The sequence below is a fragment of the Peromyscus leucopus genome, chromosome 8b (assembly GCF_004664715.2).
Source record: "Peromyscus leucopus breed LL Stock chromosome 8b, UCI_PerLeu_2.1, whole genome shotgun sequence".
NCBI lineage: Eukaryota > Metazoa > Chordata > Mammalia > Rodentia > Cricetidae > Peromyscus > Peromyscus leucopus.
The window spans coordinates 89,184,899-89,325,292 of NC_051086.1; the positions used below are offsets into that span (position 1 = coordinate 89,184,899).

Here is a 140,394-nt window from a genome sequence, read left to right on the forward strand (position 1 = left end):
AAGACAAGGAGAATCCAGGCTTTCCCTCCATCCCTCTTCATCTTGAGTGGGAGCTGTGGAAGTGGGTGTGTCTGCCATGTGGTTCCAGTCTTCTCCCAGTGACCCAGCCTCTGACTGCCCTGCCCTGTCTGGCCTTCCCACCAGGGGGCAGGAGTGGATTCCTGGTCACAGTCGTCTTCTGTGGGCCGTTGCCAATCCTCCTGTGTGAGTTATTCCTCCCTGAAATATGCTGGAACTTAGAATGGGTCTGCTCGCTCACCTGGCTGGGTCCTGCCTGATAACAGTACCCTCCATCCCTCCATCATCATCCACCCACTACCCGGGATGACTCAAGTTCTCTGAGGTGATTTAGATTCTGCCAGTCACTAGAGAGAAAAAAAAAAAAAAAAAAAAAAAAAAAAAAAGCTCGAGGGCAGGGACCAGTCTAGAGACTCAGCGCTCATCTCCCAGCCTGGCCTAACAGTGCTCAGCACATCTCACTGTGCAGCACAAGGAGACAGGAACTGAGAAGAGGCATTTAGCAGGAGCCAAGTCAGTGTGTGGTCACAGAGAGAAGGGGAGGCGGGCAGAAACCATACTGTGAGGAGTACATGCAAATGGAAGACACTGGGAAACAGTGTACCCGAAAGCCAGGATGGGGAAGGTGTTGTTTTGTTGGTTGGTTATTTTTAGGCTAGGAGCTTGGTCGCATTCATGGGTTGAAAGGAGCAGGATGTTTTATGGCAGGAGATGCTGGGGCATTGGCTGTGGAATGGTATGACCTAAGTGGCTTCACATGAGAATTAAAGCCACCAGAAGGGTCAGGGATGGTATGGATTTTTTTTTTTTTAAATAACACAACAGATTTATTTTTATTTTATGTGCATTGGAATTTTGCCATGAGTGTTGAGTCCTCTGGAACTGGAGTTACAGACAGGTGTGAGCTGCTATGTGGGTGCTGGGAATTGAACCCAGGTCCTCTGGAAGAACAGTCAATATTCTTAACCAGTGAGCCATCTCTCTCCAGCCCGTTTTTGTTTGTTTGTCTTTGTTTTGTTTTGTTTTTTTGAAACAGCATCTCATGTAGCCCAGGCTGGCCTTGAACTTCCTATATAGCCAAGGATGACCTTGAACTTCTGATCTTCTTGCCTCTACTTTCCGAGTGCTGGGACTGCAGGCCATGCCATCATTCCTGGTGTATATGGCCTGGTGCTGGGGACTGAGCCCACGGCTCCATGTCTGCTAGGCAAGCACTCTTCCTGCCGAGACATCTTCAGATGCTATGGGAACTGGAGGCAGAGGTGAGTTAGAAGGGGGAAATCAATCGAGAACTGAGAAGAATGCCAGTCAAGCCAGGGATCCCTATGATGGCACCAGAGTCAGGGAGGGGGCTCAGGAAGGTATGTCCAGGCCTGATCTTGGTAAGGGAACGTCCAGTGCCTGTCGGAGACACCCATGCATACAGCTCCAACCTTTGCCAACTCCAACCTTTTCTTCCCTCTCATCTTAACACTTCTCTCCCCTGCCAGTTCTGTAGTTTACGGTGCCCCTTCCATCACCCAGTATGTGATGAGATGGTCCAGCTGGCAGAGACCAGCAGCAGCAGGCAGTGGTGTGCTGGGGAAAGTTTAACAACTAGTTTGGATGGGTGTGTGTGTGTGTGTGTGTGTGTGCGCGCGCGCGCGCGCTCAGGTTTATGCTATTTGCCAATTTCTATGGTGTAAATAGTCCCACTTTAAGCTTCATGTGACCAACCTGAGGTCACAGTGGGAAAGAACAGGGACTGTATCTATGTATCTGTTTCCTCTGCTCCTTCCCCATCCCCCACCTAGATGTCTGGGCTGAAGGCAGGGATGGGGCAGGTCCAAACTGGGGACCAGCAAAAACCTCATGGCTGCGGCACAGGCAGGTCCCCAGTGGGAGGAGGCATACCTTCTCCTCCGGGAATGTCTGCCCCTAGGCCTAGGGCCTCTCTCAAGCAGTCCTCACAGCAACCTTCACCTGGACTCAAGATTTCACAGGAATGTGGGCCCAAGACCCACAGGCATCAGACGATTTGCCCAACACTTGCTCACTAGACATGGCCTCATACCGTAAACGTGCCAAGGCCAGCAAAGTTTCCCTTCTCCAGGACAAACAGAAAAGGAGGACACATGACCCAAAGACGGCATTGGCTCACCACTGCACCCAATTCCACAGAACCGAGGGGGGGGGCAGTTGCTCCTTGAACCCCAAAGTCTCTATGAAGTCCTGCCTGCAGGGGGTGTTACACACTGTGTTGTCTGGATCCTGGGTCGTCTGGTACAGCAAAGTGACCCTGGGCAGGTCACTTCTCCCCAGGCTTCAGTTTGCTCAGCCATAGGATGAGGACAGTAATAACAGGACAGGGGTTCTCAAGCAGGGACAACCGCTTCTCCTGAGGATGGTTAGTAACATCAAGAGACCTTTTTGCTGTCACACAAGGTATGGGAGCATGTTTTCCTAACCTAGCAGACTCTGTCAGGCACGCTCTTAAATATCCTGCAGTAACAAGGTGACAGGGCGGCCTGATTGGTGACAATGAATTATCCAATACAAAACCGTCAAGACTGAGGTTATCCAGTGAGGTTCTGCACACAGCACACGTAGTGGACGGAAGACAGGGTCTTATGTAGCCCAGGCTGGCCTCAAACACGCTCTGGAGGTGAAGATGCATTGAACTCCTAACCCCCTGCTTCCAGTCCCCAGTGCTGGCATTACAGCCATATGCCACTATACTCAGCTGGTTTATGATCTTAATCAAAGCCAGAAGCTGAACAAGTGAGAGCCAAGTACAATGTCACATACATGTGGAAATGCTATGACGGAATCCATTCCTTTGCATGCTAACTTTAAGAATGTTTTTTTAAAGAAAAAGAAATGTAAACGAACAACGCAGAGGCTGAGCTAGGAATAGTAGCCAATGCCTGTAACCCCAATATGGAGAGGTGAAAGCATGAAGAAGTTTGAGGCCAGCAGGGGCTCAGTGATGAGTTACAGGTCACAGAGACCTTACCTGGGGGGTGGAGAAAGAAGGAAAGAACAGGGACCAGGAATGGAGCTCCGTGGTAGAGTGCTCGCCCAGGATATGCAAGGCCCTGGGTTTGGACCCTCCGGTCTGAAAACCAAACAGACCCTGCTTTGCCCTCAGCCTGGCACAGTCTTACCCTTGTGTCTCCAAACCTGAAATAGATGGGATGTGAAACCCCGAGGACTGAGCCCAACACTGCCCCAGGTGTGAGTCACCCTGTAAAATGTCAATTATTTTATTTAAAGCCCGGCTGAAGCTGCACACGAGTGACTCATGAAGCCTGCCCAGACCATCATGACTTATAGACCAGGAGGAAGTCGCTTTTGCCCGAATCTCTCCTAGGGGGTAGGTATTTCAAGATTCAGAGGCACCCCAGCAGCCACTGGGAGAGGGCTGAGGGGCATTTGCGTCTCTCCTCACACACTGTGGGAAGAGACAGGAGAAAAGCAGCGGAGACTGAGAAGCCCTGCTTCTCCCTAGCACTTTCCTTGCTAATAGTCTAGTGGTGTGTTCTCCCCTGCAAGCTGACCTTCTGCGGAGCTTTGAGTCACTAATACACCCTAGTACTGGAGTGGAGGTTTAAAGACCAATCATCTTGATGGAGGAGGCAACGCCTGGGAGGGAACCAGGACCACAGAAACACTGGCTGTCCTAAAGAAGGAAAGGCGAGGGGAGATGGAAAAGTGAGCCAGCCCTGCAGGGAGCCGCTCCAGAATCTGGGCCTGTTGCCCACAGCTTTCCTGAGAAGTGCTTTGCCCAGAGGCAAACAGGTGGTGGGCGGGAAAAGACAGACACCCAAGACCTGATACCAACCTGTACATCTGGCCCGGCTTTGCTCTCTCTGAGTCACTGAAATGCCCAACCCTGGAGACGGCAGGAGCTTTTCAGAAGCCTCCAGTCCAGCTTTTTTCTTGCCTTACCATCTCTCAGCTGGTCACTGGCAGGGCCAAGGTAGGTCCCAGAGACTGTCTTGACTCTGAAGTATAGGCTTCATGGAAGTCACAGCCGGAAATGCTTCTAGGGGCAACACTTGCCATGGTTGAGAATAAGGACAACATGGGCTAGGGCTAGGACAACTGCAGGCCTTGCTCTAACATTTTCTGGCCCCGGGTGGGGGTGGGGGGTTGGGGTGGAGTGGGGGGGGCAGCGAGCCTCTTGGGTTGTAGGCTGTTTTGTTTTCATACAGAAGTCTGGCTACAGAGCCCAGGCTGGTCTCAAACCTGTCATCCTCCTGCCTCAGCCTCCTGGATGCAGGTCAGATTGTGGGATTTCCACACGGTCAAATGAATGGCCTTTCCTGGTGTCCAACAATAGATGTCTGCTTGGACACTGCTCCAGAAAGAAGTAGGTCTGCAAAGTGGTCACAAGCAGACAGTGGCCTGGCCCTGGCTCAAACCTTTCCAGACAGGAGGCTCCTTATTTCTCAAGCCAGTCTCGAAGAGTCCTAGAGGAGTCCCAACACATCTTTCATTCTGGAAACTCTAAAAGACAAAATGCGATTTTTTTTTTTTATTACCACTAAATAGAAGCTTGTTGTACAGTAGAAAGCCCATTAGCAAAGTCAGAAAAGGGAAAAAACAAAAAACACACTTCCATACGTTCCATATACTCCCTCTTGCCCCATCAAAAGGGCATGTTTTCAAACCAGGTCTTTCTGGCTCTGTAGTCTAGGATGGGTCCTGTGCGCAGCACTCACACCATGCAGCTTCTCCTGGGGTGGAATGAGATTGTACCTTGCCATCTGCACGCTCCCTTAGATCTGCGTTTCAACACTAGGCCTGTCTTACGTGGGCCTTTGGCTCCCCATGCTTCTAGAAGGCAAGCCCAGGAACCTCATCTTCTGACACTTTACAGCACCAGGCACACACTAAGTGCTCCATAAATGTGTTTCTAGGCCCACCGGGATCCCACAAAGCAACAACTCCCTCAAGTAAAAAGGAAGAGGAATCCAAGACCTTGGAGAAAGAGAGCACCTCGCCATCTCCAAGGTAACCAAAGCCGAAGCTGGGAAGGCCCACGCATGCGTACAGTCGCCCTTCCTTCCCGTAACCTCAAAAAGAATGCAACCCGTAAAAAGATTTGCCAGAAGCCGAGAGCGCATGTGTAGTTCCACCAACACCCTGGCCTCCTCCGCCTACTGCCCGCCGGCCCACCCAGCCATCGCCTCTAGCAACCCTGGCCGGAAACAGTATCCATTTTGGGAGATAGCCAATCGTTGCTGGAGAGCGGCTGGCAGGCCGGCCGGAGGAGACGCCTTATTGGCTTACTTGTGGGAGTGGGCGGGACCAAGGGTCGCGGTGCGGCCAAAGAAAGGAGGCGGGAAGCTCGCAAAATCGCAGCCACGGGGAGAGGCGTGGCCCTGGGCGGGGCTAGACATGGGGGCGTGGTCGGGGAGGAGCGGCTGGGGCCCCGAGCGATCGCTGGCCAGCGAAGCGCCACACTCGCTGGGTTGAGGAGAACGGCGCTCAGCCGGTAGGTGACTGGGCAGAGTCCCGAGACCTAAAGCGGGTCGCTGAGGGCTCGAGCGGGCGGGGCCGGGGCGCTTCTGAGGCCGGGGCCGGGTTGCGGCCTTGCCCTCCGCGAGGGCTGGCTGGGATGGGTGGCCGGGTGTCTGCGGTCTAAACAGCTCGCACGCGCCGCGCCACCAGCGCCACGCTCGCTACGCCGTGCTCGCCCTGGAGCTTCCAGGCCGCGCACCCACGGGTCACACGCTCGACCGGATCGCGCGCGGGGACTGCCTTCTTCCCCTTCCCCAACATCCGCCCCACTATCAGCCCCGGCTGCTAGGTGCCCCCCCAAGAGAAGGAGATTGCTCCGCCGCCCTAGCCGTGAAATGTGTTGTCTTTCGCTATGAAGTGCTTGGGGTCACTGGTGCTGGGAGCAGGAGCAGAGACTGCCCTGGACACTCAGCAGGGCAGTCCTAGTCGCCCACAGTATCCTCCCTCTTCGATGAGCTGACCCTTCTGTGTGATTCTGGGTTCTACTTTCGGTGTCTGTTTATATGTACTGGTCCCATCTTGGAAGCTCACCGTGGCTCTGGCAACTTGCAGCCACCTGTCACCAAGTAAAAAGAAACATTTGTCGGAGGCAGAGATTCCCACCTGCTTAGGAGCCTCTTCCGTGTTTATTAACTTCAGAAAAAAATCTTCCCCCACCCCTCCGTGTTCATTCACTTAAGAAAAAGCCTTTTCCTCCCCTCTAAGTTGAGATTAAAAGATGGCTCTCAGCACTAAAGGATGGATAAGTGCATGGGTTGTAAAGGAGAGGATGAGTGAAGAAAAGTTTCAAAACTCAGTGTATTAATGACTTTTTTTGTTAATTGGAGACAATGAACACTAATGACTTGGTTAAGGACTCTAAGAATGAAATTAAACCACGAGAGTGGCACCGTGACCAGTGAACTTCGGACCACTGGCACTGTGGCTAGAAACATAGTCTTTCTGAACCATGAGAGGATCCTAACATTAGTGATGCGGGACTTTGCTTAGTAACTTTCCCCTTTGAGTGGTCGGTGTGGTAAGATGGATAGAGTATTATCCAGTTGATAAGTGAAGCACCTGAACTAGGTGTGGGGGATGAGGGCGCATATACCTTGTCTGAGGCCTCAAAGCTGTGACCAAGGGTGAGTTCTCAGATCTCTGAATTAAGTCTGCATAAGATAACTATGATAGAGAAAAGAAGGAGGAAGGTCTGGGGTAATATTTTTTGCTCTTAACATGAAAGGATGGCTTTGAAGGTTCTGGACTTGCTTATGATGTGTGTGGATTTTCTCTTGTGTCTGAAGTGATGTCAAAGGCAATTCCTTTGGATCGATGCCAGCTTTCTGAGTTTTTTCAACGGCCTATAAGACGTCTTGAAAGCTAGGCATGATGGCACACACCTGTAATCCCATCACTCGGGAGGCTAAGGCAGGAGGATTACTGTGACTTTGGAGGCAGTGAGGGCTTCATAGCAAGATCCTGTCTCAGAACACCGGAAAGAAAGAAAGAAAGAAGACATCCTGATTTATTTGGAAGAGTGTGGTGAATTTCTCAGAAGATCTCATAATAATAGTTAATATGTCTGACTTTAATTTTAGAAATCAGTACCTAGCTGTACATACTCAGAAATACATCCCAGCAGTTTGTGAAATTAAGCAGTACTAGGCTTTAGGTCATTTTGCGATTGTCCCTGGGTAGAAGGAGCAGTTCTGAGGGGTTTCTGGTGTCTGTTAGAGTCTGTGGGAGCACACCACAGGGCCCTGCCAAATGAACCTTCCTCTATTAAACAAAAACGTCTGGTTTTCTCCTCAGCCTCGGCAGATAGACCTTTGGTTCCTCATTTTGGTTCTGATGAACACTGATTCCTTTGTGATCTGCTTGGAGTGTTTGTGTGAGAGAGGACAGGACTCACCCTGATTGGTTGTCCAGCCCTAGGCAACTGTTAGGAGGTTTTTTTTTTTTTTTTTTTGGTGTGAGGGTTCATCACTAGCTAGGGGCTGGTAGGAGATTGGAGGGGTGTACAGTAGATAAAAGCTTAAATCTGGGCGTGTTTGTTTGTTTAGGCCATTTTGCCCTCTCTTAAGACTTTTATGTTATCACCTTGGCCTATGAAGTCACTTTTAGGTTCCTTTTTTTTTTTTTTTTTTCTTTTTTTTTCCTGTCTCAGTGGACAGCACATGGACTTCTCCCAACAGGTGCTTCTGCCCTGGGAAGAACTAACAGGTTCATCCTGGGTGGCTTGACAGATGTTTTTTTCTGGGGAGAAAGAAGAAATCTGAAAACCAAGTTCCATCCAAGTGAAAGGTTAGCTTGCTTCACATGCAAGCAGCAGACATTTCTACTGATGGCTTCCATCATCTCAATGCTTTTTTTTTTTTCCTGGCAAAAGGTTAAAATGCAACTAAAATTCTGCTTTCATGATTAATAAGTCACTACCGCAGTTGTGTCTGATGCTTCCTGTTTGCCCCATTTTAGTATTTCAGTTAAACTGGAGGCATCTGAGCACTCTGGGCACTTTTGATGGCACCAGCATGAAGTGGGTGTGGAGAGGGGCAGTATGGAGCGAGCATCTGGGGAGCTCTAGGGATAAGTCAGCCCACTGCACACCAGGATCCCGAATAAGGGAAAGGAATGGAGTGGCGTGTCTTCACGGGTAGGGTGAGCATTTCAAGTGTGAGCACGCTGCCTTCCCTTGGTGTTGCTGACTGCAGAGGTACAGCTGTGGGGCAGAGCAGGAGAGGCCGAGTGGAAGGCAGGCAGCCCAGGAGAACGTGTGGCACTTCTCTGCAGGGTGCTGAGGGAGCGGCCTGAGTTCTGAGCTTCTCTCAACTGCCTGACTGACAGGACTAAGGGAGCTTTCCCCAGAGGCCTGAGTTCTTTTACTCATGTTTAAATTGAGGCCCCTTCCCCTCTTGCTGTTTTATTAGAGTCTTTCATCTTGAGCTCCCTGGTAGAAATCCTTTGGAATTATGTGCATAGGGAATAACTTTGCAGGCAGCCTTTCTATTTTCTTACAGTATAGAGGTAAAGATCTTTAAAATGAGGACTAAATAAAACAGACAATAACCCTTAGGAATTTGGTGTCATGGTTAGAATCTAAACCGATTTTCCTTGGCATACACTCGATCATTTTACACTGCTCACTTGCTGAAGGATGATAAGCCCCTCTCCCGAAAAAGTCAATTCTGAATGTCATTAAACCAGGGCTTCTTAATTGTTATCGCTGTTTTGTGGTTGTTGATACTGATCGTTATTAAAAGCCTGCACAAGTGTGTCTGAACAAGTGTGCCCATGCTCATTTCACAGATGTAGAAACTAAGGCAGAAGGCACAAGTGATCTGTCCAGGGATAGAGCCTGTCCATAGTGCCACCACACATCCACTGTGGCGGTTTCTGTTGTCAAACAGACCTGGGTCAGGGCCTGGTCTGCCTGTGGCTGTCTGCCTGTCTGTCTGTCTGTGGGCCCTCTAGCAAATGGGACCAGAAGTGTTTCACGGGGCTGTTTCAAGTAGAAGACAGGAGAGGATTTGTATGCTGGGCTGGGCACAGTGGCTGTCACTGCTCTTGGTCATTGCGGTGGCAGCAGCAGCAGCAGACGACTACATTGTGACTAGATCTGTCTTCTGTAAGATGATGTGAAGAAAAACTGGAGTGCCTGACAGGTCAGTCGTTTTTTTTCAGCAGGCCCTCCAAGGACTGCTTCCCTAGCCTGGATGGGTTAGCTGTCCCATCTTCCCAGTCTTAAAACAAAGCACACTATTGTATTTGTTCATTGTGTGTGCACACGTGTGGAGGTCAGGGGACAGTGTGCAGGAGTCACTTGTCTCCTTCCATCCTGTGGGTTCCAGAGAGCAAAGTCGGGTCTTCAGGCTGGGCTGCGAGCATGTCTACTCACTGAGCCATCTGGCCAGTCCCGGATTCCCTCCCTGTACTTCAGATAAGCCTAAAAAGACTTAGCCTCTGTCCAGTCAGAGTGCGTAGTCCTAAATAGGGCTTACCTGCGTGTCTCCCAGGACTCTGCTGCAAACAGAACGGGGTCTGTCTGGGAGTTCTTCACCCCCTCCCCGCTTCCCCGCTTCCCCATCCTCCATGTGGTTTAGTGGGTCCCAGCATTAACTGGGGTGAGAAAGAGAGTACTCAGAATAGAAGCCACTGAGGACTTGTTCTTTGTTTGGGGGACAAGGAGGCTACATTTGTTTGCAGGGGGTATGGTTTCCATCAGGACATGGCACCCTAACTCTTCTCCCTTAAAACTGCCTTATCTCCATAACCAGGTCTGGGGGCCCTGGATTTACAGTCAAGGATTTGCAGGTTCTGCTTCAGCTATCATGGGTTGGGGGCGGGGATTAAATTCCTTTCTCCTTAATACAAAGCAGAAAACTGACTCCCACCACACCGCCCGCCATTCTTTCTAAACAGCATTTGTTTTCTCCCGGGGAAGCTGGCTTGAGAGGCGAAGAGTCATTTCTAAAGCAAACCTAGTTTTTAGAAAAACGAAATCACCGGATGTCAAGCCTCGTGAGGAGCTTGCTCAGGTGAAAATGAAAGCAGCCGCGGCCAGGGGTGGCATTTGCCTTCCCGGCTGGAGGTGGAGGTGAAGGCAGAGCGTCTTGGACCCTGCTCAGTCACTGGCCAGCCCCACCGCCTTAGTCACTTTTCAGGCAGCTTTGTTTAGGTGAGGGGAGTACTTTCTCTGGAAGGTGAGTCAGAGGCGCAGGGGTGTAGGTAACGGGCCGTTTGTTCCCCGGCCCAGTTGCAGAGGAAGTCCCGAGCAGACCTTGTTGAAAAGCCCTCGGCCAAAGATCACCCTCATTCCAGCCCAAGGGCTAAGATTCAGGAGCAGGAAGCAGATGGGAGGCTCCTGACGCTTGCTGACTGACAGACCCATCCCCTGGTGGGTCATGTGGGCAGGGCACAGAGCCCAGGTCAGCAGTGTCACCACTCCTGAGTCCAGCCACCTTGAGGGTGGAAAATGGCCCACTTCCAGTGACAGTTCTGCGCAGCGGCAGGAGTGGAGCTTTGGCCCTGGGGAGCTGGGAAATCCCTTGGCAGAGAGCTAGAGAGAGATACACATTGTACTTGGAGATGAGAGATTTGGGGGGAACCCTCTCACCTCTGCCTTCCTTCTAGCCACCTGAGTTGGAGGCTCACAAGAGCTCCAGGGGTTGGAAAGGAAGGCCTATGGCTCTCTGGGTTTCGGGGAACTTGGGGGACCTCAAACTCATCACCTTAGTTCTCTCCACTTAGCAGGTCAGTCAGCATTTGGGCCCAGAAAAAAGCATTGGGGGAAGGCCTGAGCCGGCCTCCCCTCCCATTTTCCAGTGGTCGCAACTTCTGCTGACTCTCATTCCAGAGAGCCATCCATGATTAGTGTCCATAGATAGAGGGTCTTTCACAATGTGTCCTTGACTAGGACCCTGAGTGTTAGAGCGTGTGTCCAGGACCATCCACAAGGTGGACTTGACTGTTCAGGGCCTCAGTAGAACTGATAATCCCTTGCAAGTGTTCTGGTTCCCTGTCGCAGAGTCCTCCTGAGTTCAGAACTCAGCGCCTACCTAACAAGCCAGGTGCATCTTTGTGTCCCTGTGATCCCAGTGCTGGGGCTGGGGAGTAAAGACCGGAGGGTCCTGGGGGTCCCTGGAAGCTCGCTGGCCAGCTAGTCTAGCCAATCAGTGAGCTCCAATTTCAGTGAGAGAAAAAAAAAAAAATAAGGTGGAGAGCCATTGAGGAAAACACCTGACAGTCACCCTCTGGTGTCCACACATATCTGTACACATGAGGGGAGGGAGCCAGATATTCATTAGTATTTGTCCCCTTGTCTGCAAAAAGGTTGGCGAAGGCTGCCCAGCTGCTTGGTGGCAGAAATTCAGCTCTGCACTGCCTTGTTGCCGCTGGACCCAGGAGTTACCCCTAGTGTAGGGCTTGAATTGTGATAGACAGCTCCTCTGTTCCCCCACAGGACCTCCATCACTCTCAGGCTCCTGCAAGCTTTTCGGGCCTGGGGAGGGTGGAACCTGTGTGGCTTCTGCTCTGCTTCTGAGAAAAGGTAAACAGAAAGCTGTTTATTTGACTCTCTCCTCTACCATTAGGTTGATGTGGTCAAAAGGAGGCCAGGGTTGATAAGAAAATACAATCTAGGCAGGGTTACCAGGAAGTCTCAAAGGTTGTCTCCACCTTTAAGGCACTTTCTTCTGTCCCCAAGCAGTGTCTTACCTAACGTGGGCCTTGGGTGACGATTGATGATTGATTGTGAGGTTCCAAAGCCACTGGGCACCAAGCAGCATTTGTGTCTTTCTTCTCCAAAGAGGTGGCATGTTGCCCACAGCTTACAGGTGGCCAGGAGAGCCTGAGTAGCTGGTGTCACCCCAGCCGGACCTGTCTGGCTCCTCTCCATGAGAGGCCTCTGAGGGCAAAGCATGACGTCATATCTGGGAAGTGGCCCACTGTACGTGCAAAGAGCTCTTCTAGCTGATCCTCTGGCGACCCTGGCTGTTCTTTCCCTTTACTGACTAGTACTCTTCTGGTTGGTATTAGGAATAGCTGGGAGGCTTAGAAGGGAAGAGGAGTTACCCACCCCAAAGGAGGGTGTGATTGCCAGTTAAGATAATACCCGGAGTGCTTTGCCTGGGGGAGTTAAGGTGGGGAACAGCTCCCCAAGCCCATAAATCTCACCTGTTTTGTGCTGTGGTTTGAGAGGCAGGGATAGCTTTATAGATAGAAATGTAAGAGCGAGGTGTCTGTGTACCATCCATCCCCTGTGTAGGGCACACATGCAGGTCAGTTCAGGTGAATATTGTGTGAATCGGAGGGCCAGAGGGCTCATCTTCTCAGTCAGTCATAAATAAATGGGTCACCAGGTCAGTATTTAGGGAAGAGGTTGATGACGGTTTCTGCATCTAGCTTGCAGACTTTTTTTTTTTACACCGGGACGCAGTCAGAATCCAGTCACTGATGTGATGTTCTTCTGCAGCCGCCAGGCACGGTCCCCTGGAGCTCGCCAGTGATCGGTGTGAACACATGTGCTAACCCAGGCAGGCTCTCAGAGTCTGTGGCCTTCATCTCTTTTGTCATTTTATTTTTATTTTTTAAATTTTACTTATGTGTGTATCTCTATGTATGTAAGAGGATGGGGTATGTGTGCCACAGTGCCCACGTGGAGGTCAGAGGACAGCCTTGTGAAGTTGATTCTGTCTTTCCCCGTTACCTGGATTCAAGGATCAAACTCAGGTCACCAGATTTGTATGGCAAGTGCCTTTACCTGCTGAACCATCCTGCTGGCCCTTTTTGCTTCCTTTTTTGTCTTTTAGCCCTGGCTAACCTGTGATTCACTGTGTAGACCAGGCTGAACTTGCAGTGATCCTCCTGCCTCTGCCTCTTGAATGCTGGGATTACAGGCATGTGCTACCACACCTGGCTATTATTTCACTCCAGGAATGCTTGTAAAGAGAGTTAACTGTCAATCTCTGGTAGGTAGAACACATGGACATCTCACAGATGATGATCCAACTTAACAGTTTCTTGACCTTAGGATGCAGAAGCAATAGGCATTCACTCGAAAAGCCTCCAAACTTTTAATCTGATCTCTTCCTGAGCTAGTAATAACAAGACCATGGTGATGATGGGTACTGGCTATGGGTCATAGCTCTCTGTCAGCCTCACTGCCACGAGGGAGCATAGCCAATACTACAGAGTCTGTGTTGTTCATCTGTCGTGTTCAGTAAGCTGTGATGTTACACACAGCCCATGCATCTGACTTTACAGTGTTTCATCGTATGATGGCTTTATTGCATTATAGACCATTGAGCATCTGTTGTTAAAAACAAGTGGAACCAGGGCACTTCCGTCCAAGAACTCACCCTGGAGGGAAGGTGGATGCACCAAAAGACATGTGGGACAGAACACACAGTGCTGGGTGCCATGTAGGCCCAAATCACATGCAGACGGTTCAAGGCCTGGCCCACGACAAAAGCCTTTTGACAGCTAGGGTCAGCAATCCAGGATGATCTTTCAGGGTCATGAACAAGGAGAGGTCCTGTTTGGCTTGGTCGCCATTGTATTCCCGCTTGCTAGTCCAGCACTTGGAAAATGGTACCCACTGGGTAGAGTAGGTATTTGTCATCCAGCAGAAGTGCAGGGTGCCAGTCTATCTTCCTGTCAGGCCCTGTTGGTCTGAGTAAGAGTAAGAGAGCCTTAGGGCTCTGCCCCGTTTCCCCCACTTCACCAAGGAACCAATCTGAGGTGCTCGAGAACATTCCTCTCATCTCCCACATCCCCCACCTCAGGAGAGAGCAAAAGTGTGACCCCTGAGTGTAAGTGGACATGTCACCCACCACTCGTGTCTTCAGCTGATCACTTGGGGTAGTGTGTCAAAGAGTGTGTAGGACAGCATTTAAAAGTAGGTCATGGTCAGGGCTCCACAGAACAAGCCGTGTGTCTCTTCAGCACACCCCATCCCCCTATGTTGGAGTCTTCTGCAGAAAGCCAAGTTGTTTGGGTTTCTTGTTTATTCTGAAGTTCCTCAAATCAGTTCCTCAATTTCAGAACCAGCCACCAGTGACTACAGTGAGCTTGAAGCCTCCTCCCTCACAGGGACACTGAACCTGGCTTTCTCTTGTCCACTAAGGCCTGAAACCAGGCCCACCCGGGAAACTCACATACATAAACCCAGAAAGGAGGGTAATGGTTGTATTTCCACAGGATTGGCCATGCCTAGGGAACAGCTCCTTGATATAAATCAGTCCATAAGGTTGGGGTGGGGGAGGGAGGGAGGTTTCACAGTTCGCAACAGAATTGTTACTTATAATGATGACCTCGACTGGCAAGATCCTGAAGTACATTTTGATTTATCAAAAAAACTGGTTTGACACTCGTGTGGTGACTCATACTTGTAATCCCGGCACTCAGGAGGCTGAGATGGGAAGATGATGAGTTCAAGGCCAGCCTGGGCTACATGGCAAGACCTTGTTTCAAAATGAGCAAAGCAAAACAGAACAACAAAGGGAGGAGAGGCTGTGGTGTGACTTAGTGTGAGGCAGTAGGTAACACTGTAATCTTTGGAAACTTGAATGGTGTATACTTCAACCCCCATTTCCTGAGCATTCCTACTTAGAGGAAATGTCCTCACGCATATTTAAAGAACATTTAAAATGCTTTCGCATAACATACATAAAATATTCTGTTTACATGGACCAGAACATGATTATATGTATGCAAATGTCAACAGATGTTGAAAATACCCAAAGATAGGCAAGACAACTAATCCTAGCCCTCCTGCCGAGGTCATCGTGTATCAGCAGGCCATTCCTCATCCGTTCCCTGCTGAGACCTTGCCAGCCGGTTGCAGAGAGCTCTTTGGAGCCACCCTGTATTTACTGATGGCTCTGCCCCTGTGTTCCTCCTCCTCCTCCTCCTCTCCCTCTTCCCCCTCCTCCCCCTCCCGTCCTCCTCCTCCTTCTCCCTTGAGTATCTGTTTGAGATGTTCAGCTGACGTTGGTGCTGCTGACCAGAGACTAAGGTGGGCACTAGCTCCGCACAGGCGAACGTTTGAAACAGTTTGCATTTCTCGTCAGGGCAAAGGCTGTTCCTTTGTCACAGCTTTCATCCCTCTGCAAGCCCCACTAGTGGGATACCAGCCGGATGCCAGGCACTGAACTGTATAAATTAATCCTTGTTTCTTGCAGTGAATCCTCCAGTGAAACACTGTTGTAGTTTGAGGCTGCCTCTTTCACAGGTGACATACCAGTCTCTGATCAAATGACTTGCCCAGGCCCACGTCTCAGAATGTGGAAGGCCGGTGATTTGCACTTGGAGCCTCCATCCTGTTCTTTGTGCGAATGGCCCTTCTCTAGCCTTAATTAGTAAGTAATGTGTTGGAATAAATTACCACCAAAGGCCTTTCTGAATCTAAGAGCAATTTGGGACTCATCTATCATTTAAATAAATATAGAATAAAGGACATGTAATCCATCTATCCATTTTCTGCCCGGCTGGATTAGAAACACCTTGAGGACAAGGGCAATACCCTTAGCAAATAACTAGGATGTATGAGAACCACCTGTTTCCCTGACACCCTGGGCAGGAGAAAAAGAGAGAGCCCACTAACAGAGGGCCGCCTGGAAATTCCAGTCCCGGGAATGAGCCACTCAGGATTATCTCCCAGTCGTACAAAAAATGTGAACAAGGATGGGCTCTTTGTGGTGCTGTTTCTAAGGGAAATTTGGGAACAGAGTTCATCCATAGAGGAGTAGGTGGATAGTCTATAACAGTGAAGAAGTTCCTTGTTGGGTGATTGCAGGTATGAGCAGGGTGTGTGTGTGATAGCTGTCTCCTTCTTACACGGTGTGTGTGTGTGTGTGTGTTGTGTGTGTGTGTGTGTGTGTTAGCTATCTCCTTACACTGTGTGTGTGTGTGCGCGCGTGTGTATATGCGAGTGTGTGTGTATATATGAGTGTGTGTGTATGCGAGAGTGTGTGTGTATGTGAGTGTGTGTATGCGAGAGTGTATGTGTGTATGTGAGAGAGAGTGTGTGTATGTGTGTGTGTGTGTGTGTGTGTGTGTGTGTGTGTGTTATGTAATGACTATCTCATTACTTCTGAGTCACAACTAATAAAACTCACAGTCCCCAGGGAGAATATAAAAGATAAGGAAATGAAAACCAAAACCCGGAGAGAGGCGCTCTCATCTCCAGCCCTCTGTCCCTTTGAGTGGCCATCGGTTTGGTGTGTACCTTTGTGTCTGCATGTTTGGGGTCACCCTAAATTTACCAAGTCCCACTCCCAGACACGAAGACATGCCTCTGCAATTCTTGTTCCCTGCCAAGAGATCCTTTTTGGTTATAGCTTGTTTTCATTATGAAAGTAATGTGCTACAGGGAACGTCAGTGAGAGATCTGAGAGGAGGTCATGGCTGTCCCCTCAGAAGAACGCAGGAAGGGTGGGAAGGGACACCCCCTCCACGCCGCCGCCGCCACCACCACCGCCGTGTGTGTCTGTGTGTCTGTGTATCTGTGTTTAACCACTTGAGACTGTTGTCAATAAAAACAGACTAACTCACTGAAGAAAATGTGAGAAAATTATTAAAATACTTTTTAAAAAACTAAGACATTCATAAGTCTAACGCAAAGAGAACCTTTGTCTTGTCTGCCGGTGTCTGGATTTTTCGTTTTAAGGCAGAGTCTCCATGTCTGTGTTTTTATAAATGCTGATATGCTATAGAAGGGCTGGGGAGATGGCTGGCGGTTAAGAGCACTGGCCGCCGGAACAGAGGACCTGGCTTAGGTTCCCAGCACCCACGTGGTGACTAGCCACTGTCTGTACTGCCAGTTCCAGGGGCTCCAGCACCCTTTTCAGGCATTTCCAAGTGCCAGGCATGCAACAAGGTGAGCAGGTACACATGCAGACAGAACACCCATCCACATAAAGTTAAAAAAAAGACACACACACACGTAAATACTATTCAGGACCAGAGTTTACATATAATTCTATATACTTTTTCCTTAACATTGTCTCCAGCGATATTTGTTTATATTGTTAGTTTTTATCAACATTTTAATGGATGTGCTGTGATTTAATAAGTAATTTCCCCGTAATTAATTTTGTTCCGGCTTTTTACTGCTGCAGAAGCACTGTGAATATCTTCACTTGTACATCTCTTTATATCTCTATTTGTTTCATACCGGGATTGTATTTCGATGTGATATCTGCATAAAAAGTGGCTGTCGTCTCGTATCATGCATTACTGTCTCCGGAACTTTCGACTGTGCTATGGCATTGGATGAGTAAAAGTGAATGGGGGTGTGTTTAAAAGTCAGAGTGAAGGGGAGGAAAGAGACGGGTGGGTGCTGTGGCTTGTCAGCGGCTTCCTGGAAGTGGAAGGCCTGAGCTTAGTCTGAACAGGACAAGCAGGAAGTGCCAGGTGGCCCACACAGGAAGGCCCACTGGGAGACCTGTTGGGCTCAGTAGCTAGAAGGTTGGGGAGAGTTTGGAGCAGCCAGAGCCACACCCCGTGTTTAGGGAAACAGTGGTCAGATAGATTATAGACCACAGACTTGGGACTGGACCCGTAAGCACTGCAGAACGAGCAGATGTCTTTCGGCCTGAGGTTGTCTAAAGGACATGGCGTTTTACGATGAGCTCAGCCCAGTGGGGATGGGCCGAGGTCAGGGACAGGATGGAAGTGGCTGAGACCTACACCAATAGAATAGATACGGGTGGCTGCCCTTAGATCCCGAGGGCCCTTGAGGGCGTTGGTGTTTCCTCAGGCCCTGGGCCAGCCAGGGCTGCCAAACATGTGGTGGGGACCGGAGGGTTATAATAGGCTCAAGCCCACAAATTCTCTTAAACCGCCATTGTCTGTGGAATTGGCAGTAAGGCTGAATCGTTGTGGGCATGTGAGACTTCTTTTTTATATTATCGATCTGTAAAATTTTAATGATTAATGAACCTTCACATTTCATATCTTCATTAATGGGAAATGCACAAAAGAAATCTCCCTCTAGGGAGCAGGTATCAAGCTAGCCAAGGAGACGGGTTCAGGATCCTTCCAGTTCAGTTTCACCCAGAGTACCCAAGTACAGCTTCAGGCGTCGCCCTCCTTGCTAGTGGTCACCTGCCCCGTGTCCCTTGGAAAAGAATTCAGCAAGCCTTCCCGAGCCCTGTAACTTTTACCAGTGATAGTTGCCCAGCAGCTACTGTCTGCCCTCTCCCAGAGTCCTCCAGCTGGAACCCTGTCCCCAAGAATGAGAGGGAATGGAGGTTTATAGCCTCACTCTCCTGGGAATTGGGCGGTGGGGTAAAGGAGGACCAACTTCATTTTCATGATCTGGTTCCGAACTTCATCCCATCTCGGCTGCTGCGGCTGTGACGTCAGCTTACCCACCAGCTGCTTAAGGAGTTTGTGATGTCTACAGAGACTCACCTCTGGATTGCATCTTCCTGGGCCCTCCTCACTTGGAGTAGTGTGTGTGTGTGTGTGTGTGTGCGCGCCCGTAAATATACAATATATGTGCATGTTTGTGTGGAGGCCTGAGATCTGATATTGTTCCTCAGGAGTCACCCACACTTACTACTTTTTATTATATTTTTGTTTACTCAGGCCACAGAGTGGGTGTGGAGGTCAGAGGGCAGCGTAGAGTCATTTCTCTCCTACCATCTGGCCTAGTGGCAGGCACCTTTACCTGCTGAGCCATCTCTCAGCCAGCTCAGTTTTTGAGGCTCACACTCGAGTCCTCCGGCAAGGCCCATCAGCGAGTGTTTTATCAGCTGGCATCTCCTTAACTTTTCACATCGCCTTTCCCTTAAGCAATTCTTGTTCACCCACAGAAGCCTCTCCTGACTGCCGCAGCTGCTCTGGGTTTCCCTGTGTGCCCCACGGCATGTCCTCTGTGTGTCCTTGAACTCCTGGGTTGTGTGTACTTTTCTGACTGCCTAACTGTTTTCCCAGCATACTGTGAGCCCCTCCAAGGACAGTGTCGTCTTCCCCAGGGTCGTCCCAGCACCCAGGGCAGAGCACCCAGCATAAGCACTGTGTATGCCCAGGGCCTTCTCAGCTCTACAGGAGGACAGGACTGATCACAGAGCCCTTATTCATCAAAAGTCTCCTCTGTCTCCAGGCACTGGCTCTCAGAGTCTTTACAGGGTCTGTGAGAGACTGCTGTGCTGTGTGCTCTGAGCTCTATATCTGATGTGAGAATCACATGGTTCGGGGTTTTTTGGTTGGTTGGTTGATTGGTTGCTTTGGTTTTGGTGTTTTGTTTTGGAGTTGGTATTTGTTTATTTGTTTGTTTGTTTGTTTATTGTGGAGACCAAGCCTCTCTATCCCTGGCTGTCCTGGAACTCACTCTGTAGCCCAGGCTGGCCTTGAACTCAGAGATTCGCCTCCCTCTGCCTCCCAAGTGCTGGGATTAAAGGTGTACGCCACCGCTACCCAGCAGGTATATCTGTTTTTATGGAAGTTATTCTTAAACTTTAATGTACATTCATAACTGTAATTTTTAATGAAATGTACACATTTTCACAAGTAAATTTTCCCCCAAAGACAGAGTTTTATTCTTCTTCCTCTTTAGATTGAGCTGTTTTCCTCTCTGTGTGTGAGTGTTTTGCCTGTGTATGTCTTTGCACTACATCTGTGCCCAGTGCCCACGGAGGTGAGAGGAGGGCATTGGCTCCCCTGGAACTGAAGTTACGGATGTTGTGAACTACTTTGTGGGTGCTGGGAACTGCACCAGGTCCCCTGGAAGAGTGGGCAGTGCTCTTAACTACTGAGCATCTCTCCAGCCCCTTGAACTGATTTTTTTACACAAAATTGTTAATTAAGTTGACCAACATATTACATTGATTCCTGTGCCCGCTGTTATTTCTTAGTTCCATGTCCCTTTTTCTGGTTTATATTTCTTCTTTCCAAAGCATATCCTTCAGTGGTTCTTTGAGCAACGATAATATGTTACTTGGAATTCTTGTTTATGTACATACATGTTGCGTGTAGATTTCTAAACATTTTTAAAAGGAAAATGAAAGGACCTATTAAAACCCATCAACTTAAAAATTCTAAGACCTGGCAGCATGTAGCTGCCTAGAAGGCTGACTTATTTGTTGCGGTTTCAGCACTTACCGACTGGACACGCCCTCCCCAATTCTTAATTCTTAAGCTTCTTGCCCTCAAGGGCTGAGAAATAGACCAAATACAGAACAGAAATAGCACTAGCCTTGTAGCCAGTTAATACCTCTCCATTCCTGGATTCAGCAAGAGCTGATGATCCTTGAGTGCCAGGGGAGTGGGCCAAGAATATCGTCTTTTGAGTCCTAAGCCCAGGGCCTGTTCTCTGGTTGTCCATATTGAGCCTCATCTGCTCCAGCAGCTGACTTACCTCTCAGCCTTAGTTTCTTCATCTGCCAAATGGGAACAAGAAGAGCAACCTTGTAACTGTTAGGTGCATCAGCAGTGCAGAAAAAGCACCCGGCCCGGTGCCCACACAGACATGTGTGAGCGGTTTCAGCTGTTGTATCCCCTTAGCTGAGTGGACACTTGCTGAATGAATGCAGGGGACCACTGTAAATGGTTCCCCTGAGGAGAAAAAGATAGGGCGGATCTGGGTAAGAGCTCCATAGAGAAGGTGTGGCCCACAGAGGGAGGAACAGGGTGAGTAAAGAGGAGCAGACTTGCCCATGGCTACCCAACTCCTTTGAGTGAAGGGACCGTTCTGGCTGGCAGGGTGCCAGGGCAGGGCAGAAATGGAAGCCAGGACGGAGCAGGTGTGGGACCTAGGGACACAACTGGCCAAAGAGCTGTTTGCAAGGGCAGCTCCCTCTTGCTGGCACATGCCCTGGGTCCCCCTTGCTTCACAGTCCCTCCTTTTTGTTAGGTTGAAGCTTAACTGGTGTGGCCTGCTGGCTAGGCCGGCTATAGGCAGCAAAGAGGAAGCATTGGACGGCAGTGGTTTCAACCAGTGTCTTATTAAGGAAGTTGAGTCATTTACTTCTGCAGTTTATCCCTCTGGGCAGTCACAGAAGGACACGCTCCTATTTCCAGATGAAATTGAGAGAGATTTGCTCAGGCCCTTCAGTGGACGTTTGTGAGCTGACCTCCAAGGTTTTGATTTCCCTTTTGTGGAGGGCGAAGTGAATCTGGAATTCCATAGGTGAGGCTGTGGACACCTTGTTTATGTGAAGCAGAAACACAAAAGTGTCAGTGACTCGGGGTCACAGCCTAGTGAAAGGCAAAGGGACGGACATGCACTTGGCCTCGTCTGTTGGCCAGACCAGCTGTGGAGTTTGTGATCTCTACCTCTGTCTACTCAGAGGATCCTGAAAGTCAGGACTCTGGCTTCCTGAGGGAAGTCAGAGAAACGTTCAAGGGCAGTGTGCAGGCTCCAGAGGCAGGGGCCAAGTCCAACACACCTCTAGCTGGGTAACCTTTTAGGCATGCTGGGAACTTCTCACATCCACAACTCAAAGGAAGGTTAAATAATGCTAGGTGCTTAGTAAATATTAGCCACTATTATTCTGAATTGGAGTCTCCAGCCCACAATTAATCCTGACCAGGTCTGTTCTGGGAACTAGGAGGAACCTCAGAGGCCATTGGTTCCAAGTCTTTTCTTAGCAACCTGGGGTTCTCCAGAGGTCCTCAGTTGTGGGGGGAAGGCTGAGTGGGTGGGCCTCTTGCCCACCTCCTTTAGCCCGGGCAGCTGTTTCTGATATGGGTTCCTTGAGGTTGCAGGCGTCTAGCTTTCATATGGTGGTGAGGTATGATTTCATTTGACAAAAATGGCCCTCCTGCTTTTTTTCTTCTTTTTTAATCTAGAGGCCATAGCTTCTGTTTCCCAGCCTGGCGTTCTCAGGGTAAGTGTACTCACTAAAAGAGGGAAGTGAAATATGATACATTTTAGAGAGGCTATTTTCTCTAAAGGCCAACATTTAAAATATTACTGTTGTACCTTTTCATGAATCAAAGACTCATTTAGCCTCACTCTCATTTCTGTCCCAGAATCCTAGAAACTGAAGTGTTTTCCTTCTGAGCTCTCCAGTTGGTAACCTGTGTACCCGAGGAATGTGTTTACATCTTATTCCCTTGTGATTAAATGTAAACGAACACATGTTCCCAGTGGCCACCATTAGTATAAAGAGGGGGCACATGGCAGACCTGGTACCAGAAGGCCTGTCAGGAGTAGAGGGTCGAGGAGGCTGGAAGGTGGTTCACTGGTTAGAGCACAGACTGCTCTTCTGGAGAATGGAGGCCTGATGGTGGCTCAACCATCCGTAACTCCAGTTCCAGGGAATCGATGCTCTCCTCAGGCCTCCTCAGGCATACATGCACATGGCGGCAAGACATTCATACACATAAAATAAAAAGTGCAGATGCTGAGGCAGGAGAGGTGGCCCGGCAGGTGAGGGCATAGGTTGTTCCTTCAGAGTCCCTGAGTTTGTCCTCAGCTCCCACGTCGGGTGACAGACAGCCACCTGTGACCCCAGCACCAGCAGATCTGACTGCCTCTTCAGACCTCGGCGGCTCCCCCACATGCGCGAAGATATTCATTCTTTTTAAAGGTTCAGAGTCTAGTCAGACGTGGTTGGTGTCTGGTAGCTGCTCAGGAAGCTGAGGCAGGAGGACTGCTAGTGTCAAGACCCTTGACCATCTTAAAATGATCCCTTCCCTTGCTTTTATTTATGTTTGGTGCGTGTGTGCATACATCATGGTGCCCATGTTGAGGTCACAGGGCAGCTTGTGGAAGTCGGTTCTCTTTTCTCTACTCTGTGGGTCCCAAGGATCAAACTCAAGTCCTCGGGCTTGGCAGCCCCCAAAAATGGTTTCCTTAAAAAGGTCTGGGAACGTCAGTGGTAGAGCACTTGTCTGGCATGTGTGAGGCCCTGATTTCAGGCTCCAGCACTAAGAGAAAAGCGTATTCTGGGCCCGATGCCCAGTGACTCTTCAGTGGATCTAGGATGAGTGCATTTTAAGAACTCATCTGGCACTGTAACCTTCACAGTTCCAAACTTCCAGGTCGAAAGCTCCTGCCCTGGAGAGCTCTTTGTGGGAGGAGGGCAAAGGCAGAATCAGGCATGGAGCCCTGGCCCTGCCTGACTTGGGAGACTGGCACAACCTCCTGGGCCATGGTATACCCTTGGGCATCAGGGCGAGCGCCATGACCCCTTCCCTGGGAAAATACAAACTGCGTCTTGCTCCTGTGGTTCTCAGACATCCTGGAGCCCAAACCAAGAACTGTCCTTACAGTTAGAGCCTGGGGTTGATCTGGTAGCACCCCAGTCACTTCTGCCCCTAGATTCCTGCAGCGCCATCGAGGCATGGCAGAGGAGATCAGATTGGCGCATGCACCAGGCCTGAAAGAGTGCTGCGTGACCCCTGCCTGTGCTCTGTGTGGGCCCTGGGTGTGGCCCTTGCCTTTGCCGTCATCCTTGGCTTCCACACAATGCAGATAGCAGGCGCCGCATGCACTGGAGGCTGAGGTGGAGCTGAGGAGGAGGTTGGGTTGAGGGATGAAGTAGAGCCTTGGCCTCATTTAGCCCCCACCCTCCCACCCCCACCACCCACACTGCAGGAGAGAGAGAAAGGACAGGCTTCGGGCCGGGGTGGGGGGTGGGGGATAGGGTGATCCAGCACCCAAAGCCTAGGGCTGGGAGGAGCACCTCGCTCGCTGCACTCCTGACATGGACACTGAACTCGGTTTTATGGACCAGACCCACAGAGAAGTGGGGGAGGAGAGAGGAAGCAGCCCTGTCCATATTTGTGGGAGCGCTGCCCTCAGGCCAGCGAACCTGGAGCTGCCAGTGAGGACTGAGTCATGGTCATGTGGTACAGGAAAGCTGCGCTGCTGCTGCTGCTGCCTCTAACTGTCTGCCTGGGGGGGGGGGGTGTCAGCCTGTGTCCCCTGTGCCAGTCTCAGGTCCAGCAGCCATCTGCCGGGTCAGCTTCTCAATGGCCTCCTTGTCATTCTGCCTCCTAGGCTGGGGATGAGTCACTGGGGAGCACACGGGAGGCCACAACCTCAGCTTCTCCCCGGGGAGGGCAGCCTGGTGTTTGGCGCGTGTGCGTGGGGTGGGGGCAATGGCTCCTGGCCCGCTGCCCAGCTAGCCACCTAGAGGACAGAAAGGTCCTGGGTTGGCCGAGTGCCCCGCAGTCTCTGAAAGAACTCCAGCTCAAGGTGAACTTTCAACTCCAGGTAGAGGCGCGCTATCTGAGCGGAGTGTAACTTGGGCCCGCCATCTTCCTCATTCATTGGCCCAGCTCTCTCATACTCGAGGTCATCCTGTCCGAAGGTCTACCTTTGGTCCTTTGGTGCCCCTGTCCAGCCGACATGAGTCATCGGATTTTTGTCTTGCTGTTCTCTATACTAAGATGCAGCCATGCACAGGGTCACCCTCTGCTCTGAGGAGCCTTCCAACCACAGAGGACCAGGAATTTGCTTTCATGTCTGCCTGAAGAGCCTAGGGTCTGAAGCCTGCCCAGCTTTGCCACACAGGGATCCACTTGGGTAGGCTTCAGGTTTTTCACAAGAAAATAAGGAGATTGAAGTAACCCTGAGGTCCGTTTAAGCATACATCTACTTCTGTTAGATTTGGGGAGTTTTCTAGTTGATTTTTAAACTGCATTTTCTCTGGCAAAAAGGCTAAGAAAGGTGGCTTTATTGTAGGCTTTAAGTTGGTTTTTGGAAGGTTGAGGGATTTGGGGATGTATGTAGAAAAATGGCAAAAATTACAATAATAGCCTATCTGGAGGCTTTTATTAGGAGTCAGAGCTCCCCATAGACTTTTGGTTGGTTGGTTGGTTGGTTGGTTTGTTTGTTGGTTTGTTTGTTTGTTTGGCTAGGGGTGTGGTTCAGTGGTGGAACACACATCTGACATGCTGGACATCCTGGGCTCAATCCCCAGCAGCACACAAAAATATCCTTAAAAAGTATTAAAAAGTATTCCAATAATTCTAGCTGGGCGTAGTGGTGCGCACTTTTAATCCCAGCACTCGGGAGGCAGGCAGGCAGAGGCAGGCAGATCTTTGAGTTTGAGGACAGCCTGGTCTGCAGAGTGAGTTCCAGGAGAGCCGGGGTTGTACAAAGAGCTGATCTTGGGGGACAAAAGTATCGCAGTGTTGATGAGCTCAGCCGGCCACTCTTTCTCTCACGATAGTTCTAATGTCCATGCTGTGGGCACGAGTTGACAGCAGTGGATGGCTGCTTTCTGTTCCGCTTCCTTGGGAAGGCTCGGGGTAGTCCACGTGGACCCCAGAGAGAGGTGGTATTTCATGCTATGTGCCCAGACATTGGTTAGTATTAAAGTCTCCAATATAAATGCTACTCCTAATGTTGCCTGGGGGAAAAGAATTACCTAGAAGTTTTCAGCAAATGAGTTTGGACATTTGAGGAGGAAGCCATTTTTGAGAACCTTCTAGAGAGCCACAGCCAGTTGCGTCATTGGAAAGGAGCCAAGTGTTGAGCCCCATTTTTAGGCTGAATAGTAGGCTTTGTAACAGTTATGCGCACACGTATTCCTACAGGGCCATGCATTTCATGACAGTGTTTTGACCACAATGGGACTGCGGGTAGCACTGGCTCCACAAGACTCTGTCACCCCTGATGATGTCATAGTGCACTCTGTGGCACTCACACAGTGCTAAAATCTCCTGGAGACACACTCCTCAAACTGTATCCCCACCATTAAATGGCATGGACTGTATATATCTATGCCTTCTGCGAACAAAACCAAACCTTGATTTTCTCCACTGGAAAAAAGCCACTCTAGTGCCCTGTGAGGGCAAGGCGTCCCTGGGGTCTGTGAGGTGATGGGTAGAGGAGATTTATCACCCTGTCCTGAGGAAACTAAGTTTTCCAAACAACAGAAAGAGGTTTAGTCATTGTAGAGGCAAGAAAAATCGAGTTCCAATTCCCTGTTGTAGCTGTCTGCAGGGGAAAAGTAGACTCTTCTTTAATACATTTTTTTATTTGCTCTTTAATGATTTTGTACATGTGTATAATGTATTTTGATAATATTTACCTCACTACCCTCTTTTTTAAAAATTTTTTTTAAAAAAATATTTATTTATTTATTGTGTATATAGTGTTCTGGCTGCGTGTTTGCCTGCAGGCCAGAAGAGGGCACTAGATCTCATTACAGATGGTTGTGAGCCACCATGTGGTTGCTGGGAATTGAACTCAGGACCTCTGGAAGAGGAGCCAATGCTCCTAACCGCTGAGCCATCTCTCCAGCCCCCCTAAAAATTATTTTTAGGCCAGTGGTGGCAGTGGTGGTACACACCTTTAATCCCAGCACTCAGGAGGCAGAGGCAGGCAGATCTCTGTGAGTTCAAGCCTAGCCTGGTCTACAGAGAGAGTTCCAGGACAGACAGGGCAACACAGAGAAACCCTGTCTCAAAAAACCTAAAACAGTATAATAATAATAAAATTATTTATTTTTGTATATTGAATGTTTAGCCTTTGTCTATATATGTGCAGTGTGTGTGTGTGTGTGTGTGTGTGTGTGTGTGTGTATAGGGGGTACACTAGAAGGTTCTTGGCTCTTTATGTCAACTGGACCCATTCTCCAAACACGCCGAGTAATAATGAAGCCAAGCTCACAACCTTTACTTACAAGCATTTGACTTGTGGGAGCCCGATCGCACGAGCGTGGGAGTGGGGTTTTTAACTGGAGCATGCGCGTTTTGCCGGTGGCTACAGCACTGAAGAAAATGACCCCCCCACCCCCACCCCCGTGAGTCTCTCTCTCTCTCTCTCTCTCTCTCTCTCTCTCTCTCACACACACACACACACACACACACACACACACTCACATACACTCATATACACACTCACACACACACACAGACACACACTCACACACACACTCTCACACACACACACACACACACACACACACGCTCATACACATGCTCACGCTCTCACACACACTCACACACACACACATGCGCACACACGCACGTGTTTCCCCTCCAACCTGTGCCTGACCTCTCTGTGGGCTCTGGGCTCTGGAGTGACTGCTCTGTGTTTGGCCCTCAAGGTGAGCACGAGCCTGGGAGATGGCAGTGATGGAAGTGGCCTGCCCAGGCTCTCCTGGCTCAGCGGTTGGGCAACAGAAGGAGCTCGCCAAAGCCAAAGAGAAGACACCATCAGTGGGGAAGAAGCAGAGCTGCGTCTACAAGCTTGAGGCCGTGGAGAAGAGCCCCGTGTTCTGCGGGAAGTGGGAGATCCTGAACGACGTGATTACCAAAGGCACAGCCAAGGAAGGTTCCGAGGGCGGGCCGCCCGCCATCTCCATCATCGCCCAGGCTGAATGTAAGGATCTGGGGCTGCTCTGAGCACAGTGAGTGGGCTTGCAGATGGGTGGCTGGGCGGGCGTGAGAGGCCAGCCTTGCAGTCCCCGTGGAAGAGCAAGGTCAGAGTGAGCACTCTGTAAGATTCTCACCAGACCCACCCGTTTGGAGGTCTAGCCCAGAATAAATAAATGGGAGCTGTAACAGTGCTAGGGTGGACCATGGAGGACCTAGCGAATGGAGGCTGCGCCCTTGTGACCTGACCGGGGAACAGCCGAGAGGCAGGAATGCTTATGACTCCCTCCGCAGAAACATCAAGCTGGCCCTTAACCTTTTGCTGTAACGTTGACCAGTAGCATCTGCAGGGGCCCGGACAGGAAAGTCCAGCTCTCCTAGGAAACCCCTCTCTACGTACCTTTCACTTATTTTGGGATGGCTCCACCCACCCCCACCCTCTGCCCCCAAAATAAGCACCCTGCTCTTGGGCCTGCTGGGCCAGTCTCTGGGCAGCCAGCCTCTGCAGGTGGGGCCAAGTCTGGCCCTTTCCACTTCTATTCCTGTTGCCTTGAGATGATATTGATGGTTGCCTGGGAACAAGAACTCCCAGGAGGCTGGGAAGCACCAGTCTTCCATGGTCCTCAGCACCACCTTCCAGCCCAGGAGGTGTCCTGGGCTAGCACCTGGAGAGCCTCATAGTCTGTGGCGTGGTGGCATTTCTCTCCACGTATCCACCCTCTGCTTCACCTCCCCAAGCCTTCCAGTTGGCTTTTGAGAAGAAATGAGAAAATGAAAATGAAATGAATGCACACATAAACACATACCCGTAAACCTAAGGGGTGGCTGTGCCCTGTGCTGTGTGGAATGTTCTAAGAAGCCTCACTGTAAGTGAGGCGGCAGCAGGTTCCCTATGATCCCCATCTTACAGACAGTCCCCTCTCGACTAGTAAGCTGGGGACCGGGAGACCCCCAGTAGAGATAAGGTGGTGACCGGGAGGTGAGCCACTAGACAGAGGACTTGACAGAGAAGGGACGAGCGGCCATTAGGGCCAGTCTGTAAGAGGCTCACTCCTAAATGCTCAGCTTGCCTTCGTTTTCTCCCCCTGCTAATCTGACCCCTTTTCCTTGACTTGAAGGTGAGAATAGCCAAGAGTTCAGCCCCACCTTTTCCGAGCGCATTTTCATCGCAGGGTCCCGGCAGTACAGGTAAGAAAGCACGCTGCTAGAGCTGGCCAGGAGGGATGTGACACCAGGCCCACCTGCCAGCTGCCTGCCCAGGCCACTCTCACTCACCAGGCCCCTGGCTCCCTGCTTCAGCACCTGGGTTCTGCTCCTGGCGGCCGCCCAGCTTTCCTGGCCCAGCTTCTCTCGGCCAAGTCAGCTCTGCAGAAGCTGCCCCTGGCTCCCGTCAACTTGACATTTTATTTTTATTCTCCTCCGAGTCCTTGATACACCCCTGCTTTCCCATCAGCCGGGAGGGTGCCCGGAACAGCAGCTTCCCACTGGTGAATAGCCATGGGCACAGTCCAGAGGGGCCACTCTGACCATCCCATAGGGGAGACACCCCAGGGGTCTTATTCCAGCCCTGGCCCATGGATGGGAACTAGGCCAAGATCAGTCTGTCCCCTGGCTCCCCCTTCCAAAGATGAGATTTGATCAGAGTCTATCCCAGACATGGGCCCTCCTTCCACCAGGACTTTGGTCATTGGCATTTGGAAACTGCTAGTGCTGGAAAGGGGTCCGGGTGGAGGCTGCTGTCCTCCTTAGGGTTTAGGGATCCCGTATGTTGCCTTGGGCACCTTTTGGCCCAGAGAATGGGGTTTCTGATGAACTCTCTTCTTTTGGCTGCCTGAGAAGCTTGCAGGCTCCCATCACACCAGGAGGCAATTGTGGGGTAGAAAGCCATGCAGAAGGACTGTGGCTGAGGCTGTGGCCACTGCGCCCAGCTGCTTCTCAACGGCCCTTTCAGACCCTTTCCTGAAACGAGTTCCTTTAATACCTGACCGGGGTGGGGGCCTGGCAGGTCCTTGGTGGCTGCACCAGCCAGAAAGGGCGTCCATTTGGCAGCTTCTCGTGTTCCCATGGCAACTAGGTATCTCCGAGAGCAGAGGGTAGAGATGACAGAAGCAAAGCCACTCTGACCTGTCAGAGCTAAGATGCCTGCCCAAGAATGGCCCTCTCGGGTCACTGCACCCCAGGAGCAGCACGAGAGCTGGCCTCGAGAAGGGCGGAGGGTCTGCCCCAGCCCGCAGCAGCAAGCTTATGGGGCCGCCTGCTGAGGAGCCAGGCACTAAGACTTACGAGCTGTTCTCATTTAAACCCCATCTCCACCCCACGCGGCAGGAAACCCTGTGCTCATTTCATAAGTGAGAAAACTTGGTATTCCTTGGGGCTTAGGAACTTGCCCACACTGTCTAAGTAAGAGGTACCACATGGTGACATTGTGGTCAACAGTGGGCCACGTACACGTTAGTGGTCCCATAGGCCCACAGCGCCTAGTAATAAACAGCTGTCCAGGTTTGTGCCGGTATACTACGTGGTGCTCACACACACTCACTCACCTAACACCGCGTTTCTCACATGCGTCCCCTGTCATTAAGCATGTGTGACCGGGAATGACAGAGCTGCGGTTTGCACTCAGAGTCTCTCTGACTCCACAGACAGTTCCCTGAACATTCCCTCTGCTCGCTTTCCTGCACTCCAAATGTGGATCTGCCCCTGTTTTGACAGCCAGTCTGAGAGTCTTGATCAAATCCCCAACAATGTGGCCCACACCACCGAAGGTAAAATGGCCCGCGTGTGCCGGAAGGGAAAGCGTCACAGCAAAGCCCGGAAAAAACGGAAGAAGAGGAGGTCGAAGTCACAGGCCCAGGCAGGAGTGGCCTCAGCCAAGCCCCTGCCCCGAACCCCTGAGCAAGAGAGCTGCACCGTGCCCGTGCAGGTGAGACCCTCCGCCACTGTCCTGGCCCCTGCTCCGGGTGTGTGGACTGGGACTTGCGACACCTGTGTTTCTCCTGCAGGAAGATGAGGCTCCACTTGGCACCCTCTATGCCAGAAATGTCTCCCAGGTCACCAAGCCCCTGAAGGAACCAGACCTCGGCCACCTGTGCTGTAAGAAACGAGGGGACGGCCTGCGACCAGTGCTGCCGCGACCCGAACTCCACAAACTGATCAGCCCCCTGCAGTGTCTAAACCACGTGTGGAAACTCCACCACCCCCAGGCCGTAGGCCCCCCACCCCATCCCACCCACCCTTTCCCCTACGGCAGACTGCCCCATCCTGTCCCCTTTCACACTCTGGGGCCCTGGAGACCCTCCCCGCTGGAATCCCTCCTCCTGGACAAACTGGCTGGTGTGAGTGGCCAGCAGCCCCTCGCTGGCCCACGCCTGAGCAAACTGGCCTGTGGAGACAGTGAGAAGCCCCTGCCCGGCCCACACCTGGAGTCCAGCTACCCGCCTCGAGGTGGCCAAGAGAAGGTTCCCGTGGAAGAGTACCTGGTGCATGCACTACAAGGCAGTGTGAGCTCAGGCCAGGCCAACAGCCTGGCCAGCCTGGCTAAGACGTGGTCATCAGGGAGCTCCAAGCCCCAGAGACTCAGCCCTGAAACTGAGGACAACGAGGGTGTCCTGCTTACCGAGGTAACGAACCCCCTAAACTCCTGTACACAGACCTCCAAGAGCCACCTTCCAGACCAGGGGCCGTAGATGGGGGTCCGGGTGGGGCTTGCTGGGGAAGCAAAGCGTCTCTTGAAGCCGGCAGGCCCTGAGGGGGAGGGTTCCTCATGGGAGAGTCACTCATGCCCATGGTAATAAATCAGTTTGCTCACTGGGGGACTGAATCGGGGGATTCTGTTACCATGACAAAATGCCTAAAACAATCAACTAGAAAGGTTTGTTTGGGCTGATAGTTTAGAGTCTGGGGCCCAGTATCTTATGGCTGAGCATCTGGTGGAAGAGACTTACGACTTCACATCCCAGAAGCAGAGAGAGATAAAGGGTGTGGGTCCAGACATTTGCAGGGCATACCCCAGTGGCCAACTTCCTCCCATTAGGCCACACCTCTTAAAGGCTCCACCCATCCAATAGCCGCAGAGCCATCTCGGCTGGCAGGGCCATCCTGGCTCTACCTCATGCTCGCAGTCCTGTAGCCCTCCACCCACAGCCGCACGCCCCACAGCCTTTCTAGCTGCCTCTTTTCAGTCTCCCAGGTAGTTTCACTGTTGCTGAATTATGTGTGTTGAATGAAGACATCCTGGCGAGCAGAGGAGATGCAGCCCGCCCTCTCCCCGCCCTCTCCCTCCCTCTTCCCTTTAGTTCCCTGCCCGAGTAACTTTGGAACTTGAAGCGTTTTGTTCAACTTGCCGGATTTATTCTATTCACTTTTTTTTTTAATTTATTTAATATTTTTATTTTATAACTAACTTAATTTCACATATCAGCCACGGATTCCCCCGTCCTCCCTCCGCCCATCCCCCAGCCTTCCCACTCCCAATCCACCCCTCATTCCCACCTCCTCCAAGGCAAGGTCTCCCTGGGGAGTCAGCCCAGCCTGGTAGACTCAGCCGAGGCAGGTCCAGTTCCCTCCTCCCTACACCAAGGCTGAGCAAAGTGTCCCAGCATCGTCCCCAGGCTCCAAATAGCCAGCCCATGCACCAAGTCCTGGCTCCACTGCCTGGGGGCCTCCCAAACAGTTCAAGCTAATCAACTGTCTCACTTATCCAGAGGGCCCGGTCCACTTCCATTTGACGTCCTTGGCCCCTGCTTCTCCTCTGCCTGGCGTTACTGAGTTATATTGTCCATTATCAAGGTTGTTGGCAGTTCTGCACACACCCCAGGCAGCCTCTGAAGGTCACCTTTGCCTTCTTGTTCCTCTCAACCCTTTGGGCTGTCTTCCTTATAACCCCACCTTAGGACTGATAGGACCTTTGGCTGTGGCCATTCGGCCCCCAGAGCGCTAGTGAGAGCCGCCAGCTGGAGAGGCTTCCTCACTGTAGTCCTCATCCCTCTGCTCTCCTGGCCACCGGAACTGACCCCCTCCCTCCCTTTCCACCCTAGAAACTCAAACCAGTGGATTACGAGTACCGAGAAGAGGTCCACTGGGTGGCACAGCAGCCCCGTGTGGGCAGAGGCTCCTTCGGTGAGGTCCACAGGATGAAGGACAAGCAGACAGGCTTCCAGTGTGCTGTCAAAAAGGTATGCCGTGATACGCTGACGGGCTCACACCCAGAGTGTTTGGGAGGCTGAGGCGAGAGGATAGCCATGGAGTCTAGGCCAGCCTGGACCGTGGTGTGAGACCCTGTCTAAAAAGTAAAAAAAAAAAATAAAAAAAAAAAAAAAAAAAAAAAGCCAGGCAGTGGTGGCGCACGCCTTTAATCTCAGCACTCGGAAAGCAGAGCCAGGCGGATCTCTGTAAGTTCAAGGCCAGCCTTGTCTACAGAGTGAGATCCAGGACAGGTACCAAAACACCACAGAGAAACCCTGTCTCGAAAAAAAAATAAATAAATAAATAAATAAATAAAATTTTAAAGAGGTGCATAGTAGGTAGAACTCCAGAAAGCTGAAAGGGAAGCCTCACAGGGCTGCTGCGTTCACTCTGGGCAGTCTGTCAACAACAGTCATGGGGTATCCAGCACTCTGCCTTGATGGTTGGCACCCTAGCTGCCCTCGGGTCAGCTGGAGTTGGAAGAGACCCGTTTGTCACATGGCCTGGCCCGATTGCTGCCCTTGGTGTGCGTGTCTGTGAGAGGCAGCGCAGGAGCATGCAGTTGGGTCTGGATACAGCCCTGGCCGCTGGAGACGCCAGGGCCTGTAGGGGCAAGTCCAGACCTGGAAGATGCTCCTGTCACAGGAAGTGCTTGCTGAACAAAACCGTTTGCCACAGAGGGGGGCCTGGCTCAGGCGATTCGAATGGTAACCACCACCTGCCAGGTGTCTCCTGAGAGGAGGTGAGACAGTGGATGTTAAACCTGCCTCCCATGGCCAAGTCCTGTGAGACTGGCAGACAGCTGTGGAAGCATGGCCCAGCCAGACATTAAGGAGCTGGCTGGTGACAAAATCGGGGTCCAAATTTGTCACAGACTGTAGCTTTGAAGAGAGGAGGGGAGAATCCTTGTCCTAAGGTCTCGGTGAGCAGCAGAAAGCTCCAGTCACCTCCCGTGTGGCTTGCCCGCGGCCGCCCAGGCAGCCCTAGAACTTGAGGCTTCCCCTCAGGCCTGTTGCCTTGTCCCAGCCCAGGTGGGAGTGGGCAGCTGCAGACCCACAGATCTCGGTAGTATCAGCCGTACTCCTCAGCATCTGTCCTCAGACCCGGCCTTGGAAGTCCCCCCTCTATTGGAAGCCTGCTTGTCCCTAACCAAAAGGACTAAGGACCTGAATTTATGCGCATCATTTGGGGGGATTTTGGCTGAGGGGGTTGTGATTTTTGTTTTGAGGGGTTTTGTTGTTTTGTGGGGAGCTGCCCACCGGGTGAAATAACTGGCTTATATCAGACACCCTGATCCCCAAAAGGAAAGAGACCAAGAAATCAGACCACCCAAACCCAGCATATTCTGGGCGTGTTGCAGAATGGACCCTGCCCCTTCCATCATGGCCGCCCTTGTGTTTGGGAACGACTCCAGCTGGGATGTGAATAAGCCTGATTTCCTGGGTTTGTACTTGGCCCAGGCTATGGTAGATGTCGAATTTGAACCTCAGGGTAGTGGGATAAGAGGAGAATCTGTATGTTTTACCTCAGATTTCATACAGACTGTGTGAAGTGACCGAATGCCACCATCCTCACCCTCAGGACACACTGAGGTCTTGCCAGCATGGGTCATCTTCCACTTGGATGGCGGGGCCACGTGCCTGACCTCTTTAGCTGCAGCTCCCTCCCCAGTCTACCAGAGAAGGCTCAGCTGTCCCTTCCAAGAGGCAGTGGGAGGTGGGTGAGAGTGTGAAGTGTCCTAGAGATGGATGCCCAGCGCTGGGAGCTTAGTCACCAGCCTCTCAGCTGTCCCTCTGCTGTGTCCTCTCCGTCCCAGGCAACAAGGTAAACAACCTTAGTACATTTCTCTTGTCCTGGGTCCAGGGCAGTTGGAAAGGCTCCAGGCAGAAGGCCTGGACTTCCCGGGCTGTCCACATTCAGAGCCCCTCCCTCCTCCCTAGCTAGCGGTGGGCAGACAGCCCATCCTTTGTTCAGGCCCGCAGTTCCTCCTGCAGTTTTCAGCTCTAAGGCCACATGAGGGCTGAGTCCCCTGAGCTGGGAAATACAGATCGTCTCAGGGCATTTGTCCAGCAAGAGCGAGGCCCTGGGTTCAGATACTGCATACACAGAAAGTTCCCCGAGTTCCCTGACAAAGCCGTGGTGAGCAGAGACAGGAGACACGGTCTGGGAATCAGAGCTCAGGCGGCCCAAATCCTTTCAAAGTGCTCCTGGGAAGGATCCTAGACCTGAGAAGTTACATAATGCCAGCAACCCCATGCTCTTCCTTCTAGAACATCTGTGGGCTTAGGTCATATGCTTACTGGCCACAGATCTAGCCCTTAATATGAGGTTTGGTTTGGTTTTTAATCTTTTGTGACATGTGTTTGCGTATGTATGTGGGCACACATGCCATGGGGCAGACGTGGAGGTCGGAGCGCAGCTCGGGATGGTCAGTCCTCTCCTTCCACGCTGTAGCTGGAACTGGGGGTTGGCAGGAAGTCAGCACCTCTACCTGCAGAGCCATCTCACCAGCCCCTTCTTCTTCTAACCGGAAACAGTGCAGCCTCGCCATCAGTGAAGTCAGACGGCACCGGTGTCCCTGTTCTCCACTCCTGTCCTCAGGACAAACTGCCGTCCGTCGTCTATCCTCTAAGACTATGGATAAATTTGGCTCTTTCTCTTATGAAAATAAGACCCAATCCTAGAGGTTATTCCACTCTGACCCCCCCCCCACTCCACCCCAGTGGAATACATCCTGGCAGGATTTCTCCTTGGTTCACATAGAACGGTCAGGCTTTTTAAGCCACCAATATATAAGTTCTCCCTGGCAGAGGATGGATTTACAGGATCCTCAGAGTCTTGGAATTTGATCCAGAGTGAGTGTGAGGGCATGGACAGCCTGATGGCAAAGGAACCATATCACTCGGCAGAGTCTCAAAGAACGCTTGCCATCTGCCCTCGACAAGGGTGAAGAACTGTTTGTTTAAGACATCTGGCCCAACCATAGAGTTCTGGGAGCCTCCCTGTGGCTCTGTCACCGAACTGGAATAGTGTGGCATTGGCCAAGTCAACCAGCTGTCATGGAGCACCTGCTCCGAGCCAGACACTGTGCAGAGACTGCAGACAGGGCTGTGGGACCCAAAGGAACGAGTGTTTGGAAGCCTTATTTACATGTCTGTGAGTGTGCCACGCATGTGTGTGGAGATCAGAGGACAATTTCTGGGACCGGGTTCACTCCTTTCACTTTAAGGCAGAATGTACTCTGTGTGTGTGTGTGTGTGTGTGTGTGTGTGTGTGTGTGTGTGTGTGTGTGTGTTGTATGTGGTGTGTGTATATGGTGTGTGTATGATGTATCTATGTGGTGTATGTGGTGTGTATATGTGTGTGTGTATATGTTGTATGTGAGAGGTGATGTGTGTATGTGTGTGGTGTGTTTATGTATGTGTATGGTGTGTGTGTGGTGTATCTATGTGGTATGTGTGTGTATATATGTGTGTGTGTGTGTGGTATGTGTGTTGTCAGGATTGAACCAGGGCCTCGCCCTTGTTAGCCAAGTACATTCCAGTGAGCTCTATTCCCAGCCTCTCAGCTTCCAGCCAGTTCTCCCTTCACACTGAAGGAGTGCTGGGATCACAGATGTGCAACCCCACATTGGCCTTTTATGTGGGTTTCAGAGATCAAATCCAGATCATCACGCGGCTCTGATGGCATTTTCACCTCCTGAGCCGGCTTCCCAGCCTAAAACTAGAGTTTTTCACAAACCCAGGCTTTTACATGGTGTGCTATGGAAGCAGCGTCAGCCATGAGCCCTTAAGAGCAAGGATCAAAGAGGGGCTGTGTGGAAGAGGACGAGAAAATGGGGGACCCCTGATTCCTTAGGCATCTTTGTGTCCCATTCTGTGTTAATCATTTTCCCATGGTTGATATTCTTGAGATCTTCAGAACTTGGGGAGTTCCTTGGACCCCCCCCTTTTTTTTTTTTTTTTTTTTTTTTTTTTGGTTTTTCAAGACAGGGTTTTTCTGTGTAGCTTTGCGCCTTTCCTGGGACTCACTTGGTAGCCCAGGCTGGCCTCGAACTCACAGAGATCCCCCTGGCTCTGCCTCCCGAGTGCTGGGATTAAAGGCGTGCGCCACCACCGCCCGGCTACAAAATCATTTTTTTTTTTTTGGTTTTCGAGACAGGGTTTCTCTATGTAGCTTTGCGCCTTTCCTGGGACTCACTTGGTAGCCCAGGCTGGCCTCGAACTCACAGAGATCCGCCTGCCTCTGCCTCCCGAGTGCTGGGATTAAAGGCGTGCGCCACCACCGCCCGGCTCTACAAAATCATTTTTATACTATGGTATGATATAAAATTTTCAGAGCCTTGGACCCCCTTTTTTAAGACATCTGGCCCAACCATAGAATTCTGGGAGCCTCCCTGTGGCTCTGTCACCAAACTGGAATAGTGTGGCATTGGCCAAGTCATCTTTAGCATCGTAAATCTGACAGAAAAGCAGATTTAGTATGCTAAAGGAAATAAGGAGTCTGAGGAAGGAAAAGTCTCCAGGCTTGGGCTCTGTGGCACCGGAGCGAACGTGGCTCTGTACCTGGCGGTGCATCAGTGGTGTCTGCGTGTCTCCCTGGAGGTGCATCAGTGGTGTCTGCGTGTCTCCATGGAGGTGCATCAGTGGTGTCTGCGTGTCTCCATGGAGGTACATCAGTGGTGTCTGCGTGTCTCCCTGGAGGTGCATCAGTGGTGTCTGCGTGTCTCCCTGGAGGTGCATCAGTGGTGTCTGCGTGTCTCCCTGGCGGTGCTGCTTCTGAATATACGTAAACATGCAGGAGTCAAGGCCTGGAAAACTCGTCCAGCAGTACAGCAGCTGGCAGCTCTAGGGTCAGGCCTCCCCAACCAAAGTCTTGGCTGTGGTACTCTGTTCTCAGTGACTTTGGATGAGTTCTTCGTGCTGACCTCAGCTTCCCCATCAGTGAAATGGGAATGATGACCTACCCCTTCCTAGTCTGTTGTATAAAAACACTTGGTGCTGAACGGTGCCTGGTGTATGTTAGTGGATCTTTTCCCACCCATAGCCCGGCACAGCCCAGCACTCTCTCTGAGCGTGAGAACACTGAAGTTGAGTGGAGAGGTGGTTGGGGTAGTGTCTGGCCATGATGGGGGGGTGTGGGGGGCCTTTCCCCACCTGGCTTCATGGATGTCCCTTGTACCCTGCTTCTTCAGGCTCACCAAGACTGCAGAGTCACCTTGTTTTTTGAGATTTCCCATCCCATCAGCTTTGGTCTATGTTGGAAATGACTCAGCATTGCTGGGACCCTCTAGAGCAGTGGGTCGTAACCTGTGGGTCGGAACCCCTTGGGGAGGGTTGAGTGACCTTGCATAGGGGTCCCCTAAGACCATCTGCATATCAGATACTTACATTGTGATTCATAACAGCAAAATTACAGTTATAAAGTAGCAGTGAAAATAATTTTATGGTTGGGGGTCAGCACAACATGAACTGTATTAATTGGGGGGTGGGGTCACAGCATTAGGAAGGTTGAGAACCGCAGCTCTAGAGAGTGAGTTGAGGTCCCTCTTGGTCAGATCTTCATGGTACCCAGGCCTCTTCTTCAGTCCTGTTCTTGGAGGTACATGCCATTTGATATGCACCACTCACTGCATCTGCTGTTTACATTTATTAAATGGTTAGGTATATCCTAAAACTTACCATACATTGAAAACCAAGTCGTATGAGTTGGAAGAAAGAAAAATATGTGGGTTTTTTTGGGGGGAGAGAGGGTTGTTTGTTGAGACGGAGTATCCCAAGTTGACCTAAACCCTAACTACATAGCTGATACCGGCCTCAGAGTCATGAGCCACCACATCCACACCCACACCCACACCCAGCCTCCCTCCAGAGTTCCTGGTGCTTAGTGAGTGGTCCTTCTTGAGCACGCTGCAGCTCTCAAACATCAGAATCGGAGTGGACAATCCCATCTTCATTTCTTCTCCGCATTCCGCCCTTCCCTAAAGCTCTTCATGTCACCAGCACCAAATGCCTGGCTTTGTGAGGATTTAACAGCAAAAGGAGTGTGGTCAGTGTGGGACCCGAGCCATCCCAAACAAGGAGCCCACAGGCATCGAGCATTCCTGTTTCTTTTCATGCAGAGTCCTGTGGTACCCTTCTAGGTTCTCTGGGAGCCCTAGGATGCTTCAGCTCACAATTTGGGAGTGATTAGGGGAGGGATATTGTCATTGAAAATCATAGGTGAATTAGTTTCAGTCAAGTTCATCAGCCATTTAGAGGAAACACCGATCAAAAGTCAAAGTTCATGTGAGCTGATTAACTGCACTTGATAACTTGATATTATACTTTAAGTAACTAGAAGAGAGACATTTTCCATTGATAGGCAAGAGTCCGAAACCCCACATGGGCCGAGCTCCTGTTTGCCCAGTCAGCAAGTCTGGAAGCAAACGCTGGGTCAGACTAATCTGTTACTGCTGGCGCCCCCTGGTGGCGCCACTCTGGAGGCCCCGCAGCAGCCAGCAAGTTGAACATAGGAAGAGTTTAGTAAGCTGGTTGTTCTCTTTGAGTTGGCAAGAGGAAATGGGAAGCCAGCTCTGCCCGTGTCCTCGTCACCAAGCATGGAGTGAGACCCCCATCTCTCTGAATCCTCACACCACCCAGGAGCAGGCCCCCACCATTCACCTTGAGACTCACTTGACAGAAGCAAGTGACCTTTTTATGAATAGCCCAGCCAGAATCTAAGCACAAGATGCTTGTGTCCATGGCCTAATGCTTCCTGCCATGCCATGCTGCAGGTCCCCCCAAATAGGAGTAGGTGACCCCAGACTTCCACATCACAATAGGAGGGGTGCTGGCCAACCCTCCCCAGAAGCCTCCTTGTACTTGGATGCTGGGGAAGTAGCTGCAGTAATATTAATACAGTAAACAGTAATGCAAATGCAAGCCTGTCTACAAGGATAGCTTAGTCCTTGGGGAAATAATAACTGGGGCTAGGGAGATCGTTCAGATGAACTGCATCGTGAGGACTGGGTTCAGATCCCCAGAACCCACATAAAAAGCCAGACAGGCATGGTGGCCACCTGTAATCCCAGAACTCAGAGACCAAGACCCGAGTCCCCCAGCAAGCTGGATAGCTACCTAGCCAGAATTCACGAGCTCTAGGTTCAGCAGAGACCTTGTCTCAATAAAGTAGGAAAGCATGGGGCTGGAGAGATGGCTCAGAGGTTAAGAGCACTGGCTGTTCTTCCAGAGGTCCTGAGTTCAATTCCCAGCAACCACATGGTGGCTCACAACCATCTGTAATGAGATCTGGTGCCCTCTTCTGGTGTGCAGGCTGAACACTCACTGTGTACATGATAAATAAATATAATCTTTAAAAAAAAAAAAAAAAGTAGGAAAGCATGGAGATAGACACCCAGTGTCAGTCTTCCCAAACATATATATACATACACACATATAAAAATGCAGGTAGTTATAAAAAAATTGCTACAAGGGGACTGGAGAGAGAGTTCAGCAGTTAAGAGCACTGGCTGCTCTTCCAGAAGGACTTGAGTTTGGTTCCCAGAACCCACATGGCAGCTCACAACCTCACAACTCCAGGGGATCTGGCATCCTCTTCTGCTCTCTTCAGGCTCCTACATGCATGTAGAGCAGATACATGCATTCAGGCACACAAATAATTTTTTAAAAACAAAATTGCTACAAGGGATGCTGAGGATCCATTGCAGCGGTCCTCAACCTTCCTAACGCTGCACCCCTTTAATACCGTTCCTCATGCTGTGGTGACCCCCAACCATAAAATTGATTCCGTTGCTACTTCCTAACTGTAATCTTGCTACTGTTATGAATCATAAATATCTGATATGCAGATGGACTTAGATAACCCCAGGAAAGGGTCAGTCGGCCCCAAGGGGTCACAGCCCACAGGTTGAGAACCACTTACCCAGCAGCTCTTCGCAGAATCAAGCCTGGTGTCGTGCACTTATCCTAGCTCTTGGTAAACTGAGGCAGGATTGCGAGTTCAAGTCAATCTATGATACATAATAAAGCCCTGTCGAGGCTAGAGGGTGGGTATGAAGGCCTCGTGGCCTAGAGATTGTCCAGACAGTTGAGCTCGGAGGGAAAGAATGTGTTTGGCAGATTGAGGGTGAACAGCACTCCTGGAGCCTGGAAGAATTTGCTTTTGAGTGACTATTTTTTATAGTCAGCGCTGTGGAACTGGTGTCTGATACCTGGGGTGTATACCTGGGTACACAGCTTAGTCCCCAAGGGCCTTGCAGGCTTACCTGGTCCCACTTGGCCTGGGACATCACTCCCAGGAGCATCATTAGCCTCTGTGCATGGAATACCAAGGGTGCCAGCAGGATGTAGACCCCAGCCTGCCTCACTGGCCCTGCTCAGAGTTCTCTGGGTCTTTCAGGTACGGCTTGAGGTGTTTCGGGCAGAGGAGCTGGTGACCTGTGCTGGACTGACCTCGCCCAGAATTGTCCCTCTCTATGGAGCCGTGAGAGAAGGGTCTTGGGTCAACATCTTCATGGAACTGCTAGAAGGTAAGCAGATGGGTCCTGACTTTTTTCTCTCAAAACTCAAGGCCAAGAGTTAACCTAACTTCAACTTTGACCTTGGTCTCTAGTCAGTCTGTGTTGGACCTTCAAGTCCTGTGACATCTGGTTCTCCCACATCACCTGCCCTTCGCTCTTGCCCTTGGCTTGTGTGGAAGCCTGGGAAAGCCCCACATAAAGACTGGCTGTTCATTTCCTAGGTGGCTCGCTAGGCCAGCTCATAAAGCAGAAGGGCTGTCTGCCAGAGGACCGAGCCCTGTACTACTTGGGCCAGGCCCTGGAGGGGCTGGAATACCTCCATATACGAAGGATTCTGCATGGGGATGTCAAAGGTAAGGCCCTAGTCACCATGGTCTTGATCCCAGCAGGCTCTGCTTCACGCCTTTCTGCCTGATTTCCTCCCAGTTGTGGGCCTGCCCATTATCTACAGTGTAGGTGCCTGAGTCAGCTGACAGGGCTGTGTAGTGGGTAGGGAATGATGTTCTCCAGCCCGCAGTCCAGCACTGTAGTCTGCAGGCTTGTTCCCAGAAAACTGAAGCGTAAACTCCTGACCACTGATACCTCTGGGAGAGGGCAGGGTGCCAAAGAGACTACTCTCTGGGACAGTGTGGTGCTGTAGTGGTGGACCCCCTCCAGATCCTGCCTGCTGCCTGACCTTTAGCCTCAGCTGACAACCCCTCCTCCTCACCCCCATCCCCTGCTCTCCATGACTAACTAGACTAATGAGAAGCAGCAGCTGCCGGGCAGGCCTGGCGGAGAGTTGCCTGACTAGAGGCCGGGTCAAGCCGGGCTGGGGCCTGGAGCCTGAAGTGACTCACTGTTCCCCTTCTTCTCTCTTGCTGGGCGCTGCCTGCAGCTGACAACGTGCTTCTGTCCAGTGATGGAAGCCGAGCTGCCCTCTGCGACTTTGGCCATGCCTTGTGCCTCCAACCCGACGGCCTAGGGAAGTCCTTGCTCACGGGTAAGGCTCCGTTCTCTCCTCACCGTCACAATAGCCAGTAGCCATCACTCAACATTAGCCTTGTACCACTGTGCTTTCCGTGTGGGGATAAACGCTGTGGTCACCTTATGTCCCCAAGTAGAATTCAGCCCCACAGCCACCCTGGGCTATCACAGGTTCTGGTTGTGCATAAATACAGTAATAGATGTCAGACAGTCCTGGACCATGTGACCTTACACAGCAAGCCCCAGAAGGCCCTAGACTCTACTGTAGGGCCAGGCTTTGTAGTCCTGGCTGGCCTAGAACTCAGTATGTAGACCAGGCTGGCCTCGAACTCACAGAGATCCGCCTACCTCTGCCTCCTGAGTGCTGGGATTAAAGGCGTGCACCACCACTGCCCAGCTAAGATTCACATTTTTTACTTCCTTTTTGTGTGTGGAGTTTATTGTTGATTTTTGTCTTGTTTTGGTTTGGTTTTTTGTGTTTTGCTTTGTTTTGAGACATGGTCTCACTGTGTGCTCCAGGCTGGCCTCAAACACACAGCCCTTCTGCCTCAGCCTACTGAGTGTTAAGATTACAGGCCTATGCTCTACCTTCTTTTTTTTTTTTTTTTTTTTTTTTTTGGTTTTTCGAGACAGGGTTTCTCTGTGTAGCTTTGCGCCTTTCCTGGAACTCACTCTGTAGCCCAGGTTGGCCTCGAATTCACAGAGATCCGACTGGCTCTGCCTCCTGAGTGCTGGGATTAAAGGCGTGCGCCACCACCGCCCGGCCTATGCTCTACCTTATCATGTGTGTGAACATACGATTATCATTACGGCATTCGGCATTTTCGTGTGTGTGTGTGTGTGTGTGTGTGTGTGTGTGTGTGTGTGTGTGTAATATTATATATATAGGTCTGCATGTGATGTAAACATGTGATTCTCGTCTTCCTGGGTCTGACTTATTTTGCCTAACATGACGCTGTCCAGTTCCTTCCATTTTCCTGCCAATGATAAGGTTTCTTCACTGTCTGTAACACTCCACTGTGCACATACACCACGTTCTCTGTCCATCATCTGTTGACAAGCATGTAGGCTGGTTCCTTATCTCGGTTACTGTGAATAGTCCAGTGTCTCATACCCTGCAGTCTAGCTGTAAAAATAATCCATGCCCATTGTAAAATACTTGTTATAAAAGAAGGAAAAGGAAGCATTCTTACCTAGTCCTCTTCTCCAAAGAGAAAACCATGAATAATTTACATAATTCCATAAGTTTTTTCATGCCTCCTTAAAGCCATTGTCATTCAGTTCTGTAACCTACTTTTTCCACTTGAGTACTGAATATAAGGTTTACTTAAAAAGAAGAAAGTTCTATATTTTTTTTGGTTTGTTTTTAATGTGTGTGTATGCAAATGTGTATGCAGGTGTCCTTGAAGGCCAGAAAGAAGGCTTTAGATCCCCAGGAACTGGAGTTCTAGGCAGTTGTGAGCCACCTGATGTGGGTGCTGGGAACAGAACTTGGTCCTCTATTGTGTGATATTTTGTGTTCTGACAAATAAAGCTTGGCTGGAAATCCGAGGGTGGAGCTAGCCACTAGGTAACTGTAGAGTCTGGGCAGTGACTCCCACAGGAGCCCCCACATGCTGCTCCAGCCTGTGCCCATGGCTGCAAAGTGAATTTTCATGTCCCATGTTGGGTGCCAGTTGAAGCATGAACCTAATTAGTCTTACCAATAAAAACTAGGAGTCAGATATTAGGGTAAAAACCCAAAAATCAGAGAAGCAGAGGAGCAGATACCAGTGACTCCTTACCTCTCCAGGTCCTCTGACTGAAAGGATCAAGATGAGATCCTGTCTCTGCCCCACCTTATCACTTCCTGTCTCCACCTCCTGAGTGCTGGGATTAAAGGTGTGAGCCACCACCACCCAGCCTCTATGATTCACTAGTGACTAGCTCCACCCTCTGATCTCCAGGCCAGCTTTGTCAGAACACAAAATATCACACAGCAGACCTCTGACAGAGCAACCAACGCTCTTTGCTGAGCCATCTCTCCAGCCCCTAAATGCTTTTGTTTTGACCAAAGGGAAAAGAATCTATTAGAAGTCTGAGCATCCCTATCCAAAATTACTCTCAAGTTGCAGCATTTGGGGTGGCAGTCGGACTCAGGCACACTGACAGTATCATGTGGAGAAGGCCATATCCCATATCATTGTCATACAAGTTTGAGTCCCATCTCCAAGACTGCCTGCCCATTGCATATTGGAAATATTTCTAGATTTTTTTTTTTTTTTTTTTTTTTTTTTTTTTTGGTTTTTCGAGACAGGGTTTCTCTGTGTAGCTTTGACGCCTTTACCTAGGCTGGCTCACTCACAGAGATCGCTGGCTTGCTCCAGGCTGATGCCTCGCACTACTCATCAGAGCAGCATCTTCGTGCTTGCGCTCTGAGCTCACTGCCGGCTGCCCTCACAGAGTCGCCTGGCTGCTGAGTGTATTAAAGGCATGCACCACTACCGCCCAGCTATTTCTAGATTTAAAAAATGAAAACAGACTACTTCTGCCCTCTTGCTTTGGATAAGGATACTCAGCCTGTATCCAGCATGGGTAGTGTAGTAATAAAAGGCTGTGTGGGCGATTCTGATGGTCTAAATTAAACATTTATCTTAAAATGACATTAGTGAGTCTTTTTGATAATTCATTACAAAAATAATATCCTTTCTACTGTTTTTTTTTTTTTTTTTTCCAAGATACTGAGCAAAAATGTCAAGTCCAAAGCACCATTATACAAATACTGTTAGGCCAGGCATGATTGCACACACTTTTAATCCCAGCACTCAGGAAGCAGAGACAGTCAGATCTCTCTGAGTTCAAAGTCAGCCTGGTCTACAAAGTAAGTTCTAGAACAGCCATGGCTGCATAGTGAAATCCTGTCTAACATAATAATAATAATAAAATAATAATAATAATAAAAACACTGTTAGCCAATCCTGTAATCCCAACTACTTGGGAAGCTGAGGCAGAAGAATTACAAGTTCAAGACCAGCTTTGACAATTTAGTGAAACTTCGTCTCAAAATAGTGAAGAGCGGGCAGGCTATTGCTCAATGGTTAAGTCCTTGCCAAACATGCATAAGGCACTGGATTCAATCTCCAAAATTGGAAGGAAAAAAAGTTGATATCCACTTAACAATATATGGCTGCTGTTAGTTGACTGTTGGTTTTTTGTTTTGTTTTGTAAGATTGATTTATTTATTATGTATGCAGTATTCTGCCTGCAAGTTTGCCTGCCTGCCAGAAGAGGGCACCAGATCGTATTATTACAGATGGTTGTGAGCCACCATGTGGGTGCTGGGAATTGAACCCCGGGTCCTCTGGAAGAGCAGCCAGTGCTCTGAACCTCTGAGCCATCTCTCCAGCCCCTATTTGACTGTTTTATAATTATATGCTTTTGTGCATATGAATTTCCTGGGTTTTATTATGGAGCACGTTGGAGTTTTGTTTATTTAGCTTGTTTTGTTTTGATTTATTTATTTTGTGTATGTGTTATTGCTGTGACGTTCCTAAACCATTAATTATATGAAAAGAAAATGCAGCCAAGGTAAACATAGTGGCTCATGCCTGTAATCCTAACACTTGTGTGGGGCATACATGGGCTGCAAAGAGGGTGCCGAAAGAAATTTAGATAAATAGAGCTTAAGCTTTAAGCTGTTGGTGCAGAGTGGATACAAATGGTACCAGAGGAAGTTAGTTTAAGCTGTTTGTACAGAGAATAGATACAAAGGATGGCTTGGGTTGTTTGTATGGAGATTAAAGACAAATAGTGAGAAAGGAAGTTAGCTCAAGTTATTTATGCTAAAAACAGGAGATGATGTCAGGGCATAAACAACTTGTAAATAGGGTGACCTTTAAAATGATTGGTTGGTTCCTTCATCCCCTCCTAGGGTTCTGAGGTTTTCTGGTATAAAAGAGGCTTACTGCCTATCAATAAACGAGTTCTTGATTGTCTCGGGTAAGAGGGAGGCTGGGGAATGGGCGAGCGGTGCGCACTTGCCTTTCCTCGGTTCCAGGCCACCTCTCACAGGTGACCTAAGTTCCCAGTGGGGCAGGTCCCACACAGTTGAGAGGATGAAGTAGAAGAGTTGCTGTGAGTTCAAGACTAACCTCGGCTATAGAGTAAGACTCTGTTTCAAAATACCTTTGTCTCAAAACAAACAAAAAAGCAAAGCCATGGTCCAGTGAGATGGCTCAGCAGGTAAAGGTACTTTCTGCAAGTCTGGTGACCTGAGTTTGGTCCCCAGAACCTACAGAAAGGTGGAAGAAGAGAACCGACTCCACACAGCTCTTCTCTGAACTCCCCATGTATGTCATGGCACATATGCATGTGCACGCATCCACACAATAACAATGTAATTACTTTTAAAGTTCTTTATCTGGGGTAACCCAGGAATTAAGTACTGTGGCCACTGAATTCATACGTAATGGTTCTATCTCTGGCGCTGCTTTCTCAGGGGACTACATTCCTGGTACAGAGACCCACATGGCCCCAGAAGTGGTGATGGGGAAGCCCTGCGATGCCAAGGTGGACATCTGGAGCAGCTGTTGCATGATGCTCCACATGCTCAATGGCTGCCACCCCTGGACTCAGTACTTCCGAGGCCCACTCTGTCTCAAGGTCAGTGGTTGCCACAAAACAGCTGTGAGGGGAGGCCAGCAGGGCCGTGGATCTAGGCCGCAGGCTTGTGAGGGTTGTTCTTCCATGGCAGATGTGACTAATGGAAGGTGTCTTCTGCCTGTCCCCTGGGCTGCTTCCACCAGCTCCTTAGACTCTGTCCTGCCCTATTTGGATCCGTGTCTCCCTTTTCTAGGGAGACTCTCCCCACTGACTGTGGCCCAGCCCTCTCCCTTCTTGGGGTAGATCCCCAGGCTAGCACAGGATTGGGGGAGAGTAAAGAGTAAGGCTGCTAGTGGAAATAAGGAAACAGGTCTTGCATGTTGCGTTTGGGCCTCCAGATTGCCAGCGAGCCTCCACCCGTGAGGGAGATTCCTCCTTCCTGCGCGCCCCTCACAGCCCAGGCCATCCAAGAGGGGCTGAGGAAAGAGCCTGTTCACCGAGCCTCTGCCGTGGAGCTTCGGGGGAAGGTGAGCCAGGCATTACAGCAAGGTAAGAGAGCCTTGTCTGCCTGGGCGGATGGATGGCAAGCCGTGGGCAGAGGGAAGGTCAGGCCCGAGACGGTCAAAAGGGAGAAACAGTGCCTCAGAGCCTCGGTCTCCCATCTTCCCTCCAGCGCTGGGAGGATTGAGGCAGTGAGAGGCAGTGAGTCCCTGTGCTTGAGGCCGGTGTCAGACTTGAGAGACGAGGAAGAGGTTGAGGCCAGTGTCAGACTTGAGAGACGAGGAAGAGGGACTGTGTGACATGGAACAATGACTCAGTGTGAATTAGAACCACACACATCCAATAGCCACCCAGCCAGAAAGAACCAGAAAGTTGGTAGCAGCAAGTACTGGTGGAACTGTGGGGTAGCAAGACTCCTGGGCACGGGGAGGGCATAGACGGGGCCGCAGCCACGCTGGAGGGTACCTGTTAGCACTCGGGCAGACCTTTGCACACCCAGGACCCAACCCCTCCGCTCCTGGTGCACTACAGCCCTGTTGTTAGAGGGAGGTGAGCGTGATTCGGAGTCCCTCAAGGGAGGGTGGAAAGGCAGGTGGCTGGGGAATGAGCCATCGCCCAGCACTAAGTATTCAGAGTATCAGGAACTGAGCTGAACGCTGTAGGCAGTGAGTGCCTTATAAGTGAACAGAACCCCTAAGAGGAGGCTTGGAGCATAAGAGCTCTATTGCAAGTTAAAAATCAATAATGAAGCAGCACACATTTTAAGCTGGGTGTGATGACTCATGCCTGGAATCCCAGCACCTAGGAGGCAGAAGCAAAGAGGATTATTGTATGTTGAGGCCTCAGATATAGAGTGAGATATTGTATTAAAAATAAATAAATAAATAAGTGCACTGGCTGCTCTTCCAGAGGTCCTGAGTTCAATTCCAAGCAACCACATGGCGGCTGCAACTTCAGGGCCTATGATGCCCTCTTCTGGACTTTGTGGGCACTGCACTCACATAATCAACACATACATACACACATAATTTTAATTCTTTTTAATTGATGGGCCATTCTTGGCTGGGCTGGGGTCTGCATGCCTGCACACTTCCGTCTCACTTCTGGTGCCTTCTCCCTTACAGTGGGAGGTCTGAAAAGCCCTTGGAAAGGAGAATATAAAGAACCAAGACCTCCACCTCCAGACCAAGCCACCTGCCACCAGACCCTACACACCCCACCAAGGGAGAGCCACCATCCAAGGCCAGCACACCATCCAAGGCCAGCACACCATCCAAGGCCAGCACAGACGGGGCCTCTGAGCCTCAGCCTCCTCTGCCGCCAGAACCACCAGAACAGAGCAGAGCTCCAGCCCTGAACCTGAGCAAGGAGGAGTCTGGCACTTGGGAACCCTTGCCTCTGTCCTCCCTGGACCCAGCCCCTGCCAAGGGCCCCAGCTTCCCAGACCGGAGGGCAACCTTTCCAGAGCTGGAGCTGCAACAGCTGGAGATAGGTACGACATTTGGCTGTAGCCATGCGCACACACACACACACACAACACACACACGCACACGCACGCACGCACTGTGTGCACAAACACAGGATTTTTGTTGCTGTTGTTCCCAGCCCTTTTCCACCGTTCCCAGCAGGCCGGCTCCTGCCGGTTGTGCAGGAGGAATGCTGGGAACCTAGCAACGTCAACTTTTCCAGCCCTTCACGGCCGTCTTCCTCTCCCCCCCGCAGAACTGTTTCTCAACAGCCTGTCACAGCCCTTTTCTCTGGAGGAACAGGAACAGATTCTCTCTTGCCTCAGCATCGACAGCCTGTCCCTGTCAGAGGACAGTGAAAAGGTGAGCTGATGAACAGCTTGGGCATGGGCTCTGTGCAAGCCGTAGGTAGAGGAGCGGCAGTGAGGTCCCCCCTCCTTTCTTGGAGGGGTCTTTGCTCCCCAGACCAAGACAGCATGCCTTCAACACGCCTGGGAGTCAGGAAAAGTTTTAGTTAGTAGGGAAACTGGGTGGTAGCTTTGGTCCCACCCAGAAATGCACCTTCCCCATGTAGCCTAGGACAGGCAGGGCCTGACCCTAGGAGAGGCCCAGGTCCTCTTGTCCCAGAGGAAACCGAGGCCAGAGACAGTTTCCTGAGCACAGTTTCCTGTGCTGAGGAGTCTGTGTCTGCTCTTGTGTTCAGCACCCGTCCAAGGCCTCTCAGAGCTCGCGTGACACCCTGAGTTCCGGCGTGCACTCCTGGAGCAGCCAGGCAGAGGCAAGAAGTTCCAGCTGCAACATGGTGCTGGCCCGGGGGCGGCCCACAGACACCCCGAGCTACTTCAATGGTATGATCCGCTTATCCCCTCTTGCCAGCCCACCCCTGCCAAAGACCTGGGAAAGGTGGAGAGAGTTCATTGTCTTCTCCCCGTTACAGAGGGGTCAGGGAGGAAGGTGTCTGCCACCCAGAACCTCACATCTGTACCTGGAAAGTTGGGTTTAGACGAAAAGCCCTGACCACCCACAAAGCTTTCCAGATAATGAGGGGAGAGCCATGCTCCCCCACTGGCTACCAGTGGAGGTGCGGAAGCCCTACAGAATGGGGAGGAAAATGGCCTCTCCTGGGCTCGGGCCAGAAGCTGAGTAGCTAAATGCCTGCTGATGGGGAAGGAAGGAAAATACCTAAGAAGTCAGCAGTGAGTTTGTTGGCATCGTCTCCGGGGATCTGAAGTTAGAAGATGAGTAGACACATAAATGTCCATTTTCAGGCTTGGGTACACTGTTCTGTTGGAGGTGGGCTTCATCAGTTCATAGGCCCTAGCCCTCGCCAGGGTCAGTGTGACTTGCTGTCAGGCCTGAGCCATGGCAAAGCACTTCGGCTCAGAGATCCTCACGTTGCCTGTAGTCTAATTTAAGAATGTCGAAGAGAATGGGAGCATGACAAGCTTGCTTCCTGTCTGGACTAAAATTGGGATGCTGTGACTCAGAGGAACCAATGCTCACAATTCATCAGAAATGACAGTGTGAGGTTAGCCTGGCATTATTGAAGTAAAACCTTTACCGAGTCAAGAGGGGTGGCCTAACTTGTCTGTTACATCTTCTGTATTAAAAGAAAAGTCTCTGTTGGGTCTTGAATTTTCCAGAATTGGCTTGTTATTTAAAGAATAATTTGCCAGGCATGGTGGCACATGCCTTTAATCCCAGCACTCGGGAGGCAGAGGCAGGTTGATCTCTGAGTTCGAGGCCAGCCTAGTCTACAAAGCAAGTTCCAGGACAGACAAAACTGTTACACAGAGAAACTCTGTCTCAAAAAAGAGAAAGATAAATATAAAAAATATTTAATTGTGCCCAGCATTGGCATGAAGGGACTCACAAGGGCTTAGAGGATACTCAGTGGCAGGGTGGCGGTCTGACGTCCTTGACGCTCTGCCAGAGAAGCAGTGGGCACAGGGGTCTTTTATCTCTCTGAATAGTGGAGACACCTGTAGCCCTTTCCTTAGATGTTTTCAAATGGATTCTGGGAAACTAAAATTGCACTCAATTCATTATGTTGTTTACCCATTTTAACAGAAAAATGTCTTGTAGTCAGGAGTACATCAACTGGAAAGAACTTTGAAATGACAGTCACTTGCCACCCCTCATAAAAGAGAGGGCTTCACAGAGGGGCTCAGTTAATGTCATTTTGGAGAAGATTAATATTAACGCTTGGTCTTTTTGTTGTGTTGCTGAGGATTGAACTCAGGGCCCTTGTGCATGCTGGGTAAGGGCTCCACAGCTGAGCATCCCCCAGCCTGGATGTGTTACACTAAAAGAAGTTAGTCTATGCTCTTTGTAGAAGACTTTAAAATGGCTACATGTTATCACATTTGCCTCAGTTGACTGAACTAAAAACAAAAAGGAGAAGAGGCCAGGCGGTGGTGGCGCAGGCCTTTAATCCCTGCACTCAGGAGGCAGAGTCAGTGGATCTCTGTGAGTTCAAGGCCAGCCTGGTCTACTGAGTGAGATCTAGGACAACTAGGGCTACACAGAGAAACCCTGTCTTGAAAAACTAAACAAGACAAAAATGGGGAGAAAAAGAAATCTAGATGAAGGAATTATGAAGAGTAGAAAGACAGACAGCTGATAAACCAGTAACTTGGTCAGGGGGAGGGGTCCTTTGTCTTCAGTGCCTTTTTGCTGTAGATCCAGAGTAGAATGTTTCTTCCCCCTGGGAGCTGACCTCAGCTCTTAACAAGGTGCAGGCCAAATTCCAGGCATTGCTGGCCAGGAAGTGCTGTGTAGTATTATGGCCCCTTAACCTGAATTTTCTCTCTGCTGCTCGCCCCAGCCAGAATGCTCCACTCCATGACTCTGAGGGCAGAGTGACTTCACAGAGGTTGGCCCTGCCCATGCTGGGTCCCTGCTCTGGGTGACCAGCCACGGCTCTGCCCTCACTGTCAACCTCTGCCTTCTAGGTGTCAAGATCCAAATACAGTCTCTCAATGGCGAACACCTGCACATCCGGGAATTCCACCGGGTCAAGGTGGGAGACATTGCAACTGGCATCAGCAGCCAGGTACGGACACAGGTCACACTTAGGGTCTGGACTCTCCAGTGGGAAGGCTTTCAAATAAGTAGAAATGGTGCCCTGGGAGATAGTGGCCTATGGCTTAGCTGTCCTCCAGGGCCCAGGGCAAGACAGGCAGGGGCTGTTGGGGATCTCTGAACTTGGGCTCGGAAGGAGGACTCTCTAAGTCCTCCAGAGTGAAGGACAGGCAGTGCTCTCTCCAGGCTGCTTGTTTGGCTGCAGATGTCTCCGAGCGTGTTTGGGGACCATCAGCTTTACACTCTGGGTTCTCACCCCACTGCTTTGCTCTCCCCACAGATCCCAGCCTCAGCCTTCAGCCTGGTGACCAAAGATGGACAGCCTGTTGGCTATGACATGGAGGTGCCAGACTCGGGCATCGAGCTGCAGTGTACCCTGGCCCCTGACGGCAGCTTTGCCTGGAGCTGGAGGGTCAAGCATGGCCAGCTGGAGAAGCGGCCCTAGCCCTGTCTTCCACCGCCAGCTCCACCCTGCCCACAGCAGGCTTCCTTTGAATCTCAGTGTTCACTGCTGCCCTGGGACGCTAGCTGAGTCTGCTCAGGGAGACCTGCCAGTCCTTGTTCAGCAGTAAGACCAGGGCTTGCAGCAGCGACAGGAGCAGATAAAGCTCCTCCCAGGATTGGCCTCCTGAGTGCTGCTGGCCTCTGGCAGGAGGAACCCTTCACTCATGAGGAGACGAGGAGCAAGACGGGGGTCTCATCCCCCAAGGAAGAGAGCCAGTGCTCTCTGTGATGCTCTGAACAAGGTAGCCAGACTCCCATGGATCAGTCAGCACTTGCCAGCAGTTGGAGGGCAGCGTCTAGCCTGGGCCAAGAAGAGCAGGTACCTAGGAAGGTAGAAGAGCTGGGCTCCCACCCGGCTCATACAGGAAAAGCAGCAGGTGTACCTGCTCAGGGGCTTGGGGAGCCTTTGACCCCTTGTCTGGTCTCCCTGGCCGTCGACTAGTATGGGACAGCAGGCAGGAAGGATGCTAGCACCTTGGTAGAATGCACCACACCTCCAGGTTATGCCGGAATGCAGCCCAGATCTTGAGTTGAGCTCCTTGTTCAACCAAGGACCACAGAAGGTCTTGAAGAGAAGCGATCCTCAGGCCTCACGTTTGTGGCTGCTGGCCACCGCTCCTCCTCAGAGCATCCGGCCTCACTGAGGCCTACCTTTTGGCTAGCTGGCACTCTAGTCCCTCATCTGTGAAACTGAAGGATGACATGAGACCCACCTGACAGGAATAGTCTGCAAATGACAGATGCTAACGCCACAGATGCAGGACTCGCCACCCTCCAGGGCACAGAGTGGGTACCCAGCACGCCAGCTTCGTGGTGGCAAGACACTGCCAGCAGCACTTTGCACTCTGATGACCTCAAAGCACTTTTCTGGCTGCCTTCCAGCAGAGCATTGGCTCTGCATGGGCACAAGCAGGCCAGGGGATGGGGAAGGGACTGTCTTGACCCGTCATCCACACAGGCTTGACCGTCTCAAGCCTCCTTCAGATTTAAGATGAGCACATCCACCCCCACTGCCCTAGCCAGGCTTTTCCTGGCGGGGCCTGGAGTAGCTGCTTAGGACTCATGTAGCATTAAGTTAACTGTGAATCATTGTGGGGAGGGGCGCAGAGACCCCTCCTCTGGAAAAGCTCACCCCCACCCCCAGCCAGCCAGGATAGCTTCCTCCCAGCTATCTGCAAGGAGCCAGGCTGCTCCTGGCCCCAGCAAGGAAGAACTGCAGCCAGTTCCACATTCAGGGTGTACCTGAGCTCTGTAAGCAATAAAGTTTGGGGTGATGATTGGGTGTTTATAAGCTGTGGTGTCTCTTTTGCCTGCCTGCTTGCTGTACCCCACAACCCTGACAACTGTCGGGGTGAATTCCTTCAGGTCTCCCCATTGCTGGGGGTAAGGACCGGCATCAGCCCTTGAGGTAGGCTGCTTGTCCTTCCACTCTCCAGGCTGCCCAACTCATGGCTGAAGGGAGGAAGCCAAAGGCCAGGCCCCGCAGTAGCACCAGAAGGGGAGGAGCTTGCATGTCTCAGCACTAATACTCACCCTCTCCCATCCCTGAGGCCTGGCAGCCAGAGGACTTGCCTGGTACCAGTTTGAACATTGGCGTGGGATGACGATGACTTTCCTCCATGGAGCAGAGGGTGGCCGAGGACGGGGGAGCAGAGGGTGGCCGAAGATAGAGGAGCAGAGGGTGGCTGAGGACGGAGGTGCATTGTCTGACCTGGCTCCAGTCCCTACCAAGAGCTGACTATGCCCTTGCACATCTGTAATCCAGCCTTGGAATGTATAAAGAATTTGAGGCCAGCCTGGGCTACATGGGACTTTGTCTCCAAGTGAAAACAAGTTTTTAAAACAGATTTGAGACAGGGTCTCACTGTGTATCCCCCGTTATGTGGGCCAGGCTGGCCTCAAACTCACAGAGACCCCATCCCCCTGCCTCCACCTCCTCAGTGCTGGAATTAAATAAAGGTTTATGTTACCACGTTCAGCTAGGGGAAAAAATTAAAGCCAGCTGAAATGATTCTGAGTAAAGAGGCTTAACACCAAACCTGACTCTCTGAATTTGACCCCCAGGAATTGGGTAGTGGAAGGTGACAACCAATTCCCAAAAGCTGGCCTCTGACCTCCACACACTGGCCATGGTATGCAAGTGTCCACACACACAAATAATAAATGTAATTGTAAAAAATTGTAAGATCACCCTGGAAAGCTCTGCACAGGTGTGAGTACTGCACACGTGTACAGCTTAGGTTGAGATTCCTTGGAGGAATCCTAGACCCTCAAAAATGCCTCGGCTTTGTAGCCAGATAAGGCTCCAAGCCCTGTCCTTTCCCAGGACTGCTGTCCACATACCTGGTCCGCTGGGAGTGTCTCCCTGCCCCCCACCCCACCACCCCACCCCCACCGCACGCCCCAGGCCCTTGTCTCAGTGCCCTGGCTGCTGCACCTCCAAGCCTTGAAAGATCCTCAGCTGCTCCCACCCACATCCTTGGCGTCAATCTTCAAGTTTCCTGCCTGTCGGATCCCTGGCCAAACGTCACAGAAGCCGCAGCATCACAGCCGCCAGCGCCCATCATCGCCAGCGCCCCTCCACCCGGCTAACCAAAGAGCGCACTGGAGGCGGAGGGGCAGCAGCCACCAGCCCGCTCCCCGCCCCCCGGACAGAGCCTCCGTCAGCATGGGGGTGACAGGTGGGAGCAGGCGGCCGAGTGGTGGGCGGCGCCAGAAATGGCAGGGTGGAGGCGGAAAAAGGGAACCTGAGTGATGCCCCAGAGTTGGCCTGGGGAGTGGAAAGGAAAGCTGACCCCAACCAAGCCCCTCCGGGTGCCGTTGATTAGTGCCCGGGCGCTGTCCAAAAAAAAAAGTGGGGGCGGGGAGGGGACTGGATCGGTCCAGGGTCTTAGTGAATTTAGCCCAAAGGAATCACATTCGCGGATATAAATGCACACATTTGGCGGAGCTAAGGGCTGGGAAGTTAATGTCTTTGCAAAGGCGGTCGCTGAATCCACCTTGTGTGAGACACTGCGGACGACCAGAGACTCAGAGCGAGTAAAACCCGCGGAGGGTCTGGGGAAGAGTCAGCAGGAGACCACGTGCTCCGAAAGGTGGGCCTAGGGCTACCGGAAGAGCAGTGAGGTCTAGGCCTCCCAAGCATTGTTGAGGCCTTGCGTCATCACAGTAAGGAGCCAGGAGCACTGACGAGTGCTAGTGTGTGATGTTTAAGGACGGTGAGATTTAAGATCTCCTCCAGGAAAAACGTGGTCACAAGCTTGAAAGCACCACGGTGCAGGGACAACTCCTTGTCCACCTCTGTCCTCAGCCTCCAATACAGTGGCCAATAACTGAGACTCAACATTTCCTTTTCAACTTTATCAAAGAAATAAATACCCCTCGACTCAAGAGCACTGAAGAGTTTATTCATTAATGAAAAAACATCATGGTCCCCAGGCATGCCTCAGAGCAGCTGCAGGCCTAGCACTTTAACTTTTCTCAAAACAATAAAAAATAAAAATAAATAAATAAATTCTAGGTTAAAAACTAATCAGAATTTAAAGCCAACCATTATTAGTGACTCTACTGCCAGTATGAGTTCCTTCCTCTTATAAGTCACTGAGGTTTCCCTTTTAAAAGTTTGTGAGCCAGGCAGTGGTGGTGCACGCCTTTAATCTCAACACTCAGGAAGCAGAGGCAGGTAGATGTCTGTGAGTTCAAGGCCAGCCTGGTCTACAGAGTGAGTTCCAGGATAGCCAAGGCTACACAGAGAAAACCTTGTCTCAAAAATCAAAATAAATAAATAACAAAAATAAAAAAATAAAATAAAAATGAAGTATTTGTGGGACAGAGGTAGCATGGTGGTTAAAAAAACTTGCTGTGCAAGCCTGAGGACCAGGGTTCAGATCCCTGGAACCCACATAAATGTCAAGTGGGTGAGATGTCCAGCCTGTAATCCCAGAGCAAAGCTGGCTGGCTAATCCATCTGTGAGCTCTGGGTTTCCTAGAGACCCCGCCTCAGGGAATGAGGCGGAAGAGAACCAAGATGACTCCCAAAGTCAGCCTCCAGCCTACACACGCACAACACCCACACACACACATGAAAATGAAAAACGTATTTGTGACTCGGTTGTACCTGATGTAAACAACGGCGACAGCCGGGTCTGCTCAGTAATCAGAGAACTTTGCAAGCCGGTGAGAGCCTTCACGTAAGGGAAGTGTTACTTTTTTCTTCTCCAGCTTCTTTGTTCTCTCCAGGCCTCCTTCCAGGTCTCATAAACAGATCCGGATGGAGAAGATAGGATCTTATCAGCATCTTGCAAGCATGAGGCTCTGAGTTCAATCCCCAGAACTCACGTAAAACAGACATGGCATATGCCTATGATCTCGATGCTAAGAAGGCGGACAGGAGGAACCCTGAGACCCTGGCTGGCCTGAGGAACCAGTAAGAGAGCCTGTCTCAAACAGCAATGTAGAAGGAGCCTGAGGAAGGACACGCAAGGCTGTCCTCCAGCCTCCACATGCACACGCATGTGCAAATGCACACATGCACACATAATGAAAAAAAGCAGACTCCCTATTAATTCTCTTCTCTCACTACAGCTTGATATTTGGGGTCCTCTCTCTGGAAATACTCTTTCTTGGTTGCCTGCCAGTGCTATCTGCCAGAAAGCTTTCTCTTTCTTTCATTCTTTTTTCATAGCGTCCCATTATTTTTTTTTTCAATGTGATACATTTTTAGTGTCATCCTTGAATCTCTGAAAACGATCAGCTTCTCTTCTAAGTACTCTGTTTCTCAAATTACCTTTGGTGTCCTGGGATCACTGTTCCACCTGCTTATTGACAGTTTTGTCAAAGAGTTGGTGGCCCCTGGTCGCCCCTATTCAAGAATGAAACCATTTAAGGAGCTCAGGGGGATCCCTTCAACTGTAGGTCTTACTGCCTGGCCAGTGTCACTTCAGGGTGGTAAGACAGGAACCAGACAACTGTGGGAATGCCAATGCCAGTGTCTTCTGACGCCTTACCCAGTGGGGGAAGAGCATCTTCAACCCTGACCCTCCCCCTTCATTCCTCGATCTGAGCCACCCCCTGCCCTCCCCCCCCCAACCCCCCTTGTGTGATCTTTCCTCTTCCTCCTCAGATAGCAGTCCTAGTCTTCTGCTTTCCACATTCCGGAAGCACAAAGAACTCTCTGGGGTGCTGTTCACTGATTTAGTTTAATCATTACAAATTCACATTCATATGCTTTCATTCTCTGTGTATGTGTGTCTGTCTGTCTGTCTGTCTATCTCTGTCTATCTCTCTGTCTCTCTCTCTGTTAAATATGGAGTCTCCCAAGTGCTCAGCAGATGCTGTACCTCTGAGAAGTATCCCAGCCCTTTCTCATCTCTAAGTTCCATTTCAAACACCCAGTCATGAGGAGGAACCGATGTCACACTGTTGAGGGTTCTCTCTAACTGGTGTGTTGGTCTGTTATCCTATTACCATTTGAAGGTAGACTTGTGATAAGTTAGTTTCATAGTCTGAGCCTTAAAACAACTAAAATAACAAGACAGAGTCATAGCTTTGAAAATCCAGTAGAATCATACAAATACATAATCTAAAGGGGGCATAAAAAAAAGGCAGAGAACACATGGAAAGGAAATAACAGAACAATCCATTTAAACACATTTAAACAAGGCAAATGTCATGTAGCTCCCTTCTAAAGCAAGTGTTCAGCGTACATAAGAGCATTGTCCTGGGTTCAGTCTCCAGCATTGCCCTCTCCCCTCACCACACACACACATACACACACACACACACACACACACACACACACACACACACACACATACACACACACACACGTCACTTCTAAACAGCAGAGATTGCCTAAGTGGACAGAAAACGTGACCCTTGGGCTGGGGATGTAGCTATATTGATGGATGCTTGCTGGGATACACAGACTCTGGAAAAAGAGAAGAAGAAAAAAGACTCAACTACATGCTGCCCATTTAAAATTTACTTTAAATATAAAAATTTGCACGTTTAAACACTCATATAACAGTGACAAGATTCCAGAAAGCGCAAGCTAACAGAGAATAGCTCGATAGCATAACATTAATTAATCCCCAGTACCACGAACGGGAGACTACAGAAACTAAAAAGTTAGATCAATCAAAGCAGGTTTCAAATCAAATAACAGATCAAAGGAGATCATTTCAGTGATAAAGAGGTTACTTGGTCAAGGGTTGGGGAAAGTAGTCAGGAAGTAAAGGTGCTTGCCACCAAGCCTGACAACCTGAGTTCAACCCCCGGAACCACACAGTCGAAGAAAACTGACTGCCGCAAATTATCCTATGACCTCCATATGTGCAGGAGTGCATGTGCACGCGCACACACACACACATACATAGCATAGTAATTAACAAATAAATGCTAATTTTTTAATTATAAAAGGAAACTTGGGAAAAGTAAAGCCAGACATGGTTTGTACATCTGCAATCCCTGTGCTCACAAGGCAGAGATAGAAGGATTGCGAGTTCGAGGACAGCCTGGGTGACATAGTAACTTCCAGGCTAGCCTAAGCTACATAGTAAGACCTTGTCTCAAGAAACAATACTAATAGGGCCTGGGAGTATAGCCCAGGAGGTTGGGCATTTGCCTAGCATGCACAAAAGCTTGGATTTGAGTCCCAGTACCTCCTAAGCCAGGTGTGGTAGCACCTGCTTGTAATCCCAGCAACTTGTTAGAAGCAAAGGGATAAGAAATTTCAGGTCATCCTTAAGTACACAACACATTCAAAGCCAGTCAGGGAAGCATTGAACTCAATAAATAAACAATAAGTAAATAAATAAACGAATAATTATATATAAAGGAAACCAAAATAATAGCAATGCTATCATCATTTTAAAAGGAATATCTAAGCCTAGAAAATAAAGTTTTTGCCTAGTATATACAAGGCTCTGAGTTCCATCCCCAGGGCTGCAAAACAAAAGAATGAATAACTATCCTAAAGGATTGTGTCCCTAACATCAGAGTGTCAGAGTATGTGAAGAAAAACTAGTATAATGTCCAAGTGTGGCCTACAGTCCCAGCACTCAGGGGCCGGGACAAGGGGATCAGGAGTTCAAGGACAGCTTTGGTCACATAGGGAGTTTGAACTCAGCCTGAGCTGTCGGATGATGTCAGATGCTGTCAGAGTCAGGAAAGGGAAGGAAAGGAGGGGCTAGAGAGGCAGTTCTGCAGTTGAGAGCGCTTGCTGCTCTTGTAAAAGGCCCAAGTTCACATCCCAGCATCTAGGTCAGAAAGCTCACAACCACCTACAACTCCAGCTCCAAAGGAATCTAGTGCGCCCTCTTCTGGCTTCCACTGGCATCTGCACTCACATGCACATACCTGTACACAGCCACACATGCATACACAAAATCAAAAAAATCATTTTAAAAAATAAATATTTAACCAGATGATGGTAACTCACACCTTTAATCCCAGCACTCAGGAGGAAGAAGCAGGAGGATCTCTGTGTGTTTGAGGCCAACCTGGTCTACAAAGCAAGTTCCAGGATAGCCAAGACTGTTACACAGCGAAATCCTGTCTCGAAAAAAAACAATAATAAATAGATAGATGGATGGATGGGTGGATGGGTGGAAGAATGGATGGATGGATGGATGGATAGATAGATAGATAGATAGATAGATAGGTAGGTAGGTAGGTAGTTAGGTAGGTAGATATGTTAAGAAAGAGAAAAAATATGAAAGTAAAAAGTGGTTCAGTTAGTGGGAGAAGGAAAAGATTGTGCAACGGGGCAAATATTATCAAAATACATCAGCTCCATGTATGAAATGATTAAAGTTTTACCTAAGAGGAAACCTGATGTAACTTCCAAGGGCAAACAGTGGGATCTGCCATCATAGTTGAAGACTTCAGTGCTCCTCTCAGGAACTGAAAGGAGGAGTAGACACAGAGTCAGTAGGGATGTCCAGGACCTGACTGGCTCCACCTCATGACTCAACTGACATTTACAGAGCATTCCACTCCACAGCAGAACGCACATTCTTTTTCAGAACTGATCTACACACTGGATGTGGTGGCGCACACCTTTAACGCCAGCTCTCAGGAGGCAGATTCCTGAGTTCAAGGCCAGCCTGATCTACAGAGCAAGTTCCAAGACACAGTCACAGCTACATAGAGAAACCCTGTCACAGAAAGAAAAAAGATCTACAAAAAAGATCAAGAACAAAAAGTCTTGATAAACCAAGCATGGTGGCACATGTCTTTAATCCCAGCACTCGGAGGGCAGAGCCTGGTGGATCTATGAGTTCAAGGCCAGCCGGGTCTACATAGAAAGTTCCAGGCTAGCCAAGGCTACATAGAGAGACCCTGTCTCAAGTAACAACTGGAGGCTTGAGAGATGGCTCTGCAGTTAAGAGCACATAGTGGTCTCTTGTAGAAGACCCAAGTTCAATTCCCCATACTCACTTTGGCCCACTCACAACTTTATGTAACTCCAGTTCCAGGTAGATCTGATGCCTAGGGCTGGCGATGGCTCAGTGGTTAAGAGCACTACTGCCCTTGCAGAGGACCCAGGTTCAATTCCTAGTAGCCACATCTGTTGGCTTACAACCACCTATATATAAATCCAGCTCCCGGAGATCACACACCTCTGCCCTCTAAGTGAATCTGCACTCATGTGGCACACACACACATAATTATTAAAGTAAGATATCTTAAGTCTTTTTTAAAAAAAAAAGTAATTGGGGGCAGCTGGGGAGATGACTCAGCAGTTAATAGCACTGGCTGCTCTTCCAGAGGACCCAGGCTCAATTCCCAGCACCCACATAGCGGCTCACAACTGTCTGTAACCCCAGTTCCTGGGACTCTGACACCTTCACACCAATACACATAAAATAAAGTTAAAATAATTTTATTTTTTTTTAAAAATTGACTAGGCATGGCAGTACATACCTATAATCCCAATACTCAGGAGGCAGAGGCAGGCTGATCTCTTTGAGTTTGAGGCCAGCCTGGTCTACATAGTGAGACCCTGTCTCAAAATGATGAAGAAGAAGATGATGATGATGATGATAATAATAATAGGAGGGCAGGTGTAGTGATGAACACCTTTAATTCCAGTATTCAGAAGGCAGAGGAAAGCAAATTGTTGTGAGTTCAAGGCCAGCCCTGGTCTATAGTGAGACCTTGTCCTAAAATGATGATAATGATAATGATGATAATAATAATAGTATTTCTTAAAATCAACTGAGCAAAGTAGGAAAGGAAATCTGATAAAAGGCATCTATGAAGAAAACCACCACTTCATGGTAAAGACAGAATGCTGGCTGTTCCCCACGAGAACAAGGGAATGAAGCAAGGCTATCTGCCCTCGTTCCACGGTTACATAGTGGTCATTCCAGTGCAAAGGGGGAAGAAAAGCAAAGGAGATGCCAGACGTGGAAAGAAGAAACCAAGTTGTCTTGATTCACACACATTCTATTCAATGTACAAATCCCCTGGGCTCTCTAAGCAATCGGGACTGGTGGGGTTTTAATACACCTTTAGGACCTGAGGCGGTATTTCTAGAATATTAGCAACAATTGGGCATTGGAAATGCCTCATATGTCACAGAGTGCCACTTGACTTTCTAACAGAACACTCCTAAGTCAGGTACAGAAATCCCAAACTGAGTCAACAGCAGACTTTGTCTCCCAGACCCCAGTGCAGCTATGAGGCTTACAGAATTGTAATCCGCCCTTCTGTCTGTACCCAGTCGCAGTTGATGGAAGGATTGAAGTTGTGTGATGATCAGATGTCCAGAAAAATTGCAAAAATTGCCAAGTTATCAAGGAAGGCTCTGTGGTTGGGCAGAAAAGAGTCCTGCTCAGGGTCAAACGGAGCTGAAGCTGAAGAAGATGTCTGAAGAAAGTCAGAAGAGCGCGTGGGTCAGGGAGGCAGAGCCGGCCTTTGAGTTTCTGTCCATGGTGCTTCTCTCAGAGCCTCGCCACACAGCTGACCTACGACTCCAGGCCACGCTGAAGCACAGATGTGTCTGGATCCTAGTGCCTAGGACCAGCCATGCAAGGACCACCCCTTCCATCCCTAGGAAGAAGCCACACCACATTCTCATGCTTCTGATACAATCCTGGGAGCAATTCTTGGCCAAAAAGTAAGGTTAACATTTCCTGCTCCACCCTAGGCTCATGGAACCCATTTTGCATAATGCATGGACGCCATGACCCCTCACCATCAATGCTTATCACCACCAGAGGAGTAGAGGCTGAGTCAGTCTGGTACCCCACATCTAGGGGGTGAAGACCAGCTTCTGTATTGGAGGACCAAAGCCTCCTGGCTGTCTCCTGGCTCCAAGACACCCCCAGCCTCCTAGGACTTCAAGGATTGATTCAAGTTCACCACACAGTAGTATGGTGCTGGCACAACCTTGGATCAAGCACTCTGAGTGTAGGCCTTGGTCTGGGTCGGTGATAGGTGACCAAGAAGAGCTCAGGAAGTGGCAGAGGCGACGAAGAGTGGGGTTGGGGAAGTTCTTCAGGGGTGCCATGGGCTCCTGTGGAGCGTGGAAAAGGAGAAAATGAAGGCGATTCTTCAGCCTGAATTCAAGTCCTTTTCTTAGCAACCACCAGCTATGGGAAGCCTAGGCAATGAGCACCCTCTAATGCTCTCTGTGGAGCCCAGATGGAATACTGTGGGCACCCATGTTTGTGGAAGCAGGTGACAGATCCAAGAGTTGGGACGGGGCCAAGATGGCCAGTGGAGGGTAGCAGACACTGAAGAAGGGACCACTGAGCCTGTCATGAGGGGAAGATGGGAGAGATAATGTGGGGGGTGGGTGCTGGAGTGGGGAGGCAGAAGAAATTTGCACCAGCTCATGGACTGTCCCTCACCCTGATGCTCCCTGTCCTTTCCTTTTTCTCCTGGCCAGGTGTCAATGCATTCCCATGCTGTGGCAAAAATTCTGTGGACATCGTGGAAAGAACGTGAGGACCCGTCCCCATCAGCACAGGGCCTTCCCCCAAAACCCCAGGCTCTCAGCCTTTCCCCCAACACCACACACTCCCACCCAACTAGGATCTCCCCTTCTTTAGCTCCTTTCCAGATCTCCTCAGGAGCAGTGTCCAGGCCCAAGGCTGGGGTTGCCTCCAACCCCGGCAGAGGGCTAGGGTGGGGCACGTGGAGGCGGGGCACATGGAGGCGGGGCACATGGAGGCGGGGCACATGGAGGCGGGGGCACATGGAGGCGGGGCACACGGAGGCGGGGCACACGGAGGCGGGGCACACGGAGGCGGGGCACACGGAGGCGGGGCACACGGAGGCGGGGCACATGGAGGCGGAGCACATGGAGGCATGGCTGCCTTGTTGGAGGCAGACAGATCTGCCCAAGGTAGGGAAAGACAGGTGCCTGAGGAGGGAACAGGAGTTTAAGGTTGTGGCGCAGGTAGGAATAGAGGCTGAGAAGTAAAGGGGCCCTGCATTTCCCACCCACCCCCCACCCCCGTATCCATGGCTTCTCAAATCTACCCACTGGGAATGGGGCAGGTGAGAAATGGGCCTCGCTCTGGGCTTCCCCTGTGTAGGCGACCATTTTCTGAGCATCATGGCTTACCTATAGCACTTAATAAAAATGAATATTCCCAGCAGGATGGTGGTGGCACACACCTTTAAGCCCAACACTCGGATTTAATCCCACAGGATTTAATCTCTGTGAGTGTGAGGCCAACCTAGTCTACATAGTGAGTTTCAGGATAGTCAAGGCCACACAGAGACACCCTGTCTCGAGATCAGCTCCACCAAAAAGAGAATGAAGACTCCCAGGCCCCTCCTCCAACCAAATGGAGCTGAAGAGTGGATTGGCAAGCTCTCCAGAGCTTCTGAAGCTTGGAGAGTCTTAATACCAGCAGCTTAGGAGATAAAATGTTTGGTGCACAAATATGAGGGCCTGAATTTAGATATCCCTCAACCAGGTAAAAAGCTGGGATGACATGCTAATACCGTCATCCCAGAGCTGGGAGGTGGAAGTGGGAGGATCCCAGGGTCTCAACTGGCCAGCCACTCTAGCAAATCAGTGAGCTCCATGTTCAGAGAGAGACCCCATCTCAAAATAATGAGGTGGATAGCAACTAAGGTACACACGTAAGATCAACCTACCCTTCACATTTGTATATGTGTGTGCATGCATACACCACACGCATACACACACACACACACACACACACACACACACACACACACACTCCAGAGTTCCTAATGGAGTAGCAGGGACAGTGGGGGGTAGAACTGGGGTCTCCTTGCCCCCACCCTTGTCCAGAGCCAGAGCTTTGAAGGCCCTAAAGATTTCTACCACTGTGATCCTGCCTATGGATCTTGGTCACTCATTTTGATTCCTTATGCCTCAGGAATGACCACCACCAGCAGCCCCACACCCCTAAAGAAAAGGAGGAGGACGAAACAGAGGTGAGAGTATCATCAACACTTTATGCACAGGTAGCAGGCAAGAGGGCAGGGCAGTTCTGCTTGGCAAGTCTGGGACTGTAGTACCCGGCCACACACACACCTTCACCACCTGCCCGCACTTCCTGTCCTGCCCCAGGCAGTTCTCCCACAAGAAGCCAGTGGAGATAAGGGGTGGCGAGGGTGCCACACAGGAGCGGGACAGGGGCTTGGTGTGGCAGAGGAGTCCTGGGGGAGAAGGGGGGTCCAGCTCCTGTTGCCTCAGCTTTCAGTTGAAACCTTTCAGCTGGAAGCAGAGTTACCCAAGACGGAGTCCCTGCCCATAGTGCTCCCAGATCCAGGCCCAGTACCACAGCTGGAGGAGATGGGGCCAGTGGTAGACTCTAAGCCCACACCTGAGCCTGAGGAAGACTACTTCACTGAAAGCCTGGAGCAGAAAGGCTACAGGATCGAATCTCTCAAGCCCTATGAGGAAGAGCGGCAATCCAGAACCTGGAGCTTCAATGCAAACTCAAGCAACAGGGAAGAGGAGCAGGTGTCCACCACCCAGTTCCGCTCCATCCGCGTGCAGACCTCCAAACACCTCTTCTGGGCGAACAAGCTCATCCAGGCGTCAGAGCACAGCCTCCAGCAGGCCTTAGAAAAACATCGCAAGAGCCCCCGGGAAAGGAAGTCTGTCTGCATCTCCCAGGTTCTCACAGACTGCGCCCCGCGACCACCCAGCCCCTGTCTATCTTGCTCCAGCCTGCCCACAGCCATTGGCCTGGCAGATCTGATCAACTTTGCGTCCTCTCTGGCTGTAGCCTCCTCCAGCCACAAGGAAGTGCCTAATTTAGAAAATATGATCAAAGCTACATCCGAGAAGTTGCAAGAGACACCTATAGACCTTTGCCAGCCAGTCCAGTCCATCAAGTTTACCCAGGCTACCCAGATCACCCAGATAACCTCCGAGAAGCAAGAGAAGTCATTTGAAGACATGACAACTCAGAAATCTTGGACTCCAGAAACCAGTAATGTAGCTTGCTCTTACCTAGATTTTAGCAAGACGGGACTCAAGAATGCCACCATCCAAGGGGAAGTGAAGTTTGTCCAGGCACCAGCCAAGTCCTCCCAGCTTCAGGAAGCCAACGAGTGAGTGGTGCTGCCCTGCAGGGCTTCTGGAGCCTCACCAGCATGTGGGGATGGGCTCAGTTCTCACATAGCCGGTGGGGTGGGAGGCAGTGGAATGGAGGGGGAGGGGCTGAGGCAGGGTGCACAGGGCAAGCTTCGTCGAGGGCCCAACCTCAATGACCTCACAAAGGCTGCTAGGAACAAGATTCCGGTGACCTGAGGTGCAGCAGCAAAGCCAGGGCCAGAGGAGGCCCCGGGGACCATGGAGGGTGAGCTCTCCAGGGCTAGGACAGAAACCTGGGTTTAAAATGGGCAGGGCCATGTCGCCTCAGGAAGCAGATGGGTTTCATGTTGTCTGCCTCCTGGGAGCATTGATGGTTACCTTCCTAGGGCACAGGACATTTCCGTGAGTGAGCTTGAGGGAACTGGGCTCTAGAGCTCTCGGCCTCTGATGACATATAGACACAGAACAGGATGCCAGCTGCCCACGGGTGCAGTGGGAGACCCCGCAAGACCCTAACGCCATAATGACACTGTCTCTTTTGTGTTACAGCTCGGTGCCGGGAACCAAGAAAGGGAATCCATTATTGCTGAAAATCCATTTTAAGTTGTCATCCCCCTTACCCCAAAAGAAATGACTAGACAAAAACATTAAAGCCTCCAGTGCTGGCCCCGGTGAAGACTTTTTTTTAAGGTGCTGGGATCGAACCCAGGGCCCCGAGCATATTTAGGTCAGCGTTTTACTACTGGGCTATATCCTCAGCCCTTGGATTTTTGAGATAGCATCTCATTATGTAGCCCAGACTGGCCTCAAACCCTTGAGCTGCCTACCTCAGCCTCTTGAGTGATGACATTACAAGAACTCACCACCCTGCTTGGGCTCTGGCTCAGATTTTAGAGGATCGATGTCTCCTCACCACTGAACAGACCTGGCTGCTATATCCTGGAAGCAATTTTTTAGGGATGACACTGACATTTTTTAGTTTCCCTTGAGTCCATCAGTCCCCTGAGAGCTCTGGCCAGCTGTCTAGGGTTTGTTTATTCCCCAAAATGGTTCCATTTTACTCCCACCTACCAGACCACTAGACCACCTCAAAACTCCATCCCTGGCTTCAGTTTCTTAGGTCTAAATCCAGGGACATAGGAGCGTGAGGATGTGGGGGATGGGGCCTCCCTGGAGGTGGGGCTGACCAGAGGAGAAAGTAAACCCAAAGGGAATCCTTCCTGTAGCCAGTGGGGAGGCCTGGGGAGGCCATTGTTGGAAGGTTTTGAATGAGGGAAGAACTGAGGTTGATAGACTGATCTTTTAGAAGGCCACAGCCTCAAACCAGAAATAACGCCAAATGTAGGGAGACCCCATGTGTGATGACCTCCCCAACATGGCAACCCAGAGGAATCCCCACACATCACCAGCCTGAAACTGGCATAAGACGGCATGTCCAAAGACAGGAAAAACCACCCACAAGTGCAGGGGACACACATGCCCAGAGCAGCCCCAAGGGTCAAATATGCACAGAGGCACACACCACTATGTCTGGGGTCAGGCCTCAAAGGCCCAGGAGAAAGGCAGTAAGAGAGAGCTGCTGCTTTTGGCCAAGGTCAGGAGGCTGTGGAAAGCAGGGAAGGGAATTTGAGCCCTAGGGAAAGAGAAGAGGCTGGCTTGGCCCACGGGCAGCTGTGTGCTTGAGATAGAGGGGTTGGGGTGGGGTGGGGGGGCATCTCACTCTGCATAGCCCAAGCTAGCTTCAAACTTGTGGCAATCTCTCTGCCTCGGCCTCCTGAGTGCTGGGATTACAATCACTAACATTACTGTTAACAAACTGGTTTTTGGTTTTTTGTAAGTCGGGGTTTCTTTGTTACCCTGGCTGAACTGCCTCAGATTCCCGATGATCCCCCTGCCTTTAACTCCTGAGTGCTGCGATTACAGGTAGAGGCTTACACTGCCACATAAGCTTTTGCTGTGACTGCCTCTTGCCTCTGTCTCCTGGGTGTGAGGATTAAAGGCAGGTGCCACCACACGGCTTCTTTTTTTTTTTCTTTTGAGACAGACTACGGCTGTGTAACCCAGGCTGGCTTTGAACTCCCAAAACTGCCTGCCTTAATCTTCAGAGTTCTAAGAGGAGCATGCCACCATGCCTAGTCCTGGTCAGGCTCCCTGCCAAAGGAGAAGCCCATCAGGACCCTAGGAGGAGGCTGAGTGGGGCGGACCTAGGGACAGGGAAGCGGGAAAGCAGGCCAAAAGGGAAAGGAGCAGGAATCTAGGATGGAGACAGAGAGAAGTCGCAGAGGTGGGTGTCTGGCTCTTAGGGTTTGTCTTTTTAGAGTTTATTGTTTTGGTGGGATTTTTAAAAGTTCATTTTTTTAGCCAGAGGTGGGAGCATACACCTATCATCCCAGCACTTAGGAGGTGGAGGCAGAAGAATCAGAAGTGAAAACCACGCAGTAGATGCGGTGGTCACGCTTTTAATCCCAGCACCGGGAAGGCAGAGGCAGGAGGATCTCTGAGTTCAAGGCTAGCCTGGTCTACATAGCAAGTTCCAGACAAGCCAGGGATAATATTGTGAGACTCTGTCTCAAAAACAAAACAACAAAAAGTCATCCTCAGCTAAATAGAAAGCTCAAGGTTAGCCTGAGCTGTGGTACGTAAGAGCCTGTCCCCCTCCTAAAAAAAAAAAAAAAATTATTGAAAGTGGCTTCAGGTGCATTGAGCAAGTGATAAGCACAGACAGCTCTGTGTGTCCCTTCTCTGTCCCAGCCCCCACAGCCTGGAACACAGGGACATGCTGAGACAGATACTCAGTTACACAGACCCACGCTGGCTCACCACCATCACCCAAAGCCCATGGAGACACCAGGGTTCATTCCCTCTTGGTGTACTTTCTGTGACCAGTGTAGGGCGTGTGTCTCATTGTGGTACCATACAAAATCGTTTGCCCGCCCTAAATGCCCTCTGCCTCCCACCCACTCCTCCTCCCCTGCCCTCAGCTCCAGGCGCCCACTGACTTGTTCTGTTCCCTTTTGCTTTTTCCGGAAGGAACTGGCATCGAACCTCACGCAGCCTTTTCAAAAGGGCTTCTTTCCCTGTTTGGCAGTTAACTTGCCTCTGTGTCTTTTCACGGCTCTGACAGCTCATTTCCTCTCAGCACTCAATAATAGTCCGTTATCTAGATGGACCAGTTTGTTTTTCCACCCACCTACCCAAACACGTCTTGGTTGGTCCCACGTTTAGGCAGTTAGGAAGTTGCAGTGAGTGTCGGCGTGTGGATTTTGTGTTTTAGAATCATCTGGATAAATGCCAAGGGCCATGGCTGCTGCCTAATGTGCATTGTAAGGTGTGTTCACGTGGCCCGGCTATTAAAGGCTGGGCTCACAACCAAAACATCAGCACGTGTTCAGATTTGTAAGAAACAGCCGAAGTGGCTTCTTTGGCGGTTTGCATCGCTTTGCAGCCCCAGCACGAAGCTCCTTGTCTTCATTGTTTGGCAAGCAGTGTCGGTGTTTGGAATCCTGGTGCTCTCGTAGACCAACAGTGCTGCCTCATTTTACTGTTCAGGCCGCCAGTGATCTGTGAGGCTGAAGATCTTACATACTTACTTGCATGTGTAGATCTTTGATTTGTTATGGTGTCTGCTCACATCTTTTGCCCATTTTAATTGGGTGACTCATTTTCTCACTGTTGAGTTTTAAAGGTTATTTGTATATTTTGTGCATAACAGTCCTTTTCAAATGTGCGTCTCCCAGTCTATAATTGTCTTCTGATTGTCTTCACGCTGTTGGCAGAGTCAAAGGCTTGGGGTTTTTTTGTTTGCTTTTGAGACAGGGCCTCTCTGCATAGCCCTGACTGCCCTGGAACTTGCTATGTAAGCCAAGGTGGCCTCGAACTCACAGAGGTCTAGATCCCTCTAGAGCACTGGGATTAAAGGCATCCACCACCACGCCTACTTAATTTAAATATTTTGTTACATTTATCTTGTGTGTGGTAATGTACAATTCTTTTTATATATTCTTGACTTCACCTGCTAATATTTTGTCAAAGATTTTTGCATCTGTGCTGGAGAGATGGGTCAGTGGTTAGCACTTCCTGCTTTCCCAGAGGACCTGAGTTCAGGTCCCGGCACTCTCATTGGACAGTTCACAACCACCTGTATCTCCAGCTCCAAGGGATCAGATGCCCTTTTCTGGTCTCCAAAAACACTTGCACTCATTTGCACACACACACACACACACACACACACACACACACACACACACACACTCATAAGCAAAAAGCCTTTAAGACCATTTTTTAAAGATGGAGGTCTCACTCTGTAGCCCTGCTGACCTGGAACTCTCACTGATCCACCTGCCTCTGCCTCCCAAATGCTGGAGTTAAAAATTATGTGTCATCACACCTGGCCAAAATAATTTTTATTGTTGCTGTTGTTTGTTCGGTTTTTTTTTGTTTGTTTGTTTTGGGTTTGTTTGTTTGTTTGTTTGTTTGTTTGTTTGTTTTTGAGACAGGATTTCTCTGTGTAACTCTGGCTGTCCTGGAACTCACTCTGTAGACCAGGCTGGTCTGGAAGTCACAGAGATCTGCCTGCCTCTGCCTCCCCAGTGCTGGGACTAAAAGCGTGCACCAATATGCCTGGAGGCCAAAATAATGTTTAAAAACAAGACTTTTCTATGTGTGTTCTTAAGGAATATTGTAGTTTTCTGGGAAAGTCTTTTCCTGTTTAGGGTACAGGGTAATGTCCTCACAGGGAGAGTTAAGATACCATAGAAAAGTGATGGTCCTTCAATAAATGTTTAATTTTAAAAAATTATAAGAATTTGTATGGGCCTCTCCCTGCTGTGGAAGGCTCTTAATTATTGCTTTGATTTCTTTAGTAGATATAGGTCTATTCATATTATTTCTCCACATGTAAGTTTTGGCAGCTTCTGCTTTTCAAGAAATTGGTCTACTTCATTAAGGTTATCAAACTTATAGGCATAGGCATTTATAACATTCCTGTATTGTGCTTTGAGTTTCCATGAGATCTGTAGTGATGTCCCTTTCACAATGCTATCACTCTTCCCCGCTGACTTATTTGTCTTTATGTAGTGGGGTGTGTGCATGTGTGCGTGCGTGAGTGTGTGTGTGCATGTGTGTGTGTGCACGCGCGCACGCGCACACGTGCGTGTGCCCACGCATGGATGTCAGGACAATTTGATGGGTCCGGGTCTCGTCTTCCATGTGCGTCCTGGGGACCTTCGAACTCGGGTCGTCAGACCTGTCAGCGGTGCCTTTACTCACTGAGTCATCTCACCAGCCCTGTCCACTTCATTACTCTTTCAGAGAAGACGATTTGGGCATTTATCATCTCCACTATTGATTGTTTTCTGCTTCCAACCTTAATGTGTGCTCATGTTTTATCAGCTTGATTCTACCTACCTGAGATGTCATTTGCACTTCTGTCTCTAGTTTCTTGGAGCAGAAACTCCAATTCTTGGTTTTAGGTATTTCCTTTTCTAAAACACGTGCTTAACAGTTTTTGTTACATCCTACTATTTGAAATAAGTTGTATTTTTATTTTTGTTTAGTTTGAAGTTTCTTCTTTGATCCATGCTTTGTTTGCTTGCTTGCTTGCTTGTTTGTTTGTTTGTTTGGAGACAGGTTCTCATACAGCCCAGGCTGGTTTCAAACTCACTATAGAGCTGAGGATGACCTTAACCCCCCGATCCTGCTGTTTTTGCTTCCCAAGTGCTGGGATCATTGACATGCACCACCATGCCTGGCACTGTCTTGTCATAACAATGTTCTTTCTCTCCCCCTCCTCCTTTTGACAAGGTCTTATTATATAGCTCAAGCTAACCTTGAACTCACAATCCTCTTGCCCCAGCCTCCAGAGTTCTAGAATTATGGGTGTACATGTTGTTTAGAAGTGAATTATTTAATCTCCAAGTATTTAGCGATCTTCCAGCTCTCTGCTACTGGTTTCTGGTTTCATTCACTAGTGTTCTGAGAGTAGACATGGTGTGATATGTATTATTTTTAAATATTAAGGTCTCATGGGATGTCTTAAAATGTGGTTAGTGGGTTTATATTGGACAGGACTCCATGTCCCCCCCGCACCTGGCTTTGGGATTCTGTGGCCTGCTTTTCCCTGAGGGCCTCTGCCATCTCGATTCAGCATCCAGAGTGTAATCACAAATCCAGATGCCTGAAGGTAGAGACTTGGGGAGTCTAGAGCAGCAGTCCCCACAGGAAGTCAGCCTGTGAGCAGGGGAAGTCACCACAAAAGTAGCCTGGGGGCAGCCTCAGAGTCTGTGACTCTGCCTTTCAGGCAGCAGAGGCCAGAAGACCAAGAGACCCTCATCGACACTGAGAAGGTATGAGCGACCAGGCCGAAGGAGGGTTTTGTTTTTTGTTTTTCACCTGAGTTGGGGGTTCACACCTTGTGCCTGCTACAGAAGCCCCTTTCTATAGAGCTGTGGATTCAGCCTGGCCTGAGGATCCCGGGAGGAGGAGGTGGACCTGTCACCCACAGTCCTTGTCCCCTAGGTGCCCTGGAGTCTATGCCCTCCAGTTGACCGGGCTGTCCTGCCTTTTCCCTGTCTCCAAGGCCTCCACAGAAGCCTCGGAGTCTCCTCACACGAGATACACGAGAGGAGCCGGCTGGCAGGGTGCAGAAAGGGCGGCTGCAGCTGCAGATGGGCCAGCTGCCTCAGTCAGAGCTAGCAGCCATGGCCACAAAGGAGGAGCAGACCATACTGAGGGCAAGAGAATTTAAGGACCCTGAAGCTACCCATCCATATTGGCCAGGCCCAGACACCAAGTCTCAGAGGTGAGGATAGGAAATGGAGACCAAGTTTGGGGTGCTGGTTTGGGGGCAAGGGCTGCCTGGCCTTGGAGTCTCTTTGCAACAGGTACCACATGTCCAAATTCTTTCACTGGAACAGTTCGGCCGATGATAGCATGGTACCCCTGACACCCCGGCAGCTGGCAGGTAAGGACCCTAGGTCCACAAGCAGAGAGGAAAATAGGGGATGCTCAGGACAGAATTACAAGGAGTTACCTGCCTGAGGTTAGCATATTTATGACCCTTGTGACCCTCCCTCCACGCCAGTCCAATTTTTCCCTCTCTACAGCCCAAGGGCTCACTAATGCACCCCCAGAAGTGTGTGTACCTGTCTGTGTATCTGTGACTCTGTGTGTCTGTGTCTCTGTTTATTTTGTGTCTGTGTCTGTGAAGGGAATAGGGAAAATAAAACTGAATGTATTGGTGGATGGTTGGATAGTGGTATCTGAATGGATGGGACAGGATTTAAGAGAGAGAGAGAGAAATGGACAGAAAAGTAAATTTTCCCAGGATCTGGCCTGAGAGATGGGAAGTAAGGCTAGAAGGTGCTCCCCAAATGTCAACCTGATGTTGACAGGGACCTATCAAAGAAGAATCACTTCCTACATCAGTGATCCAAGTGCCTGCTTATAGGTCACCACCAATGAGGCTCCCAAGCAGCCACGGAGCTGGACTCGGCATGTGACCTTGGATGTGAATTTTAAAAATTGGTTTTTAATTTTAGTTGTGTGTGTGTGTGCGCGCGTGCGTGCGTGCGTGTGTGCGTGCGTGGTGCCCACAGAAGCCAGGGGCTCCAGATCCCCCGGGGCTGGAGTTAGACAGTTGTAAGTCACTCACCATGTAACTCAGGTTCTCTGCAAGAGCAGTGTGTGCTCTGAACCACTAAGCCAAATCTTTAGTCCTGCATGTGAGTTTTTAAAATATTTTTACACTTGTGCAAAATAAAATATTTGCACACCACACACACACACACACACACACACACACACACACACACACGAGCACTTGTGTTCGTGCACCGTGGCACTCGTGGAGGACAGAGGACAACTTATGGGAATCAGTTCTCTTTATCACGTGGGTCCTGCAGATCAAACTCAGGTCATCAGGGTTGGCAGCAAGCACCCTGGCTTGTTGAGCCATCGCTCTGGCATCTGGACATGAACTGTAAACGCTTTTTGTAAGAAAATGTCCAAACACAAGACTTGGGCATAAGGGTGGAACAGCTCCCCAGCCAACACACAGCACCCACTGAGTCACTGATGGCCGGTGTATTGGAGGTCACCATAGGTGTGTCCAAACCCCGGTCCCACCCAAGTGGAGAGGCAAAGCCTCAAGGCCACCACCACGTGTCGTTCACACCTTGTTGACAGTCGCCTCCTTCCACTCTCAGCCTTCCAGGATATCTTCAAACTGTTCAGCTGCAGCCCCACGGGCACCGTAGACATGCATAGCATGAAGGTTGCCCTGCGCAATGTGGGTATCCAGCTGGGTCCACAGGAGATGTGCGAGGCTCTTCGGCTGGCCGACTTAGATGGTGGGTGCCCCATCTCTGACTTCGCGTTCTCTCCACCGCCAGGCAACCTCCTAATGAATGCTACCCATACCTACCATATCCTCGGCCTAGTCCTGTTTTTTTTTTAAACTTCCCTCTTCCAGGAAGCACCCTAGCTCCTAAAGAGATAAATGAGCAGGGCGGTGGTGGCACACGCCTTTAATCCCAGCACTCGGGAGGATAGAGTTCCAGGAAAGGCGCAAAGCTACACAGAGAAACCTTGTCTCAAAAAACCAAAAGAGAGAGAGAGAGAGAGAGAGAGAGAGAGAGAGAGAGAGAGGGGGGGGGGGGGGGGGGGGGGGGGGGGGGGGGGGGGGGGGGGGGGGGGGGGGGGGGGGGGGGGGGGGGGGGGGGGGGGGGGGGGGGGGGGGGGGGAGGGGGGGGGGGGAGGAGAGGAGAGGAGAGAGAGAGAGAGAGGAGAGGAGAGGAAATGGTGTAGGGAAGGGTTATGATGTTGGAGAACATCCCAAGTAATTCTCAATGTATATTTAAACCCCTAACAATCTACAAAACTAAAGCATGTACCCACTGATCCGTCTGTCTTCCCAGGTGATGGAATCGTCAGCTTCAAGGACTTCCTGGGTGTCCTCACTGACAATCACCGCCTAGCTCAATGCATGGGTGAGGATATAGCGGATGGGCAGTGGGGGCGGGGGGTGGTGCTGAATGAGGACACCCCTCCTCACTCTTGCCTGTGTTTGCTGTACTCAGGCCAAATGAAGAGCAGTCGGGTCTGTGAGCCCCCGGGTCTGCAGACCCTGTTCCTCGAGATGCTGTTCAAGCTACTGAGGCAGGGCTTTGTGCCCTCCAAATCAGGACAGGAGGTGACTAGGTGAGCACAACCATCCCCAGCTCCCCAGACTCAAGATTCTGAGAACTGAGCCCGGACTGGCAGAGAGTGCCCTGATGCCCATCCCCCCCGCTCCCCCCCCGCACGCGCGCCCTTCCCCGAGAATGTCCTGAATTCTGGGTCCATTTCCTGGGCCCCAGGTCATCCTTAGCCAAAGATAAATAGCTTCCGGTCCTGCTTGGGTTTCCCCACACGTAAGATGGGGGAGATCGAGAGGCGGTGTCTGAGCCCACTGTCCTACTTTTCTCCTCCAAGCTACTATTTCAAGCAGCAGCGGGCTCTGCCGATGAGCATGTGCTCTAAGAGCCGGGCGCGCGGCCAGGGTCGGCCTGCGCGTGCACACACGGGTCTCACCTTCTTCTGCCAGGCGGCGCGCCTCAGCGGCCTCTCCAGCTCCCAGCTGGCGCGCTCCCTGCACACACTGTACAGAGCGGGTGCGTCCCCAGCGGGCCGCGGGCAGGGGGTGGGAGTGGGGGGCGGTACGAGGGGGCAGGGCCGGACCCCGCGGGGAGGTGGGAGGGATGCTCCAGGTCATCCGCAGCCTACCCCCACCCGCGCCCGCGGGGTCCCTCCCAGTACTGTCCCCGCCCCTTCCTCCTCTGGCTCCCTCCCCAGGTGGGCGCAACCCCTACGCTCAGATTCCCAGCTTGCCCGGGCGCCCGCGACCGGAACGCAGGATCTCGAACCGAGCCCCGTGCCCCGACGTTCGCCTCCCCAAGCCCCATCAGCCAGGCCGCCCCAAGCTCCCTCCCAACTTGGGGCCACTCTGCAAAGGTGAGCATCCTCAAGCGCGAGACCAGATCGGCCGAGGAGACTAAGGACAGGGCAGATGGGGCGGAGGCGGGACAGCAGATGGGCCGTGATTGGCAGGCAGCAGAGGCTGGCGTAGAGTGGGAACTGAACCAAAAGGAATGGGGACAGCAGGGGCAGCAGCAGATGCACCCAGGTGTTGCTGATCGCGCGCGCGGTCTCTAACGAGCTGCCCTCTCTCTCTCGATCTTCCGCAGGTCCCCTCCGCCCTCCCGCCGGGCTAGCGAGCCAGCCGCTGGAGCAAATGCGCCCCTCGAAGCTACCTTCCTCCCCGCCAACTCTAGTGCAGAAGCACCCATCCTCCCCTTCGCCAGCCTGTTTCCAGAGATGTGCTATGAAGAGCTTGTACAAGTAAAGCGTTTGCTGAGCGAAACTGGCTGCGCCTGGTGGGGTCAGCCACCGAGCCGACGCGCATCTTTTGCAAACATCTTTATTAATCTTGTATAAAAATAAGGTTCAAGGAGAGTCCTTCGGGCTAGGGCTGCGGCGAGGTGCACTTTATAAGTTATAGACCAGGCTCGCGCTCAGGCTAAGTATGGCTATTGGAGGGAGAGGATGCTGCGAGCAGCTTTTTTTTTTTTTTTTTGGTGGGGTGAGGAGCTTCAAGGCTTGTAGTCAGCAGGAGGAGCTGATGCTCGACCCAGCCGAGCTAAGGACCATCTTCCTTGAGCTCCAGCCTGCCTACAGCCCTACAGAATCCACCAGCGGAAACAGTGGCTACAGCGAGAGGTCAGCAGTGACCTGCAGTGGGGGTCCCGGGGGTCGCCGGCGAGCACTTCGGCGGCCTGTGTCTGCACGGATGTAGGGCTGGTTCCGAAGATCTGGAAGCCAAAAGAGACACATTTGCCCAGGCTCCAGGGCGCAGTCGTTCTAAGGATTTGGTTTTGTGCACGTGGAAGGGGGACACTGATTTACCTCAGCCATAAACACCACCCCTAAAACATCCCAGCATGCAGTGGCCCCGGATGCGGAGGCATGTTTGGCCCCCCAAATTCCCAAAGTTGTGCCAGCACTGGAATCACAGGCCATGCCGTCTAGGTACCTGGGAACTAGAGGGGCATCTCCTCTCCCAGGCTGGCCTCACAGAGGAGCCGGGATGTCCGCTTGCCGGTGCGGGCAGTGAAGGGCACTGTCTTGAGCACTGAGATTTGGGGGATAGAAGGAGAGAGAGAGAGAGAGAAAACAAAAGAAAAACAGAAAAGGTAGCAAGAGGCATGGAGGACAGGTATGGTGGCCTACGCCTTCGATCCCAGCACTGCAGAGGCAGAGGCAGGAGGATCTCTGAGTTGGTGGCCATCCTGGTCTACACAGCAAGCTCCAGGCAAGCCAGGGCTACACAGTGAGACTGGCATTTCGGGGAGGCAGCAGACCCCTCAGTGTGACAGGGAGAAACAGAAAGAGAAGGTCAGTACAGACGGAAGGCAGGACAGAGACCTGGCGCCGCCCTCACCTGTGATGATGTCTTCGATGGCCCCATCTCGGTCACCCTCGTAGATGAGTGGCTCTTTCTGCTGCTTCCGTTTCAGCTCAGAGATGAGGTCCATCTGTTGCCGCCTGGCCTTGGGCGGAGACTGGGGAGATGAACAACTCTAACTTTAGGGTACTTCTCACCCCACCTACTCTAGAACATCTGTGCAGTTCCTCACAGCAAGGACGGGCAGCGAAAGAAGGAACCTAAACCCACTTTCTCATCCTTGGGCAGGATCTATCTCAACCCTGAAGGTGCAGGGGTGAGACAAGAGGGGGAACGGGATGCTACAAATTCCTGTACCCCGGGACCAGGCTCGGCGGCAGCTGCCTTACCTTGGGTGCTGGAGGCTCTTCCCTGCCTGAGGTATCCGCCGCTGCCTCCTTCTTCCACTGTTCCACCTCTTGCTCGGCTTTCTGAGGGCACGAGGCAGGTCGTGATGAGGACAGCCCCCCCCCTTCCCTGTCCTGCCTGGGCCAGAAGCAGCCCCCTCCCCTGCATCGGGCACTGCCCCCCCCCCTGCATCGGGCACTGGTACCTTATAGGCCTTGGTGAAACGGCTGAAGAGAGAAAAAAACATGGAGGGGGACGTGGTCTTGGGATTTTCTCCGAAGTACTCCACTACCGACTCGTAGGCCTCCTGCAAGCACAGCCCGTCAGCCTGCCCGTGCTCCGTGCCCCTCGGGGTACCACATCCCTTCTTCCGCTCGGGTGGTCCCTTACTCTTCCCCATCCTCCCAGGGTTCTGCCTGGGGCGACACCCCTCCAGGCCTTGGCTCCACACCTCTACCCTAAGGCTTCGGTGCTCCTGGGTCCCCCACCCACCTGAGCGGTCTTGCTGTCTGCCAGCAGCTTGTCCATGGTGGGAGAGTTGGCCCTCAGGAACTCTTTGAGCACCAGACAGTCATCCTGCCGCACAAACTCTCTCTGTGTCAACTCCAGGCCTCGCTGCAGGGAGCGCACGTCCCCCAGGACACTGTCTAGGGACACTGGCATGGACAGCATGGAGTCAGGGGATCAGGCGGCACGCACACGGTTAATACCCTGTAGTGTCCCTTCCTAACCCACATGAGTGGCCCGAGATCCCAACCCCTGTACCTGAGCCTGCCTTGTCCAAGAAGTGCAGGTCGCTATGAAAGCCCGTGAGCTGTGGGTACTTCTCGGCGATGACCTTCACCAAGTAGTGCAGCAATGTCTGTTTTCGGTCAGTCGACTTCATCTCCAGCAACTGGACAAGGATCTGTTATAAGCCACGGGCCACCAACCAGACTCCAGACCCCAGGCCAGGAGCCCCTTCTTACCGCATCCAGACTCTGAAGTCGGAAACCATAGGCTGCCCCGCGCTTACTGCTGTTCATGTAGTTGCCAAAAGCCAGGACAATCTGGGAAAGGCAGAGAAAGACTCAATGAGATCCAGGCTGGAAAAAAAAAAAATCCCTTGAAGAATATTTCCCAGAAAGAAAGAAAGGTAGCAAGAAATCAGCCCTCACACTCAGGCCCTCCTGAATAGACCCTTCAGTTCCATGACACATGTAGCCTGTATATATACATCTCATGTGTATGCTATTAACAGTATGAGTCCACTCCATCAGCCCATCCCAAAACTGGCTTGCCAACATCTCCCTCCTCAATCCCTTGACGGCCATTTATTCTGGTCTGCAGACACGCCACTGAGTAGGAGCAGTTACCACAGCTCTCCCAAAGCAGTCCCCAGAGGGACTGAGCCCTGGAGCCGACACTCAGGTGCACTCTGCAGGCATGGCCGGTGTTACTGTTGCCTACCCCCAGCTCCCACCTCAGCCTGTCTACTAGAGCATGCATGTGAGAAGTGGGAACATTATCTTTGCTATACTCCAGCTGGATAGGACCTGACTCTCCCTTTTTATGCTCCTTAGACCAGGAAAGGATAGGCCCTGCTTTCCTGTCCCTTCCTCTGGGCTCTCACCTCCAGGATCTGGCGAAGCTTGTCGGAAGACTTGATGGACATTGAGGCTGCAATGATGGCATTCAGTTGCTAAGGGTGGGATGAAGATGAGGTAAGATGGAGCCTCCCCCACCAGGAGGCTCAAATGCTCCCAGCTGCCCTCTTGGGAGCTGAGCTCAGAGATGCTCCCAGATCCCTACCCCCAGCCCAGGCTCCACCACACCACCCTGCCCGTCCTGCCCATACCGGCATGAGCAGCTGGGCCGTGTCTGGAAAGTTGCCCAGGAAGGTGAGTGTGTTCATGCGCTCTGGCAGCCTCTGGATGCGACTGAAGCGCAGCATGAAGCGGTCCTCCTCCGACAGCTCCTCCATCGGCCGCTGCTCCTTCTCGAAGCGGGCTATGAGGCTGCGCTCATACTCTGTGGGCAGGAAGCGGGTCAGCAGCTCCAAGAAATCCAGGCTGAGAGTCTGAAGGTCATACCTACATGAGGAAACAGAGGAGAGAGTGGGAGTCGTCCCACACTTACAAGTCCCAGAGAAAATGACTGAATAAACAACCGTCGTCATTCAGTTTTGCAGACAGCTTCAGAGAACCAGAGACAGGAGTCACGGGAAGCTCCGGTCCTATCATACAACACTGGCAGATGCTATATATAAATCCTTTGGCCTGGGTGCCCATGCTGGGCAGAAGCAGGAAGCAAGTGGGGAGGTCTCACTCTGGGCATGCACAGTCTTAGTTTTCTTGGCAAGAAAATGAGGATGATGTTCCCTGACCAGGACTGGTGTGAAGTTTGGTGGATTCTGTCTCACTGCTGGTTGTTTTTTTTTTTTGGTTTTTGGTTTTTGGTTTGGTTTGATTTTTCAAGACAGGGTTTTTCTGTGTATCCCTGGCTGTCCTAGAACTCACTTTGTAGACCAGGCTGGCCTCAAACTCACAGAGATCTGCCTGCCTCTGGCTCCCGAGTGCTGGGATTAAAGGCGTGTGCCACCATCGCCCGGCTACTGCTGGGGTTCTTACTAAGCTCTGCCTGAGGATCCTAGCCTAGCAAGAAAACTGGGCCACACCCCAGTGGAGGTACTCACGTCTCAATGGCCTGGCAGATTCTGTCTGCCCCTAGGTTGCCCTTGCGCAGGGTGATGGCCAAATTCTTGGCCCGGTTGGCCTCAATGAGTGTTGCCTTGGTGGGAGCTTTGTGGGCTGCCTTCCCCTTCAGAGTGCTGAGGTCCAGGCTGGGGCCTTGAGATTTGGTCTTGAACTGCTCCTCAAAGTCATTCATGTCTAGCTCCTAAGAAGGCAAGGAAGAGAATACAAGGCTGAGTGGAGCCATATCTGCCCACACTCTGGGCTCAACACTGTCCAGAGCTAAGGTTGTTAGTGTAGCCTGACAGAACACCATTGGACAGAATAGCCAGCCAGCTGGCTTGACCACAGCCTTGACAGGAGACACAGGGGAGACACAAGAAAGGTGTGACAGAGAAGAACACAACAGAGGACCCAGATTCCCGGCCATTAAAGCTGAAGGAAGGGCCGAGCAGCCAGCAGTGAAGGAGATTATTCCAGGCAGAGAAAACAGATGGCCCAGAGGACAGGGAACCCGTTCCAAGGTGAAACTAGAATCAGAAGGGCCCAGGCCTTAGTTGTCTGTGGGAATGGGCAGAAAGGAGAGGCCACACTCGGGGAGAGGGAAGCCTGCATGGGTCGGGATGCTGCCTCCTGGATGCACCAACCCAGGGTCTTAAAGCCCACGCCCTGGGCGTCCCCATCCTGAAGGAGAGACCATCCCCATGCCCAGCATGACCCTGCAGCTCTCTGGTGCCCACTCACCTGCAACACTTTCTCATCATTGAGCTCAGTGAAGACAGTGCCTGTGATCTGGCTGGGTTTCAACGCCACCCAGTTCAGCAGTGGCATCCGGAATTTGGTCTGGATGGGTTTCTTGGCTTTCACCCCTGGGAGCAGGAAGGTGGTGGTAAGCAGTGCAGACACTGGAGGGAACTAACCCAGCCAGGCCTAACAAGACAGGCAGGAGGCAGGAGGAGACTCCTAGGTAGAGAGGGTCCTGGAGGACACCCCCTGGGGGATACGAGGGGGTGCTGCTTCGCATCCCCACCAGCCCTTGAAGATCTGAGATAGTCCATCCCACTTACCTGGGCCTATCTCTGGGTCTTGTCCTCCATGGATATCAGGAGGCCCTCCCGGAGGGGGTGGGGGTGGGGGTGGTACTGGCCCATCAGTACCAAGTGGGGGTGGAGGGGGTGGGGGCGGCAGGTCTCCAGGCAACGGTGGTGCAGGTGGAGGCTCTGCGCAGCCTGGGAGGGGCGGGGCCAGCGGGGGTGCAGAGGGAAGGGCTTGATGCGGGGACTGGAGGTTAGGTAGTGGGGGTGGCGGCGGTGGTGGTGGTGGCGGTGGCGGTGATGCTGCTCCGGGAACCGACTCTGCTGCAGGTGGGAGATGTGAGCCCAGCGAGGGCGTGGGAGAAACTCGTCAACTTCTTGGTGTGGGGCGCGGGGGGGGGTGTCCCTGCCACCTCCCTGCCCAGTGCATGCACCCCCGAACCCATTCCAACCCACCTGCGTGTACCTGTACCATGCCCACAATCCCAACCTCCTTATCTTTCACAGCCAGGTATATCCCCCCACGATACCCTTCCCTGCCCTGGTCTCTCTCCCCCAGCACGAAGCAACTGTGCACCTGGGCTAGGAGAGTCAGTGGGCACCCCCGGAGTTGGTGCGCTGTCACCACTTGGTGTCGCCACCGCTCCTGGGAGGATCTCGATGGAGACGACATCCCCGGGCCCCCGCAGGATTCGGATTAACCCCTTTTCCTCAAGCTCCTCCACTTTCAGCTCGAGAGCTGAAGGTCTCACCACGGCGGGGCAGGCACTTTCTCAGGCTCAGGGATACGTCTGGCAGTGCCCATGGGGTTTGACTCGCTGACCCGCTCCTGCGAGCCCCAGGAGAAGGATTAGTGCCTACCGGCAAGCTCTCTGGCATAGAGCAACCCCGCCCCGGTCCTCTTCTGGGATATACGGGGATGACAAGCGGAGAAGACTCCTTGGGAAGCCTGGCCCGGCCCACACCCCAGCCTGGCCCGGCCCACACCCACAGCTCACCCTCAGGGTCTCCAGTTCCTTGCGCGCCTGGCTTAGCTGCTTCTCCAGTTCAGCGATCTTGGCCATGGAGTCGTTCTCTGCGTCTCGAAGCCGCTCTGTCAGCTGTGGCACCAGCACATGGTGAGCTACCACCCGCGGCCAGGCACTGGCACCGCCGCCGGTGAGGGGGCGGCATCAGGCAAGCCTGCCTGGAGGGCTGGGGGTGGCTCCCACATCCGCTTGGCCCAGCGTGCCAAGGGTGGGCCAAACCTGGCACCCGAACCCAGATGAAGGAAGAGGGGGAAACCGAGGCACCAGGGCACAGAAAGGTGATAGGGGAGAAGACTGTGCTGAGAGGGACCCCAAGATCTAGTTCACTGGAGTCGGGGTTTGGAATGTGCGCCGCCGGGAGGAGGTGCCTGCTTTGCGCACAAGTCCCACGCAGCGTGGGCGCTCCCCGAAGACTCATTGAGAAAGCCACTAAAAGGACTCCGGATTTGGATCGAGGGCAAACTCAGAGCCCAGGCAGACTGCCGCCGCCTCCAATCTACACCCAGAACTATGTCTTCCATTCAGGACTCGCTGCACAAGAGGAGCCCCCAGACAGCCTTCCTGTGGGCCCACTGTGTGATGGACTAGGTTGGGGTCGGCTCTCACCAGTGCCACCTGCTCCTGCAGCTCCTCCATGTGCTCCAGCACTGCATTCTTAGTCTCTGTGTCCTCCAGCAGGGTTCCCACATCAAAAACGTTGTCCAGGTACGCCTGGATCTGCACCTGCAGCTTGTCACTCTCCGTCAGCCGGAGCCTCTGTCCCCGGACAGCAGGAGCGTGGTGAGGTCTGAGGTGGTGGCGGGGTGTCTATCCAACCACCACCACTAGAAACCAGAGTACTTGGGCTCTAGTTAGCTTTTTATTTTTACTGACATAATTCACATACCACACAATTCACTATTTTAAGATGTGTTACCTCTTTTCTAAAAGTTCAATACCCCGGATGGAAACTCTAGGCCAGGTAGGGTTTCTTTTCCATTATCTCCTCTCCAGCCCCCAGCAGCCATGAATCTACTTTCTGCCTCTATAGATTTAGCCATTCTGGACATTTCTTATTTTTAAAAGGCATATACTATTCAGGTTTTTTTTTAATGTATGCGTGTCCCTGTGAGCGCTGATGGACACCACATGAGTTCTGATGTTCTCAGAGACCAGGAGAGCACATCTGATCCCCTGGGACTGGAGTTACAGGAGACTGTGAGCCACCTGAAATCATGGGTGCTGGGCACCACAGAGGGTCCCGGGTCCTCCACAGGAGTAGTAGATGCTCTTAGCCATGAGACCATCTTTGCAGCCCTCTACTCAGCCGGTCGCCTCTGGCCTCTCTCTTCTTTTAAGGCTCAGCCACGCTGGAGCTTGGGTCAGACTACTTTCCTTGTTCCAGATGTATCATATTCTACTGTGTGCCTGGACCGGCCTCGCCTCCTCTTGGTTTTTGCCAGTCGTAGCTTTAGGAGATCCAATCCCAAAGGCCCCGCCCCGCTAGAAAGCCTCCCAAAGGAACCAGGCCAGAAGCTCTGGCTTCTCTGCTCACCCATTCCTCTGTTCCCTCTTCCCAACACCCAGACTCAGGCTGGGGCAGCCCCCCAATGTGTATCTCTGGGCTCCCCGTCATGTGCTGGTGTCAGGGCACCTGCCTCAGCTGATGCTCCTGGGTCACATCCAGAGCCACCTGAGCCTGTTCCAGAACCTCGGTGACAATGTTATACTAGGTCTCCACCATGTACCAGAATCTCCTCTACATGTCTTTATCACCTCTGTGATTGACAGGAAAACAGGCTCAGAAGGATGAACAGATGTGTGCAAGGTCACAGGGCTAGCAAGCAGCAGAGTAGGGTCTGTTTACTTGTGGGTGTGTTTTGTTTGTTTGTTTGTTTGTTTGTTTTACCATTTTGGAAGAGGGAAGCCCAGACTGAACTTGAACTTGAGACCCTCTTGCTTTGGCCTCCCAAATGATATGATTGCTGGCATGTATCACCAAACCCAGCTCTCAGAGCCAGGATTTGAACTCACGACCTGCTAATTACATACTACATACATAACTACATACTCCACGGTGGGTGGGTAATTCAGTCAGGGGCCAGGGGTGCTATGCAAGGCTCACCTCCAAGTACAGGTCCAGGCCCAGGTGAGTGAATTCATATTGCAAGAAGACACGGAAGTTCATGTTCTCCACTGAGTGTACCACAATGTTGATGAACTGCATGCAAGCCACCTGGGGGCAGGAACACCGGGCTGCTCTCTTCCACTTCCTGTTCGTCCCCAAGCCCCCTCCCTCTCTACAGGTCACATTCCACTAGCCTGGTCTTGTAACCCTCAGGTCCTCCTGGTCCAGTCCTTACTCCCCGACATCTACCCTTCCCCACTGACAACTCAGCAAAGCCCTGAGCCCAGCCACCCAGGTCCTCAGCTGCTCCCAGCATGCAACAGGGCCCAGCCAATCCTCAGCTCCCCCTGCCCCCCCCCCCCAGCTCCACGCTCACCATGAAGTCAATGTTACTGTCATCATTCCGGAAATATTCCATCAGCTTTTCAAAGCGGTGCTGTTCCCCGCACACCTGGAGAGGGAGAACGGCGGTCGCCAAATAATGGGTCACACACCCCACGCTGGCCGCACTAGCACTGGGGTGCACTCCCACGGCCCTAACCACTGGTGTGCTGGCAGAGAGAACCACCCCTCCCAATCCCCCAGCATCTTCAAAGCTGTGACCAGTCAAGTCTCAACTTCTCAGCGAGGCCTTCCCTACAAGCAGCTCCCCCTCCTGTGGAAACCCTTTCCCCCTCACATGTAGCATTTTCTAAGACTACATAAGTCGCTCATTGATAAGCCGTTTCCTGACTTTTCATTATAGGCATTTGCATGCATATATATGTGCATATATGTGTAGAAGCCAAAGGTCAACCTCAGGAATCAAACCGAGGTCTTCAGAAGCAAATCCGTCTTTTGTTGTTGTTTTGAGACAGGGTTTCTCTGTGTAGCTCTGGCTGTCCTGGAACTCACTCTGTAGACTAGGCTGGCCTCACACTCACAGAGATCCACCTGCCTCCCCAGTGCTGGGATTAAAGGTGTGTACCACCACTGCCAGCTCAAATCCATCTTTTTCAAAAATATTTATTTACTATATGTTTCCTGCATATATATGTGTGTGTAAAATGTGAGTGTGGGTGTTTGCAGAGGCCACAGAGAGCACTGGATACCCTGGAACTGATGTTACAGGCAGCTGTGAGCCTCCTGATGTAGCTGTTGGAAGCCAAACCCAGGTCTACAGAGCCGTCTCTCCAGCTTCACACGGTGTGTTCAGAGACAGGGTGTCTCAGTGGCCTGGTGCTCACAGAGCAGGCTTGACTGACTACCAGTGAGCTCCAGGGAACTGCCTGTCACTGTCTCCCCAGGACTGGAATTACAATCACAAGCCACTAAACTTGGCTCTGTTTTTTTCTTTTAAGATTTATTTATTTTATTTTAGGTATGTGAGTGTATACTTGCATGTAAATGCAAGCCTGCCTGGTGCCTACAGAGATCAGAAAAGGGTATCACATGCCCTGGAACTGGAGTTGTGGGCAGTTGTGGGTTGTCTTTTGATCTGGGAATCAAACCAGGGTCCTCTGCAAAACAAGTGCCCTTGACCACTGAGCCATCTCTCCAGCCCCTGGGATTTTCTGCTTTTGCAAAATGGTCTTGCTATGTAGCCATGGATGGCCTGGTACTCATAAAGATGCACTTGCCCTTGCCTCTGGAGCGCTGGGATTAAAGTCATGCTACCACGCCTGGCAAACCTGGCTTTTTTATGTGGGCTGGGGGATTCAGGTCCTCATGTGTGCATAGTAGGTACTTTACCCCAGCCCTCTCATGCCTTTTCATTTCTTTTGCTCACTGATGTGAGCCAAGGGCCTGCTTCTGTGCCTGGTACATAGTCAGCCCTCGGTAAACATTTACAAAAGAATGAATGAACATATCCAGCCAGCCCTTTATTTTTTTTTTTTGGATTGGTTTTTGTTTTGGCATAAGTTTTGGCTTTGTTTTTGTTTGTTTGTTTGTTTTTTTCTAGATAGGGTTTTTCTGTGTGGCCTTGGCTGTCCTGGAACTCACTCTAGACCAGGCTGGCCTCACACTCACAGAGATCTAGGGTTTTGGGTTTTGGAGCCTAGAGGCTAGTCTTGAACTCACTATATAGCCAGTGATAATCTTGAAGTCCTAATCCTCTTGGCTCTGGGATGACAGCCTGTACCAACATGCTTAACTCATCTCCTGCCTCAAAGACTGGTTGACGGGCGTGGTGGCATACACCTTTTATCCCAGCACTCAGAGGCCCTATCAGAGGCCACAACTTCCGGCAACCAGACTCCAGGCAGTACCAGAAGGGCACGTAGGTTTGGGATGGCGGACCAGTACCTCCTTGAAGTTGTTAAAGGCCGCAAGAATGATGTCATGTCCTCCCCGCACCAGGCACACGGCTGCCAGCAGCTCCAGCACCAAAGCCTTGGTTCTGGAAAGAGAAGGGGGAGGCTAGTCCCCACAGCAGGGGTGGCAGGGACCTGAGGACAGGGGAGCTGGGCTGGGGTGGGCAGCAGTCCTGGGGACAGGGGACAGAGTTTGCAAGGACAGAAGCAAGACACCAGTTAGGGCCTAGACCTCACCTGGGGTTCTTGTTGTTAAGGCTCAGAGCGATCTCGTTGACACAGGCTGGGTGGTTCATAACAAGGCTGAAGCCGGACTGGGGAGAGAGGAGAGGTCAGCACCTCCAGGCAGGTCCCCCGAGATTGCCAACACCCTCAGCATAGTCTGGGCCGTGCTGTTCTGGCCTCCAATGCCCAAAGCTCTTCAGACCCAGCCATAAACTCTTAAGAAGCCAAGCCACCGCCCCCTCCCCTTTTCTTTTCTTTCTTTTGTCTTTGAGACATGGTTTCTCTGTGTAGCCCTGGCTATCCTAGAACTCGCTCTATAGACCAGGCTGGACTTGAACTCACAGAGATCAGCCAGTAACTTGTACAGGCCCCATGGGGACAAGCCAGCTCCCTGAGGTCCCCAACCCCACGCCACAGCTGACCTGGTAGTTCATGATGGCTCTCAGACACATGATGCACACATGGACATCATCCTTCTGGCTGACGATTCGGGAATTCCTCAGGGCCTTCCTACTGTGGGCCGGTGTCAGCCTGGTGGGTGTGGAAGAGGCAGCAGGGTCAGAGCCCCAATCCCCAGCTTCCTGCTCCCCACACCAGTACAATGCCCTGTGGAGTGAGGGGGACACATCTGGAACTCTAAGCCACAGTTTACTATCTACCCAACCCGACAGACCAGCTGAAGGCAGGCAGCCTTCCTCAGGGCCGGCATGCCGGGGATGGGGGTGTGGTGGTCAGGGTTGCTAAAGGAAGCAAAGGTCCTTTCAAAGACTTGGTTTTTAAAAAGGCTGCTGTGAGCTAGGCATGGTGGCACGTGCCTGTAATCCCAGTATTTGAGAAGTAAGGGCAAGAGGATTGCGGTTCAAGACCAGCCTTGGCTACATAATGGGGAGTTTGATCCAGCCTAGGTTACATGAGAGCTTGACTCAAAAAAAAAAAAAAAAAAAAAAAACAAAAAAAAAAAAAAAAACGAAAAAAGAGAGAGGGAGGGAGGGAGAGGAGGAGGGAGGGAGGGAGGGAGAGAGAGAGAGAGGGAGAGAGAGAGAGAGAGAGAGAGAGAGAGAGAGAGAGAGAGAGAGAGAGAGAGAGACCTGTGTTGTGAATGGAAAGCCCACCAAAGGCAAAGCTTGGAAATAGCGAGACACCAGAAATGTCTCCACAAGGTGGTGCTCACAACCACTTGGGCTCATCTTCCATCTTGAGAGGCGGACTAAACTCAAGTGCCTAGATGCAAGAACATTCCCGCTCACCACTTAGTAGAGAAGCATTTGATCTCCCTGCACCTCGCTTTCCTTGTAAGGGAGTGGCAACATTAGTACCACACAGGGGGAGGCAGAGGTAATGAGACAAAGTCTCAAGTAGACCAGGCTGGCCTCCTTCACAGCTTTATACCGCCATACCCAGAATGGTAGATACCTTCTTTGTGTGTACATGTGTGTACATTTCATGTGTGTGCAAGTGTGTGTATGTGTGCGTGTGAGTGCTTATGCATTTCGTGTGTGTGTGTGTGTGTGTGTGTGTGTGTGTGTGTGCAGACCAGTCAAGCTTGAGCATTATTCTTCAGAAGCTTTTCATCTTGTTTATTGTTGTTTGTGTGTGAGTGTGTGTGCACTTCAGGGTGCATGTGAAGCCCAGAGGTTTCATGTATCTTCCTTTATCAGTCTTTATTTGTTTTTGAGACAGGGTCTCTTATTAAACCCAGAACGCTCTATGTCTACTGACTGGCAGGCCAGCAAGTTCCAGCCGTCCTCTCGTCTACCTCCCCAGCACTGAGAACACAGGTGCACCCACGCAGGTGCGTGAACACAGGTGCGTGAACACAGGTGCACCCACACAGGTGCACCCACACAGGTGCGTGAGCACAGGTGCACCCACACAGGTGCACCCACACACAGGTGCGTGCAGCTGTGCTCGATTTTTCCATGGCTACTAGAGATCCAAACTCAGGTGTGCAAGCTTGTGCAGAAGCCCTTCACCCCCCAAGTGGTCTCCCCAGCCCCTGCTTTGTTCTTTTGAGACAAGGTCTCTCACTGGGACCTGGTGCTCGCCAGTTAGGCTAGGCTGTCTGGCTACCGAGCCTCGGGGATCTTCTCATCCCCGCCTCTCCAGACTGGGATTACAAGCACATACTACCATACCCAACTTCTTCTAGGGGTGCCAGGGACTCAACTCAGGCCTTCTTGCTTGCAGAGCAAGCATTTTGCTGACTGAGCTGCCTCCTCAGCCTCAAGAATACCTTCCTCACAGGCTTGTTGGGATTATGTAATCCGCTCCAGCCTGGCACCAAGTAAGGGTATACTGAGTGTGCTCTCTGCTACCTTGAGGTTTTCGAGACATTTCTGTAACTTTTCTAGCCCCGTTAGCCAGTTCCACCTCTCCAACTGAGTCCTCCCTGCTGCTTGCCACATCAGCCTTTCCTATCACTGCTCAAAAGTGTCTCAGTCTTTGTTCATGCTGCTCCACGCATTCCCATTGCTCGCTCTGAGGCCACTGTCCATCTGTCCATCCGTCAGACATCATCCCCATGTCACCTCTTCTGGAAATCTTCCGAGAACCCACAAGCAATGGCCACCTGCCTTCTCAGGGATGCAGGTCACATCTCTGTGATTATGCTCCACACTAAATCGCCTTTCTGCTAGACTGTGGCCCCCGAAAGCAGGATGAATTAATTGTCTTGTGAACACTTACCACTAATATGTGCTATTTAGGAAGTATATCTAGTAAGTGTCTTTAAAAAATGTTTGTTAAGTGAATGAATGAAGGAAAGAAACATAATGTGAGATCTTGGGGCCTAATAGACAGTTGGTCCAGGCTGGTGGTGTATGTAGCTCAGTGTAAGGAGTACTTGCCTAAAATGCCTGAAGCCCTGAATGCAAGTCCCAATGACAATTGTGTGCGTGCGTGTGTGTGTGTGTGTGTGTGTGTGTGCATGTGTGTGCGTGTGCGTGTGTGTGTGTGTGTGTGTACGCGCGCGTGCGCGTGTGCGTGTGTGTATGTGTGTGTGTGTACATAGATATGTATGTACATGTATGTTATGGGGCTGTGGAGATGGCTGGTTGGTAAGATCACTTGCTATAAAGAAGGAAGACCTGAGTTCAAATACCCAGCACTCATCTAACAAGCCATGCTTAGCTGGATCAGCCATTGGCACACACACTGTACCACATATACACACACACACACACATGCACACACACTGTACAGACACACACACACACACACACACACTGTACCACACACACACACACACACACACACACACACACAAATAAATCAACATACATTTGGTCCCTCAGACCCAACACAGGAAGCCAGTGCTCCAGGGTCTTCTCCTCCCCTCCCTGCCTCCCAACAAGATGGCAGAACATCCTGTCAGGATGAGGAAACCAATCCGCAGCAGCTGAACTCAGGGGTGTCAGCTGACTGCGTCTTCCAACCCACCACCCCACAGAGTCGGCCCAGCATGCACCTGCCCCCAGGCGACTACGTACCGGGGAGAAGGGGGGCACCTGGAGGCCGCATAGGAAGAAACAAGGGGTTAGATGGGTACAAAAGGGATCCTACCAACCCCCAAGCCCTCTCCTTATTCCAGTCCCCCTCAGATCCTAGTCTCTAGGTGCCTGCACCTGAAGATTTAATATACTTGTGTCCAGAAGCCAAGACTCTGATCCCCCATGCTGAACTACACCTCCCACGGCCCGTCGGGGTCCTGGTTAGATGTGGCAGTGTGCGGCCCCGTCCTCCACTCTCCTATCATCCCATCTGGGGCCCCACATACTTGATGGTCAGGCGACTTTTGGGCACAGATGAGGGTGGTGCCTTGGTGAGGTCTTCCACGGACTGATCCAGGGGCTTGCTCTTCTCTGCGCTCGAGGCCACGTTGTCTGTACTTTCCATGTCATACCTAGAGATGCGATGGAAGGAGCCCCACAGGGGACACTTAAATGGGGGCAGAGGGACATGCGAGGCAGAGCAGATTTGCAGGAGAAACTGAGGCAGGAGGAGGAGGAGGCTATGTTCATTCATGGCTGTCATTTTTGTTTTTGCTTTTGTTTTGAGACAGCTTCTCACTCTGTAGACCAGGCTGGCCAGAACTCACAGAGATCTGACTGTCTCTGCCTCCCAAGTGCTGGGATTAGAGATCTGGACCACCACAGCCTGGCTCATCCATGACTCTATGCTGAGCAAGGTGAAGGGGGTAGGAAGGTCCCTTCTGGGCAAGGACAGGCCTTCCCAAGAACCATTGCCCAGGGCCAAGTCCAACTGTCCTGAGACAGGGCAAGAGATCAGTTCCTGTTCAGAGGGGTAGCTGAGGCCTAGGAATGTATGATCAGGACTCTGAGGGGCAGCCTGAGGTTTGGAGACAGGAGCTTACGTGACAGAGCATTGAGCGAAGGCCAGGTACTCAAGCAGGACATCCAGGCCACGGTTCTCTTCATTGAGAAACTCCTGCACCCACCTGCAGAGGACAAGGTTCAATGAGTTGCAGTCAGAAAGAATTCTGCCCAGGTGAGCAACAAGCATGCAAAGCGAAAGCCCTTGAGTGCCCTTGCCCCAGAACATAACACCATTCCCATCCTCAAGAGACTCGGGGATACCAGGGGATGCTGAGGGCCAGAGCAGGACCCACAGCCCAGCTGTGTGCGGAAGTCCAGCACAGGCAGCAGGGGAGGAAGGAAATGGTCCACAAGGTTAGTCTATAAAGGAGGGGCTGGAAAGCCCTAGAGGCTTCCAGGAGGCAGAGTTTTCCTAAACTCACCCAATGTGGTTTGTCCTCAGGGAAGTTTCCAGTTCCCGAAGCACCTGCGTAGACTCCTGAACTCGCCTCTTAAACTGGGGGCAAAAAACGAGGAGTCTGTGGGTGGAGCCCAGACTCCCACAGCCCTGAGGCAGCAGCCAGAAGTATGCACCCACACCATGCGCTCAGACTCCCACAGTCCTGAGACTGCAGCCAGAAGTATCCACCCCCACTGTGCGTTCACGGCCTTTCACGTTTAGCCTCCCCCACCACCTCCACACACCTGCCCAGCAGAATGAACAGTCGTGGACTACATGCCCCCCCTCCAATGTGGAGGGTATATCCACACACGTTTGAAGATGCAGAGTACACAGACATACCTCCATACAGAGATTATAGCATACACGCACACAGGCACATCTCTACACAAACATACTGGACAGAGACACTTCAAACACAAGCATGCACATCCACCCAGGAGACCCTGGATATGTACACATAGGGTGCCTACCCATTTGTTTACTTATGGGCATACATACACTCATTTTTCTCCCTCTCTCTCTTTCTCCTAAACATGGATTCAGGGATACACATGAGAACAAACATCTACAAACCTCAAAATACATACATCTACCACATACATCTATCTATGCATGAATAAATGGGGTGCACATATGTACACACACAATACAAATACACAAAGAAATGACCATGTAAGTACATCTAAGATACATACGTGGGTCTATGAGAGAGCCTGCCTGGGGGTGCTCAGTCCCCAATAATTAAATTACATATACATACTTATACATGAACTCACACAAGGCCACAAAAAAGACATACATGGCTGCCCCAGCTGTTTAGAGTCCAGGATGGAAGGGGGCAGAATAGAAAGGGAGATATGTACCCCCAGATTGGACATCCAATCAGCTGCTACCTTTCGGCTGACCCCACCAGTATCCAGGAAGCTCTTCAGCTTCTGAATGTAGGCTGCGGGAGGATTCTTGACTTGAAACCGCTCCTGGGGAGATGGATGGAGTGTACAGAGAGTCGGTCATAGCAACCCAAAGACCACTGGGTAGTTTTCCTCCCAACGCCCCCTTCTCAGCTCAGCCTTGAAGTTTCAGGCTGTATAAACTGCTTCTGGAATACCAAAAGTACAAACGGAAAACCGTAGCCTCAGGCCTGGTTTGTGCCACTCCTGGGGCCAGGGGACTAAGGCCAGTCCTGCTGGAGGCCCTGCCTTGGGTTATTCATTCAGGCCTGTTTTGCCCTTCCTGGACTAGAGTGGAAAGTTCAACCTGGAGCCAGCTCCCTGGCAGGTAGACAGGCCATCTTCAGAACAGATGTCCTGTCCCTCTGCACAGATGGGAACCTGTGAGCGCTCTTTGCCTGTATTCCGCTGCCCTAGTCCCTCACAGAGAGGCAAGGACCACAGCAGGGACACTCCCCCACCCCCAAGGCTCCTATCCTTCCCAGCCCAAACCCTCAGATGTGCCCAGATACCACCCTCTCCCGCTTTCGACTCTGCGGTCTTTGAGCCTGCCCTCTGCGAATCCAGGCAGCGCCCTTTATCAGGGACACCTATGACAATTGCAGAGGCGTTAGGGCACCCCCAGCTCTGCCATGATGGATACCCAGCTGGCATATCTCAACCCAGTCCATTAGTGGAAGGCTTCGCTGGGTCCTGGAGTGGGAGGTTCCTCTCTCCAACTCCCTATCCGCCAGCCTCCAGGCCTCTGCTTAAAAGCAGCTCCTACCTCTTCTTCTGGATGACCCTGCAGCAACCAGCCTCCACCCACCTCCACCCCTGCATGAGGCAAGAGTACTCTGGACCCCCAGCAGATGGAGGGATGAGGCAGCCCAGGGAACGCAGGGCTCGGCCAGCAGTCTGAACCGCCTGCTCTTGGAGATGGTTGCTTGACTGTGTCTCCTCTGACCTCAGAAGTAAAAAAAACAGCTGTACCTGCTCCTTCCTCCCCCTCCAGTAGGCTAAACCCAGGGACATTTCCTCCTTTTCTCAGCCCAGGGTAAGAGAGTCAAGCCACTGGGCATGGAGAGCCACGCCTGTACATAATCCCAGTACTCTGGAAGCTAAGGCAGAGGAACATGATTTTGAAGCCAGCCTGAGCTGTCGAGTAAGACTGGGTTTGAAAACCAGACACAAAATCTCAAGTGCTATGGCCATAGCTCAGTGGTGGACCGCTTGCTTAGCATGCGTGAGGTCCTAGGTTCAGTCCCCAGGCTTGCAGAGCAGTGAGGGCAGCCGCTGCCAGTTCTCTAGGACACACCCCGCTGATGACCCCTAAAGTTTCTGGTCAGGTCCTGCAGGGGCGGATAGAGTCCTACGAGGGCCCCCCATCACCTCAGTAGATATATCCCCCGGGCAGCATGGCGGGCCCCTCTCCTGCCAGCTCCCGCGTCTTCAGAGCAAGGGTGCCCCAAAAGCAGAGGTGAGGGCAGGCGAGCCTTCCCGGCACCCACCTGGTCACAGATGAGTTCCCACTTCTTCTCATTGTCATACTGGCTCAGCAGGTGGACCTTGTCTGGAGGCAAGTTCATACAGTTCTGGGGAGGTACAAGACAAAGGCCCCTGAGTCCAGGGCTCCCTCATAACCAAGAAGGAGAGAATGAGCATCTTCAGGGAGTCCACAAAGCTCCCTCAAAGACGAACATCCTCTCATCCTAACAGATAAGCAGTGTTGTCCAGTGAGAAAACCGAGACCCAGAGAGGTAGGCCACCATCCCCGAGACCCCAGGGCTCAAGCTGGAAAGAGGCGGGGGTAGGGGGGTGGGGATTCAGAATCTAAGACTGACTGGGCCCTGCCACCATCACCTCACCTTCCTGGCACACCTGGCATGAAGCAAGTGTGTGCATTCCTCAGGGACCGCCAACACCTCTAGGCTCCATTTTACTCACTGGAGCTAAGGAGACATGATCTCTACTCCCATCTACCAGGGAAGCCATCTCCAGACAGGCCCGGCTGGGACCTGCTGGCAGGGTCTCATTCCCACATGTCACCAGACACTGTGTGCACAGACTAGGCCCAGAGGGCTGAAGGGGCTTAGGGCAGTGTGTCAGTCACCAGGGAGTTCCAGAAAGATGTGTCACAGCGGCAGAGGTGGGGGGAATTTAGAGATGGAAGCCATTCCACCGCAGACTAGGCAGAACACCGGGCCTGTGGTTCTGGTGGCCCAGGCTGGGACTCTCCCCCACACACCCCAGGATCTAAGATACATCAGCAGGACTCTCCCCAGGGCCTCTTCCCCCTAGCTGCACGTTCTTGTCACCACAGGTCAGATGAGACGCACAGTACAGCCAGGACTGTGGGGTTAAGTGGGTGTTGCCAAAAGCAGGGGTCCCCAGGTCCCTAAGGACAAGCCCAACAGACCTAGAAAACAAGGCCAGTTCATCCCAGTCCAGGAAACCTCGTTTAATAAGAATCTAACTATATTTCAGTCCCCAATGCCAACTCCTGCCCTCCTGGAGCTCCCAGTTTAGTCTGGATCTCTACCGGAGATATAGGAAGCCCCGAGGAGCCCAGCTCAAAGTCTGGGAGTTGTCTGCCACCCACCCTGGTAGTTCAGGCTATATATTCTCTGACCCCTGGCTCTGAGAAGAGGCCATCCCTGGAGCAGAGAAGGAGCCACACCCACTCCAGACTCCTCAGCCAGCTTCCTCTCTTGGGTGGCAGGGTTAGGTCTGGGGCTCTGGCCAGACCTCACCCCAAAATCACTGCCTTGACTCATCCACGGAGAACAGGAAGCTGGGTATTATCAGCCCCCATTGCCTAAGCTTTCCGGCTGGGGCCCTATTTGTGAGGTGAAACTGCCCACCCACCACACGCCAGCCAGGGACTGAGAGGTACGTCATCCCTGTCCCCATTGCGAAAGCCAGCCTAGCCGGAGGAAACTGCAGCAGACCAGGCCTGCTCCCGCTGCACCACAGAGCCTTTCCAAAAGGGGTCTGAAGGCTGTGGGGTGGGGCCTACCCTACTTCGGGGGGCCTCGGAAGCCACTTTTCCTCTCTGTCTGTCTGTCTGTCTGTCTGATCTATCCCCACCCGACAGACACAGAGCTGGGGGGCTGAGGTGCAAGCAAGCCTGGAGAAAGAGGAAGTGGGAGCCAGGCCTGCCAGGACCCTGGAGCTGGAGCCAGTGCAGAGGAGGGGAAAGGAGGAGGAGGATGCTGAGCCCAGGCTTCTGAGCCTTAGAGGGACAGCCTCTCTGAGGTGGGATGTCTCAGGTCTCACTTACCTTGGAGACCTGTTTGGCTCTGGAATGGTCCAGCAGTACTTCATTTTTGTTTGTTTGTTTTGTTTGTCAAGACAGGGTTTCACTATGTCCTGGAACTCGCTCTGTAGACCAGGCTGGCCTCAAACTCACAGAGATCCGCCTGCCTCTGCCTCCCGAGTGCTGGGATTAAAAGCCTGTGCCACGACCACCTAGCAGTAATTCTAATTTCAGTAACAAGCGCCCATCGTCAGGTTAAACAACCAGCCTTACCTAAATGAATTTCATGCCAGACCCTGACCTCCTCTTGTCCTGACCGCCATCACTGGCACTGTTTATACGCCCATCTCACAGAGGCTGGCACAAATTAATTCAGTGACCTGCCCAAGGTTACCTTAGGAAACCAGTAAGTGGAGGGGTGGGGGATGGGGGTGAGTAGAGGGGTGGGGTGGGGGTGCTGACTGTGCTGACTGGCCTTGAGCCACAGCCCTAGTTCAGACCCTCAGGGCCACTCCAGGGTTAGTGCTGGGGACAGACAACCTCCGCATGGGGCGGCTGGGTGTACCCATCTCCGCAATGGCAGACGGCAGGGTCCCCCTTTACCCCTTCCCTACCTGGGACTCTTCAGGCCCCAGGCCCACGTGCCAGCCTGCCAGACGATCTAAATTTAGGCTCAGAAATCAGAAATAGCTCTGACAGCGCTGAGCACTCATTAGCAGCTGCTCCCCGGCTGCGGCTGTGCCCACCAAGGAACGGGTACCCAGGGAGCAGGAGATGGGCCAGCAAATGCCACTCACTCGGGGTGAGGTAGGGCCACCCTCCAACTAGGAGCCAAGTCCCATACCAGGGCCTTCATCAAGGGGCTGTTAGCACAGTGAGCAGGCGCTGGGGGGTTAACAACAGGCTGGCTGACATTGTCCAAACAGGACAGGAAGGGCTAGTCCACACGTACGACGAGTGGTCCATTTGCCCCCCGAGAGGATGGAGGAGAGCCGCTGTGATGCAGTGGTACTGAAGCTAAGTTCAAAAGGCCCACCGAGGTGGGCTCTGGGCCCACCTAGTCTGACCGCTTATTGGCCTGTCAGCCTCAGCTACCTTCTCCACAGAATGGGCACAGGTTGGCCCGCTTCCTGCTCCCAGAGTCCTGGCAATATTCAGAAGCTATATTTTGATTATTTTGATATAATAACATTCTCTGGTGCCCCACCACCAGGAAGGGGCATCTCGTAAATGTGGGGCACAGGAGACAGGCGGGGGTTGTTCACAGAAGAATTCGAGGTCAAGGGAGGGGGATGGTAAGTGAGCAGAGATGTTGTAAAAACATCTGGATTGCCCAAAGCTGGCTCCAAAGTTTGGCCAAACCTGTCCTGGCCCTTTCCCTGCAGCCCCATTGCCTCAGGCGAGGTGAGGAAGCAGATGGGGTTAATTGGATGGGGTGTGGCCAAGCAAAGGAGCTGATACTTGCCATTTGGCATAGGCCTAGTATAATCCCAACACTCTGGAGGCAGAGACAGGAAGCTAGCTCCAAGTCTGAAGCCAGACTGGACTACATAGTGAGAGAATGTATAAAAAATAAATAAGAGGCCGGGCGGTGGTGGCGCACGCCTTTAATCCCAGCACTCGGGAGGCAGAGCCAGGCGGATCTCTGTGAGTTCGAGGCCAGCCTGGCTACCAAGTGAGCTCCAGGAAAGGCGCAAAGCTACACAAGAGAAACCCTGTCTCGAAAAACCAAATAAATAAATAAATAAATAAATAAATAAGAACCGGGTGGTGGTGGCACACACCTTTAATCCCAGCACTTGGGAGGCAGAGGCAGGCGGATCTCTGGGTTTGAGGCCAGTCTGGTCTACAGAGAGAGTTCTGGGACAGTCAGGGCTACACAGAGAAACCCTGTCTTGAAAAACAATTATTATTATTATTATTATTATTATTATTATTATTATCATTATTGGTACTGATTTCATTCATATTCCTATCAGACTGTGAGGGGACAGCCTTCTCTCCCTGCCCAGACCTCTCGAGACTCCAGAGATGAATCCCAGCTTCAGTTCATCCCAGCCCAGCCCCTGCAAACTCATGTTATGAGCCTGCACTTCCTGGCACTGGCTGCCTTGTTGACTTCTGAGACACTGTCCCAGGAGACTGAAGACTCTGGACACATCTGGACACTGCCACACCCTACAATTTCACTTTCAATTTGCACAGAATCAAGACTCCATCCCACCACACCACCCCTTCCTCACAGCCCAGCCCCTTGAGGTCCAGAAAGCTCCTGAAAGTAGACCCCAATTCCAGTGTCAGGTAACCCCAGAGCTCAGCATGACAGGTCCAAATGCCAAGGCGCCCTCCAGGCCTGTGTGTGCCACCGCCCCTCCCCCTCCCCATCAGGTCCCAACCTTGGCATTCAAGCTGTGGGCACATATGCAGAAACAATCAGTCGCATCCATCACTTAAAATCCCGGATACAGACTTGCAGGAGCTCTTACAAGCAGTCCAGGTTTAGAGGAAACTATGTTATAACCCACCCTGCATCAGGAGCTGAGAACCCCGAAAGTTACTAGTTTCACCAGGGTCAGAGGTGAGTGAGAGCCAGGACATCACACCTGGCCACCCATATAATCCAGGCTAACAAGAGAATAAGAACAACAACAATAATTAATATCCCCTAAACACTTCTCGGGCCTCAGTTCCCTTCCAAGTATTGTAGATCTATTATCAGCTCATTTAAACATCAACACGCGAACCAGTTACTGCGATAACCCCACTTCCCAGACGGGAAACAGAAGCACAGAGATACTAAGTCACTTGCCCGAGGAGACCTAGCTGACAATGTGGTTTAAAACACTCAAAGTTGGTTTGGTTGCCCCCGCCCCAAAGTAAGGGGTCCTGGGGTCCTGGCTACAGACGGCCCTAGCCCCAATACCCCGACTGAGAAACCAGGAACAGCCGCAGCAGCTTCCTGCCACCCAGCACCCTACACTTCCTGTTGTTGCCCACACTGAGTTCTTACTCACAGGGGAACCCCCCCCCCCAGCACACTATCCGTGTAGGGAAGTAGAGGCCTCCCAACCCCTTCTCGTGTGTGTGCACACCGGGCTGCTGCTACCACCGTTAGCACCAAGCTACTCCACCCAGCAGGAGAGCTGGGCCCGCCCTCTCGTGGTTTCCGGCCACCAGGCAGTTTTCGGTCTAAGGCCTCATTCTAACCTGTGCAATGGCACGGAGGCCGCCTGGCCTGTGATAGCTGAGGACCTGGGGGTGACTCAGTAAGGCGGGCAACCTGGGATGTTCCTGGTGGGGGAGGGGCAAAGGGCCTCAGGATGGAGAAGCCCAGGACAGCTCCCCTTGTGCGCTGTAGGGAGTATGTGCTCCTTGGTAGGATCTGTACTGAGCCCTCCGCTTAATCTTTTACGTCAGCGATCCTAGGAGGTCGCCATATACCTTTTACATGTATGAGAAACGGGAGCTCAGAGAGGTGAACTTGGCCAAGGTCGCCCATGAAATAAGCGACGAGGATGAAACGCATCCACTCTGCCGCATGATCTCGAACCACAGCCCCTTCACACGCAGGGAGACCCAAGCCACCTTCCAGAATTTTGTATTCCCAAGAAAAAGGCAGAGGTGGCTCCAAGGGCAAACCCACCTGTTCCTGCTCATCTCATCCAGCTGACCCTAGATGCCATTGTGAATCATGCCCGCTACCCCCCTGCATTTCAGGTCAGCATGTGCTAGGCCTGCCTGCTGGAAAGGTCAGCTCCTACGGCCTTTGCCCAACCCAGCATCTAGCCACAAGGCCACACCCCAGTGAGATCCACTGTGGAGACAGTCCAGAGGCACAGGGACTGAGTGACGCCCCAAGCACCAGATGACACCGCTGTCACTGACCAGCAAAGTGGAGATGTCCAACCTGCTCTTCAGCACCAGCCCCAGAAGCGGGAGGTAGAACACCAAGGACCTATATTCCGCTTGGCTGTCCTGACTGTCTCCTCCTGCCTGATAAGAGTGCCCATGTCCTGGATGCAAGAGCCCCTCGGGGAGCTAGAGCCTTGCCTAGCAAATTCCTCTCCTCACAGTACAGCCCCGCCTGCGTACAGTATCACTCAGCTTCACCCAGGCATCCCCAGGCACTTTCCCTTATTCCTTTACCCCGGGGCCACAGGCAGATCACTGGGGCCAGCCACATGCGTAGCACTCCTGGCAGTCCTGGACAGGGTGGCTTGCCATGCCAACCCCTCCCTCTGCCTGACTCTCAGAGAAGACAGGGAGGTGCTGGAAGACACCCAGCCTTGGGCATGAGCGTAGGAGCCTGCCTGGCTGGTGTTCCCACCACCATAGCAGGTCTGTGTAGTGGGGCAGCCATGGCTCCTCCGCGGTTGCTAAGGCAGCAGCCAAAAACCCTGGCTCAACCTGCTCTTTCTCCCCAGCCCCATTTTAAGCAGGGCATCCCCCTCTCTCACAGCCTTCTTGGGAAGGTAGTACCCATCATCCTTGGTGGGAAGACATCTCTCTGCCCTTGCCTGGCTGGTGAAAGCACCCCCAAACCCATAAAAAGGAGAGCTAAGAGAAGAGGAAGAGTTTGGGGGGATAAGCTGAAATGACAGGTTCCCGGGGGCCATGTGACTGGGGAACTGTGTTCCCCTATCAACATTGGGGGATCCATAGGGTGGGACCCCCACAACAACTTCAGGTTCTTTTCGAATTAGACATCACCTAAAGACTGAGCGCTGGCCCCAGGAGTAGGGGTCACATGGAGCCACGCCCACTGTCAGACTCCTGGGCTCACCAAATCTTTAGCCCTGGGTAGCCCCTGGGTAGCCTCAGGCAGAGGTCAAGGCTGTTAATCCAGGTGGGGCTCATGACCCTGATGGTCAGGGAACTAGAAAAGCCAGTTCTAAACCATGTGACCTGAGGATGGGTTTACCCGCCCAGGAAGAAGGGACACATTGGGTTCCAGGGGACCCGAAAGGCATGGGCACCCCTTTGGGTGCTGCTGCCCTAGACTCAGAAAGGTCCATCTCCTGGTCTTCCCTCCATGTCCTGGCCCTCAGAGGCACCCAGCTGCATTTCATCACCACAGCCATAAGTCTGGCCAGGGCAGTCAAGTCCCACCCTTACTTCAGAACATCTTCACTTGACTTTTGGAATTTCCACTGGTCTGAATTATTCAGAAGGCTCCTCCCCATGACTGAACAGATTGGGGCCCAGACCTACCCCTATCCATAGACACACACATAAAGGGAAAGATGACCCATGGCCCCCCTGTCAGGCTGATCTCATCCTCATCACTAACTTGGGCTCCTTACATGCCCCCTCCCCCACTTCCTCAGCTCAGCTGAACTTGGCCAAGGTCTGGATTTGGAGAAGAGGGAGGTAGGGGCAGGTGGAGAGGTAGGGAAGTTCGAGGCTAGCCTGGTCTGAAATGGCCCTCAGTGGCCCTGCCTTCCCAAGGACAGGCCCCACCCCATCTTAGAGATGCTCAGGCTCCTATTGTCCTTTTTTTTGGAGGGGACAGGAGCCAGGATTCTCAGGAACTGTTGGGAGGTGCCCCTTGGGGATCATACAAAGGATCTAGCAAGTCAAGCCTAATGACCGGCTAGCCACAGTGGGGAAATGCTGTCTAGGAGGCGTAGGGGACAGAGGCCCAGCACGTCTTTGCTTCCAGAGTGAACCTCTCCTGGGCTGCCCACCCTCAGACCTGCAACACCAGCCTACTGAAACTGAGACGTGCCTCCAGGAAACAGTCCACCCTGTCACCCAGTGTCCAGCAAGGGATGGCTAACAGTAGACAGACCACTGGGCAACCACCTACCAAAGAGAGCAGGAAAGGGTGCTGGGGTGAAGAGGGGAAGTGAAAATGAGTGTCTTTCCCCCTTCCCAACCCTTCTTCTGCCTCCCCCCCTTCTTAGGAACCTTTGACTGCACTGGAGTGCCCACCCGACCAGAAACACTTTGCTCCAGGCTCAGCCTGAGTTGATGGCTCCCTCCCCCAGGGGCCCAGACTCCAGCTCCTCCCTCTCCATCCCATCCCCTGCCCCAATTTCTCAAGCAGGTAACAGCCAAGGGGGAGGGGAGCCGTCCAGACTTTGGTTCCACCCCAAGGCAGAGTGACCAACCCACCCTGACCCCGCCCTTCCTAATGTTACTCCTTTCAGTGGTTAGGAGGGGGTGACCACGGTGGATGCAAGCACCCATTCCGGGGCAAAGCAGGGCGCGGGGGGGCGATCAGAAACACGAGCTGAGGACTTGAGAGTCCAACTCCTAGGCCAGACACACCAGAACAAACCAGAACCAAAGATTCCACTAGGGCTACGGCTTCCAGGAGGTTAAATTATAACCCTTCTATCTTTGACCCTGAAACGCAGAAGGGCGGGCACTCCAGACCCGCACCCAGCAGCTGGGCCTGCGTGCCGTGGAAAAGGGGGCGCCAGCCTTCTCCCACCCTGCGCGCGTTCGGAACCCAACCTCACAGGGCATTTTTGACACCTTGAGACCTAGGAGCATGGGGTGGGGGTTCCCTTAAGAAGGCTTACTGGAGGTGGCTGAAGAAAGTTTTTTTGTGGGGGGAGAGTGTTAAGTCACTCTGAAAGATGACACTGTCACTCCCACCCCCTGGAGGGGCAGCAGGTGGGCCAGGGATCTCCAAGCGGCACCTGGGTCCCAAGAGGCGGGGACGCGTACGGAGCCCCTGTCATCCCAGGCTCCTGGTGCGCACCGGGTCACACTCACCAAGACCCGCGTGAACCTCTCCTCCAGCTCTCCAGCCGCCGGCATCGGTTGCTTGGGAGCGGCTGGCTGCTTCGGGGGCGAGGCGGTGGGGCCCGCGGGCTGCTCGGCGCTGCCGGCCGCGTTGCCCATGGTGGTCCCCACCCAGCCGGCCAGGCGCCTCCAGCCTCGGAGATCCAGTTTTCCTAAGGGGTCGCCGACTAGGCTCCCGGAGCCGGGGGCGAAGGGCAGTGGCGGGTGGCGGGGCTGGGCTCGGCGTCTCTCGGCTCAGCGGCGCGCAGGGGCCGGGGTGCGGCGTCCCATCGCGGCGGCCCGGTCCGAGGGAGCGGGCGACGAGCGAAGCTCGGGGAGGAAGTCGGGCTGCAGGCGGCCGGGGCCAGAGGGCTGGGCCGGGGGCAGGAAGCTGCGGCGCGGGCTCCCCCCTCGGCGATTTTCGAACTTCTGCTGCCGCTCCCGGTGCGCGCAAACCGCAGTTCTCCGCCGCGCACCCGGCCCCAGGGGGGCGGGCTGCAGGGAGGGGGCGGGCGCGGGCGCTGGCCGGGGGTCCTCCGCAGCCATGGCACGCCGGCCGGGGTCTGCCGAGCCCTGCACCTGCGGCGGAGGGGGCGGCCGCCGATGCACCTGCCCGAAGCCGAGCAGATAGATCCAGGCGAGGCCGAGAATACGGCGGCGTGCTCGCTAGGCGCCTCCGGGTCCTAGAACCGCAGCTCTCTGCCCGCCCAGAGCCGGGCTGTGGGGGTCTCTGGGCCTGGGCCTGGGGAAGGCAGACCCCCGAGCGGAAGAATATCCAACCAATGAGCGCACGCCTTGGAGACATACGGCAGCACTGCGGTGGTGGGACGTAAGGGTTGCGGGGGTCCCCCTCTGGGTTCCCGACTAAGGAGGTGGGAGCCCCCCTCCAGGTCCCCCACCTCTGTGTTTCTCTTCTGTTGAGCCCAGAGGTGAACTGAGGAAGGACCACAGGGAACCATCTGCAAACAGGTTGGAGGACACGGACCTAGGTCAATTGAGACCTAACCAGCTGTGACTATACCAGCATGCTCCGTGGCTTTAGACCGGGGGTGTGGGGGGAGGGGGGGAGAGACCAATGGGAAAAGAAGGTTGGAGAACCTGGGGACCACTGTGGTGGTGCCAAGGAGAAGCAGGGCATTAAGAAGGATTAAAGCCAGCTGCTTGGGAGAGGACTATGCACCGCAGAGGGGAGGAACATCTTGACTCTGTCACCATCAGGGACCTAGGCTGGCCTCTCTCCCTGAAGAATAAGAATCTTGGATATCTGATAGTTACAGAAAGATTTCTGTGACAGTGACCAGCAAAGGTAAGTATGGGTGTCCTCATTTCAGTGAAGGGGAAATGAGGAATAGAGAAGTTAAGGAACTTGTCCAAGGCCACACAGCTAGCAAATGCAGAAACAGGCCTCTTCTGCCCCGTGTCCAAAATCTACCCTGCCCTGGACTCTCACTCCTCTTATCTAGGGTGGGAGAGTGGAGAGGAGATAGACTATCGGGGCTGGGGCTCAAAGTCCAGCCCGGATTAGCCCCTCTAGTTACCCATTTAATCTGTGGGGCTCTCAAGTTGGCCCCTCCCTGTACTGCCAGGCCGTGGGATGGGGTGCCCCACACTGAGTGAGCCCTGGACTTTCTCTGTACCAGATCAGGGGCTCTAGGTGGTCACTCTGGATCATTCCCAGCTCTCATCCTCATACTCAGAGCCATTGACAAGGATTTCAGCAGAAACTGGGAGATTAATTATCCAATCATGAGGAACAGACACGAACCAGCCCCTTCCCCCAGAGCGACCTGATTTAAGCCTCTCCTGCCAAGGTCACCAGCATCCCTGGTTTGTAAGCGATGTAGTCCCTATTCCGTGTCCTGAGCAGGGACTTCCAGGATAGGTGAGAACAGGGTCTCCTTGAGCCTGCTGAGACAGTGATCTGCCATCATGACCAATGCGGTCTCCCTTAGCCTTGCTTGCCCTTGGGCCTAGCCTGTAATAAGTGGCTGGGAGATCTTTTTGTTTATTTATTAAAGGCTTTGCTTCCTGATTCTTCCATAGCTGTCTCTTTCAATTCATCAACAAATGTTTCCTTCGCCCCAGCTGTGTGCCCAGCTGTCCGCTTAGTGCTGGGGCTTCTGGGACCATTGAGGAGTCCGGAACCTTGTACCGCTCACAGCCTGGCAAGGAACGGAGTCAGTACATCTGGGAGAGTATCTGCCGTGAAGTGCCTGTGGGAACAGTGCCCATGCTTCCTCTTGCCCATCACTACCACTTTGAGGGACACTGGGACTCTAATGCAGTCATTGCCAGCCTGTGTCCTCACTGCCAACCACCTCCCACCCAAAACCTGGTGGAAAGAAAGCTAAGCTAAAAAGGACCTATTGTGTGGAAAAGTACCCTATCAGCAGGCCTACGTCGTCTCTCCTGATGACCAGAAACATGAGTTACCAAAGAGGTCAATCAATGATTACCTATTAAATTTAGTTGGCTTGGCAGGAAGCATCTTCCCAAATCATGGACCACAATGGAGAAAATTCTACCAGAAAGGCTTGGTTGTCAAGTTTGGGACATGTTTTGGTAAGTCTGTGTTGCCCCCTTCTGTGAGCAGGTGGTATGACAGCCAAGACAGAGTGAAGCTGCGGTGATGGGTGGTCACAACCAGCATGACATGTCCAGATTATTGTCACTTTGTCATCTCTAATGGAAGGAATATTCGCCATTGGGACACTCAGAACTCAGGTGGCTGAGCATATATCCACAAGTAGTCAGTAGATGTCTCCTTAAAGAAAAGGGTAGGCTATGGATGTGCCTCCGTAGTGGAGTGCAAAGTGGTAGCATGCACAGAGCCCTGGGTTCAAGCCTCACTACTGAAAGAGAAGAAAGAAGGAAAAGGAGAGCCTGGTGAACAAGCATGATGAAGCATGCCTGTAATCCCAGCATTCTGGTGCTGAGGCAGGAGAATAGTGAGTTCAACTAAGAAAAACTGAGCTATCTAGCAAACTCCTATCTCACAAAAGAAAAAGGGAGCTGGGCGTAGTGGTGCATGCCTTGAATCTCAACACTTGGAAGGCAGAGGCAGGTAGATCTCTGTGAGTTCAAGGTCAGCCTGGTCCACATCATGACCTACAGGCCAGCCAAGGCTACATGGTGAGATACTGTCTCCACACTACCATCACCACTACCCCCCAAAAGAGAGTGCTGGTTGCTCTTCCAAAGGACCTGGGTTCGAGTGCCAACACTTACATAGTGTCTAACAGACATTTGTAACTCCAGTCCTAGGAATTCTGACGCTCTCTTCAGGCCTCCACCAGCACAGCATGCACATGGTGCACATTCATGCTGGCAAAACACCCACACACAAAACGATTTTTTTAAAATAATAAGGTGGAAGCCCAGAAAGATGGCTCATTGGGTAAAGGTACCTTCTACATAAATCTGACCTGAGTTTGATCTCTGGAACATAAAAGCATAAAAGAACCTATTCCACAAAGTTGTTCTCTGACCATCATACACTCCACGGCACATACACTCACATACACATATACAATAATGATTAATAGCCAGGCATGGTGGCACACACCTTTAATCCCAGCACTCAAGAGGCAGAGACAGGGCTGATATCTGTGAGTTCGAGGCCAGCCTGGTCTACAGAGCGAGATCCAGGACAGCCAGGGCTGTTACACAGAGAAACCCTGTTTCAAAATAAAATAATAATAATAATAAACGATTAATAAAATAATTTTTAAAATAAGGCGGAGAGAGGCAGCGGAAGACACTGGATATTCCCTCCGGCCTCCACATGTACACACATGAGTATGCACACTTGCACACACATAGCTTAGTGTAACAGCACAAGCTTATAGTACACCAGCACTAGGGAGTGGGAGGCACTGAAGATCTGGTGTTCAGATCCAACATCAGCTGCATGGTGAGGTGGGTGCCAGCTTGGGCTACATGATACCCTCACTTAAAACAGAGAAAGAAAAAGAACAATGTTACTGGATGTATCCTTGCAGAGATGTTTGAATATTTGTGAACAATGTGTATTGCGTGTGTGTTGCACACTCTACAGTGTCTAACACTTTGCTCCTACTTTCTATGCCTGCTTGTGCAAGGCATTTCTACTCCCTCCTGGTGAACATTCAGGTTACATCAGTCCATTTTCTGGTTATTATAAATACTGAGCTCTCTGCCCCCCTTCTCTTTCTCCTCTCCCTCCTCCTTTCCCTCCTCCTTCCCTCCCTCCAAGACTGTTCTTGGACTCTCCATCCTCCATCAGCCTGCCTCAGCTTCCCAAGTGCTAGGATAACAGACATATGCCACCATGTCCTACCTGGGCTTTAAAGTTTTTAATAAATATTCACGGAATTGCCCCCCAAAAAAGTTTGACCACCTTGCAGCAGCAACAATGGATGAGCTTGAATGAGATTGGCCCCACAGGCTGGTATGTTTGAATCCTTGGTCCTCCGTGGCTGGAACTGTTTCAGAAAGACTAGGAGGTACGGCCCTGTTAGAGGAGGTGTGTCGCTTTGGGTGGGTTTTCTCCAGCTCTCCCTAAAGTTCTCTCTGCTTCCTGTCCATGGATCTGCATGCGAGCTCAGCAGCTGCTGGAGCACTGTGCTGCCAGTCCACTCCTGTGCCCCCACCGTGAGACTGATGGGTTCCTCTCCCTCTGCGATTGTAAGCCCCAGATAAACCCTTCTTCTGTAAGCTGCCTTGGTCATGGCGTTTTATCACAGCAATAGAAAAGTAACGGATACAATGAGGATGCCTGTTTCCTCATGTCTTCACAAACACCCTCTAATGGCGAGCATTCTGACTTTAGGTGAGGCCTCTCTGGAGGTCATGGAATCCACTTCTTCCTCTAGACTGGAGGTTTTTCCAAGGCAGGGACCGTATCCTTTCTATTCCTGCATGTCACTTTTTCTGTCAATTTGACACAAGTTAGAGTCATTTGAGAGGAGAGACCTCAGCTAAGAAAATGCCTCCATCAGACTGGCCTGTAGGCAAGTCTGTGGGGCACTTTCTTGATTGGTGACTTCTGTGGGAGGGCCCAGCCTCAAAAAAGAAGGAGGAGGAGAAAAAGAAAAGAAAGAAAATTACCTGTGCTTTATCATCTTTCATCTAAGAAGTGAGGTACGAGTGAGGATAAATATTTACATTTATTTGAATTTGCACAGAGGAAAAAGTAACGAAGGTGGCCTGTGGGTGCTAAAGGAAAACAGAGGGCAAGTCAGGGTGAGACTCAAACTTCCCAATGAATTTCCTTCCCTTTTTTTCTTTCTATTTTTATTTTATGTGCATTTGTGTTTTTTGCAATGGGTTTTGGGTCCCCTGGAATTGGGGTTAGAGACACCAGAATGTTTTACTATATAGTTTTGGTTGTTGAATCCTATGTGTTTATTGCCTATTCAAAAGCTAAATTAAAAGCAAGTTGTGGGGGCTGGAGAGATGGTTCAGTAGTTAAGAGCACCTGCTGCTCCTGCAGAGGACCCCGGTTCCAGTTCCCAGCACCCACATGGTGGCTCACAACTATGGGTAACTCCAAGGCCAGGGCATCCAGCCAGCGCCATCTCCTGGCCTCTGAGAGCACCACACACACGGTGCACATTCATACATGCAGGCAAAACATCCACACACCTAAAGTGTAAAACATAAATCTTTAAAAAAAAACAAAAGCAAACTGTGGTCCGGGGAGCTGGCTCAGTGGCTAAGAGAGATTGCTACATAAACATGAGCACTTGAGTTTGCAACTCAGTACCATAAAAATTAAAAATAAAAATAAAGCTGGGTATGTGTACACAAAGTTCAGTGCTAGGAGAGATGGGAGACAGTCTATCGGCTTGCTAGCCAGCTAGTCTATCAAAAAGCTTGCAAGCTCCAGCTTTGGACAGACCTTGTCTCAAGGGACTAAGGCAGAAAATGATAGACCCAGATACCTGACCTCCTCTGGCCTAACCCTGTGGACACAGAGGGAAGCATCCCACAGGGGCATCCCACACAAAGCTAAAGGCACCAAGCATTCCAGCACACGCCTGTAATCTCAGTACTTGGGAGGCTGACATGGAAGGATTGTGAAGGTCAGCCTGGGTTACATGGTGAACTTGAGCCAGCCAGGGCTACAAAGCAAGAGTCTGTCTCAAAGAAAAAAAAAGAAAGAAAAAGAAAGAAAGAAACACAAGCCAGAGCTGGGGGCCTAGGCTTGTAATCCCAGTATTTCAAGATGATGTAAAAGTTCAAGGCCTTCGGGGGTGCTCCCCATGTTCCCCCCTCTGAGAAGCTATTGGCAGTTGATGGCTACTGAGAGGGGGAGACTCATTTCTGGGGGATCATGTGACTTCTAGTAGGTTGCCCCAGACCCCCAGTGAATGGCTCTACACCCATGTGCTTAGGTCAGCACTAATTGGACTTGGGTGCTAATAAATGATAATGATGATAATAATAATAGGCATGATGTTGGGACAGAGATGCCCATCTTGCTTGCTTCAGTCTGTATCAAGAAAATGGGGGATAGGGCCAAGTATCATGGTACATGTCTTTAATCCCAGCACTCAAAAAAAAAAAAAAAAAAAAAGATAATGGGCTGGGGGTGGAGCCCAATAGTATACAGCACTTGCTTAGCAAGCACAAGGGTTCCCACCCACCCCACAACACAGAAGAGATTTAAATCACCTCCCTCTGAACTGGTAGATCTAGTTTAAAAAAAAAAAAAAAAAAAAAAAAAGCTTCCCAGAAACAGACCTTTTCTTGGTTTTTGTTTGTTTGAATTTTTACTTTTTTTTTTGTATGAGTGTTTTCCCTGAATGTATGTGTGTGAACCACTTATGTGTCTGGTGTCTGCAGAGATCAGAAGGTATTAGATCTCCTGGGACTGGAGTTAAGGGTGGTTTGAGCTAGTATGTGGGTGCTGGGAATTGAACTCCGGGCCTCTTGCAAGAGCAGTCAAATATTTTTTTTTTAATATAAATTTTAATAATACAGGCTGGCCTCGAACTGGTGATCCTCCTGCCTCCGCCTCCTTCAGCAAATCCTACCGGCGCAGTCAAATCTTAACCACTGAGCTATCACCCATCCCCACCCTCCTTCCTTCCTTCCCCTTTCCTTCCTTTTTAAAGCAGGGTCTCACTGTGGATCCCAGACTGTCCTCAGACTTTCCAGTCTCAGCCTTCCAAGTGGGACTATCTGTGGACGCTGCCACCACACCCCATTCAATCTTACATTAAATGTCTTAGTCTCTGAAACAGCCACCTGCAGAGACATTTGGCACATCTTTCTCAGTGACACATCTCACACTTGCCATCCTCCTGCCTCAGTCTCCTGAGTGCAGAGATTACAGGTGTGCACCACCCATCTGTCTTAATCAGCTCTGCCAATGCAGTCAGAACAGGAAAATTGGGTTAATCCTTTCGGAACCCTGAATCCCACACAAACTAGTGCAGAGAGCCCCTGTCTCACGGCCTGCTCCTGCTCAGCCGCCGGGCTAAGTGAAGAAGGAGGGCTGAGGGTCATGTGTCGTGTACTTGGCACACACTGAAGAGTTAATGAATGCGGAATGGACCTCTATGGAAGACCTGCGGCACACAGACATCATGGAAGCATCTCATTAACATAGTCCGCAGAGTAACAGGCAAAGGCTGCTAATATTAACACTCACTCTGGTTTGAATGAGTTCCCCAAAGGTCATGTGTCGGAAACTTAATCTTGGGCACAACTTTGGGAAGTGAGACTGTAAGGGTCGGTTAGAGACACCCGCATTTGAATGATCTCATGAAGAGATCACTGTCGTCATCACAGTAGCAAGTTCAGCCCCCTGTGTATGCTCTTGCCACGGGATGGCTTCCCCTGCATTATAATAAGGCGTCACCCGGGGCAGCCATCACTGTTGAAGCACCGATCTCCAGATCCGTAATAAATAAATTTCATTACTTTATAAATGACCCAGCTTTGGGTGTTCTGTTATAGCAACCCAAAACAATAAGGCAGCCCCATTGTGTACAGATGGAAAAATTTGGGCCCAGGGAGACTGGGTAACTTGTCCAAAGTCAAGAAGATGATAGATCAGAGACAGGAATGGAGAGGGAAAAAATAGACAAGGACCAGGCATGGTGGCACATGTCTTTAATCCCAGCACTCAGGAAGCAACGGATCTCTGTGAGTTCAAGGTCAACCTGGTCTACATAGAGAGACCCTGTCTCAAAAAAGAAAAAAGAAAAAAGAAAAGAAAGTAGCCCAGGGCTCTGTGCCACAGGGATCACTGAGGCTAACCTCAGACCCACTCCTCACATACGTGGGGGCTCAGGAGCCTCTGAGCAGGGAACCCTGAGGCATCCAGGTGCCTAGGATAGCCTACTCCTTTGCTATCCAACATGGTAGCCACTGGCTCCTGCATGGTTTGCACAGCTCCGGGAACAGACCTGACAGGGGGAGTGAGGGAGTGAAGAAACACAGAAGGACACACAGAAAAGCTGAGGGCGAGAGAACTGGGCTCTTTGATGCAGAATCTGAAGCACCTTGCAAGCGCTGCATGTTTATTATGTAGAGTTGAACAGAGAGGCGGAGGTAATTGCACCATGATAAACAAGGAGGTGGGGTTTATGGTCAACAGCCGAATCAAGGACATAGGTTTAATTAATCTCAGTAGGAGCAGCCCGTGAGGGGAGGAGCCTGTGAGGGGAGGAGCCTGTGGGGGGGGAGCAGCCTGTGAGGGGAGGAGCCTGTGAGGGGAGGGGCCTGTGAGGGGAGCCTTCTGGGAGGAGCCGTCTTCAGGCAGTAATTTTTTTTTTTTTTTTTGGTGGGGGAGGAGATAATGGTGGACATTTCTTGCACACCCTATCAACACCCACTCATGAACAAGAAGGGTCTCAGGAGAGGGTCCTTGACATGGCAGCACCCATTCACTCAGGACTTCACATACTCAGGGCTTCTTCCTCCATTCCCCACAACTAGGCCACGTGTGATTATTGAAATTTTTAAAGATTAGTTATTTTGTGAGTATGAGAATTTTTCCTGAATGTATATATGTATACCATATGTGTGTCTAGAGCTCAGGAGACTAGAAGAGGCCTTTGGATCCTCTGGAACTGGAGTGACAGATGGTTGTGAACCACCATTTGGGCACAGGGAGCTAAACCCGGGTCCTCTGCAAGAATAAATGCTCTTAACCATTGAGCCATCTCTCCAGCCCCTGGCTATTGAAATATGAATGAATCAAATGAAATAAAACTTAAAACTCAATTCTTCGGCCACTCTATGTCACATTTTAGGTGCTCAACAGACCCTGTGGCCAGTGGTACCATGCTGGACAGGGCAGAAAGAAACCATTTCCATCATCCAAGGAGCTTCTGCCGGAGCCCCAAGGGATAGCACAGGCCTAGGATCCTGGCACTTGGCAACAGGAGGATAAAGAGTTCAAGATCATCTTCAGTTACATCGTGAATTTAAGGCCGGTCTGGACTACAACAACATGGAATCCAGTCCTCTTTCCCCGCCCCCCCCCCAAAAAAAAAAACACAAATGAATAAATTCTGTTGGGCACTGGTGGTCTAGCAGGTGAAGCAGGATGCATAGGGGACTACTTACTTATGGGGAAGGATACCGTGTTGGGAGAACCAAGAGTGGTACTTTCTTACCTTGCTGTAAGGGCAGAGTACACCTAGGCGGTTGGGACGGCTTCACGGTAAGAATGGCATTTGACTGAGTAATGGTGGGACAGGAAAGAAATCGGCGATTTCAGGGGAAAGAGCACATGAAGAGCACGATGGGAATGGCCTGCTGGGAGAAACACCACATCTGAGATGACCAGAATGAGGGGTGTGGAGCTAAAGAGGGACAGTGGGGATCTGGGGCCGGCAGGATCCTGACGGCTTCAGGCCACATACTAAGGATACAAAATGGCCCTGGGAGGAAGGGCAAGACCAGCCACATCAGATCATCATGTTAGAAGCAAAAGCAAGAACTGGAAGGAAGCTGGGTGCGTGGCGCACGCCTTTAGTCCCAGCACTTGGGAGGCAGAGGCAGGAGGATTTCTTTGAGTTTGAGGTCAGTCTTATCTACAACATGAGCTCCAGGACAACCAAGCTAAAGAGACTGTGGGTGTACTCAGTAGAGCACTTGCTAGCATGCACGAAGTCCTGAGTTCGATCCACTCCAGCCCCAAGTTCTGCAGGCAAAAGGGTAAAACAGCTATCCAAACCAGGGATCTTCCAAAGTTAGAGATTTCAGTCTGGTGTTTCCCAGCCAGAGCTGGCTAGAACCAGCAGCGTCCCGGGCGCACAGGGTAGAATGAGAGAGGGGCACAGGTGGCCGGAAAGGCCGCTTCAGAACATTCCTTCCTAGGCTGCCGACATTTTCTGATCTGACAGCTGGAGTGGCCAGGGACCCAGGCCAGGAGTGACTCACCCACCGGGTCCCAGGGCTGTGGGGGAGGCCTGCCCTGCAGTGAGGGCCCAGTCAGCAGGTGGCGCTGTTGAGTCGGCACTGGCAGAACCTGACTGAGCTCACTGGGACCTGGAGCCGGTCAGCCCTTGGATTTTTCTTCCAGAACTCCGGGCCCAGGAGCTGTGAGTAGCCTCGCTCATCCTCCCGAACCTGGCTTCCGGCTCTCGGCTTTCCTATGCCTTCGCTCCCTACCGTGGATGCCCCAAGGCCACCAACCCTTCCCATGATGCCAAGAGAAGGGCAGGAGGTGTCGTGGGCAGGCTTCATTCAATTCCTGGCCCTAGAGTCTAAGTAGCAAATTAATCTTCCCTTTCCCTCCGCCCCTATCCTCCTCCTCCCTCCTCCCTCCTCCCTCCTCCTCCTGGGCAGCTCTATCTAGTCGTTCAAAACAAACATGTTTTCAGCCCATCCCACGCCTGCCCTGCTGGGGCCTATTCAGAGTTTTAAGTCCTGGACTCCAGTTCCTTCGGCAGGATCCAGGGGGCAGGGTAGCGTTGCAAAGGGTTGACAGGCAGGTCTAGGTGCGGGGGTGGAGGAGGGGCTGGCAATGCCCTCAGCCTTCCTGCGGTCTCCAGAGCAGGGACTGTTCTTTTCAGTGCTTTGCTGGCCTGCCCACATTCAGGTGAAGGGGACTGAGTCCACCCACCCCTGGCCTCCAGGAAGGACTGGCCGTTCAGCACCTTCCCACCTTCCGAGTTTTCCCTCGGACATTTACCCGATGCTAGCAGGCCCGGCAAATCCTGACTGGGACCATCAAAGGTGCCATTCATTATCATCTGGTGACTTGTCCAAGGGTCCATTTCCACCCTGTGCTTCTCAGTGACACCTCCCAACAGAGCGGGCTCTTCGTTCCTCTTTGGGATCAGGGTCCACCTGGGATAAAATTCCTTTACTGGATTTCTCTCACCAGTTCCAGTGTCTGTCTTCCTGGGACCTCACTTCTACCAGACTGGGGGACAGGAAGGCCAAGGCCATGCAATAGGCTCACGCTGTGTTCTTAAAGAAATTCATTTTTGTTCTTGTCATGGTTTGGTTTTGTTTTTCGAGACAGAGTTTTGCTGTGTAGCCTTGGCTGTCCTGAAACTCACTGTTGACCAGGCTGGCCATCTCTCCTCCATGGAGGTCCGGAGACCCACCTGACTCTGACTCTGCCTCTCTGCCTCTGCTCTGGGATTAAAGGTATGCACCACCATCACCTGGCTCTTAAAGTCTTTAGGTGGCAGGATTTGTCCGTAGCATTTGAGGCTCCTGAGCAGAGGAGGGAAATGGGAGGGAAGGAAAAATGGAGAGAGGTGGTAAGAAGGAAAGAGAGACTTATTTTTTGACTTCAGAGTCAGTTTCTCATGTATAAAACAAAGTTAACATAAATATACTGGGGCAAGGTAGCGGTGGTTTTTAATCCCAGCACCTAGGAGGCAGAGACAGGCAGATCTTTGTGAGTTCAAGGCTGGCCTGGTCTACACAGTGAATTCTAGGCCAGCCAAGGGCTACAGAGAGAGACCCTGACAAAGCAAACAAGGAAAATCCAGGTAACAGCAGCTCCTTCCTAATGGAGCTGACAGGAGAGGAAAATAAAGATGCATCTCACGCACTTAGACAATACTTCTCACTAGCCTCTTGTTTGTTTGTTTGGGTTTGGGTTTTCTTTGACACAAGTCGTACACAGTCTAAGCTATCTTCAAACCACTATGTAGCTGAGGCTGGCCTTCAACTTCTGATCCTCCTGTCTCCACCCACTCACCTAGGAAGTGCTGGGATAATGGGTGTGCACCATTATGCCTGACTTTCCAACAAATTTAACATTTAAAAAGCAAGGAAAACAAGTAACCAGGTCAGGTGTTGATGGCATGTGCCTATAGGCATGTCTTCCTATAGTCTCAACATTTAGGCAAGAAGATGGAGCATTCAAAGGCAGCCTGAACTACATAGCAAAATGAAGTCTTGTGGAATTTTGTTGCTTGCGTTTGTTGTTATTTGTTTTGAGACAGGATCTCACTCTAACCCTGGCTAGCCTGGAACTACTATGGAGACCAGGCTGGCCTCAGACTCAGAGATCTGCCTACCTCAGCTTCCCAAATGCTGCAATTAAAGATGTGCACCACCACGCCTGGATTTTTAATTTCTTATTTATTATTACTGTGTGTATGTACATGGTATACATGCGAATGTGGGTGCATGCACGCCATGCCCGCGGTGTGGAGACCAGAGGACAACCTTGTGGGGTCACGTCTCTTCTTCCACTCTAGTCGTCAGGCCGGAAAACAGGGCCAGCACCTTATCTCATGAGTCATCACTGGCCCCATGCTGTGGTTTGAAGGTGACGTGTCCACACAGGCTCATGTGTACACAGACTCCTGTGTAGACAGGCTTGGTTCTCCACTGGGGTGCTTTTGGAATTGGCAGCCGCTTTAGGATGTGAATTCTAGCTAAGGCAAGTCGGTTACTAGGTGTATGTTTCGAAGATCATTCCTGGACCCTGATTCTATCTTGCTTTCTGGTTCCTGTTGGACTTGAGGTAAACAGCTACCTCCGCCACCGCCTCCCCCTCCTCCTCCTCCCCCTTCTTCTCCCTCTTCTTCTCCCCCTCCTCCTCTTCCTCCTCTCCCCCTCCTCTTCTCCCACCAGCACCTCAATGTTCTGCTCCCCCTAGGCCCAGAATCAACAGAGCCGAGAATAATGGACCAAGATCTCTGGAACCATGAACCAAAATAAAGAATTCTGCCCTTGGAAGCTGTTTTTCTTATGTGTTTATCATGGCCAGTGCCAAAATAACTGACACAGGAGGAAACGATGACAACCAAAAAGTAATGAAAGTGTCTACAGCTGGGGATGTAGCCCAGTGGCAGAGTGCTTGCCTAGCATGCATAAAGCCCCGGGTTCGATCCCCACCATTGCATAAACTGGGCATGGTAGCACACGGTACTGTGTTATGATAGATTACATGCCTGTAATCCCAGCATGTGGAAGGTAGGAGAAGGAAGATCAAAAATTTAAAGCCTTCCTTAGCTACATAGGAAGTTCTAAGCCAGCCTGAGCTACAAGAGATTCTGTCTTGGCTGAGTGGTGGTGTCGCATGCCTTTAATCCCAGCACTCGGGAGGCAGAGCCAGGCAGATCTCTATGAGTTCAAAGCCAGCCTGGTCTACAGAGTGGGATCAGGACAAGTACCAAAACTACACAGAGAAACCCTGTCTCAAAAAACAAAAAAAAAAAAAAAACAAAAAAAAAAAAGAAAAGAAAAAAAAAAAGAGAGAGAGATTCTGTCTCATTAATTAATCAATGAAATGTTGGCTAGGTGTTGTAGTCCATGCCTTTAGTCCCAGCACTCAAGCGGGAGAGCCAAGAGCCAAGGCTGCATAGTGAGGGGGGAGGTGTGGGGCAGGGGGATCTGGAGAGATGGCTCAGCAGCATCTAAGAACACTTCATTGTTCTCCCAGAGGCCCTGAGTTTGGATCTCAGCACCCACATCTGGCAGTTCACAACTCCCTGTAACTCCAAGGGACCTAATGCCTCTGACCTCTGAAAGTACCTGCACATACATGCTACACATATAAACTCATGAAGACACATAAATAAAAGTAATTTTTAAGTCTATCATACAGAGATCTGAGTTTGGGCTTTAGTGAGAGCCTGAGAAAAGGGGGAGATGGGGATAGAGAAAAGAAAAAGGGTAAAAAAGGAAGTCCATCCCCAGCACCCACACAGTAGCTCACAACCATCTGTTCCAGGGGAGCCAACTCCTTCTTCTCACTTCCATGGGCATGTGGTACACATACATACATGCAGGCAAAACATTCATACACCTAAAACAAATATGTCTTTTTTAAAAAGAAAGAAGAGCAAATAGCACTGGGTTTTGCATGAGATGAGAAGCAAAGAGTTCTTCTGCTGAGCTGGCGAGGCTGAGGCTGTGGAGCAGTTTCTGTTGTGGTTGAACATGTGTATGTAAAGACAGAAAGACCCAAAATTCAACTAGATACAAGCCTGAGAGGGAAGCGGACATGAGAACCAGAAAAGGAATGTTGCCCATCTTAATAACCTAACCAGCCAGAATCCACATATCCAGTCCTCGCAAAGTAACTAAACATACTTACATTTTTTTTTTGTTTGTTTTTTTGAGACAGTATCTCTCTGTGTAGCCTTACTGGCCTGGAACTCACTATGTGGACCAGGCAGGCTTTGAACTCACAGAAATGTACCTGCTTCTGCTTACCAAGTGTTAGATTAAAAGTGTATGCCACCATTCCAGGCTCACACTTATTATTTGACATTCTTAATGTATTCATGATGTGTGTGTGTGTGTGTGTGTGTGTGTGTGTGTGTGTGTGTGTGTGTGTGTATACAGCAGCACATGTGTAGAAGGTTCAGAGGACAACTTGTGGGATTTGGTTCTCTCCTTTCATCATGTGGGTCTCAGGGTTCAAACTCAGGTCACCAGGCTTGGTGAGCCTTTACCCAATGAGCCATTTAACACGCTCAAACAAGTGTGTTTTAGCACAGTCATATGATAGAGTACTATACAGCAATGAAAACGAATGGACTGCTGATCTTCATAACAAGGAAAAATGTCACAAACAACACTGAAGGAAAGAAAAAGCACAAAAGACAGAAATACCTTGTTTACTTTCACAGGGAGTTCCAAAACAGCCAACTAATCTACGTCAGAAGTCAGCATGCAGGTTATCTTTGGGACCCAGCAATGAAGGGCAGGCTTGGAATGTTCTAGATGCTGACACTGTTTCTTCATCAGGAATAGTGACACAAGTGTATAGGCTTGGAAGAGTCCGTAAGCTCTACAGGTGACTTAGAATTATTTATATTGAAGGTATATTTCTTTCTCTTTTATGTGCATGTCAGTAAAGAGCCTGTCCCAAAAACATGAGGACCTGAATTCAATCCCCAACACCCACACTAAACACGATGACAGGTGCAGTGGCCTGTACCCATCATCGCAGAAGTCAACAGGTGAGACAGGAGGGGACCTAAGGCTTGCTGCCCAGCTGAGTCAGTGAGCTCCAGGTTCCATGAGAGACTCTCCCAGCTGGGGAGACGGCTCAGTGGGTAAAAGTGCCAGCTGCCCAAGCATGAGGACCTGAGTTCAAATCCCCAGAACCCACACACACACAAAAAAAAAGGCTAGGTATGGTCTCATGTACCTGTAACCCCAGGCCTGTGGGGAAGGTGGAGACAGGGGGATCACTGGGGCTGGCTGGCCACCCAGCCTAGCTCCAGGTTCAGTGAGAGACCCTGTCTCAAGAGACTAAGGCGCAGAGTGGTAGGGCAGGACATTCAATGTCCTCCTCCGTTTCCCACATGTGCACATATGCATACATTCTCTACACTCACATACAAATGCACACACACAAACACACACTCAAAATTAATATGAAATAAATAAAAAGTGAAAATAAATAAAGCCAGGCATAGTGGCACATACCTTTAATCCCAGCACTTGAGAGACAGAGGTAAGAGGATCTCTATAAGTCTGAGGCCAGCCTGGTCTACAGAGTGAGTTCCAAGGCAACCAGAGTTGCAAGATAGACAGAATTTGTTTCAAAATAGATAGATAGGGGCTGGAGAGATGGCTCAGAGGTTAAGAACACTGGTTGTTCTTCCAGAGGTCCTGAGTTCAATTCCCAGCACCCATATGGTGGCTCACAACCATCTGTAATGAGATCTGGCTCCCTCTTCTGTATACATAATAAATAAATAAATCTTTAAAAAAAAATCAAAATAGATAGATAGATAGACAGACAGACTGACTGACTGACTGACTGACTGACTATGTCAAAAAATAAGGTAGAGGGCTGGAGAAATGGTTCATTGGTGAGAGCACTGACTGTTCTTCCAGAGGACCTAGGTTCGGTTCCCAGTACCCACATGGTAGTTCACAACTGTCTCCAACTCCAGGCTACTTCAAGCCACAGGAACTGTGAGAGTAGTCTAGGTTATTTGAGACCCTATTTCAAAAACCAGAAGTAATGTTTTGTACCAGCACTCAAGAGACAGAGGCAGGCAGATCTGGCCAGCCTGATCTACATAGGGAGTTCCAGGACAGCCAGGGCTACATATAGAGACCCTGGCAGGGTGTGGTGGTGCACGTTTATAATCCCAGTTCTAGGAAGATAAAGACAACTGGGGCTCTGGAATTTGCTGGCTAGCCAGCCTAGCCTAACTGGAGAATTCCAGGCCAAAGTGAGAGACCCTGCCTCAAAAAAACAAGGTGTAGGGAGAGACGGCTCAGGGTTAAAAGAGTATACCGTTCTTGCGGGGGACCAGGGTTTGGTTTCTAGCATCCACACTGGGCAGGTCATTAACTGCCTGTAAATACCTCCAGGCAGTCTAATGCCTCTTGCTTTTGCAGGCACCTGTACACACATTCACACCAAAAAATAAATACAATCATAAAGCCAAAAACTGAAATGAATAGTCTTGAATGACACCTGAAGTTGATATCTAGTGTCTAAATACATGTGTGTGTGCGCGCAAGAAAACCATTTGGAATTTCCTTGTGCATATCTTAGCACCTTCTTTCCTATTCAAATAAAACCCACTCTGACCGGGCGGCGGCCGCCTTTAATCCCAGCAGAGCCAGGCGGATCTCTGTGAGTTTGAGGCCAGTCTGGGCTACCAATTGAGTTCCAGGAAAGGTGCAAAGCTACACAGAGAAACCCTGCCTCGAAAAACCAAAAAATAAAACTCACTCTGTATTTGGAATTTCATGTGCACATGGCATGTCATTTGTATATCTGTGTTTGTGGAGGACTGGGACTGACATCAGATGTCTTCTCAGTTATACTGCACCTTCTATACTGAAGTAGGGTCTCTCCCTGAACTTAGAGCTTGCTGTTTCAGCTAGTCTGGCTAGCCAGCTGCCTTCTATACGCTGGGATTACAGGTAGACCATCATACCTGTCAAGCATTTTTATGTGGGTTCCGGGGATCCTAAGCTGCAGTCTTATACTTACATGGGAAATGTTTGACCCACTGAGCCATCTCCCAAGTGTCTCTCTCTCTTTCTCTCTCTCTCTCTCTCTCTCTCTCTCTCTCTCTCTCTCTCTCTCTCTCTCACACACACACACACACACACACACACACACACACACACACACTTTTAGTTAGAAGCCTTGAGTTTGTGATCCTTCTGCCTCAGTCTCCTAAAGTAGCTGAGATTACAGGTCTCTAACACCATGCCTAGCTAAAATCCTTTAATTATGAAATACATTAATCAGAAAAATATCAAGCCGGGTGGTAGTGGCGCACGCCTTTAATCCCAGCACTTAGGAGGCAGAGGCAGGCAGATCTCTGTGAGTTCGAGGCCAGCCTTGTCTACAGAGTGAGATCCAGGAAAGGAGCAAAGCTACACAGAGAAACCCTGTCTCAAAAAAAAAGAAAAGGAAGAAAAAAAAAAGAAAAATATCAAGTATTCAGAAAAACAAAATGAACACAATGGTAAGAACTATCTAGATTTACCAAAACTGGTAAAGCTAGTGTTCTTGTCTATAATACCAGCACCCACACAGGGGGACCACTGAGTTCAAGGACAGCCTGGGGCCACATAATGGGATCCAGTCTCAAAACACCCAAATTTGCTAGGTGTGGTGGCACATACTTTTAGTACTAGCACTGGAGAGCCAGAAGCAACTTGTAAGTCTAAGGCCAGCATGGTCTCTATAGGGAGTTCCAGGCCAGCTGGAGAGCGTTTCAAAAAAACAACAAAACTATAGTAACAATAAATAAATAAATAGACTATTCAAACGGCCTGACCTTCCTGCGGCCGGTCCCAGCTGAGGCGACTCTGAAGTGACCCAGGGGTTCGGCTCGCTCGCAACACCATGGTGGCAGGCTGGACTCAGCTACATCTGGTTCTCCCAGATCTGTGCAAAGGCAGTGAGGGGTGCCCTGAAGACTGGGTTCAAAGCAAACGCTGAGAAGACTTCCGGCAGCAGCGTAAAGATCGTGAAAGTGAAGAAGGAGTAGCCTTGCCTGACTGAAGCATGAACTGCCGAATCGTCGAGGTGAAGACCTGTGGGTACCTGTTATAGCAGATTGAAATCAACCTCTCCTCCTGGGGACAAAACTACCCTTGTTGATAAATTGACTATGCCAATAAATGAACATGGTTTACTCTCAAAAAATAAAATAAATAAATAAACTCATAAAACTCCCCATCCTCATAAAACTTACCTGTATGATACATGTAACTTGATTCTTTGTGTGTGCTGTGTATATATGGTGGAGATATCTGCACATGTGTGTACAAACACATGCTGAGGCCTGTGGTTAAGCTCAGATGTCGTTCCCATGGTGTTTTCTACCTTATTTTTTAAGGCAGAGTCTCTCACTGGCCTGCAACTCCCTAGAAGGTTAGGCTGGCTAACTAGAGAGCCACAGGGACCCACCTGTCTCCACCTCTCCAGCACTGGGATTACAAGCACAAATCACCATGCCTGGCTTTAATTTATATATTTGTTATTTTTAGTGTGTGTTCTGTACGGATATGCACATGCACACACAAAGAACAACTTTTTCACTGTAAACACTTTGTTGACCAAACTGTCTTCCCAGTTCCAGTTCCCTTGCTTTATTTTTTGAGACCCTGTCTCATGTAGCTCAGGCTGGCCTGGAACTCTCTATGTAGCTGAGGGCAGCCTTGAAATCCTGATCATCTTCGCCTCCTGAGTGCTGGGTGTATAGGTATATGTCACCAAGCCAGGTTGTAACCGGACTCTTCTGTCTCATCCTGGGACAGAAATGGAGGCTCTCTGAGCCACAAGCTCATGAAAATGGGGTGTAGCATAGATGTGCACGCTGCAAGAAATACAACGAGCAAGCATCAGCACACTGTCTTTGTGAGCAGCGAAGCCACTAATTATAAGGACAGTTTGTCTGCTATTGGGCCCCCAAGTGGGATGCAGCCTCTGAGAAAAGCACTTCCCACCACTCAAAACCCATTGAAGCATGCCCAGCTCTGAGGCAGGCCCAGCTCTGAGGCAGCCCCTCTCTGAGGCTGCCCCTCTCTGAGAGGGGCTCAAGGAATGCAAACAGCAGCTGCCTGAGCTGCCTGGCAGAGAGGGAGCTGCCTGCGAGGCATGCTCAAGGTTTCACAGGCTTTCAGGGTCTGACTTCTGCAGAGAAGAGGAAAAACAGGTCTTATTTCTGAGGCAGCTGAGGAGTTGATGGACCTCCGAGCAAGCAGCTGGAGGGCTGTGAACAGTGCCACGGCCAGGGGAAGTGGGAAGCCCACAACGGCACGACTGTCTGCAGAGCAAGGCTTTGGCCCTCATTGACAGGCATGAAGGTGAGGTCCGCCACCAGCTAGAGCACCCAAGCCAGCCCTTGGCATCTGTCCTCTTGGCACCAGCAACCTCCCTACCAGGCTGAAATCAAAGAAACCATTCCCTGGTCACTCACTTATTAGTTCCTCACTCACTCCTTTATCAGTCTCATATTGAAAAAATAAGCCCATCTGTAGCCATGCGTAGCAGTACATGCCTGTCACTCCAGCCCTTGCAAGGTAGAGGCAAGAGGATCAGGAGTTCAAGGTCATCTTTTGACACACAGCAAATTTGAGACCAGCCTGGGATACCAGAGAACCACTCTCAAAAGTCTATTCGTGGGGCAGTGGTGGCGCACGCCTTTAATCTCAGCACTCTGGAGGCAGAGCCAGGCGGATCTCTGAGTTAGAAGTCAGTCTAATCCAGAGAGAGAGTTCCAGGACGGCAGGAGAAATCCTTTCTCAACACCCCACCCCTGCCACTGCACAAAAAGTTTAAAAGGTCTCTTTGTGGGCAATGAGATAGCTCAGCGGGGAAGGCGCTTGTTGCCGAGGCTGACCGAGTCAGACTCTCAGTACTCACACGATAGAAGAGAACCCATGCCAATCTTGGCCTCTCACCTCATGTGCTCACAGTGACACATGTATGCCACCCCCACACAAACAAACAAATTAAAAACTGTAAAGATGTACTTTATTACTTCATTCTGTGTATTGGGGGGGGGTACCCACAGAAGCCAGAGAAGGATTTTGGATCCCCTGGGGCTGAAGTTACAGATAGCTTTGAGTCACCCAGTGGGTGCTGGAACCCAAATTTGGGTCCTCTAGAAGAGCAGCAAGTGTCCTTAACCATTGAGCCATCTGGAAGAAATCTTTGTAAGTAAAAAGAAGACAAACAACAGCAACTCTATTTGTATCAGCCTCTGTGTGAGACTCTGAGACAACAAAATTACACGAAGGGAGGGATTTTACACGCAGGATCTCCCTCAGGAGAACAGCTCACTAAGACTGCCTGTCATCCAGGCCATACTGAAGGGAAATACCAACCAGGCCCAGAAGAGGGTAGGCTGCTGCTCACCCACTTCCATATTGTAGTCCATTTGGTCCCAGGACAAAACACCACAGACTGAGTAATTTACAAAACACAAACAGATGTAGCCAGGCATGGTGGCACAGACCTGTAAACCCAGCACGTGGAAACTGAGGCAGGAAAATGGAGAGTTGTTTTCGTCTCAGCCCTACCCCGTCAACAACGCAATTCAGACTGATGGGCTAGAGAGCCCTTCATTCTGCATCCCTGTGATCTAACCCTCACTGACCCGGCCCCCTGCTCCTAACACTGCCACACTGTGCAGTGAGTGTGCAGGACACACAGTGGGGCCTGGCTGGAGTCTGTGACGTCAGTGCTCAGAGGAATGAGGCAGAAGGGTCGAGAGTTCCAGGCCAGGGTGACAGAGATGGCTCAGAGGGCAAGAGTGCATACTGCTCCCGTACGTACAGACCGGAGGGCTTAGCACCACCCAAGGCCCTGGGGGACAATCTCTGCACCAGACCAGAAGCGGACGTGGGCCTCTGCTAGGGTCACGCAAAGACCTGACTTGCTGTTGCAAAGCAGAGGGACAAGAGAGACACATCAGATGTGCATCACTATATGAGCCGCACAGTGAAGAGCCGAAGGCTGAGCCGACCGCCTGGGTTCAGAGGCCTCTGCAATCTCTTATCAGCCACTTGGTCTTGGAGTACTCCTAATTCGGCTGCTTCCTCTTCTTTTAGTTTGGTAGCCCAGGCTGGCCTTCAATTCACTACACAGCCAATAACTAAGGCTGACCTTGATTTCTTTATCCCCCGTGTCTACCTCAAGTGCTGAGCTCACAGGCCAAGGCCCCATGCTGGCTTCAACCTCTTCCCTACAGTCTGTCTGTGGGGACCAAATGGCAAGGAGGGGACACAGCTTATACTGGCTGCCATCTAGCAAGGGCTGACTACTGCTACTTGTTGCCTGTGTTACAACTTATTCCTCACGGGTCCCTATACAAGCCCATTAGTTCTCTGAAATGCTGTTTCTCCGTCTGTGAAGTGGGGACCTGGCAATCAGGCCCAAGGAAACCCAGATGAATAAAAACATCATGAACTCTCTGGAATGCTTCATAAATGAAGGGTGGTATTTAGAAGAAGGGTATAAGTGGGGCTGGAGGGATGGCTCAGTGGTTAGAGCACTGGCAGCTCTTCCAGAGGACCCGGGTTTGATTCCCAGCACCTACATGGTGACTCACAACCATCTGTAACTCCAGTTCCAGGGGATCTGACACCCTCTTTTTTTTTTTTTTTTTTTTTGTTTTTTTCGAGACAAGGTTTCTCCGTGTAGCTTTGCGCCTTTCCTGGAACTCGCTTTGGAAACCAGGCTGGCCTCGAACTCACAGAGATCCGCCTGCCTCTGCCTCCCGAGTGCTGGGATTAAAGGCGTGCGCCACCACCGCCCGGCCTGACACCCTCTTTTGACCTCCACAAGCATAAACATGGTACACAGACATACCCATACCCACATGTAAAATACCCATACACATAAAATAAAAATAAAAATTTAGGCCGGGAATGGTGATACATGCCTTTAATCCCAGCATTCAGGAGGCAGAGGCAGGATGATCTCTGTGAGTTCAAGGCCAGCCTGGTCTAAAAGTTCTAGGACAGCCAAGGCTATTAAACAGAAAAACTGTGTCTCGAAAAAACCGCACCCCCCAAAAAAAATAATAAAATAAAATAATTAAAAATTAAATAATAAAAAAGGAAGGCTATAAGTGAAAAAGACTATTAAAGTGGCTGGGAACATAACTTAGTTAAGTACTTGCTGCAAAAGCCTGAGGACCTGAGTTCAGGTCCCTGGCACTCACGTAAACAGCCTCACAGTGGCCGGGACTCATAACCCCAGAATCGTGTGGCTGGCACAGAGACATGAAGATCTCTGGAACTCTTGGGCCAACCAACCTAGTGAGGTCCAAGTTCAGTGTGAGACCCTATCTCAAAATCTGCGGTGTTCTAGTCTGCTTCCTGTCGCTGTGATAGACAACACCATGACCAAAAGCAACTTGGAGAGGCAAGGGTTTATTCAGTCGTTGAGGGAAGTTCGGGCAGGAGCACAGGCAGGAACCACAGAGGAACGCTGCTTGCTGGCTTGCGTTCAGCTCGGCTTTCTACACAACTCAGGACTACCTGCTCCGAGGCTGAGCCCCTGAAGGTGGGCTGGCCCTCCCACATCAATCATCAGTGGAGAAGATGCTCCACAGACCACGCACGCCAAAGGCTAATCTGATGGAGGCAGTTCCCCAGCTGAGGTTCTGTCTTCCCGGGTGACTGCAGTGTGTGTCAAACAGACAAAACACTAAGCGGGACAGCAACTGAAGACACCCCCATTGACCTCTGACCTCCACATGCACATATGTGCACATGCGTCACGCTGACACATATGCCAGAGAGAGAGAGAGACGGAGAGACAGAGAGAGGAATCAAGTGTCCTGGCTAGTTTTAAGACAACTTGACACAAGCTAAAGTCATCTGAGCAGAAGGAACTTCAATTGAAGAAAATCCCTGCATACGATCAGGCAGTAGCCAAGCCTGTAGGGCATTTTCTTCATTAGTGATTGATGTGGGAGGGCCCAGCCCACTGTGAGTGGTGCCACCCCTGGGCTTGTGGTCCTGGGTTCTATAAGGGAGCAGGCTGAGCAAGCCAGTAAGCACTAACTCTTCCATGACCTCTGCATCAGCTCCTGCCTCCTTCCTTTTGAGTTCCTGTCCTGACTCTCTTTGAGGATGAACTGTGATATGGAGAAGTAAGCAAAACAAACTCCTCCCCAAGCTGCTCTTGATCATGGTGTTTCCTCACAGCCACAGAGACTAAAACGGGAAGGAAGGGAAGGAGGAAGGAAGAATGAGGTATAGAAATCCATGTGTGGATAGTCTATGCCTAGCCCTTGGTAGGGGAGGAGATACAGGAGTTCAAGGTTACCCTCAGCTACACAGAGTTCAAAGCCAGCCTGGGATACATGAGACCCTGTCAAAGTAAATAAATATCAAACCTAGGGGCTGGAGAGTTGGCTCAATGGTTGAGAGCACTGGATGCTCTTCCAGAGGACCAGGGGTCAATCCCCAGCACCCACATGGCGGCTCACAACTGTCTGTAACTCCAGTTCCAGAGGTCTGACACCCTCACATAGACATACACACAGGCAAAACACCAATGCACATAAAAACAAAACAAATAAACAAAAAAATCAAACTTAAATCTAGAGCTGTAATTCCATGTGATTGTGTCCACAGAGCTCACTATAATATGCCTGGCACAACACAGCCACCGTGTTATGGATTAAGTCATTACCCCCCAACCAGTGCCTCCGAATGTAGCCTCATTTGGAAATCAGGGCTTTGTTGGGGTAATCAAGTTAAAATAAGGCTATTAGGGAGGGCTCTAATGCAACAGGACCAGTGTCTTCTAAAAAGAGAGGATTTGGACACAGAGACGGATGCTCACAGAGGGATGAGGCCCTGTGGAGACAAGAAACAGGAGGCCTGGAGATGTAAGTCAAGGAGTAGAGAGTTTGCCCTGCATGCATGAAGCCCTGGGGTCTTAGCACTAGGTGGGTGGGTATCTGGAGCAGTATACTGACAAGTTAAGAAAGATTGGGTTGGGGATTTAGCTCCGTGGTAGAGCGCTTGGCTAGCAAGCCCAATGCCCTGGGTTTGATCCTCAGCTCAAAAAAAAAAAAAAGATCAAAAGTTGCCAACAAACTGACAGAAGCCAAAAAGGAGGCTAAGAAGGGTCCTTCTTGAACGGGTTTCACAGGTAGCATATCAGACCCCTGGCCTTAGGATTCTGAAACAGTGAATTCTCTTCTGTTCTGTTCAGTGGCTGGTCCTTTGTTGCAGCCCCCTTGAGACGCAAACACACCCAGTGTATCACTCTTGAATAAACACACGGTCCTGCTTCTGTTCCTGATGACCTGTGCCATCTTCTCACTGGCAGACTTCAGATCCAGCCAGGAACATGAGAAGGTGCCCTTTGGGGTCTGTGTATGAGTACCGGGGCACATACGGCCCGATCTGATGCTGTTCGGTACAATGCCCACTTGTGCCCTGGGCTCCAGGGAGGTGGAGAATTCGGGGGACACTGGCATAGGAGGCAAGGGTGACGTCGACTCTGAAAGCTCCAGTTGGCTCGTGTACCGCACTTGCTTCCTAGACGCCATCAGAAGAAGGCCCGGGGGAATGCCCAGTCCAGGGGCCCCCAGACCACAAGAAGCGGAAGTCACCACCAGCTGGCCATGGTGGCGCACGCCTTTAATCCCAGCACTCGGGAGGCAGAGGCAGGTGGATCTCTGTGAGTTCGAGGTCACCCTGGTCTACAGATCAAGTTCTAGGACAGGGAGGGCTACACAGAGAAACCCTGTCTTGAAATTAAAAGAAAAAAAAAAAAAAAAAAAAAAAAAAGAAAGAAAGAAAAGAAAAGAAAAGTTTATGAGAAACAAGGAATTTCAAGTAACAGTGAAAAGACTTTTCGACAGTGTTAGGGCCGTAACTATATAAGAAGTTGGAAAAGTAAAAAATAAAAGTGTTTGTGCAAATGTCACTCGGATTCTGAAACCCTGAGCTGGAAGCATTGCCCAGAAGGACAAGGTTGTGTGAGGGTTTAGGGGGAGCCTAAGTGAGGGGTGTGGGTAAGCCTGGGGCTACAGACACAGTCTGTAGGTGTTAGTAAGGGTAGCTGGACCAGGGATCCAGAGAAAAGAGAACCCTTCCTCAGGGGAGAAGTGGAGGACTGGACCCATGGAGAACTGAGGGACGATAACATCTGCTCGGGAGGAGGACTCTGCTGCCTTGTCACCTGCCCTTAGGCACGGAGCTCCAAAGGGCAGTGGGGTCTGGGGCCTCAGTGATCTGCAGCTGGGAGCTGACCAGTCCAACCACACACAAGGACAGACAGGGCTTGGCTCCAGACAACCTGAGGGAACCTGTCTGGATCCTCCCACTGAGGCAAAGGAGTCACAGAGGCGCGGGAAGACACTGGGAACGGAGCCTGGAAAGAGTAGGAGCCATCTGAAATTAGATAAAGAGACTCCTTCCCCTCCTTCTGTGAAAGCTGGGGCTACAGCAGAGGCAGGTTCTCCACAACCTAATCTTCCTCATAATGTTCCCCTGGCGCCACAGGGGCTAGAAGGAAGCAGTAGATGGACCCATCCTCCTGGCCCAAGGCAGGTGCCTTGAGGGCTAACCTGGGGTGTCCCATCTTGGATGGGTTCCAGAGATGGTCTCAGAGGCAAGTGGTCTCTGGAATGTCCAGGACCACAGACAGCTGGGATTCAGCAGCCAACTGGGGACCAGCTGCTCAGCTTGTCCCCTTCCAGGCAAGCCTGTGCAGATCCACAAGGTTGACAAAGAAGTCTCTGTCTGGGGTCAGGGGATGGACTTTGGGCCACGGAGAAACTGGAGGGCGGACAAAATATCCCCTGCGCTCCCACCCTGACCTGCAGGAGGGCCTGGCCTTCTAGTCAGGCCGCACCTCCCAGCTCCTCAGAGGCCAGTATTTGGGGCAAAGGGGAAACCTTCTAGAAGAGATAAGGGACTGAGAAGAGCTCCCAAGAACCACTTTGGAATGGAGCTGTTCATGATGACGCAATGCCGGAGAGTAGTCGTAAAGTGTACGGGCTCCTCCATTAAAACACTGCCCACACGGCTGGCACTCGGCTAAGCCCTTAACTTGCTTTCTCTTTAAAGAAGGGGAAGAGTGGTCAAGAGCTCAAGCTATAACCAGAAAAAACCGCCTACAAACCCCGCTCCACCCTCCACAGCAGAGGGTGTGGCCTTGGGCAGCTTTGTCAACCTCTCTGTGCTAAGGCTTCCTCACCTCCAGGGACTGACCCCAAACCTTACAGTATGAATCACCCTGTCCCTGAGGCCACAGTCACTGCCTAAACTTGCAGTCAGGACCCAGAAGGATAAAAGGTGGGGGATATATTTTTCAAGTCAGGCGGCATAGCCTTGCCTAGAGAGCCCAGGATCTCAGCCTGGGCTGAAACGCCTGCTTGCACCTCACGAATGAAAAGCAGTCTCTGTGAATAGAAGTGGAATCAGCCGAGGGGCTGAGGACTCCTGGTCCAGTGCTCCTCCCTCAACAGCAGCCTCAGGGAGACTATACATTGGGTATGGGCATCCAGTCTCTTGCCTAGATGTAGGGGGAAGTGACAGGCATGTTCAGGGTGGTATGGCTATAGACATTTGAGAATCTCTCTAGGCTGAGGACACACACACAGGCACAGAAAGCAGGTGTGTGGCGTCCAGGGCTGGCTAAGAACAGGGGGGCTGGGGGAGAGAATAATTGCTTAATAGTTTTAGGGCTTCATCTTAACTGTGTGGAATCAGTCAGTAGTGGGGTGCTGGGATGTATACATTATGAATGGAAATGCCACTGAACTGCTCATTTGAATAGTACATTTCATGTTATATAATCTTACCATGTATTTTTGCTCTGTGTGTATGAGAGAGAGAGAGAGAGAGAGAGAGAGAGAGAGAGAGAGAGAGAGAGAGAGACCACGTGTGTGCAGGTACCCACAGGAGCCAGAAGAGGGTGTCGGATCGCGCTCCTGGAGCTGAAGTACAGACAGCTATTACCCACTCAACATGGGAGCTGGGATCTGAATTTGGTCCTCTGGAAGAGCAGCAGGCCCTCTTAAGCACTGAGCCATCTCTCTGGCTCCCCCATCTTCGCTTTTTTGGGACAAGGTTTTTACATAAAGATGGATGACCTTGACCTTGTAACCCTGACAAGTATCAGCCACTATCCAGGTTTATGTGCTGCTGAGGATCGAACCCAGGGCTTTGTGCACACTAAGCAAGCCTTCCACCAACTGAACTACATCCCCAGCTCTCCCCGTGGATTTAACAAAAGATAATGGTACCTACAAGTCCCAAGATTAGAGGAAGGAGCAGGGATTGCGAGTGCACAGGAGGAGCTGAGGTCTGAGGATGCTACAGAAACGAGTTCCAGGTTGTGGGGAGGCTGGAGGGGTATTTCTCCATGGTAGGGGAGGGTGCTGGATGTTGCAGGTAGAGGAAGCTGAGTTCCATCCTCTGGACCAGGCTAATAGGCTGTAAGGAGAACCCCAGGTGTCTGCTTCCCCTCCCTGACTGGAAGCTCCTGGTGGGTGGGGGCAGGGACCTCACCCCTTTCTGTTTCATTTCCAGAGCAACATCCCAGGGTTCTCTTAAAACAAAAACAAAAACAAAAAACAAAACAAAACCCTGGCACCGATGGAATGAGATCGAACACGTTAAGCAGCAGCAGATTGGCCACTGCCCACACCAGAGAAGTCAGACTGGCACTCACCACCTCCAGGCACTGGGGAGACCTCCCAAGACCAGAGGGCCTGCCCAGAACCCTTGGTAGCTCAGCAGACCCAGAGGGCAGCGCCCCCTAGTTTGGGGTGGGGGAAGGGACTGAGGAAGCACCATGGGCTCCTTTGTCAGACCCAGGAAGGAGAGAGGGGGCAGCTACAGGAAGTAGGGGGTGGGAAGCTCCCTCCGGAATCTATCCCCCCCCCACCTCCTCCTCTCCTCACTTGCACAGATCTTGCACATGCTCAGTGTGCCCATGAATTGGGTTGGCTGGGGGAGGGCACTGGCTGGCACCCCCACTTAAAGGGCCAGTGCCAAGCTTGCTGTTCTCAAGAGGGACAACAGAACCAGCTGCTCTCCCATTCTGAGTTCCTTCCTTACATCTACAATGCTTCCTCTAGACCCACCCCATCACCTCTGCCCATTTTACTACCTTTCAGAATTGATTCCACTGCAGAAAGGGTCTGCCTAAGGGGTACTGGAATTGCCACCTGGGATCAGAGTCCCTGATAGAGAGGAGAGAGAGAGAGATCCGGCCAGGCAGGCAAGCAGGCATGGTGGGACGCTTCCACAGCAGTCCCATGAAGGAACTGCTTTGCAGACCTCTCCTGGCCCAGTAATCAAGAGGTCAGGGGGAAGCAGGCCACTGAGCTTTGTTCTGAAAGCCAGTGTTCCCAGCTGTGGCGGCGAGGAAGTGGCCGCTGTCGTACACTGGCATAGAGAGTCCAGGCCTCCAGATCTGGCTGCCAAGGAGAACAGCAGAAGAGAAAGTGGGGGGCACATGAAGGGGACTCACACCTGGCCTCCATCTTTCCCTAGTACTGAGTTCTCAAGATGGCTTCCTCTTCTAACACTGCTGACCCTGACTGAGACTGGGGACCAGCTGGAGGCCAGAGCTGCTGCGACTTTCCCCAAGCCTGACCCTTGCCCAGATCACACCCTTGCTTTGTTTTCTTCTTGCTCCACCCTGTCCATTGTCACCCCCCAAAACACACACACACACACACACACACACACACACACACACACACACACTCTGCTAGCCTTGGGGAAATTAATTCACCTCTGGCTATCCTGGCCAAGAGCCTTCCAGCCATTTTGTGTGTATGTGAGGGGGTGGAGGTGGCTGGCAGCTTTCCTCTCTTCCTCACACTCCTCAGCTCTTCAGCTTAGACCAAGAGGGGCCAGCCTCTTCACCTGCCCTTTGCCCAGCAATGTGCCGTCATGTCACACATGGACCACCCCACACCCTGCTCCACAAACCTCCCCCACACACCAGCAGCCCTTAGGAATCTCCCCCTCCTTGTTTTTTACACACACACACACACACACACACACACACACACACACACACACACACGGAGCCTCCTTGCCTCTGGGTAAACAACCTTGTCCTGGTCCTCCCTCAGCTCCTGGCTCTGTTCTGTGGAATGCAGCAGCTGGGAGGCTGCAGGCCATGGGACCCAGGCTAGTCTACTGCAGCTCCCCCAACCCCAGGGGGGGGGTAAGCTATCCTGGAATCTGGAGAGTCACTTCCTCTCTGAAACTTGGGTTTCCCATCTGCAAAGTGGGGACGATCATTCCCGCCAACTGTCTGGGAATACAAGAAAAGGAGGCAAAACCTCTGACCAGGGTTCTGGGGACAGATGCTTCAGCCTGGAGCTTTGCTTCCCCTTGAAACCGATTCCTCCCTCCAGTCTGTTGTAGAAGGTGCTGGCCAGGCCTGGGTGTGGCCGTACAGAAATAAAAGTTGTCCTGGCAATACACAGGGTTTGTCAACATTTCCATCCTAACAGTTCCCAGCCCTGAGCCCTTCCCTTGGCCAATGGGGTCGTTCCAAACCTCTGGAAGGGAAAGGAGGCTAGGTCCTTGAGGTCTCTGCTCCTCTCTGTGCCTGGTGCCTGAGACAGGGACTCACTGGTGAGCTAAATTCCCCTGTCACCACTGAAGTCATCCTCAGCACCAGGCAGAAATGACACAGGGATGGTATCCACCAGAGGTGGGGGGCACACTGCATTCTCTACACTGACCCCCCTCCCACTCCATCGTGGAGTCAGGCCAATGGCTCATACTTCACAGCGAATTGATCACACACTTAATTAGGCCAACAGGAGGAGGATGCCAAGGGAGACAGCAGGAAGGCTCTACAGACAAGCTCAGCTAAGGATCCACTTCCTGTCCCCTCTACCTTACGGCTTTATCTGCCAGCAGTGGATCTTGGGTGCTTATTTCTAAGTGTCCCTCCCAGAGGTAAGGGGATGAACTCTAATGACTAGCTTAGGCTGGAAGCCAGGGTGAGGGACTGTCAAGATCAAGGAGGCTCAGCCTCTGAACCGTGGTGGGGGAACCTGGGAACAACGTCTGAACAAACTCCAGGCTTGAGCTTTCTCCTCCCAGGGAGGCTTCCAGCTCCTCCAGGAGGGTCTCATTCTGTAGCACAGGCTGGCTTCAAACTTGTGATCCTCCTGCCCGAAGGCCGGAATTACAGGCATTGTTCCCAGCCCCACTATCATGCGGCAACTGGAATGTCAGGTTCTGGCTGAACCTGGGGGCTCCCGACTGAGCCCCCTTCACCTGCCCCCAACCTCTAACCCCTCAGGATCACTGCTCCAAGACTCACGAGTGTGCTTTGGGTAGCCTGGAGAACCAATGGGAACCCATCTAGAAGCTGGCTGTCTCTTCAGGCTTGGACAAGGGGAAACTGAGACCTCTCTGAGACTGGGTTTACTCCATGCTTCCAGAATGCTGGGCCAATGTACTACCACCACTAACCTATATCCCCAGCCCACAAGTTTTTTTTTTTTTTTTAGGATTTTGTACTTATGTGTTTATATGTGTATATCCACGTACATTCATGTGTGTAGGTGTGACAGAGGTCAGAAGCCGGCATTAGATCCTCTGGAGCTGGAGTTACAGACAGTTGTGAGTCATCTATAGATGCAGGGAACCAAATTCCAGTCCTCTAAAAGAACAGTGAGGTCTCTTAACCACTGACTCATGATCTCTTCAGCCTCAACAGAAGGATTTTGGCTGGGGTGTGCTTCAGTTGGTAGAGTTCCTGCTTAGCATGCATTGGAGGCACAGCCCAGCCAAAACCAGGCATTGAGGTGCACATCCGGTATATCAGAACTGGGGAGGTGAATACAGAAGGGTCCGAAGTTCAAGGCCGGCCTCAGCTATGAGACTCTTCCAGAATATAAACAAACAAACTCCAGAAAATGAAGAGGGCTGGAGAGATGGCTCGGTGGTTAAGAGCACGCACTGCTCTTCTAGAGACCCAGGTTCGGTTCCCGGCACCCACATGGCAACTCACAACTGTTTGTAACCCCAGTCCCAAGGGGATCCAACGCCCTTTCCTGGCCCCTACTGGCACCACACCCATGTGCTGTGCAGCCATACACGAAAGCAAAACACCCACACACATAAAAATAAGTTGTTGTTTTTTTAAATACAAAGGAATTTTGAGTCTCAAGAACAGCCCTCGTGAAATCAATTCTAGCCACCCCCATTGGTTCTCACAAGGTCATTTAATTCCTCTGTAAAAGGTAAGATGACATCAAAGACCCAATCATGGAGAGATGACAAGAGGAAACTCTGACCTGTCTTAGCAGTTCTCAGTGGAGGGAGGGGTGCAGGCAGTAGCTTTCATCTGTCACCTGCCTCCCTGTGACCCAGCTGGCCTGCCTGGGTATGAAATGGGGCCTCATCCTTGGGCCTGGGGGTCCCTTCTGTGGCTGGCTTCTCCCGGTCACAGCAGCTGCTGTCTCGGTTCCACATCTCGTTCTCCTGCCGAAGCCTCTGGTTTTCAGTCCGGAGCCTCTCCACCTCGGCAGCCAGCTCTTCCACCTGTTGACAGGGTTGCCTGCCGGGGCGCCCCTGCAGCTGCTGGAGCCTCCGAGTTTCTTGCTCGGCCTGCGACAGCCGCTTCTCTAGATCCAGGTAGTCTCGCACCAGCTCCTGCTTGCTGCGGCCCTGCAGGCTCTCGGTGTGGTACCGCTCATAGGCCTCCGAGAAGTCCCGCTGCTGAAACTCCCCGTGAGCTCGGCCCTGCCCATCGCTGTCCCCTGCCTCGTTCTCCCCGCTGGAGCCTGGGTGCGATGGCCCGTGGAGCACGTCCAAGTCAGGCTCCTCCAGGTCTCGGTCGTTCATGAGGAACTGGGTGGTGTTGTAGGGAGCCAGGGGCTGGCCTTTGGCGAACATCTCCTCGCGGACCCGGGAGGCCCTCTGGCTCTGCCTCTCATCTCGCTGCTGCTTCTCGGCCCAGCTCAGCTCCAGGTAAGGCCGCCAATGCCGCTTGCGCTTCGACGGCCGCCTGCGGTGCTTCTTTCGGGCCAGCACCGCCTCCACCGAACAGGGCGGCTCTGGGTCCGAGAAGCCCTGCTGCTACAACCTGAGGCACCCCCAGCTGGAGCGACGCCTTCATCCTCCGAGTCAACCTCCTTTCCTGATGGCAGAAGCAGGGGACCTCCGAAGTCATGCGGCTCACTGGCTATCTGGGGGCTCGGCAGACCACCGGAGGTCTAGAGAGAGGAAGGAGGGCGAGGGTGAGAGCCTTTCCCTGGGAGGAGAATCCTTCCCAGCCCTCCCAGCCCCCTTCTCACACCTGCCTCAAGTGGTCACTCTCCAGTCCCTCACCCTCTTACAATTTACTTAGTTACCTGTCTCCCAGTGACTACTGCACCGTCACTGGTCAGTTCTTTTTCCTTTTTCTTTTTGACATAGCATCTCCATAGACCAGGTTGGCTTTGAACTCATTTGTGCAACCAAAATGACCTCGAACTTCTGATCTTCCCGCCTCCACCTCCCGAATGCTGGATTATAGACATATGCCGCCAAGCCTGGTTTATGCCGTGCTGGGGATCAAATCCAGGGTTTCACGCCTGCTGGGTAGCCGTGAACTGAGCTATCCTCCTCCAGCTCATCACTGCCCATTTAAATGTCCAGAACCACACCAGACCTAGAGCAGGCATTCCACGAGGACTATTCAAAGGAGAGCTAGGGAAGCTAGATGTGGGAGCCTACACCTGTAAATCCCAGCAGGAGGGGGGATGAAGCCAGGAGGATCAGGACCTCAAGCCAAGCTCAGGGACAGCCTGGGCTACCTCAACACCTTCACAGCTACCCACATTCAGAAGGGGTTTATACTTGGTTTAATGCTCTGCTCTCCTTGAAACTGAGGTCTTCCTAGTGTAACCCAGGCTAGCCTCAAACTCACCATCCTCCTGCCTCAGTCTCACAAGGAGCTGGGAGTAGTAACAGGTGTACGACACTAGAACTACTGTGAACTCAATAACTTTGTTGAAGCCAGAGTCCTAGACGTGGTCGGCAGGAGCAATGTCACGCAGATACATTCTCAGCCCTTTGACTAAGTTTTCCAGGCTGAACTTGAACTCATTCTGTTGCCAGGCAAGTCCTGAATTTATAATCCACCTGCCTCAGCCTCCAAGTAGCTAGGATTATAAGCCTGTGTTACCAGGCCAGGGTTTGAACTTACTAACTTTGGAAAAGGGATTCCCTGCCCCCTCCCCGAAAACTATAGAACTAAACCTGCTTCCAGCTCTTTGCACGGCTGGTCCTTTCTATTCCCCGGTTCAGTTCTAATGCGGACTGTGAAGTGATTCTCCCCATGAAGACCCAATGGAAACTGCCCGCCTCCCTCCCTCCCTCCCCTCCCCAGCTACTCTATCATGCCACACAAGCAACATCACAGACAGCACCTAACACATTACTGTTTACTGTAAATCTTCATCCCCTGAGAATGTGCCATTCTGCCCTATGCTCAGTAAACATGAGTCTGTTTCTCTCTTTATGTGAGAAGCAGCAAAAGGTCCTAACCAAGGAGAGGTTGCGAGGAGATTCTGGAACTTTGAAGAGGTAGAGAAAGCATCTGTCAATCCCAGCACTTCTGGACGGAGCAAGGAGATCCCTCAGTTTGAGGCCAGCCTGTCAAGTCTGAGGCCAGCCAGGGCTATACTAGGAGACCTTGGGAGAGGGGAGGAGAGGGAAGAAGAGATGCCTTCCACAAAGGCATCTGCTTATCTGTGTGGTGAGGGTGGGAGTCCTGGGTGTCGGGGATAGCGAACAAATTACTCTAAGTTTGTGGTTTAGGAGATTTCTAATAATAACCACAGTCATGGGCATGCTGTTTTATACAGTACAAACGGCATCTGAGCAGGGGTCCCTTTTTAAAGTTTGATTACATTTACCTTCTTTGTGTGTGTACAGCCACACTCTAATGACATGGCTGGAGTGTGTGTGTGTGTGTGTGTGTGTGCGTGCGTGCGTGCGCGCATGTGTGTGTGTGTGTGTGTGCGCGCGCGCGCGTGTGTGTAGGTCAGAGGATAATATGGGAGTTGGTTTCCCCTTCCTACCATGTAGATCCTGGGGGTTGAACTCAGGTTGTCAGGCTTGGTGCAAGTATTTTACCTGCTGAGCCATCTTGCTGGCCTCTGAGTAGGAGGGGATTTTAGGGTTTACACTGGGGGACAAACTATTTGCAGCCTTTTAAGAGCAGGGGTATAGTATATGAATATATACAGGTGTTGATGGATTGTTTTTTGGGGGAAGGTTGTTTGGGAAGCAGTCTCACTTGGTAGCCCAGGATAGCCTGGAACTCATTCTGTAGCCCAATCTGGTCTCCAAGCCTCAGCGTTCCTGCCCCAACCTCCTGAGTGCTGGGATTACACACATGAAGCGTCATGCTGCCTGTCTTACTGTGTGGTTTAAAGACCCTAAGGGGATTTCGGGGGGGGTGAAGAGATGTTATGAGTTGCTTCTTGTGTTCCTTCACCTGCAGGAAGATCACCAATCATAAGTGACTGGCCTCGTCCCACAGGTGGCTTGGGCCAACTAACACGGATCTGTTGCCCATCCTAGAGAGACGAAGTACTGGACATACAAATACAGGATGGCTTATTTGTATGCTCACAATCATTTACCTGTTCCCAGCCCTCAGTCCCCTCGTGATTCTTGCTCCAAACCAGCTCTGTCCCTCAGCTTAACCTGCTGTCTCCATGCTGTCCCTCTACCGCCATGATCACTGTTTAAAGAACCTCTGTAACCTGCATGAGTCACCCTCTCGTCCTCTCTGAACCTTCTAGCCTTGACATGCCATGAATTTCAAAGTCTAAAAAATCCTGGAAATGGCTAGGTAGGATGGGTCAAAAGCTTCTCTGAGCCAGGCATTGTGACACACACATATAATGCCAGCACTTGGGAGGTGGAGGCAAGCAAATCTCTGAGTTCGAGGCCAGCCTGGTTTACAAAACCAGTTCCAGAACAGCCAAGGCTGTTACATAGAGAGACCCTGTCTCAAAACAAAACAAAACAAAACAAACCAACAAAAAACCAGCAAACTGCACAGGGCTGACATGTAGCTTAGGGATAAAGCCCTTTTCTAGCATTTGCAAGGTCCTGGGTTCAACCCCAGCAATGCAAAACCCACAACAAAACAGCTCTCTGAGTCGAGCCTCTCTATATTTTGGAAGCGTGGGTAATGAGAGAAGAGCATGAGTTGGGGCCCTGTGGGCTCTGTCCAGCCCATAAAGTGCCATTTCCTGGGGGGCTTTAGGATCTTTCTCCCCTCTGAGTTTTTCCTGCCTACCCCTCACCCCCTTTAGACCAAAAACTCTTTTCCTGTTTCATTCTTGGTTCTCAGCCTGGAAAAAGAAAAGTGCAAATATACAACCAAGTTATTTGACCTTGAAGTGACTTGTCATTAGGTGAGAGGCAAGGTTCTCTTACCAGAAGACACTGAGTTTAAACTGGAATTTTGCTGCTTATAGGCTGCACGATTCTGGAAAAGTTATTGCAGCCCTCAGAGCTTTAGCTTCTGACAATCGGAAGCGATTCCTACCTTGAAGGGCTTTTAGGAATTCATGAGATACCACTGAGTCACATTCTGGCCTACTTCCCAGAGCTCAGTGCAAGACTCATTTAAAACACTGGCTTTCTAGCTGGGTGTGGTGGTGCGGGCTGTAATTTCACCACTGGTAAGGCTAAAGCAAGAGTGTTGTTGCAAGTTCGAGGCCAGCTGGGGACACATAGAAAGACCCACCCCCACATCACAAACAACAGAAATAAAAGATACTGGTTTTCTAAATCTACCAGCACATTTGAAACAAAAAAAAACTAAGATTTTAGCTTGTTTGACCCCATGTTTAGGGTTCTCAGATGGCTGGAGGGTGGGTACTTACCTTCGCCTTCTCCAGGGCTGCTGGTGAGTCTGTGTTAGAGCTGGCATGGTTCAGAGTGGCCATCTTCTCCTACTCTGCCAGTAGATGCTTTTAACTAGTATCACCTGCTTTGAACAACAACAGAAACCTAAGTCCTCGGGCAGAATCTGGTTGGTCAGGAATTGCTTGCACGAGCAGCAGCAGCAGCCATTTTGTGGCCCCAGACCTGCTCGCCCTCACTTTCAGAGGAAGGCCCCAAAGGCTGCTTCCACACCCTAGTTTTCACACCCTAGCCAGCAAAGGGTCAAATGGGACAGAGAAACCCTCTCCCTGATCCTGTTCCTCGGGCCCCAGCCTCCATGCTCCTAACAAGTGAAGACCAGCCTGGCAGTTAGGAAGGTAGGCCTAAGTTTTTCCCCCTCGACAGTGAGGTAGACGCTGCTTAGGGAAGCTGGGGGACAGGGTGAGTCTGCGGCTCCTGGAAGCCGGTCTTGACCGCCTTCAAGCTCTCCAGGCTGGAACCTGGACAGAACCTACAGTCTAAGTCTTTTTGTCTACAGGGCCTGGATGGCTACCCTCCTGCCTCAGGGGACGGGGAAATGGAGGAAAGAAGTCTTCAGACTACATGCAGCTGCCAGGGAAAATCAAATGGGGTAAAAAATGGATTTCTTGGAAGAGGAGGAATAGTCATGGGAGGAGGTTTTAGCAAAGGTGGGACTGACCTATTTGCTGTCAAGGGCTTAGTGTACACCACTACCTCTGTGTGTCTTTCTGTGCGACCGCCTGTCCATGAAATTCTCAACGCCTCAGCCCTACCTCTTGCTGCAGTAGCAGCAGCTCTGGCCAAGCCGCTCAGGCACTAAGATGGGGGGAGATGGGGGGGGGCGGACGAAGAGGACAGCCTGGCAGCGCAATGACTGCTGGGGGTTGTAGTTCTTCCCCGCTAGGAACGCTGCCCAGGATACCTTCAAGCTCCCTTACGTCAATACCCAGACCCAGGCACGCCCAACCCTGTCTGCTTTTGCGTGGACCTCCCGCGCTCACCAGCCTCTCCTTTGATTGGGTCACCCGTCTGTCAATCCCCTCAGTTTTGTCAACAACTAGCCGTGCGGAAGCACAACTTAGACCCGCCCTGTCAGAGCTCAATTAAAGAGTTCATTGATGGCGTTAGTCTTCACCAGGGAGAAAAATAGGTCCGGCGGGGCGGGGCTTGCGCGCGGAGTGATCCCTAGCTTTGAGGAAGGCGACGAGCAGCTCGGTGGCCGCCGCCGCCGCCATTTTGGGCTGGGAGGAGGCAGCGGAGGGACTCGCTGCGCAGTGAGAGCACCCCATGGGGGGTGGTCCGGGCGCGGGGAGAGGCCGGGCCGAGTGGGCTGCCCGAAGAGGCGGCTCCGGGAGACGGCGGGGAGTCGGGTCGGGGGCCGGGGAGGGTGAAGGTTGGTGTCTCCCCGGCCGAGCCCCGTCCTCAAACCGTCCCGGCGGCCCCGCAGCCCCGCCCGTGAGAGCGGGGTTTTGGGGTAATTCCCGCGCATTTCCCGCGGTCCCAGCAGACGAGAGGCCAAGGAGACGGCTTCCCCTTTGCTGTGCTTCCACTGGGACGCGGAGCCTGAGGCCAAGCT

General features: G+C 51.4%; 5 protein-coding genes across 6 annotated transcripts; 3 read left to right on the forward strand and 2 right to left on the reverse strand.

Moving 5' to 3' along the window:
• Window positions 1–5,398: 5,398 nt before the first annotated feature.
• On the forward strand, window positions 5,399–53,389 carry Map3k14 (mitogen-activated protein kinase kinase kinase 14). 2 transcript variants are annotated; one of them, XM_028882653.2, is made up of 17 exons: window positions 5,399–5,500; window positions 27,024–27,298; window positions 28,410–28,479; window positions 30,004–30,214; window positions 30,294–30,911; window positions 32,328–32,465; window positions 40,876–41,005; window positions 41,218–41,349; window positions 41,874–41,978; window positions 46,440–46,603; window positions 46,942–47,092; window positions 48,169–48,276; window positions 48,312–48,536; window positions 48,767–48,873; window positions 49,214–49,358; window positions 51,465–51,565; window positions 51,875–53,389. In XM_028882653.2, the coding sequence occupies exons 2-17, from the start codon at window positions 27,043–27,045 to the stop codon at window positions 52,037–52,039; spliced, it is 2,826 nt and encodes a 941-aa protein (XP_028738486.1). In that variant the 5' UTR covers window positions 5,399–5,500; window positions 27,024–27,042; the 3' UTR covers window positions 52,040–53,389. The 2 variants fall into 2 exon arrangements, with proteins under 2 accessions (XP_028738486.1, XP_028738487.1); XM_028882654.2 differs by having other exon boundaries at window positions 48,169–48,272; window positions 48,308–48,536.
• A 1,165-nt stretch (window positions 53,390–54,554) lies between these two features.
• Spata32 (spermatogenesis associated 32) lies at window positions 54,555–66,305 on the forward strand. Its single transcript, XM_028882651.2, has 5 exons — window positions 54,555–54,779; window positions 62,999–63,053; window positions 64,470–64,527; window positions 64,811–65,655; window positions 66,188–66,305. The coding sequence occupies exons 1-5, from the start codon at window positions 54,767–54,769 to the stop codon at window positions 66,270–66,272; spliced, it is 1,056 nt and encodes a 351-aa protein (XP_028738484.2). The 5' UTR covers window positions 54,555–54,766; the 3' UTR covers window positions 66,273–66,305.
• LOC114702262 (EF-hand calcium-binding domain-containing protein 3-like) lies at window positions 65,815–76,037 on the forward strand. The gene is made up of 10 exons (XM_037201598.1): window positions 65,815–65,903; window positions 71,937–71,982; window positions 72,216–72,437; window positions 72,553–72,599; window positions 73,843–73,986; window positions 74,554–74,625; window positions 74,716–74,836; window positions 75,110–75,288; window positions 75,470–75,628; window positions 75,862–76,037. The coding sequence occupies exons 1-10, from the start codon at window positions 65,897–65,899 to the stop codon at window positions 76,017–76,019; spliced, it is 1,155 nt and encodes a 384-aa protein (XP_037057493.1). The 5' UTR covers window positions 65,815–65,896; the 3' UTR covers window positions 76,020–76,037.
• A 196-nt stretch (window positions 76,038–76,233) lies between these two features.
• On the reverse strand, window positions 76,234–102,849 carry Fmnl1 (formin like 1). Its single transcript, XM_028882650.2, is given in 27 exon segments — window positions 76,234–76,485; window positions 77,115–77,235; window positions 77,468–77,548; window positions 77,671–77,772; window positions 77,958–78,121; window positions 78,231–78,360; window positions 78,434–78,514; window positions 79,078–79,146; window positions 79,303–79,537; window positions 80,140–80,342; window positions 80,882–81,006; window positions 81,205–81,495; window positions 81,749–81,934; window positions 81,937–82,000; window positions 82,170–82,271; window positions 82,806–82,955; window positions 84,304–84,414; window positions 84,683–84,757; window positions 86,593–86,686; window positions 86,838–86,914; window positions 87,248–87,356; window positions 90,601–90,726; window positions 91,198–91,281; window positions 91,582–91,655; window positions 92,465–92,578; window positions 94,042–94,125; window positions 102,516–102,849. Coding segments are annotated over 27 exon segments (3,285 nt in total). The 5' UTR covers window positions 102,645–102,849; the 3' UTR covers window positions 76,234–76,381.
• Window positions 102,850–134,020: 31,171 nt separating this feature from the next.
• Hexim2 (HEXIM P-TEFb complex subunit 2) lies at window positions 134,021–139,799 on the reverse strand. Its single transcript, XM_037200863.1, is given in 4 exon segments — window positions 134,021–134,959; window positions 134,962–135,121; window positions 138,797–138,900; window positions 139,533–139,799. Coding segments are annotated over 3 exon segments (936 nt in total). The 5' UTR covers window positions 138,860–138,900; window positions 139,533–139,799; the 3' UTR covers window positions 134,021–134,246.
• Between the last annotated feature and the right edge of the window lie 595 nt (window positions 139,800–140,394).

Coding starts and splice junctions, on each gene's coding strand:
- Map3k14 (XM_028882653.2), top strand. CDS start 27,043: ATGGCAGTGATGGAAGTGGCCTGCCCAGGCTCTCCTGGCTCAGCGGTT. Junction 41,979..46,439: donor AGGGAAGTCCTTGCTCACGG/GTAAGGCTCCGT, acceptor CTGCTTTCTCAG/GGGACTACATTCCTGGTACA. Junction 48,874..49,213: donor TGTCAGAGGACAGTGAAAAG/GTGAGCTGATGA, acceptor TCTTGTGTTCAG/CACCCGTCCAAGGCCTCTCA.
- Spata32 (XM_028882651.2), top strand. Junction 64,528..64,810: donor AGGAGGAGGACGAAACAGAG/GTGAGAGTATCA, acceptor GAAACCTTTCAG/CTGGAAGCAGAGTTACCCAA. Junction 65,656..66,187: donor CAGCTTCAGGAAGCCAACGA/GTGAGTGGTGCT, acceptor TTTGTGTTACAG/CTCGGTGCCGGGAACCAAGA.
- LOC114702262 (XM_037201598.1), top strand. Junction 72,438..72,552: donor CCAGACACCAAGTCTCAGAG/GTGAGGATAGGA, acceptor TCACTGGAACAG/TTCGGCCGATGATAGCATGG. Junction 73,987..74,553: donor TCGGCTGGCCGACTTAGATG/GTGGGTGCCCCA, acceptor CTGTCTTCCCAG/GTGATGGAATCGTCAGCTTC.